Here is a 144179-nt window from a genome sequence, read left to right on the forward strand (position 1 = left end):
TGGAAAATGTACAACTGCAGCCAATATGAGATTTTCAAACAGAAGTAGGTTTTGTGCAACAGGAGTTACGGTATTGGTAGAATTTTCCCATGCTTGTGTACCCTTCCTGAGTTGAAATCTAGCCCTGGCTTCTCAGCTCCTCCATTCACAGCATGCTACATGCCATGAGGGGGTCATTGGTCATGATCAGGCATGCTATGAATAGGAGGGCGTACTTCTGGGTTCTCATCTCCTACTGATGATTGAGGTGAAGGGTAGATGACAAGAAAAGAGGACCCCATTTGATCCCTAGAACCCAGAGGTAGTAGTGGTGAATCCAGGCATAGTGGTGCACACTGGTAATTCAAGTGCCAGGGAGGCAATGCTGGGCAGATTCCTAGGGTTCACTAGGTATCCAGTTTACCTTACCTGCCAGGTTCCATGTCATCCAGAGATAAACTGGGGGTGGAGGGGGGAGGGAGAGAGAGAGAGAGAGAGAGAGAGAGAGAGAGAGAGAGAGAGAGAGAGAGAGAAAGAAGAAGAAGAAGAAGAAGAAGAAGAAGAAGAAGAAGAAGAAGAAGAAGGGAGAGGGAGAGGGAGAGGGGAGAGGAGAGACAGACAGACAGACAGGGAGGGAGGGAGGGAGGGAGGGAGGGGGTGGGGGAGGAGAAGAGAAGAGAGGTGAATGGTATCTGAGGAATGGCACCCAGGGTTGTCCTCTGACCTCCACACAATGGCCACTCACGTGCACATCACCTGCACACATGTGTGCACCCCTACACATGAACGCACACATACAAAAGAAAATTCTGTAATGATAGCAAGGTGAATGTTCTCCAATACTCTTGAGCAAAACAAGAAAACATGGAAAGAAAAGTTTTTAAAAAATCATTTCTCTCTGATTGATGTGCTGTGTCCCTTTCTGAAGTCCTATGTGGTGTACAGTTCTTGGCTAACAGGCAGAAGGGGAGGACCTGAAAGATTTATGCCTCCTCGGGGACATTGAGTGACTTTACCTGAATGGGCTCTGTGGAAGAACCAGCCTGGTGCCTCCCTCCAACTGTTACTTACAAAAACTTTCTGCATGGCCTTGGGCTGGTTAAGCCAGAGATTTGCAACAGCTTGCCTCTTCCAAGCTAAACACTGGGGTCTGAGTTATTAACTCCAACTAAAGCAACTGCCTTGAGGAATCCAAGGCAAAATGAAACTTACAAAGGAAAAAAAAAAAAACAGAGTGCAAATGACAGTATGGGATTTAGGGGAAAGTCCTGTTTGAAAGAGATTTATGCATATGAGAAAATTTTTACAAAATCAGTCCTCTTGATATCTTAAGGGACTATGTTGAAGGTAATATAGGTATAAAAATGGCTGGTTGGTTGATTGATTGGTCTTAAATTTACCAATGAAAGGACAAGCACAGTGACATTAACTCGCCACCATCCACAGTCTTGAGTTCATACAGCTAGATGGTGTGGAGAACAGATGACATGAACATACATGTCAGACTGTGTTGTGGCATGTCGCAAAGATAGTCCTTTGCTCATAAAGCATGGAAATTTCTTCATGAAACATAGGAACCCAGCAAAGAGAAGGTGTTATGGACCACATGTTTATGTTCCCCAAAATATCACAGATTGACACCCTCTTTACATTTGACGAGATCCACACCATTGAGATGATGGTGTAAGGCTGAAGAATTGGTTCAGCCATTAAGAGCACTGGTTGCTCTTGCAGAAGACCTGGGTTGGATTCCTAGCACCCACATTACAGCTCACAACCATCTGTAACTCCAGTTCTCAGGGATCCGACATCTTCTTGTCTCCATGGGTACCAACCACGCTCATGGTGCAATGCATATATGCAGGCAAAACCACATACGCATAAAAATGAATCTGAAAAAAAGGAAGGAGGGAGGGAAGAAGGGAGGGAGGGAGAGGAAGAGAGGGGGAAGGAGAGGGGGTTGTCAGCAACCCAGAAAGTAATTTTGAAACCAATAATGTATGAATACAGTACTAGCTTCCAAATCAGCCAGTGCCTTGATCTAAGACATCCACATTCCAGAACTGTGAGAGACAAATGTTGTTTGTGGCATCCTGCTAGGGCTTTGTGTGCTAGCCCCCCAAGCTGAGTAAGACAAGACTACTGAAAGATGGGGTGTGAGTATGAATTGAATTTCCTCAGTGGAGTCTTGGGAGCTACTTATTATCCTGGATTTCTCCATGCTTTCAATTGAGTCTTATAAGCTCCCCCTTTGGATGCCAGACTGCATCTAGAAAACAGTGAGTGACTTTATGCTCCCATGGCTTTTGAGCATCCCTAGGGGCAGCAGTTGTTCTCCATAAAAATGACCAAGCCAGTCATGGTGGTTACAGACATGGTAGAGGTGTGATGCACACGTGTCTGGGGAAGTGCCATCTTTCCTTTAGGACACACTTGTGTACAACTGAGTTGTTAGAGCCTGGTTAGAACAGACTAATTCTGAGATGGTGCCCACACATTCCCAACTCCTGTCACGAATGCCCATGTGTGTTTGGTATCCCTTTGTGTGTTAAGCGTGGGGGTGGGTGGGGACAATTGTGACTTGTTTCTAATCTGAAGTCTTGCAGAGGTGACAGGCGTTCAACTCCTTTCTTGCCTTGTTTGTGCATGCTCTCTATTGCCCTGTAAGCATGCACGTTTGATGTCTGAGAGGCCCATCTGGCAAGCGTGTGAGGGCAGCTATTCAGCCAGTGGGACTTCGGTTCAACACACTTCAAGAAACTACATCACATGCATTTGTTATTTTTATGTTGCCACGACCAAAATCTCCAGCATAAACAACGTAAAGAAGGGAAGATGAATTCTGGCGCAGAGGGCTCAGTCTATCGTGGGGGTCAGGGAGAGGCTTGATGCAGCATCTCGGCTCACATCATGGAAGATGAGGAAGCAGAGGCAGTGATAGGCAGGGAACAGGGATGACATGTCTCCAAGGACCTGCCTGCAGTGACCAACTCCTTCCAGCAAAGCTCTACTTCCCAAAGATTCCAGAACCTTCTTCTACCAGCTGGAGGCCAACTGTTCAAACTAGGAGCCTATGTGGAATGGGGGCATTTCAGATTCAGATGAGAAGACCCGCCAGCAATCACAGGAGCTTTGGAATGGAACTTTCCCCACTGAGCCTTCGCACGACACCTTCATGTTGACTGTAGCCAATGGCAGGCCTTTCCAGAGAACACCACTGAGCCACCCCTAGCCATTGAACTGTAGAGATAAAGCAGTAAATATGCATTGCTTTATTATCTGGTAAGCTAATATGTCAGTCTAAACTACTTATATTCAGATCATGTTAGAAATACTCAAGGTTATTCCACCTACGCAGATGGTTTCTTACCAAGAGGCCCCCTAAATTATTATCTCCCAGAACAAAGTGTTTGTTCTAAAAACAAATAGCCCCAGTTACCCTCACTCAGCTCAGTGACTTCTTGGCCCTTGCTCATCATTCTCATGCAGAAGGTATTGTGTGATTCTCCGTGTGGAAGCTAGGCCCCCAAGTTGGGTAGGAAGGTACCTTTAGCTTGCAACTTGGTGTCCCCAATGGGCAGGCAGGGTGGAGGTCCCCTCATTTAGAATCACATTACATCACTGTCTGGCACTTTCCTGGTGGCAGTTCTGTCCCCTTCTCTTGTGCTCAAAGGTCTGGAAATGCTGACATCCACTCCCAGGGTGCCCAGCTTCACAATTAAGATGTGTTTTTAATAAAAAAGAAAAACTCTGTTTCCATGCCTGGTTTAAATTTTTCCTGTTTTATTGGACAGGAAGACACAAAACGCCAGGCCATGTGGCTCATGCCCAGCCATCTGGCAACTAGAGATCTATCTCGCAGGGACAAAGGACGCAGCCAGCGCATGAACCCTTAATGGGATGCAGAATTCATCGAGACATTCAGATAAGCAAAGAGCTTCATTCCACTTCCTGTCAGGGGCCTCTTCCAAGATCCTGTCCTAAAAGCCAATAGAACACCCCCTCCCCCAGATAAACCCAAGAGGCTTTTACTCCTTTGCCTTGTGAAGCCTCTGGTGGCAAAGACAACCAGCCCTAGAGATGTCCAGGGAAAACAGTAAGGTTGGGGTGTAAGGAGGAAAATGGGATTTTGAAGCCCCATCCCCACTCCGGGAGAAATAGCATCAAGGCAACCAAGAGGTGACTTATGGGAGCTGGTAGTTCATATTTATGGATGTTTGCACGATCCTTGCCTTTGGGAAAGCTGGGAGCTAGAAGGAGACTGAATCTTTATACACAGAAGTGTATGGTGTTTGGTGGTGGCTATTCAACTGCTGTGTAGAGGAGTCTTAGGATTTGAATTTAAAATGTCCCCACAGGTGAATATGTTGAATGTTCAGTCCAAGATGGTGGCCCTGTTCTAGCAGTAGTGGACCTTTTACGAAGTAACGGTTGGCGGGAGGAAGTAGGTCCCACAGGGCATGCCTTTGAAAGTTATACTGGACCCCTGACCCTTTATCTTACTCTGCTTCCCACCTGTTACGTGATGAAGAACTTCATCCTCCATCCACTGCTGCCATCATGATGTTCTGCCTAAGGGAATGGGGCCAAGCAACCATGGACTGAATGCTCTGAGACCATAAGCCAACATAAGTCTCCATTGAGTTGCTGAATTTAGGTTGTATACTATTCTGGAGCAGGACTTATTCTTAAAGTCAGCAGGTGGGAGGACCTAGATTCCATGCAATAACCCCCATGAAATAAGACAGACACAAGGATGAGTGATGCTTAGGTTTTTAGAGAGGAAACAATGTTATAATATATATTTTCCCCAGACAGGGTTTCTCTGTGTATCCTTGGCTGTCCTGGAGTCACTTTGTAGACCAGGCTGGCCTTGAACTGTGTTCTTGCTCTGCTTGCAATTCTCTATGCTTAGAACCTGGGTACTCAGAGGGTCTGGGTCCTCTAGACGGGAAGGGAGCCATCCTCCGTTCCTTCCCTGGGTCTCTCTAGGTCTTCTAAGGTGCAGAAGCTCATGTTGCCTCCTTCACCACCATCTTTTTCTCCTCGCTATTTAGCTCATGCTGTGGTGACCGCTGAGGATTCAGTGGGAATCAGCCACAGTCCTACTCAGGGCGAACTCACAGAGTGGTGAAGTGAAATGCAGTCAGTCCTAGAGATTGGGAAAGTCCCTCAAATGTCACAGGACTGTGGAGGAAGTGGGATAGATTCCTCTGGTGGAGGGAGGGCCAAAAAAGTCTTCTTCCATTAAAGTTTCTGTGATATTTCATGCACAGCGGTGTAAATATGTTTACCACCACTGAACTGGGTACTCAAAAGACTTGCCATCTTAACCACTTGCATTGTATCGATTACATTTTTTAAAATTACATTTAGCAAAACTCTCCAAATGGCTTAGGCTATTTCAACCTTCTCAAACAGTACTTTTTCAAAACTATAAAACTTTAAAGAACTGTAACTGTTGCTATGGAGATTAAGAATCATGTCCTTGAGTTTGAAACACAAATGGGACTTTCAGTGATGGACAAGGAGAGGCCAAAGGAAAGAGAGAAAATATATGGTATAATCAAAGCCCTTGGGTTCTGGGTGAATTGGCAGGTGTGGCTTAGGGTGAGGAAATATGTTGACAGTGCGCTGGCTAGTCTTGACTGTGAGAACCAGGGTTGAAACACACCTCCGGTTAGGTCTGTAAAGGAGTTTTTATGTTAGTCTACCTGAGGTGGAGAGACAGCCCCTACCTGTGGTTGGCAGCATTCTATGGCCTAGGGGTCTGAACTAAGTCAAAGGGGGAAAGTGTGTTGAGCACCAGCATCCATGACTCTCTGCTTCCCAGCTGTGGATGCACTGTGACCAGCTGTAGATGCACTGTGACCAGCTGCCTCAGGCTCCTGTGGCCAAACCTTCCCTGCCAAGGTGGGCTGCACCCTCAAACTGTGAGCCACAATCAGCTCTCTCCCTGAAGTTGCTTTCGTCAGGTATTTAATAACAGCAATAAGGAAAATAAAAATATACAGAGGTAGGGAAGGCAGGAGGAGCTGGGCGGGTTACTTTTTTATTGAGGATATGCATGCATACATACATACATACATACATACATACATACATACATACATACATACACCCTCAATAAAATATATAGAGATTGGGAATGTCCCCCAACGTCCTAGGGCCATGGTGAAAGCAGTAATAGATACCACTGGTGTAATCTATTAAGAAAGGCTTCTCTCACACAGGCACACAGTGATGTAAATATGTTTGCTACTACTGAACTGAGTACTCACAAAACTTGCCATCAGCTTGTCAATATATAACACCATTTTAACCAGACCTGTCAATATATAAAACTATTTTAACCACTGTTAAGTTATATAAAGTCTAGGTTCACTTTCATGCTGTTGTGCAAACACCATTACTGATTCTAAAACTCTTTTGTAGCATTGGGGATGATCCTAGAACTCTATGCACACTACCTACCACAGGGCCACGCCCACAGCTTCCAGAACACTGTTGTTCTTCAAAAGGAAAGCTGAACCCACTCCCCATTCATTATAGCACCTGGCAACCATCTATCTACTTACTGTCTGTTTTCCTTCTGGGACTCCCATCATGTGTGTTTGTGCGTGTGTGCACGTGCGTACACATGTTTGCTTGATGGTACCTTTAAATCTCTTGGGTCCTATTCACTTTCCCCATAATTTTTAATTTCTCCATTTGTGCCTGGACAACTGATCTCAGTTGGTTTATCTTTATTTACTCCATTCCAACCTGTCATTAAATTCCTCCTGTGATATTTTCCTTTTCAGCTACTGTACTTTTCAACTCTAGGATTTGCATCAAATGCTTCTTAGTAATGTAATGTTTCTATTCTCTGTTTGGTAGGATATTGACTTCCTGGTTTGTTTTATCATTTATCTACTTTAGTATTCCTAAATAATAGAAAACCCAGGGTTTCCTCTTAACTTTGCTGACACGACCCTAACTCCAAGGCTCAGGAAACCAATGTGGACATTTTGGCAATGTAGACAAGAGTGTTTGTGTTAACTACCTATTTAAGAGCTGGGAAAAGTACACTCAAAATGGGTTCACAGACCACTGAGACCTACCATGAAGTGGACTTGTACCACCACACTAGGAACTATCTGACCCCTTTATCCATGAGCATCCCTTTGAGTTCTGTCTCAGACATAGTTCAGCATCAGTACCACAACCTTATGGTGGCCTCAGGGTTTCCCTTGCTCTGTACACACTGACACCCGCTGTACCCGCAGCTCCCTTTATACAACCGTAGGAAAACTGACAGTCAGTTGCTGTGGTATCACAGGACTTTGCGTCAATAGGGCTCCTGACCGCTGTTTATTCAGGGGGCTCTGCAAACTGCCATAGGTCTTGGAATCAGTTGAAGTGCTGTGACTCCCTGAAAACAGAGACTAAAATCAGACTTTTGATTGCCAGCTCTAGGTCGATTGATGTTAGCTATAGGGATCAGTCTGATGTATATTAGTTGGTGGGAGAAGAGGGCATAGCAAACCTAGATAGTGAGAGGATTGAGGGAGCACATTAATGATACGTTGTAGGGGGTTGTGTTGTTGTTGTTGTTGTTTTGTAATTTTGGAGGAAGAGCTAACTTCACTATGAGGAAGAAAAGGTGTATGTTTAGAATTTTTTAAGAAGTGAAAGATTTATGGTGAATTTTAAAAGGGCCAAAGATTCATATGGTTATCAATAAAAATAATATTATGCAACCCTACCAAATGGTCTCTTTCCAACCAAGTTGGTTATGTCATACTTGTGTACAAAATTATTGGCTTGAGACTTTTGTATACATGTGTAGCAATATGTACGTGTGTATCACACACCACGATTGATTGTAGTCACCCCGCCTTCATTTCTCTTCTTGTTTGATAAACTTCCTTACTGAGACACATATTGAGCCAGATGCTGATAATTAAAAGTGTAAGTACTAAGCGGGCATAAAAGAGTATCAGGGCGGTGTTGCACAGCTGAATGGGAGCCCCAGGCCTCCTGCTAATCTCAGGGTGAGAAGGCATGACTCCTCAGGTGAGCAGATGCATAGAAAAGTGAAGGTAGAATTGAATCCTTGTTGTCTTGTTTTGTTTTCTGAGATAGGGTTTCTCTGTGTAGCCTTGGCTGTCCTGGACTCACTTTGTAGACCAGGCTGGCCTCGAACTCACAGAGCTCTGGCCTGCCTCTGCCTCCCTACCTGGTATGATGGTGCACACCTATAATCTTACACCAAAACAAACAAACAAACAAAAAAATAAAACATTTTTTAAAAAAACACAAAAAATTTTTAAAAACCTTGCAGACTATGAATTGTTGATTCTGCCATTTGGTTGAAAGTTGTTATAATTTGAGTTTTAATCTGTCTCTTCAAAGCTAAATAGGTCTTGTGCTCCAGATGCAAGGGTAATTTCTACCGGGCAGGAGTCATACTGTGAAATACAGCCCGGTGTTTAAAACAGGTGCTTTAAAAGGGAGTCAGCACTAAAGCATAGACACCATCCTGAATGGGAATCCACCAAAGGCATTGACATTCAACATGCTGTGGGCTAAAGCAGCTGTGTCCCCACACAGCCATGCCAGTGGGACATTCCTGGGGACTGTCATCTAAAAAGTCTATGAGACTTTAAAGAGTAAATGAGTCTGCCTGCGTTTTGCTTACTGTGTGATTTTTTGGAAAAATCGCTTTGTCTTCTGGTGCCTTGAAGAGAAATGGACCGATAGCCTGCATTTCACAGAAGGTGCCAGGACCCACTGGAGATAGTGTGTCGTGTTCTGAGTGATGTTGGAGTCAGCCTGTTGTGGAGCATTGAGCATTTCACTCGTATGATTAACGGGTAGCAAGGGCTGTGGCCAGATGACAAGGCAGAAGATTATGGAGCCTGGGGAAGCCTCCTTCAGCAAGAATTCGGTGCATGTCTGAGGACAGTGATTAATGATACCTCTTGTCCCCTCTGAGCGGCAGAGCGGGGAGCACAGGTGTCTGAGGAACCCAAGGGGAGGGAGACTCAGGCCACATCCATCAGGGAATGGCAGGAGAGATCAGGCTTGAACAGTCTCCTCAGTGTCCCCAGGGTCATTTCAGACACTTCCCCCAGAGGCTCGAAATGACTTTGCCAGGCCAGAGCTGGGAATTATGAAGCCTCTCTGATCCAAAGACACACTCACTGGTTCACTGCTGTTGGAATCGCTGCTCGTGTTTATTGGAAAAGCAGAACATAATGCGTCTGTGGCTACCGCAGTTTTCCAAGTCCTGGCTCTGTCACCTCCAAGCTTGCCATTTCCCTGGGAGGTAACGAAACTGCTTTAATTAAATGTTCCCAGGGAGAATTAGTGAGAAGGTACACCTATGTAGCATATTATGAACAACCCTGCTAAAGGGGCCGGGGGACAGAGTGGAAGAAGAGTGGCCCCACAGTAGACGCTCCCACCATGCCCAGTCCCGCCAAGGGCACAGGCTGCTCCGCATACCTCCAACCCGCATGCAATACAAGGTACTGCTCATAGAGGTGCCTGGACTTCCTGCAAGCAGAAAGGCAGCAAGCAGGGTGACAGTAACGGCTGCTTTGTCAGCCTCATGTGTCTGGGGTGGGCTCTGGGTGGTCAGTCGACATTGTAAAACCAAAGAGTTCTTTCTGTTGGTGGGACAGCATGGACGGGCAGTAGGTGTGGAGCGCCATCATCAGAAGAAAGGGCCCTCAGCTGACTTCCTATTTAACACAGCTGGGACATGGTCAAACTTGGCCACCGTAAGGACAGTGAGGGCGCTCTTAATGAACTGCCTTAAAGTTTTCGTCCCAAAGAAAGCTTTTTGTTAAAGAACCGATGAAAAGAAAGTGCACTGTTATGCAAAGATTCCTGTCAGGGTATGCACAGACCTTTTGTGCAGAGCCTGGGCAGACAGCGGAAGTGTGTTTCCAGGGCTGGGGGTTGGTGGTTGCATAGGTGCTTGGGTTAGACTGCCTGCAGGGAGCTCTTCAGGAGCCTGTGTGGGAGCATGCCTCTTCCTGAATCCCACCAGGCAAGGCGATGTATTTGCAGAGCAGGCCGTCTCACCGTGTTGAGGGTCACTGACCTTGAACTTAAAGGCATGGCAGGCTGGGCAAACACAAAGTTAAACCTCCACCAAGCTGACCTGAATTACAACTTGGAAATATGGGTGATGAAACGTGGTGTGTCCATTAAAGCAATTACTCTTTAGATTAAAACAGCCTGTGGATAATCTTGTCAGCCCTGGGGAGCTGGGGTTGGAAAACTGATATAATTTATCTTTACCAATTACCAGCTGTCTCAGCTCCCTGCTCAGTTCCTGTACCTGTGATGGACTCATTAAGTCTTAACATGCTTTAGCTGTGAGGGAGAAATACTGACTGACGCATGGGTGCCCTGCATATTTACATGTGGGCACCTTGCTTCTAAAAACATAAGAGTAGTAGAACATTCCAGAATCTTCTCGGACAGTGGTTCTTCAGCATGCATGTTTGTACCAGCTCTGGTTGATAAGGCTCAACACTGACTCTCTTCTGAAATAAAAATATCACATTCCCTTGATAGCTTCGTGTATACTGAGGGTCTAGAATGTTCTCTCTCCCAATGAAGGAATTCTCTAGAGGCTAAGGGCCAGACCCAATAGGGCCCAGAATTTGGGGGGTCCTATCGCCTCTAGGCTTTAAGGCATTTGCTTGGCACCAGGACAGACAGAGGGCACGCTGCACATGGGGTCTGAAGCTGTGTAGTCAGTAAGGCCAGCACCCAATGGGAAAGAATGCAAGACTTGCCACTTTACCCAGTTAGACTCTTCCAACTGCCTAACGGATATATCCTATAATGTTTGAAATAAATGCATGTATAGAACCCAAGTTTGTTCTCTCTGTCCACAGGGACAGGTAAGACAGGCCGGCATCCGCCTGCACCTGCTACCCGTGCAGATAGGGGGCGCGCGCGGGCTCCAGGCCCAGGGCGTTGATGTGCTGCTGAGCCCCTGAGCCGGCCAGCTTCTCATTGAGTTTTTGGTTCACCAGCTCCAGGTGGCGGCTGTTCTTCCGCGCCTGCCTCAGAGATCTCTTGACTTTCTTCACCCGCTCTCGGAGCTGCCTGTTCCGCTTCTCCAGGGTGGCCACCTTCTGCTGCAGCTTCTTGACATGGTCTTCTTCCTCAAACAGGGCCTTCTGCACTGAGGAGCACATGAGCTGAGGGCAGAAACAACAGAAAGGGAGAGGCAGCTGAGTCTCCGAAGGTATGACGCGGGCACTGGCCTTCACCGTGCCCTTCCCCCTCCACCCGGGAATCTCCCACCTGTCCAAACGGAACTTCCACTTTGCTCTTCCTTGTAGGATTTTTCATTTAAAATGTATTCTAAACATTTGTCACTGGCAGCAGGAAGGAATGAACTCCTTCCTATAACTCAGTAAGCAAATGCACAGGGATATGGGGTAGTTCGGGTGGGGGGGAGGGAGGAGGAGCCATAATTGTCTCTTGATCATACAAACAGGCGCTTAACCTGACTTCGGAAGATAGAAGCGGTTTAAAGCCAGGGCAGGTTATTTTCTATAGATTGGTGGATGGTATCGGGTAGTAAGGATTAGACCTAGGGCCTCAGGCTTAGACCTAGGGCCTCAGGCATATAGGCAAGGGCTCTGCCTCCGAGCTGCATCCCCAGCTGTCTCTTCACATACAGTCAGAGTCTGGGCAACAGGACTCTCCTGGACAGTGTGTAGACCCTCACAAAGAATAGCTTTACTCTGTCAAAATAAAAACTGTGTATCCTTTGGCTTAGTAAGTCTGAGACTTCATCTCACAGAAATGCATTCACATGTGCAAACCGCCAGGTAAACAAATACAGTCTAGCATTGCTTGCTACTTACTCCCTTGTTGGGTGAGCATTGAGGATTAAACCCAATGGCCTGGGAGCATGTTAAACATGTGCGTGGCTCCAGAGCTATAGCCCATTATCTCCTTTAAGAGAGCTAGGCATAGGGATGCAAGCCTGTGATCCCAGCACTTAGGAGACTGAGACAGGAGGATTGCCATCAGTTTCAGGCAAGACTGGGCTAAAAAGACTGCCTCCAAAAGAAATTTTTTTTAATGTAAAACGAAAAAGAAAGTTTTTAAGGGTTGAAAACATCTTTAAAATGTCTATCAAAAAAGACCTTGTTCAAAAATCACAGTAGGACTGAGAGTACAGCTCAACGGCAGAGGCTTGTCTAACAAGCACAAGGTACTCCGGTTGACTTCCGGTGTCATGAAAAAGAACAAGGAAGGTAAATCATTATAGGATGGGAAAGCATTATATCGTGTGTCTTTAAGAGAATAATTCGGCTCCAGAGGACCGTTGCTGAAGCAAGGTGTAAGTCATGGTGTTAATATAGAAAGCACAGTGCAGGGTGATATAGACGTTCCAACATGAGGGCTACAGAACCTGATCTCCGTGTGTACCTATGCTTACATATGCATATGTTCTGTCTGAGAAACTGGTGACAACAGCTGTTGTCACAGGAACAGAGGGAGCAGGAGTGCGGGGAGGCTGAGCCTTCTCTGGGCACACCATAAGTGTGCTACAAGCTAGGTTCCACTCTTTAAGAAGAGGTCTTTTCACCACTGTGCACTATCCGCCCCCACCTGTTATCCATTATCAAGAGCTTTGCTATCAGCGAAGGCCTGAGCAGCACTGTCCTCTGCTTAGAAACAGAGCCTTCCGTACCTGCTGGCTCTGTGCCTGTGGGTTCCTCCTCATCAGATTCAACAAACCATGTATTAAAACAAGAAAGGAAAGAAAAAGAAAATCCTGAAAAGCACAATTTGCATTTGCAGGCTAAACATTACCCTGATTCCACATGAATGGGGTTTAAGTTTCCCCAAGCTGTAGCCTGACACCATCTCTCAGACCCTTAGACTGTCTCTAACAGCCATCACTTACGACATGTCCCCTTGCTTCGTCTGTGTACTTTGTCAGGAGACAACTGATGGCTGCGTCTATACTGGGGCATGAACAGACTATTTGCCTGCTGTTAATTCAGAAACTAAAGTGGAGTACAGCCACTATTTGCACATGCTGTGTTGGGTATTCTACACAACCCAGAGGTGGCTATACGCGAACACTGTACCACTTCACATTACACATGAGGAGGTCGAGCCTCTGCAGATCTTGGTACCTGAGGAAGGATCCCAGGACGGTGTCCTTTAGATGCTGAGGAGACAGTGTTCACCTAGCCCCAGCCCTGCAGTACGGCAATACAGTGAATGTATAGTCTTCGGGCCAATTGCCCCAATCTCTCGCCCTGCCTTTTCTGCTTCTAAATACTCTCACATCGGGCAAGCTTCCTGAACTCAGTGTAGTGGACTCGGCACTGCACCAGCCACACTGGCTTTGGGCCCAGCTCTTTGGAGTGTTATGAGTAGACAGTCGTCAGCTGATTTTCCAGAACCTGCCTTGGTTTACCCCTACCCCCACCCCCTAACAGACTAGCCATGACACAGAAGGTAGGATATCTGGGGCCCCTCTTTCTATCTTGGAACAAGGACATCTCGGCAATCACATTGTCCCATGAGCTGGCCCAGGGCCCCAGTGACGCTGAAGTTACAAATAGTTTCACCTTTCTACTGGTCCTGCATCATCTCCTGCCCTCCTGTCTCCAGCTATGCCTGTGATGTCAGGAGCATCTCTGGAAATACTCCCAGCATGCTTCTCTCCTCACAGTCTCCCTTTCGGGGAGCCTGACTGGCCACATACAGTTTCTTCACACATGGCAAAAGGTTAATCTTGGGGTTGGAAGATTTAATGGGTTTTATCTAGAAAGTTCTTAAACTCATATCCCAGTGCATATTAAAGTTCATTTTGTCGGCCAGGAAGTCCAAAATACAGTGAAGTGTTTTAAGCCTGGACCTTTGTGGTTAGACCCACTCGCACATCTCCATCCTTGCTCACAGTTTGTGTACCACAAGCTCGACCACGAAGTATGCTGGCTCCCGGTTCTTCCGCCAACACATTTTGCTCCTTACCATCTCCAAATCTGTGCCATGATCTCTCTTCTACTATGGTGCCATTCTCCCTCATGTAACCCAAGCTGGCTTCAAATTTACTACGTAGCCCAAGCTTGCTTTGGATTCTTGATTTTCCTGCCTCAGTCCTGAGTGTTGGTAGTCTAAGCATGTGCCACCATGCCTAGCTGTCTGGCAATCCCATAAGCCCTCCGTAGGCCACCCACTTGCCTGTTGCCACCTGTACCATGCTGTCTCCTGTAATCGTACCAGGGACAATGAGTCTCAATGCTCTTGGCAGGTCACAAGTTCTTGCAGACCTAACTTCACACTGGCTTTTGAGTTATTGTTGCCTAGCAATTTTGGACATATGAAAAAAGAAAGAAAGAAATTGAGCCAGTGTTCCAAAATTGTCATTTAATAGTTTTTGGGCTCCTGGAATGTTAATACTTCAGGGAGACCATGTATGCAATACTGCCTTCTTCTGGCCAAAATGACCCCACTAACACACACACACACACACACACACACACACACACACACACACACACACAGGGAACCTCCTTGAGGAACTCATCGTCCTATCATAGATGTGTAAGTAAGACCTATGTATTTTTAAATTCCTTATATTGTGGTCTGTGTGTGAGTTATGGTAGATTCTTCAAGAACAGAATAAAAGAAGATAAACAATGTCTACCCAAACAGGAGACCCAGGTCTACTAGCATGTGCTAGACCACCGCATCAAAGAGGATTTGAACAGATTATGAGGCATGAGCAATGACCATGGACAAAGCTTTTCCTAGGTCAGCAATGCTGCTGGTGACCTAGGCACTGAACTTCCTATTCTGGGACTCCAGGGTGGGAGGACTATAGATCCTACCTAAAACAACACAGCCAGCCAAGAATACCTTTGTAATGGCCTGAGGGAGCCAAGATGAGTCCGAGCACCACCAAGCTATCTTGGGGTGGTGGCGTAGTAAAAGTAGAAATGATAAATTCCAAAACGAGGGCAAATGCATCATCCTGTGGCCCTCGTGGCCTCTCCTTCCCTGATAGACATCAGAGAACTCATCAAAGACACACATCAAAGGACTCGAGGGACTTGTCCAGTGTCACCCGGAGCAGAGCCATAATCCAAGGCTGCTACCACACAGGTCTCTCCTCTTCAACTAAGACACCATGTGTATTGAGACAGTACCATGGCATAATGAAGCTGCTGCCTCTGAAACCTTAAGTGGGCCTCCTGGATCCCAGCCACCACCGTTCCTCCCAAAAGTGAGAATTCCTAGCGGGGAACTATGCTTTCCAAAGGCATGTTTAAGAAACTCCTGTTTGGGGACTACTTTCCAGATGAACTCAATCTCTTAAAATTTTTCTGGGAAAAAAAATTAAAACCCGACAAGACATGCTACTTGCTCATTTAGCTTTGAGGTATTTTTCAGTAATCTGAGCTGCAGAGGGGAAAGATGAGGCCAGGCTGGAGCAGGTACTAACCATTCTCTTTGAAGAGGAACCAAAAACAAGGCTCTTGGAGAGGAGCCCTGAACGCCACGGGTTCTCCAGCTCATCCTTGCAGAACACCTGCACTCTCCGCAGGCTAAGCCAGGGAAATGCCCCTCTCGCTGGATGCCTAAGCGCCTCCACTTTGCCCTGACAGAGTTTTATCTGGAGGTTTTCATGTGGCTGAAAGAATGCTTGCTATGGGGCAAATGGGCAAACTGCCATGAGGTGGAGGCTGCTTTCTGATTTTTTTTTTAAGATTTAAAATTTTTTAAAGGTGTATTATACACACACACACACACACACACACACACACACACACACACACACACGTGTGTACACCTGCATGCCAAAAGAGGGTATCAGATCCCAGTTGTTGAGTCACCACCTGGTTGCTGGGAATTGAACTCGGGACCTCTGGAAGAGCAGATAGTGCTCTTAACCGCTGAGCCATCTCTCCAGCTCCTGCTTTCTGACTCTTAAGCTAGACTGCAACACCTGTGCTTCCTTATCTTTTAGAATGTCACCTTCTAAAGCCAAAGAAGCAATGAGCCAATTAGAGATCAACTTCTTAAAGAAAAATAAGGAACCAAGACTGGGCAGATGGCTTGGTTGAGTTGGCGCCACCCAAACACAAGGACCTGAGTTCAGTCCCCCAGACCCCCAAGTAAAAACCTAGGTTTAGAGGTACACACTTGTAACCCTGTTGTTCAAGAGGTAGAGACAGGACCATCCCCAAGTCTAGCTGGCCAGCTTTCCCAGACTAATTGGCAAGCCTCAGGTCCTGCTAAGAGGCCCTGTCTTAAAAAGGGTGTGGGGCCAGCTAGATGGACCAGCAGGTAAAGGCACCTGTTGAGCCTAACAACCTGAGTTTAATCCCCAGGACCCCGATGGTGGAAAGATAGAAATGACTCCTACAAGTTGCCCTCTGACCTCTGCGCAGGACACATATTATATGAAATGTATGTTTTAAAAAATCAAAATACATTAAGATGGAGAACTAAGAAAGTCACCTGATGTTGACCTCTGCCCCCCACATGAATGTGCACAGATGTGCACATGTGTCCCTGACAAACATGGATACTGTCACACACAAAGGAATCCCAAAATGAAGAGTTTAAATTAACCATGATTGCATACAGAGAAAGCCACTGTTGACATTTTACTATATGTATTCTTAGGGTTGGGTTTCTGGGTCCGGGTAAGCACATAAAGATTTTAAACAAGATCAAAACCATGCCTATTCTAATAATCTAAATTAGATTGCCTATTCTATTTTTTCCCCTGGAATTAAATCATGAGTATTTTACAGGCATTGTTCTGGATTGTTCTTCGTTGAGCATCTCAGTAGAAACGGGTGTTGGGAGCATGGCAGGAACCATGGATCCTTCCTCCTAAATAACCACAGGCTGAGGAGAGGATGGTGGGATTGGTGCTGATACATCCTTTAAAATGCAGGCATTTTTGTCACCTGACTCCATCACAGGACAAACTTACAGAGTGTTCCCTGTCTGTACCTCTGTTGGGCATCTTCCTATCTGATTTCCATTTCTCCGGGGAAGCTCAGGTTCTGTGAGAAGGTTTCACCATAAAGATCTTGTGAGGTAAAGGAACTGTACCCAGGGTACAGCCTGGGATCACCCACCATTTCCAAACATGTTCGTCTTTCTTAAACTCTCTCTCTTTCTCTTCTTTCCTCTCCTTCCCTACTTCTTCTCCATTCCGCCTCCTTTCTCCCCCCTTTCCTTCCCTCCTTCCCCCTCACCTCTTTTTTCTCTCCAGCAAAAGAGCACTTGCCATTCTGTGCCTGGGCACCGTGAGGGTAGAGAGTTTTCCTGAGTCACTATGCAGCACACCGGTAAGGTGAGCTTTGTAACTAAGCACAAACAGTGCATCTAAAAATCACCAGCCCATAGCAGTGGGCATAACAAACGCTCCCCAACAGCTCTTTGCTTCACAGCTGCTTTCAATTTAAGTAACCACCTACAAGGACAAGACAACGTGTACTTTCTGAAGTATAAAAAACAAAAGGACTGTCCAAAAGTAACAGGAAAGACAAATAGCTTGCCTTTTAGACACCTCATTCCTATTCTTGGGATTCAAAATGAGAAGGAAGTAGGGGAGGATTAAAACAAAAATGGGGAGTAGTGGTAATCCAACTATGGCCTATCACAAAATCTGGCTCCATATGAATAAAGCTTTATTAGAATACAACTACAATTGTATGTTTACCTATTATCAAGGGCATTTACTGTGCTACAATGAAAGAGCTGAGTAGTTGCTATGAAGACCTTACGGTCCACAGGCTTAATCTAATTACTGTCTGGTTCTTCATAAGGCTAGGGAGCAGGGGCACCTGAAACCTGACCTCAGGAAGCACTCCAGACAAATGGAGGTGAAAATGTGAGAGTTAACCACTGGGTAGGTTTAGAGGGATGGACATCTGAATCAGAGCCCCCCACCCAGGGGCCCTGTATGCCCACACCTCAACCCGATAACCTTGTTCATACCACCCTGGAACACTGCCTGATGTGTGATTTCTGTGAGTCACAAGCCAAGGTACCAGTACTCTTTGTCCAGAGGTCATTTCACCCCATCCCAATGGACTGTGGCCAATTTCAAAAGTCCAGATGGAGAAGTAAACTTTATATGACTTTAAACTGCAGAAGGTCTAGGAACAGTAGACAGTAGAGGCCAAGATTGCTTCACCATCTGTGATTCAGGGCCTCAGCTGACCTTAGCCCAAATACCCACAGTTCTCTTTGGCCTTTCTGCAAATCAGTTGGAAATTTCACCTTGCTGCAGCATCATTTAACATCCTTTAGGGAGAGAGGCAGGACAGTCACATTAATACAGAGTCATCCCCAAGCTGCGCAAACCCTGCAACTACTGGGGAAACACCCAAACCTTGGAACTGACAAACAGGGGCAGTTGTTGTTGTTGTTGTTGTTGTTGTTGTTGTTGTTCTTCTTCTTCTTCTTCTTCTTCTTCTTCTTCTTCTTCTTCTTCAGCATTGGTACTTTTATTTTTTTATACACAGAGTTATGCTTACAAAAGAATGACTCAAATTTATGTGTATTCCATTTATTTTTGCTGTTCTTAGTTAATGCGCCTCAGTACACTTTCTGTTGTTGCAACAAAATATTTGAGGCCAGTAATTTATAAGTGAGAAAGATTTGTAAGATTTGTTTGGCTCGTGTTTTTGGAGTGGTGGAGGTTCAAGAGCGTGTTGCTTGTATCCGCTATACTTCTGTTACATCTGGCGAGGGCTTTGTAGTGAAGGGGCAAGCAGTGAATATCTGTGCAAGCGAGGTGCATGTGTGGGGACGGACAGAAGAGTGGGCATGCTTGATAAACCATTCATATGCAAGTTCTTCCAGACCTAATTTAGTCTGAAGATAACCAAGTTATCCTAGAGAGAAGGCTGTTAATTCCATCTTGTCTTTTTTTAAATTATTAAATAGCTTTTTATTTTTACATATACATTTATATTATTACACATATATACAATAAACTACCTACAGCAATAAGAACCATGACACAATCAGGAATTATATAAATGTTACATTCTTAGTGTTTTGGCTATTTGTATTTGGCAGCCTTGAAGAAAACATCTTTCCTAATGACGAGATAGGATAGATATTGATTGACATTCAGAATTTTAGATGCAGGGCAGTTCTTATGAGGCCTCTCTGGAGGGACAGCCTGAGATGCCTATGACTTGACAATGGGTCTTTGCTCCACCCAAAGTCAAATGCATTGTTTTCTCTGCACCAGGAGCCCAGTAGGATCAAAAGCATATGCTCCAGACAGGCTGTGCGTAGAAGGTCATGAGAGAGAGTTGGAGAGTTCTCTCCCATTGGACAATGCTGTCTAAAGAGCTCTAGGCTCCCCACTTGGCTTGTCTGAGCCCTCCCCAGGTCTTCCCCCCCCCCCAAGGGCTCATATATTTAAATGTGTAGTCATTGGGAAATGGCCTACTTGAGAGGGATTAGGAAGGTGGGTGTGGCCTTGTGGGAGGAAGTATGTCACTGGAGGTGGGCTTTGGAGCTTCAAAAGCTCAAGCCAGCCCCAGTGTCTCTCCCTGCTCCCTGTGGACCAAGATGTAGAACTCTCAGCCACTTCTGTCTGTGTGCCGCCATGCTCTCTGCCATGATAACGAACTGCACATCTGAAACTATAAGCAAACCCCAATTAAGTGTTTTCTATTGTAAGAGGTGTCATGGTCATGGTGTCCCTTCACAACCTTGACCAAGACAGCCTGCTCCATGGAACTGCCTGGAAGATTACATTAGCTAATATATTGAGTATTTGACCAACCATCTAGCAGAGAGTAAACTTGACCTTCACTGATTGAAAGCTCTTCTCAGACACAGTAGGGTCACTCAAACATGTAGATCTTTGCACAAGTATTTCTGCTTAGAAAATCTCGATCAACCCTTCTTCCCATCTTTGTACAATTGATAACATTCTATGAACTCTCAAAAATCATCTTCCAGAGCCACCACCTCCATGAAGCCTTCCTGATTGCTCCAGGCAGAGTGCAGTAACCTCTGACTCTGTCCCAGACCTTGGACCCCCCTGAGTATAAGACTTTGTATTCAGTGCCTAGCACTTAGTAAGTCCTTAATGAATAATAAAAGGAAAAGTTGTAAGTTGAAACAGAAACTAGTTCAATGGGTTGAACGTGAGCAACCAAGAAAATGGTCTCTCAAATGTTATAAGGGGCCCACAATCATCCCTGTGAGTCCCTGGTTCCCAAGAGTAAATTTAATTTTGACTTCTTCTGACTATATTTGGAGTTGACTTTTAGGATTCCTGAAATTACTAAATTTCCCTTTTCTGATCCCAACCTGTCTCACTTGGCTTGGCTATATTGTACACCCTCATCTCAAAGCCTACAGAAGCAGAACATGTTGGAACTGAGAACAGAGTAGTTGAGGGGAAAGATAATGGATTTCATATGACTCAGTGGTCTAATTAGCTTCTGCATAACATCAGGTCTTCCAAAGAAACCTCCCACTGAGGAACATGGCCTCTGGAATTATCTTGATTGATGTGGGAGGGTCAAGCCCACTGTGGGAGGCACCATCCTTAGGCATCCCCTAGAGCTCGGTCTGTATAAGAAAGCTAGTAAGCAAGTGAGTAAGTGAGCCACTAAGCAGCATTCCTCCATGGTCCCTGCTTGAATTCCTGCCCCAATTTCCCTCATGGAGAGGCTATAATCTGGAAGAATGAGCAGAAATAAATCCTTTCCTCCATTTGGTTGTTGTTGGTTATAGTGTTTACCATAGCAAACGAAAGCAAGCCATTTAGGACCATGCTACGGAAGATAGGGTCTTTGGCCAGCCTTGCCATGAGCTGGGCTGCAGGGGTCCCTGGGACCAAAGAGGGGGAGCAACTAACTCTTAGACCGCCAGGGTTTGGAAGCTGAATTGCTATGAACAGGAGAGGCTGGGCTGCTGTGGTGGGTTCTCCGCCAGAAGAGGCGCAGGCTTACTAGCTATGGTAGTTACGAGGACATTAGAGCAGTGTCTTTGTTAATACAAATCCACTACAAAGGGTTTCCCAAAAAACGGGGTCCACAGAATTCGCCTCTCCTCGAGTGGCTGCATGGTCAAATATAGTTCAGGAATGATGTATCCTGCGCCTTCTTCTTTGATATAATACTCGCTAGCTGTAGCTCTGTTCACAAGAATAAGCAGCCTTCTCCGTGGTCCCCAGGGAGGTAGGTGTGTACGCAGCTTCTGTTGTCTGTGACATGAAAAGGACTGGGAAGCACTGGGCCATGGAATGCTGTCCCAGCTGCTTGCCTAGACCCACCACGGGAAGGAAATGCTGACATCACACATTCTTGGGAGGAAGGCTGCTCAGCTCTTGGTGCTGATTTCCCCCTGGGAGTGAGGAGAAAGCTCCCACCTGAACTGAGAAGGGGGTTTTATATTTTTTGTTGCTTTCCAGAAATCCACTCCAAAAATTCAGCATCACAGTAGATGGGGTGTGAATCTCTTTGCTGTGAGCTATCTAGATGATGGCCTTGGGCATTTGTAGCTTTCTCAGTGAGTTTCAGAAAGACATTTTCCAACTCTTGTTGCCTCCTGAAATCTCAGAATCCTCCCTCGGCCACTCATGGCGGCTAATGCTCCTTCCCACAGCAGCACCAGAGGGCGCTCTATACAACAGACAGGCTCACATGATGCACCCTTGGGGAGGAGAGGGATGGGGGGGGGGCAATGGTGACACCCATGGTCCTGGAATCTCAGGTTTGTGAAGATCTAATGGTTGATCCTGGTGTGTGTCTGTGTGTGTCTGTGTTCTAATACCTCACAGCAGATGACCTTGCTGCCACTGGGGTAAGAGGGTCTTTGTTCATTCCTGCCCTGATCCTCGGTGTACTGACCCTGGATGAATAAGCTACACTAAGCCACCAGTGAGGTCTTTAAGCTCAACCTCTTGGACCACTGCTGATGCCCAAAATAACGCTCATACTCTGACCCTTGTGCTGGGAAACACTCAAGGCAGACCCTTCTGATGCCAGGGCGTAGCAACATGGCTATGGAGAGCGTCTGGCTGGACTGCAGACCAAGTGTCTGGTGCACTAGCTCCACTGAGGAGGGGAATCCCAGGGCAGGCCCACTCTGCTCCTGCTCCATGCCACTGGTGCAAATGACCTGACCCCGCTTTGACCTGACACTCAGTCTCCAGCTCTCCGGCCAAGAGAGGCTGCCGACCCTGCTTTTCCTCCTTGCTGGCATCCTCCCGGCTAGCTGGAAACCCCGGGAGCTCCTGCCACACACCCTGCTGGGGAATGTGATGGGAGGATGTGCGCGCTGAGAGCCTTCTTGAAGAATGGTCACTTTGTCCACATGGCCACATCCAGGGCCAGACTCAGCTGAGAGTCTGGGAGAGTCTTTTATGCGTCTGCATTGAGAGAGGTGATGCTGGGGCTGAAGGAGGCAAAGAACTGTGGCTCCTTAGGTTGGAAAGACGTGGGAGTGGAATTTGTAAGACTTTGCTTTAGATGTGGCTTGGACACTTGCTCACTTCCTAAGTGTTCCTTCCTTTCCTCTTTCCTTCTTTCTCCCCTCCCCTCCCCTCCTTTCCTTCTCGTTTCCCCACTCCCCTCCCCCTCATTCTTCTCTCCCTTCTCCTCCCTCTTGCTGGCCTCCTCAGGGCTGCCTGAAAACCCCAAGATGCCTCCCACCTTACTGGGGAATGTGATAGGAGCCCTCCCTCCCCCTCCCTCCTTTTATCCTCCCTCTCCTCCCCCCTCTCTAGTAGATGCATGCATTTACTCATGTGTGGGCATATAGCTATTAGAAGTCAAGATCGCTCTTCACCTTATATGCGTGACAGGCTCTCTCCCTGACTGGAGCGCACTGGTTCAGTTAGAGGGCTGCCAGCAAGCCTCAGGGATCCCCACCCCCACTGCCGGCTTCAGCTTCCCAGTGCCAGGATTAGAGTGTGCACCCATGCCTGGTTTTTAGAGTGCTAGGGTTAAACGTGGGTCCTCGTGCCTGCATGACAAGCAATTTACTGATGGAGTTATTACCCAGCCTCCCCACCTTTCTTAAATCTGAGACTGTTGGAGGGGTCAGGGGAGGAAAGCACAGATGCACGGAGAAGCCCTAAGGTGGCTAAATGTTGACTGTGGTTATTTTAACACACTGCCAGGCTCAGTGCAGTTTTATGCCCCAGGACGAAATCTCAGTTGATAATTCATTTGGCAAGAATGTGATTGGAAAAGTTATAAATAACAGATGACAAACTCCAAGGGACAGTGATAAATACCGCTGCCAGTTCAAGGGTTGTCTTTCCTGGCATGTGTTGGATCCAGTCTTTGTAAACTGGAAAGCTTTAATAACAGGGCAGAATTTCCATGTGGAAAGCATTAGATTAGAGACGTTACCCAGAGCACAGCTTTGGCCAGATCCTGTGATGTACAAAAATATGAAAAGTGGTTACTGTCTGTCAGAGAAAAGTTAAAATGTAAGTTTTTAAATGCCTTAATTAACCTTCCCTTGTGTAAAAATTCCAAGTTACTCCTGCATACCTCTTTAACAGCCTGCTGATCTAACTTTCTTATCAAAGAAAACAATTATCAAAGAACTGAAAAACAGAGAAAAGAAATAGTCTCATCATTAAAAGACAAGTTTCTTTCTTTTTTAGTGTGATTTTTAAAAATCTGATGATAAACATATTAGCATTTTTTAACGGTGCAGGGGTATAGCTCAGTGATGAATGACTTGCCCCACATACACAAGGCTCTGGGTTTGATCCCCAGCACTGAGAAAAATCAGGAATTTTTATTACCATACAAAATCATAAACATTTGTGATTCTTTGAAATATGTACATATTCTAGAATGGCTAAACCGAGTTAATTAACATGCATGATCTCACATATTTAATTTTAGCAATGACAACATAAATTTTTGCAGCACTCTTTTTTTTTTTTTTCCTTTTTTATAAAAGGTTGCTTCTGGTTGTTTTAAACTATGTGTACATGTGCGGGTATGTGACCATGTGTGCAGGTGCCCACGGAGGCCAGAGGCATCAGACTGCCTTGGAGCTAGAGTTACGGGTGGTTGTGAGCCGCCCGGTGTGGGTGCTGGGAAGCAAACCAAGGTCCTCTGGAAGAGCTGTGGTGGTTCTCACTCTTAACTTCTGGTTCCAGGCCCACTTGTACCAACTTCCAAATATACAATATACATTTAATATAATATGTTTATAAAACATACACAATATATAAACAATATGTTGTGATTAGGCATATCATATGGTGTTCAATAGAACCACTGAATGTGTTCGTCCTATGTAGCTGAAATTTCTATCCGTTGATCAGAAATCCATCTTCCTCACCCTCAGCCTTTAGTACTCAGCATTCTATTCTCTGCTCTAATGAGATCACTATCTATCAATCATCTATCTGTCTGTCTGTCTGTCTGTCTGTGTATCATCTACCTACTTATTTTGAGTCAGGGTCTCTCTACGTAGCTCTAGCTATCCTGGAACTTACTAGGTAAATCATGCTGGCTTGAACTCACAGAGATCCGTGCACCTCTGCCCCCTACGTGCTGGAATTCAGGGTTCGTGCCTTTACGCCTGGTGAGATCATTCTTTTTAGGTTTTTCATATAAGTAAGGTCACGTGCCTGTGTTACTTCACTTTATACCCTGTCCTTCGGCACTCGGGTTGATTTTATAGCTTGGCGACTGTAACTAACGTAGCAGGGCACACGGAGTGCAAATCCTCATCAGTACATTTATTCCTTGTCCTTGGCACCCACACGCATTTCACTTCAGACATTCAGTAAGAAGATTGCTGAAGCCTGTGGTGGTCTTGATTTTTTCTTTCTTTTATCTATCTTTTTTTTTCCCCCTGAGGACCTCCACACATTTTCCTACAACCACAGTACTAATTTATAGCTACAAGGGCTCTTCCACCACCAACACTTACTGCAGCAGTTCATCCTCATTGTCAGCTTGACTGGGTTTAGAATTCTCTAGGAAACACACTTGTGACCTTATCTGTGGTAGCGTGTCCAGAGAGTAGTCATTGAGGAAGGAAGCCCTCACCCGACCCTGAATAAGAGTAGCACCATCTCATGGGATGGAGGCCCAGCCTTAAAACAAAGGGGCAAGCCAGATGAGGGAGAGCGTTCCCAGTTCTCTGCTTCCTGATCCGTCCAGATGTGAGCAAGCAGGCTCTCACTCCTGTTATTCCCAACCACCATTCCTTCTCCACCAAGGTGGACTGTGAGCCACCAAACTGTGAGCCACCAAACTGTGAGCCAAAATAAACTCTTCCTCCCCTAATTTGCTTCCTGTTGGGTATTTGGTCATAGTAATGAGAAAGTGACTCATAAACATATCTTTTTTACCTTTTAAAATTATAACCATTCTAAGAGGTGCAAAGTGATACGATCATGGTGGTTTTAATTAGAATTTCTCTGCTGACTAGCCATGATGAGAACATATTTTTTGAGAATGAGTGAGGTGCCCTGGCTCTTACCTCCCTCTGCCTTATTCCCTTGGTATGGAATCTCCATTCCTGGGGAAACAATTACTGGAATTTTGCTAAGGATAGGCTTGAATGTGCAGGTCATCCCAGGCAGTGGGAACATTTTAACAGTGTTTTCTTCTACTTCATGAACACGGGATCTCTCTTTGCCTGTGCCATCTTTATTTCCTTTCATCAGTGCTGGGGATAGTTTTCATTGTAGAGATTTTTACCTCTTTGGTTAAATTTATTCCTAAGAATTTTATTATTTCTTGAAGCTTCTGTAAATGGGATTGTTTTGGCTTATTTTGTCTTGGCCTATTTTCAGTAAGTTGTTGGTGCACAGAGACAATACTGACTTACATATACCCTCCAGCTTCACTAATTCACTTATTAGATCAAATAGACTTGTTTGTGGTGTCTCCAGGACTTTGTATATCGAAAGTGTCATTGCAAACACAGACAACTTAATGTCTTCCTTTCCAATGGCTTTTATTTCTTCTTTTGCCAACTGTTCCTGCTGTGACTTCAGTTCTATGCTGAGTAGAAGTGGGGAGAATGATTTTTTTTTTCTCACCTCTGGTCTTGAAGAAAAAGCTTTGATCATTTCACCAATGAGTGTTTGGTGTTGGCTGTGGGTATTTTACAACACACACACACACACACACACACACACACACACACACACACACTTTCCATGTAACGTAGCGTGCAAAGTAGTAGGTTTTCTTATATCAATACATTCTTGTTTTGGCTGACTCTCCACTCCCACATAAATGTATATATGTAAAAATTAGAAGCTACAATCCCCATATATGAGAGAGAAGCATGCGGTGTTTGTCTTTCTGAGCCTTTGTTAACTCACTATGTTTTCTAGTTCCATCCACTTTTCTGTAAATTGCAGTTTCATTTTTCTGTACGACAAAATAGAGTTCATTGTATCTATATTACCACATTTTTCACTCTTCATTATTTGTTGATGGACATCTAGGCTGATTCCATTTCCTTAAGAGTTTTTTGTGGCCCTTTTTGAGTGTTGGGGTATGTTCTTCCTTTGCCTGATTTTATTGAAAAATTTTATCATGAAGAGATACTAGATCTTGTCAAATTCTTTTCAGTACTTACTGAAATGACCACATGATCTTTCCCCTTCACTCTGTTAACGTGCTACATCTCATTTATGGATTGATATATGTTAAACCATGCTCGTAGCCCTGGCATAAATCCTTAACCATGGTCAATTTCTTCTTGGACATTTTGCAAATTCAAGAGCATTATTTCTATTTGATTCTACATGGTTACAATTGGTTGCAAATTACTACCAGACCATACCTTTGTGGCCAGAAACAAAATACTTGGTATTATTTTACTCTTCCAGAATAGTTAAACATTTTGCCTAGCTTATCAGTCCCACAGAATGTGCCATGGGGACTTGAGAAGATGTGTGTATTTAGTTTCTCTTAGATAGAATGTTCTATATATTTGTTTGGTCTAAAATTAAGTTTGAGTCTGTTTCCTTGATGACTTTCTGTTGGGGATGTTCTAGTTTCATTTCTGCTGATGTGATAAAATACTTCTTAACAGAAAGCAATTTAGGAGAAAGGGCACTGTGCTTGGCTTATAGTTCCAGGTTACAGCCTTTCACAGCAGAGAAATCACAGTGGCAGGAGCTCACAGCGGCTAGTCACATCCTATTCACAGCTGGGAGCAGTGAGAACAGAATGTGTTCAGGACTGTTATCTCGCTTCCTCTGTCCTCTTATACAGTTCAGGATCCATGCCTGGGAAGTGGTGCTGCCCACAGTGGGCTGGGCCTTCCCACATCAATTAACAATTAAGACATACTGTATATCCTCTTAATTAATTGACCCCTTTGTCATTATTTAATGGCTGACTTTGTCTTATTATAGTTTTCTTTAACTTAATCTATTTAACTACCCTCCCTCATTTTTCAATTTCTATTTGCATACAACAGCTACTTCCATTCCTTCACTTTTAGCCCATATATGTTCTAAAAGGTGAAGTGAGTCTCCTATAGATCACATATAGTTTGTGGTCTTTCTAAGTCTTTTTTTTTTTTTAATCCATTCTGTCCCTTGATCTGTGTGTCCCTTGATCACAGAATTTAATCTCACTATATTCATGCTAGATAATTATTGATAGAGCTAATTTGTGATCTTCTGGATGTGTGGTCTTTTCCTTTCTCCTTTGCTGGCTGCCTTCTGATAGGCTTTGGCTAATATTTTTTGTTGTTTTCTTTTGTTTTGTTTTAAAATCCCCTGCTATAGTTTGTATATCTACTATAGGTTTGGGCTTTCTGGTTACCTAGGCTTACATAAACCATTTTATAGTTGCAATAGGCTACTTTAAACCAATCATTAATCATGTTCCTAAAACTACAGTTTGGGGAGCCAGCATGGTGGTGCACACCTTTAATCCCAGCACTTTGGGAGGCAGAGGCAGGCAGATCTCTGTGAGCTCCAGGACAGCTATGTTGAGGCTATGTTGAGAGGCTCTATCTCATAAACAACCCCAGCCTACAGTTTGGTAATGGGAGGCAGTTTAATCAGGATTGTGCTTGCCTCCAAAGTAGGAGGACCTGAATTTGATCCCTAGATCAAATCACCATGCCGGGCCAAGACAGGAGGAGCCCTGGGACTCACTAGCCAGGCAGGTTTGGGCTCTAGGCTAATGAACGACCCTATGTCAAAATTGGTGAATGATATTCCTGAGGATGACATCAGAGGTGTCCCTTGGCCTACACACCCATGACCACACAAATGCACCTGCATAGACTACACACACACACACACACACACACACACACACACACAATTTGCATACATTTTTTTAAAATTACAGTTTGACTGTTCCCCACACATATTTTTTTCCACTTTGAGACAGGGTCTGTCTCATGGCAGGCCAGGGTGGACTCAAACTCCCTGAGGAGGCCAGGCTGGCCTTGAACTTCCTCCTGCTTTCATACACAGACATTGTAGGTATATGCCACCATACCCAGCTGTCTTGTTCTAATGTTACAATTTAAATATTTTTACATCATGACTTATTTAAGACATTATTCTAGCAATTATTTTTAAGGGTTTCTTGTCTCTTGCATGCTAAGGATACATTTTACATAATTTGCATATCACAACACTATTAGCGTTTTCTCAGTTTGACGGTGTGGTCATCTAACATTAATGTGCTTCATGCTTTGTTTATATGGGCCTGCTCCATTAGCTTGAAGAAATTCCTTTAACATTTTTTTCTAGGGTGATGATGATCTCCTTAGCTTCATTTGTGCTGGAGAGCCATCACCCACCTTCATTTCTGAAAGATAGTGTTGCTGGGTATCATAGTCCATGTCTGTAGCTCCTCCCTTCAGCACTCAGTGCGTGTCATTCCACCCTCTCACCCTGCAAAGCTCCTGTAGGGAAAACTTGCTGTTCCCTGATTGTAGCTCCCCGTGAGGGAGGTGGCTTCATTCTTGTTGCTACTTTAGTAACTTCACCTTTGTCTCTAATTTTTGACAGTTTGATTATAAAATATCTTGATATAGTCTCATTTGGACTATGATTGGAAATCATTGACCCTCTTATGTCTGAACATATTTATATTTTTCTTAGAGTTTTATTACTATGAAAAGACCCCATGACCATGGCAGCTCTTATATAGGAAAGGAAAACATTTTACTGGGGCTAGCTTACAGTTGGAGAGGGTTAGTCCCCATTATCATCACAGCAGTGTGCAGGCAGACATGGGGCTGGAGAAGAAGCTGAAATGTCTACATGTTGATCCGCAGGCAGCGGAAGGGGACTATGTGCCACACTGGGCACAGTTTGAGCATAGGAGCCATCAAAGCTAGCTCCCACAGCAACACACCTCCTCCAACAAGGCCACCACCTAATAGTGCCACTCCCCCATGGGCCAAGCATTAAAACACAGGAGTCTATGGGGGCCATACCTATTCAATATTGATGTCTAGATTTGACATTTTTATTTTTATAAAATAAGCTTTATGATCTTTCCTGTCTTCTTTGAATTACTATAGTTAGATTTTTGTTCCTCTGAATGCGTTCCCAAAAGTTCTAAAGATTTCTCCATTCCTTATCAATATTTTTCTCATCTGATTTGAGTTTATTGGTTCTTTCTCCTCCTCGATCAATTCTGCTGTGCTCTGTTCTATTGCATTGCTCATTCCATTCACATTTCTCAGCTCTAGAATTTTTTTTTAATTCATCATTACTTTAGTCATTAATTATTTTCCTGACTCACTGAATGGTTTGCTGAAGTTTGCTGAGCTTCCTTAAGATAATTACTTGGAATTCTTTGTCATGTAATTAATATACCTCGGTTTTTTTAGAATCAATTTTCTATTGTCCCTTGGTAATTTCATGTTTCCTGATCTTTCTTGATTCTTGTAGTCATATACGGTATTTACACAGTTCGGGAAGTAGGAGCACATTCTAGTCTTTGAAGACTGTCTTTTTTTTTTTTTTTTTTAAATCTGGCAAAGCCTTTCATTAGTAGCCAGTACAGAGATTCTGGGAAAGCTGGCTGTAGTGGTTTGAATAGGTCTAACCCCATAACGAGTGGCACATGTAAGAGATATGGCCTTCTTGGAGGAAGTGTGTCACTGTAGAGGTGGACTTTAAGGTTATACACACACACACACACACACACACACACACACACACACTGTGCAGTATGGAGTCTAGTCTTATGCTGCTGCCTGTGGATCTTGATGTGGAACTCTCAGCCTCTTTCTCTAGCACCATGTCTGCCTGAATGCTGCCATGTTTCATGTACTAAATCTCTGAAACTGTAAGCCAGCCCCAATTAAATGCTTTCTCTTATAAGAACTGTCTTTCTTGGTCATGGTGTCTCTTCACAGCAATGGAAACCCTAACTGAGACACCGGTCATGTCTGGATCTACTAGGATGAGCCAGTTGGAAACTGACCTGAAGCCTAAGTCTACACAAGCTAAACTGCCACTGTGGGAGCGTGAAGCCTCGGTCTGCAGAGGCCAGTGTTGTGCTGAGATAGAAGCCTGGTTTCTAGATGTGCTGGACATAGCCGGAACACAAGTCCAGAGAGGTGGGCCTGTGTCCTCTAACCATGGAAATGGTCACAGAGCCCGAGTCTTCAGGGATAGACTTGGAGCTTACATCCAGAGGAACCAACCAGTGGGCCTGCTGGAGTGTCTGGCACTTGCATCTATGAAGTAGACGTGGACTGTGGGTGTACTGCATCTACATCCAGAAAGGCTTGGCTGGCTAGTGCCTGAATACTTAAGGGTCGGCCCAGCAATGGGATATACGAGTATGTTAGTTATTTTACTTATTGCTGTAGCAGAAAACCTGAGACAAGCAACTCTGGGGATGAAGTATTTATTTTGTCTCACAGTTTGGAGAGAGCACAGTCCATCATGGCAGGAAAGGCAGAAACAGAACTGTCTTATGCCTGGAGTGACAGGAGTTAGGGGGTGGATGTATAGCACAACAGCAGACAGGACGGGAAGTATGGCCTATGATTCTTGAGATATGACTCTGGATCCACCAGGTAGGCCCCACATCCAAAATGTTCCTAAAACAATGCCACCAGCTGAAGACCCGGTATTCAAACGCAAGCCTGAGGGAGTCATTTCACATTTGAATCATAACAGTTTGGATGAGCCTGGGTATGCTGGATTTGGCAGTAAGCAAGGTCCCTCACAGTGTTCTCAAGTGTCGGACTAGACCAGAGCAGGCCTGAAGCCTGGGTTGTGTGGGCTGAACATCAGGGCTGATGTGGAACTTGAGGCAGGGTCACAAGTACTGGCTGGACAGCAGACAGACCTGGAGGATGGATTTGCAGGTGATACCTACGGGAAACACAATGGTGGTACTGGGCCTGGGGATGAGACCAGGAGTCTGAGGCTGTAAGGCTTTTCATGGCACTGGCTTTTGTTGGGGGAGAAGGCCTATCAGGGCCCAAGGCAAAGTTAGCACTCATTTCCTTTATTTTTCCTCCAAGTAGAAAGCTGTCCCGCTGTGTATGCCCCAGGCTGGAGAGGAAGTGCTGTGGAGAGTCTAAAAACAAACTTTCTACCCTATTCAGGGCGTCCCCTATTTGTATACCATACCCAAATATTCTTTGTTTTGTCTGCTTTTTGTTTTCTTGAGACAGTGGCTCAAATAATAATCCATGCTGGCCTCCTATTCATGGCAATCATCTTTCTTCAGCTTCCCAGATGCTATAATTAAAGACATGAGCCCCCATGTCTGACTCCATGTAGGTACTGTTATGTTGTTCGGTTTCCTTAGCTCTTATGAGTTACATTTTATACATGAATAGTTGTTCAGACTGATGTTTCTATCAGAGGGATGAATTTATATTGTCCTGTCTTGTTTTTAAATCATTCACCTCCCTCCCCTGTGTGTGTTGGGGGGGGGGTGCCTACCATGTGTCTGGGTATTGGTCCTCCCCTTGCATCTTGTTTGAGGCAGAGTCTCTCCTGTTTGTCCCAGCACTGTACACACTAGGCTACCTGACCCATGTGCTTTTACATGGGTCTTAGAATCAATCTAAACTCAGCTTGTTAGGCTTGGGTGACAAGCACTTTTATACACTGAGCCATCTCCCTAGGCCCTGGTATGTATTTCTAAAAGCACAACAGGGTCTTATTGTGGGGTTGGCAATTTTGCTTTTGGAAGGTGTTTGTTTGTTTTGTTTTGTTTTCATGAAAACATTACAACCCAATAGTTGAGTAGCCAAATGGCCACAACTGTTTTAACATTATTTCTTTATTTACACAACGATATTCTCTACGGTAGCTTCTCAAGTTGTTTCTGCATTCTCTATTGATTTAAGTGGTGTTAAGAAATTTAACCTGCTACATTTTTCTTTATGAGAATTATTTCTTTAAAATTGATATTTAAGTTTAGACATGGCAGCACAGGCCTTCAATCCCAGCACTTGGAAGGCAAAGGCAGGTGGATCTCTGAGTTTCAGGCAGGTCTGAGCTACATATCGAGACCTTGTCTTTAAAAATCCAAAAGCTGATCAATCCAATTAAAAAGTAAAATTAGTATATAAAGTGAAATTACTTGAAATAAAGGGCATTTTTCCCTAATTTTGCTTCATGTTACCAAAGTGTTTCCAGCAGACAAAAGGTTTGATATTTTTAATGTATGTGTTTCTTCAATTTTCCCGTTTATCTGGGTACAGGGTATGGAGTGCATATATAAGTAAATAGAAAATCAGTTATTTGCTTTTGTTTTGTTCAACACTCATCCCTTCCCTGCCCTCTTACATTGCCTCCTTCTTTGGGATTCTCACTTTAGTATTCCTACTAAGGCCCGATTGGACCTGCTTTGTCCTGTTTAGCTGTGAGTTCATCTGCCAACACCATGTGGCTTTTATTAGTTATATAATATAGCATGTGATAGGGATTTTTCCCCCAAAAAAACTTTCTTTGCCAAAAAAACTTTAAATACAGAAGGATTCTATAAAGATCTTAAAATATAATATGAAACTTATATGGTTCCGCACATACTTCGAATGTATGAAAAACCACAGACTAATATTTGACTAGTACAAAGTTATGCCTGAAAATTTAACTCAAAGTATATGCTCCCTCCAGTCAGTCTCCCTGATTATATTTTCTTCCCAAATATACTCTTGATTCAGCCTTTCTCTTATCACCAGTTAGGGACTAAAGGCATGGTGTTTGGCGTTCCAACACTCTTTCATTATCTATATAGAACGTATAGGACTTCTGGCAAGTGGCACTCAAGGCATATGCCGATTAAGACCAACTTAAGCTTTCCAGTGCACTCCCACTATGACTACTTGAGGCTTGGTTGCTTGGTGCACAGGGACTCAAGGCCAAAATGTGCCCTACTGGTACACTGAAGAGAGATGGCGTAGTCTTCCCACCACATGACGAGACAGTTGACATAGTCATTACCAATCTCTGAACAATTCCTCTCATCAACAGTAAGACACACAGAGGAAACATCTCTCTACCTGCCTGCTGCCTCCTTGCAGTCTTCCCGACCTCTATGAAATAGGAGAATCTGTGTTTCTCCCCCTTCATTAGATTTGAACACGCAGGAGAGAAGACATCATCTGCTGGCAAGTGTGCCCCATGAGAGATCCTGTGCACAGGATCACCACGCATGTTATATGTCATTTCTGCATGGATACCATAGTGGCCAGCGACTCAGCAAGTGACAAAGCGGTTCATCGCAATGTATGTCACCATCTTTCCTCGGTCAACACTGCCAAATATTGAGGTCCAGAATTATGCCAACCTACCAGGCAGGGGGTTTGATGTGGTGGAGACTGCCTTTGTGACCCAAATTAAGATGGTCTCTGTGGCCAGGTGTGGTGGCACATGCCTTTAATCCCAGCACTCGAGAGGCAGAGGCAGGCGAATCGCTGTAAGTTCGAGGCCAGCCTGGTTTACAAAGTGAGTCCAGGACAGCCAAGGCTACACAGAGAAACCCTGTCTCAAACAAACAAAAACAAAACAAAAAAGATGGTCTCTGTTTATGCAGAAATGACGACATACATGACCATCCGATCTGTCATTGATGAAGCTCTATCTAATGTATCAGTGCTGCCAGGAGTGGCCAAGGAGAGCAAAGTATTCAAAGTCAAGCCTGTGCGAGGGACATGGCAACGATAAGTTTCCTTACTTTAAAGGCCCTCAAGTTGTGAGGCCATGAGAGGCTAAGTCCCACCAACTTTCCAAACCTGGGAAAGGTGACAAACTCCAGAAAGTACAAGTTAGATGGGTCTTTCAAGGACTAGAAGGCTGCCAAGGAAAGACTGTCATACCTCACGGATCTTGAAGTCGAAGAAGGGGTCAGTAAACCCCCAAGGGAAGTGTGTGGTCTCAGTGACAAGGACAGAGAGCCTCTTCAAGAGGCCTTTGGGGTAACAGATGAGGACACCGCACCTAACTTGAGAAGGCCAGCTGTCCAGCCTGCACCATCAGCTCAGCCTCAGGTTGGTGATGATGACCATAAAAATGTAAATGAGCTCCTCCCCCTAATTAGGGCTGTCTAAGATCATACCTTCCACTAATGACAGTTCGTCCCCTCCCTCTGGTGCTTAAATAATGTATGTGTTTCTGTGGGTTAAATATTTTAAAAATTATGCACAGATGCTTATAAAGGGGATAATCAAGGAAGAGCCCTGCAAATTGGAAAAGTAAAAACTTCAATGTGAAAACTTTAATTCTCACCAATATGGGGACAGATAACTCATACTTACCAGCCTGAATAGTACATGTGCAGTTTGAAAGATGAGGGAGGAAATTTCTCCGATATGTATTACCGTGCGGAAAAAAAAGCCCTCACCAACCTATCAGAATCATTCATGTGATATGCCATTCATAAGAACAAAAATACATAACTGTTTTGTGGCGGGAGTGGGTGTCCAGAGGGATCCTTTTAATGTGGCTCTCTCTGGGGAGGGGACCAGGACCTCAGAAGGAACTACTGTGCCAGTGCACTAGCATGATATGGCCTCCAGATCAGAGGGCAAGTGCTGTGACTAAGTCCTTACCCAGCAGGAATGAAAGATTTTGTAGTTGCCCTTTTTGTTAAAAAGCCATGCTCAAGTAATTAGGAGGCTTGGCCAGGAATGGACTAGCGAGTGCCTGGTCCCAAATAAGGTCAAGGCTTCTTAACCACAAGTCACAGTTCTATCCAGCAGTGCAGATGGGTCCCAAACAGTATGTCCTACCAAGTGATAAAGGAGCATTTGCTAAGCGAGCTGAGGCTTCGGGACACCAAATGCTCATGGTCCAAAGCCAGAGCTGGCTGGAGAGGTAGGAGAATGTATCAATAGTTACTGAGAACTGACGCCTAGACGAATTGGTGTTTAGGAGTGTATACTCTTCTTGCAAAGGATCTGAGCTCAGATCCCAGTGCTACCTCAGGCAGCTCGCAACTACCTGTAGCCTCTGACAACCTCTTCTGGATTCCATGGGCACTTTTACACACACACACACACACACACACACACACACACACACACACACACACACTCACACGGGGGTGGGGTGGGGGAGACAGACAGAGAGAGAAGTTATCTTTAAAACAAACAAACAAGCCAGGCCTGGTGGCACATGTCTTTAATCCCAGCCCTTGGGAGGCAGAGGCAGAGGCAAGGCAGGCTGTGAGGAAGGAGAAGCTGGGCAGGTGCTGGGAGTCATTAGTGCAGGATGAGCACACACAGGAAGTACAAGTTAAGGCCTGGGAGCCGGGTGGCCACTATGGCTTGGGAGGCAGAACTCTGTGAGTTCGAAGCCAGCCTGGTCTACAAAGTGAGTCCAGGACAGCCAAGGCTACACAGAGAAACCCTGTCTCGAAAAACCAAAAACCAAACAAAGCTATTGGTCCAAGGCCAACTTGGGTCTTTCTTCTGGTGTAAAGAGATAGAATGTATTGAACATAAACTATTCCTCAGGCATGAAGTTTGGGTGATATTTTTTTATTAAATTTTGACATCCAATCCATATTGTAGTTTGGGCCATTTTTCCTTATTTTATACGTTAGTCAGATAAAGCTCTGAGAGTGGCTAGCACTTACGTAGCAGGGTCCTGTGATGGGAAATGGAGCTCGAGCCTGCAGGCCACCTGTTGTAAAAGGTTGTGTGCTCACGCCTGTAGGCTGCACGGTAGGTTGACTGACTGAGAACACTCAGGATTATAAAATAAGCCAAGGGCATTTATAAACCAGAGACTTGGGGGTGTGGGGCACAATGCTAGTGGCCTCAGCACTCCCTGGCTCTCAGCAGTGCACACAAACATTCTCCTTGGGAACCAGCTCCCCCTCCCAGCTACTCTCAAGAAAAACACTCACAAAACTACACATCGCGCTCTTAGGCAGGCGTGTGGTGGTTTTACTCTCCCAACAGAAACCTGAAAACCGCCCTTCCAGATGACTGCCTTCTCATCTGCTTCTATAATCCCGCTTGCAAGCAGTCTGGGCATTCAATTTAAAATGAATTAAGGAGGCAACACAAGTGTGGAAGGCCATCAGCCGGAGCTTTTAAAAACTCGGAGTTAATGAACATCACATTCCACTGTGGTCTGACGAAGGGTGACCGTTTGACTCTAAACTTTGTACGTCCCTCAGGGCTGAGCTGCCTCTGTATTGTGTTTTTGCCCCCGAGGTCGCCTAAGGGTGTCTACTGCAATGGTCAGCTCTAGCCCCAGATTCCTCTGAACTTGAACCAGGAAGGCCTACCCACAGCCAGGCTCCACTGACTAGTGGAAAAGCCTGGGTTTATCTTTTTGTTATTGCTGCTTTTTATGATCAAGTTTATCTTAAGCGTGTAGCGTTAAATACATTCACCCTGCCTGGACATCCAACCCTCTGGCACTCTTTCCATCTTGCAAACCTACATCGGTTTTGTTTACTGGGGTAAAATAAGCATGGCCAGAAAGTATACTGGTTTTTAACCATGCTTAAGTGTACAAATGAATGGCACTCAGGACACTTATGCTGTCACAAAGCCATAGCGGCCACCCAGCTCCCAGGCCTTAACTTGTACTTCCTGCGTGTGCTCATCCTGCACTAACGACTCCTAGCACCTGCCCCAGCTTCTCCTTCCTCACAGACTGACTCTCTTCCGGACAGTACATTGCTTTCTCATAAAAGTGCTGGGCTGTCAGAGTTCAGTTTGGCCTCTGTCCATGGAACAAGCATAGGCCCCCAAGTTGTCTCAGTTCTCCCAGGTGTCTGGCATTCCTTGAGTCTTGGGTGAGATCTTCCTCACCAGCAGGACCATGAGGTGCCACCTATTCTGGCCAGCAAGCCTTCTCCCACCTTTGATTCCGTAGTGTCAGGAACCCCATGCCATGGTTACAACTCACTTTGTGTCCTCGCTGTGTGTCCTCGCTGTGTGTTCTCAGGCAGCTGACTCCCAGAGCCTATTCTGTTCGTAGGAAAGGGTGTGGCCAATAATTGTTAGCGTGATGGTGAGACTCAACCATGGGTCTCACAAGCACGAGGAATCTGAGTTCAGGTCCCCAGAACCCATGTAAAAGAGTCAGGCAAGTTAGAAGGCGGATAGATGGGTATCTGGCAGTCATAGTTAACAACATCCAGGGCCAATGAGAGACCCTGTTTCAAACAAAAGGTGGAAGGTGCTTGAAAACCAATACTGGACATTGTTCTGTGACCTCCACATTTACCCCGACCCACATGCACACACACAAATGCACATGCACACGCACAAATGCACATGCACACGCACAAATGCGCATACACCTAAGCATGCATATGGTTTGCAAAACCACTGCTCTGCATTCTAGAAGCTGTGCTGTCCTGAGGCTCTTCCTGCCACATCCTCTCTTCCTCACTTCCTCACTTCCTTTTCTCTCCAAGCCTTCCCCACCCCCTGTAAGCAATTTGGTGGGAAACCGGAATGTTTAAGTTATCCCAGGATGTGGTACAAAGTCGGAGCCAGGCTCGCTGCTGTCTGAATCCTAATGAGCTTCACTGTCTGACCTCTTCCCTGTGGCTGAATCTGGCACAAAGTGCTGACTTCGCTGTCATGTCTCGTAGTTTGGAATGAGCAGGAGATGCTCACTCAAATGCCAATTTAGAGACTGGAAAGGGAGCCTGGGGCTTTCGGGACTCGGGAAAACAGTCTCTCACTCCATGATTTGCTAAGTAATTCAGTTTACAAACTTACAACATCCTTTCCCTTCCGTCTCCACTTTGTGAGAAAAAAAAAAAGAAAAGAAAAGAAAAGGCAATCCCTTGTTGGACTTGGACTTGAAGAATAAATCACTTATTTTTAAAAGTTGGTCAGGGGGAAGCAAGCAGGCCATCTGTATGCTCTGAAAGCCTCACAGCACCGGAAAGCAACTGGGTAGACAAAACCAAAGAGGGATAACCTTCCCCAGACTCCCCGTGGGCTTTCCATCTGTAAGTCTAATTTTCTGGAAGGAGAAAGTGTCTCAGTGATGTTCCCTGCTTGGGGAGCACGGGCCAGTACAATTCACATTATGTCCTGTCTCTGTCAGATGCCTTCAGAGGGAACTGGAGATGTTCCTCACTTTGCTCTGTCGCTTTGGCGTTACCACTTTGTCTCAAGCAGCTAGATTACAGCCACACTGAACAACTATCACATTCGAGCACATTTCTACATCTTTATTTGGATTCTTCTACCCTGCATGCAAATCTTCCTCACACCCAGCAGCCAAATGGTCCCCTCTCTAAGGCCAGCGTGATGCCACCTTCACATAGCCACTCTAGATCCCTTGATGACAGGTCATACACTACCTCTAGCCTTCCCTCACTCCCTAGAACTTCCTTTCTTGCATTGATCCAGAGGAGAAAAAGTGAACACCGCCCGTGTTATATTTTGCTTTAGGCAGCAAATGGGGTTCCCTTTGGGATGTGCACTGTGGCCACTGACACCTTGTTGTCACCTCCATGTGCTGTGAATAGTTCTGTGGAGGCAGAAACTGTGTGGTGACAATCTTCAGTATCTGCCTCAATGAACTTAGTTAATGCTTTTCAAGTCAGTGATGCTACTCCAAGCATACAGTCTTTGGATAAACATCACCTCCCCTGCCCTGTGTATCTCCACAAAAGTTGGCAAAGGTATGTCAATTCAGCAATCCCCCAGCCCCCTGCTCCATGCAATGGATGCACTTGGTAGTAATACTGGGAGAGAGAATTCATGAACCGCCAGGGTTCAGCATTTGTACACTCAGTTTTGTGCATTGAAAGATGCTGGGTTTTAATGCTTAGACTCACCATGCCTCCCCCACCCCCACCCCTTTCTGTAGCAAGCGCTGGTACCATTAGCATAACATACGCAAGAGTCTAGGTGAAGCCCTGAGTTCTTTAGGCTTTGAATTCCCTAGAAATTTGTAAAGGAGATAAAGAAAGGGACATTGCACATTCCCCAGTCTGTTTTGACCCTGCCCATTGGCATGGCTTAATCCCCACAGTGCTTGGTGCTGGTAGGCCATCACCACTTTTGAGCAGCGATGAACTTGCCATGTTCTTCTGTTATGTTTTGGGAAATGCTATGCCCGTGGGTTGCAGGAGAAATCCTAGAAAGCTCACCCCCCCAAGACAGAATTTATAACTGTGTTGCCATGGCAGTCAATCTGTCACACTTCACTTAGCCTAAGACTATCAAAACCCTGGTGACTCTGAGACTAGCCTAAGCAGAGCAACCAAGTGCAGACTCCAGGAGGGGCCTGGGGTCACATCCATTTGTCAGCTCCCGAGCCACTGCCCATCTATGGATCCCCCCAACTCCCCACCTTCTTCTTCTGAATGTTGCAGAAGCACAGGCTCTCATACTGCAGCACCCACACTACACACACTACGTACTACACGTCACACTACAGCTCCTCCTGGGCAAGAACATGTAGTCATCATGGGTCTAAGAGCTGTGCCGCTGGTGGAGAAGACTTTCAGAGACTAGCACGAATATGGCACGATGGACAAAATGATCACCACACCCAAACAATGCCTATCTGGTAAAAACAAACAAACAAACAAACAAACTGGCTGTTTAAAGATTTTTAGAAGCAAAGAAGCCACAAAATTCAATTGTTCATATTAGCGGATATGAGATTTTCTCAGTCCCATTTCCTATTTTGACAGAGAAAATCAGTCTATCATATATTTGTTTGCTTAACATGTGTGCATGTGCCCTTGGTGCACATGTGGACATCAGACGACACTCGGAAGTTGGTTCTGTCTTTCTACCACATGGGCCCCAGGCTCAGTGGCAAGTGCCGTCACCCCTCGAGGTCTCGTGTTGGCCCATGTAGACTCTTTACAAAAACTTGCAAGCTAGTGAAATGAAGTCCTCGTAGCCCCTGCTATTTGTATTTCCTGCTTTCTCTAACCACTGGCTTATTGTTTTCTACGGTCTTCCCAAGGAGATCTAAGCTAGCATCTGTAAACACTTTACTGTGCATCTCTAGGTAATACATTTTTAAGGCATCACCACCATACTGCTACCACGTTCAAATCAATAATCCCTCAGTACTAGCTAATACTCATACAGTTGTTACACAGATGTTTTAGTGCAGTCACCCTTGGGCATCCCATGTCTCTAAACCAATTCCCTATAGATGCCTAAGTCTGCAGCTGTTCAAATCCCGTATGTAAACCGTTGGAGTGTTTGCATATAACCTATGTACATCCTCATGTGTCCATTTCTGCATCACTAATGATACAATGGCACAAAGTAAGTGCTATGTAAACGGTGGTATTGTTTAGGGAATCATAAACATGGTCAAAAAAAAAAAAAAAGCCCGCCCGTGTCCAGTCCAGGCTGGGCATTGTACTTCTGACACGTGGATGACTCCACACATGTGGAGCCCTGTCATGATGAAGCAGGTCCTGTGCAGTTTCCTGAAGTCATGATTGATGCCAGGCCACGGTTTGCACTCATGCCTCAGCCCCTGAGAAGTGCAACTGACTGCTTAAGACAAGCTGGGTCTTTTTGACTCAGAAAGGGTCTCTCCACAGATGATTACGACCTCCACGTAGGTAAAGAACAATAAACTGGAAGCTTAGGACCGAATTTTCTAATACACACTCTTTGTTTCAGAAACACTCCAAAGGGATTAAAAAAAAAAAAAACACTTTGGAGGAATTGCATCTCATTTCCTAATGAGTAGGTAGAACCTGTTTGGGCCAACTTGAACCACGGGGCCTGTTAGTATTCATCTGGAGCGGAAACCTTTTTTTTTTTTTTCTTTTTCAATTCAATTTCAAGTGAAATTCAATCTACATTTAAAAAGCACCAACAAGATATGTAAGCTTTATCCATCTCAGACTGCAGGGCATGATCCACAAAGCTAACCACAACGGAGGAGGGACGGCAGAGCCCCGGCCAGGTTTCCAAGAGGTAAACATTGCAGTCATAAATAACTTATCTAACTGTCTTCTAACCTGGAGGCATGTTAGAGCATATGGAAGACGTCAAGGAATGCAGGTGTGTACTCGTAGGACTTCAGTGTGGTAAGACGCAGCCAAGTAGACGGCATAGCAACACTGTCCAAATAAAACTGAACGTAAACACACTGCAGGTTTGAGAAGATACTCGTGACAGCTGTGGCTGAGGACACAGAAGCCTAGTCAGATGGCTACAGAACTGGGAGCCCTTGATAACAGATTCAGACTCTGATCTTTCAGAGAACTCAGAAAGCCAACGCTGTGGAAAGGAAAAGGTTACAAGGGTCAAGGCATGGGAGACAAAGCCACAAAGAATACGCAATGGAAGAAGCAAGCAAGTGTAAATGCTTTTTCTCGGGAGTTTTCTGTTAAGTCCTTCCCAGCCCCTTTTCTGAATTGCAGCTCTTGATATCCTTAAAAGTGTGCATTAGAGAGATGTTCTGGTCTGCTTTCTGTTGCTGTGATAAACTTCACGACTGCAAAGCAACTTGGGGTAGCAAGGGTCTATTTGGTTTGCAGGTTACAGCACTGAGGGAAGTCAGGGCAGGGACCTGGAGACAGGAACTGAAGCAGACCCTGGGGAGGGGCACTGCTTACTGGCGTGTTCCCCGGCTCCCTTCAGCTACCTTTCTTAAATAGCCCAGGCCAACCCTCCTGGCAGCCCACCACATCAACCAGTGGTGAAGAAAATGGCAGCCCACCTACGTCAATCAAGGGTAAAGAGAGAACTTACAGAGATCCTCCTGCCTCTGCCTCCCTGAGTGCTGGGATTATAGACATGCACCACCGTGCTGGCTTATTTGCTTTTCTTATTGCATAAGCTAGCCCTTTATTTTTTTTTTTTTTTTAGGGTATATTCATGCTGTAAAATAATAGGTCTCATTTTAACCTGATACCATGAGCTTTTGTCCTGTTTTCTGTTATGCCATGATTCATTATGCCTTCTGATTTTTTCTTACCTTTTTAAAGGGTAGATTCCACATATGAGATGAAACGTGTTGTTTGTGCTTATGAGCCTGGCTGAGTTCATTTAACGTGGTGTTCTGCTATTCCATCCATTTTCCTAGAAATTACACAATGACTGCTGTGTGTGTGTATATACTTTGCCATATTTTCTTCATTCATCCTTCGATGGTATTCATCAGGTGATCCCAAAACGTGGCTACTGTGGGAAACTGCTACAATAAATATGTATGTGCTGCATGCTGTTTGGGTCCTTTCAGATATGTAGGAACTACATAGGTAGATCATAGGGTAGTTACACCAGTTTACATTTGTACTAGCAATGTGTAACGTTTCTTCCCTATCACGCAGAACTCCCACCTACTGGTGAACATCTGCTGTTGCTTTCTTGATGACTTTCTGAGGTGGTCATCAATCATCCTGACTTGGATTAAATGAAATCTCACCTAGTTTTGATTTATATTTATATTTTTGAAGGACAAGGACAATGAACATTTTATATGTATTATTTTAATAACTAACTGCCTGGTTCGTTTACCTATTTACTTACTGGACTACTTGGGAGCTATGGTGGTTTGAGTAGGAATGGCTCCCGTAGGCTCATGGATTTGAGTGCTTGCTCATTAGGTAGTGGTGCTACTTGACTGGGACTGGGAGGTGTGGCCTTGTTGTAGTGGGTGTGGCCTTTGTAGTGGGTGTGGCCTTGTTAGAGGAAGTGTGGGGATGGCCCTTGAAGTTGAAGAAGCTCAGGTCCAGTCTTAGTCAGTCTCTGTCTGCCTGCCCCTCTCTCCCTCTCTCCCTCTCTCCCTCCCTTCCCCCCCACCCCCCCCCCCCGCCCCCGGCGCGCCTGCCACCTACAAATCCAGATGTAGAACTCTCAGCTCCTTCCCGCACGCCACCATGCTTCCTGCCATGATGACCATGGCTAAACCTCTGAACTGCAGGCCAGCCCCAGCTAAATGCTTTCCTTTACAAGAGTTGCCGTGGTCGTGGTGCCCCTTCCATGCAATAGAAACCCAAACAGACCCGAGGGCTGGGATTAAAGACATCCGCCACCAGGTCAGCTCCTGTGTGGTACTTCCACTCCTTGTCCCGTTTTGCCTGCTCGTCCAGACTGTTTTGTGAGCTTAGCCTGAGCAAGTCATATAATTTACATGCTAAGAAAGAAAATGAAATCATAAGTTCATATTCTGATAGCATTATAATGGTTCACAGATGTGAGGACATCAAAACAAAATAGTCCTCATGCCTATCTCTTGTATTATTGCCATTATTAATTTCACTATACATAGTGCATAGACACACACACACACACATACACACACACACACACACGAGTGCATACACACACACACACACACACACACATACACACACACACACTGAGTGAGTACATTAAGGATAGGACCAAACCTTTTATTTTACTGCCACTATTTTCTAGTATGTGTCTTTTCTTCATCAAGATACAAGTTTCTTCCCTGTGCATTGTGAGAAATCCTTCATTTTTAAAGGATAATTCCACAAGGTAGAGAATTCTCATTTGGTTGTTTTCTTCATCTCTTAAACACCTTGCCCCACCCTCATCTCCCTTGTTCCTGTATCGAAAAGGTAACATTCTTTTGTGGGGAGAGAGTAAGTCTGGCTAGCTTTACGATAATTTATTTGACTTTCTAAAATTTGAATATAGTTTGCCCAGGTGTGGTGCTCTGGCATTCATCCCGTCTGATGTTGGCCACACTTCCGGTGTCTGTGGTTTGGTGCTGAACTTGGGAAATTCTCTGTGGTAATTGTTTCAAATATTTCTCTGTATTCCTTCTCTCAGCCCGTTCCTTCTGGTGTCCCCCTGCTTGTGTCACACACCCCTCGTGGGTGTTGTGCTTCCTCCACAACCTCAGTCTTTCTAATCTATTGTCGTCTTTCCTTACTTATGGCCAGTCTACCAAATGAATCCATAAAAGGCATCCCTTTATTTCTGTTGCTTCTCTTCATCTCTAACATACTGAGACAGGTTTCACTCTGTACCTCTCGCTGGCCTGGCGCTCACACCACTACCTCAGCCTCCCTCACCCTGGGACTATAGCTGGACACACCATGCCTACCTTGGTCTTTGCAATTTATTTCAGATTCTTTAATGTTTCTGCCTGTTTACATTAGTCATTATTCTTATATATCATCTCATTTTTTTCATTGAAGCATATTAATTACAGTTATTAAAAATTCCTGTTCTAAAGCCAACATTCCTACCATATCAGATTCTCATTGCGATATGTGTTGACCTTTTAAATCTGTATTTTTTTCACTTTTGTTATGCTAGGCAGGTTTTTGTTGAAAGGTTGGCACTGGTAAAAAAAAAAAAAAAAACTGTATTGCTACCTAGGCCTTAATAATGAATATAGTATTCAGATAACACTTTGCGAAGCAATGTTGGGCCTTAGTCTTTTAGAGGCCATGTGATCTTCACACAAACTGCTTAGTGTCACCTTCCCCTTCGATGGACCGGAACAGTTTGAGATAGAGTTAGGTATTCTTATTATTCCACATAGAATATTCCTTTCTCTGGGGTTGGTTAGGCTCTGGTTAAAAAGTTTCTTCCAATCAAAAACAGTCTTGTCTATTTCAAAATATTGCATTTGGGCTGGAGAGATAGACGGCTGAATAGTTAAGAAGTTCTTGCTACTAGGGAGAGCAGACCCTGCACCTCCCCTGGGCAGCAGTGTAGAGATGGCCCTGGTTGTGGAGTTTGTGAGTGATCAGGCCCTGAGGGCATGAGAGCAGGAAAGCCTGCAGGCTGACCATCTTAGATACCTCTCAGGCCCAGATCCAGACCTTTGAGTTGGCCCGCCCCAACATCTACCCCAGCTATGAACTGCTAGAGTGCACGACGGGGCCAGTCTCACAAATCCAAAACTGCAGGATCTCCATGACACAGGGCAAGCAGCAGGATATCCTAGAGGAATCCCAATGAGGTTCTAATGTTGACAGAGTGGCAGAAGCCAGAGGCCTCCATAGCAGGGCAACTACTCATTGCAATGAACACTTGCAAGCAAACTGTGTGGACAAAAGGGTATACCGTGGGACGCACTGAGACACACTACAGCTCCTACGATGATATTTTTTTTTTCTCTGTGTCGGGGAGGTTGTAGGGATGGAGGGCAGATACAAGAAGAAGGTGAGATGAGTGGGACTGGGGTGCATAATGTGAAATTTACAAAGAACCAATACAAAGTTTTTTTTTAAATTTCTTCTGCTCTCCAAGAGGACTCAGGTTTGATTCTAAGCACCCAATTGTACGACTCATAACTGTAACTCCAAACCCAGGGGGCTAGACACCCTTCTCTGACTTCCGTATCTACACACACACACACACACACTTTCCAGCAAAACAGAGCAAGAGGGAACATGCTCAACATACAGTATATACCTCTAAGAACATAAAATGATATATTTCTGTATTCCCTATGTCAGAAACATGGGGATCTTTAGTTCAATATCCATTATAGAGACCTAAAGGCAAACATCACTGGTGGGAAAATGCCAGTTTGAATCTTAGATTTGTGTGTTCGGAACCCATGGCACTTTGCCAACCAGAGTGCAGTCATTCTGACCCTAATGCTGGGATGTAGACATGTGTGCTCTGGTGAATTATGAATATTGAATCCAGCTTATTGCTCTAATTTGGGATCCAATAGTTTGGCCTGTGACCTTCTCTGCCTGATTTCAGAAGAGTTCTTGAATTTAAACATTTTTCCCTCGGTCTTTTGTTTGTTGTTTGAATAGAATTGTAACTTCTAAGCAACTGTGGGTTACATCCCAATTAAACTCATAAGTCAAAGATGCATTTAATGTGTTTTGTAGACATAAGAAGATGCTTACACAGTCTTAGGAGGCATTTTCTCAATTGAGACTCCCTCTTCTCAGTTGACATTAGATTGTGTCAAGCTGACATAAAAGTAGACAGCACATAATCTATAGTATTATGAAAAGGGGGCACATAGTTTTAACAGAAAAGCTCCCTGAAAAGCTCCAGGGTAGAAAATGTGAAAGGTCAAATATGCTGGGGGATAGAACCTGGTACCCATCTAATGGGCAGCTGCCATGCTAAGGGGGAGCAGGCTTACTGTCCTTGCCCAAATGGAAGACCACCTTTGCCCCCTTGGATTGGGGCAATCTGATTTCTGATTTCCTTGCAACTTTGCCTCCAGGGCTCCAGGTAAGCTGTGCCTTCAACAGTCTACCGTCCTTGGTCCTTACCTACATGTTTGTTCGGCCTCTTGCCCATCCATTCTCTTCCCTCCCACTCAAATATTGTCTGGTGTCTTCATATTTTTCCCAGTCTTCCCAAATTCCTGGAACTTTCCAGTATACAAAGTAAGTCTCTAAACATCTCCAAATCTGGCTCTTTTCAACCCAGTGGGACTCAGGGCCTGAAGAAAGAGTTAACATTCTCCGACAACACCATTGTTACTTAATTCCTTGTCCACCCACATAAGCTTGAGCTTTGGGGACTAGTCCATCTGCTAGCGTGATCAGCTACACTCCTTCATTCTGTTGTGTACTGGCCTTCTGATTAGTACCCCACTTCTATAAATGTTCTTGCCACCCAGGCCCCATGTTTTTCTCCCTAGCCTTGCCACCCAGGCCCCATGTTTTTCTCCCTAGCCTTGTCACCCAGGCCCCATGTTTTTCTCCCTAGCCTTGTCACCCAGGCCCCATGCTTTTCTCCCTAGCCTTCTCATCCTGCTGACATTGATACAGCAACTGTATGGGTGATGTGCCAGAAGTCTCCAGTGACCTTCATCCACACTGTGCTATAGGTCCTTTCTTCAGCTAGCACCAGTATTGATTAAGTATTAATTGCTGCAGGCAATCAATCGCCTCGTCCATTCTTCCCATGCCCTCCCAGAGGCAGTGTGGAGCAGAATGAAGAGCTCGGGTTCTGATGCCAGAACACCTAGTTACAACAGTCCAGGGCCTATCATGGACTAGCGGGAGAACCATGGACAGGTTTACTTGGTTGTTATATGCCCACAGGTGTGAGTCTTATTTCAACATTATCATGAGAGTTAGCTAAGTTTATATGTGCATCCATCACAGTGTTTGAACATAAAAGCTATTAAATATTCCACCTTTCCAGATCACTCATCCATCACTTTTGCTGCTGCATTTATCTCCTGATAGGCTTTCCCTGGAATTATCCACATGCTCATGCCTTCACCTCCTTCTGTGTCCAGCCAAAATGCCTTTTATTGTTTGGAAAAATGAATCAATAATAATGTATTTCCAAGTACCTTATCTTCTTGCCTTCTTGTCCTGTCAATACACTAGCCCACATCTAACTAGAGATCCATCTTTTGTCCTACCACTCAGGTGTTCACTGCTGCCAGGACGCAGTCATCATTTCTAATGTCACCTCTGCCCAACCATCCCTCTGTTTATCTCAAGTCAATTCTCTGTCCCATTCCTTGCAGCAGTGGTGTCTGTCCTTTAATACCCCACCTCCCTACGACCATCTTTCTTCAGTCTCACAAGGAGACCTTGATTCTTAGTGTGTGTGTGTGTGTGTGTGTGTGTGTGTGTGTGTGTGTGTGTAAAGAGGCTCCCAGGTAGAAACTTCGACATCTCTCCCTATCCGTTAGACATGTCTACATCCCATATTCTTCATTCTGAGGGAAAAGAAGTCCCTGTTTTGAGCTAGGTAAACACTTGCTCCTGTGCTCCAACTTCAGTCCAACTTAAAGCAACGTGAGAAGAATGCCCCATGCTTTGTAACGGGTATTGTTTGTGTTGAATGGTTGGTAGAGGTGGGCTCACTTTGCCTAGATGCCAGCTGACCTGTGTGGATGATGAAGTCGATCCTCTGAGAAGGCTAGTCTCACTCCCATAGGGACCAAATATAAAACTGGCACAGTGATTCTGATAAAGTCTTCATAACCTCGCAAAGGGTGATGAAATCAAAGCCTAGTCAATCTTTTCTAGGAAAAAAAAACCCAAAAAACAAAAAAACAAAAAACAAAACAGCCCAGCCTGCTGATGCATGCCTTTAATCCCAGCTCTAGAGGGAAGACACAGGTACACACAGATACCTGCTGTGAGTGCAAAGGAGCCTTAGCCACATAGCAAGATCCTGATTTTGTAACAAGTACTTATTAGAAATACTGGTTTCTTGACTGGGTCTAAATTTTTCCCACACATAAAACTTGTTAAGTATTTATTCATCAAGGGGGTTAGAGGCGGCACGGCTGGCCACTCCAGGGCCTTTACCATTTCTAATCTGACTCCTGTGTTAACAGTAGATCTAAATATGTGAGACAGGCTGATTTTTCCAAGAAGGCACAGAATTCTGACAGTGGATATTTTACTTCGGGAAGACAATTCACTGGACTATTTCAGCTATGGAGTCAATGCCCCCCCTCCTCCAATCCTCAAAAAGAAAAGTCATCTGGGAAAGGGTGAGTTGGAAGGGTCTTTCCTTTTCTCCTGGGAATCTGACTGCATCATTGGGAGATGCAGTGTGGCTGCTGCAGGAGACTACAATGGAAGGATCGTGAAGGAAGTCAGTTTCACGATCCTGTGAGAGTTACCCTAAGTAAAGCTCAGACCGTGGAAGAGCTGAGATGTTGCCCATTGAAATCTAGGAGATGAAGGGGTTGGTACACAGACGCTGCCTAGGGGCTTAAGACAGCCCCCCCCCCCCAGTCAAAGGAGGGAAAGCAGGGTAAGTTAGAGGCAACATCTGACATATCAGAGCCCAGACCTCAACTCTGAACTTATTGCATGACTGCCTGGTCGCCAACCTCACGGAGCCAGCCTTGCCTCTCAGTGCAGCCCAGTTCACTTTCCATATGTAAGAAATATGCTAAATAGTAAGTAAACATGTGAAGTGAGCTGTTTCTCCTATGCCTTGCTTCCTGCCGAGAAGACTTTCAAAGAAGTAACAGGGTTTCTCTGTGAAGTAATTGGCCAAAGAGACAGATTATGAAACTATAAATTATCAGATCTTCCATTGATTAAGGAAACTGAGCTCTCTCGACTAAAGATCTAAGCTTTTTATACAACTAAATAGCTTAGTGTATTTCCCTATGAGCTTTATCATTCAGATTAAGTAAGCATTGTCTCACAGTGACCCTATTTTAATCAAATGTCTTAAAGCATTTAACTTCCCCAAGTCAAATTCTAAATTAAGACCTTTTGACCTCATTATTAGCTTTGACATTTTCCCAGTGGTCCTCTAGAATATTTAAAAGATTGTGTTCTCTCTCTCTCTTTTTATAAGTGGCACGTGCCTATGGCCTTAGCTCTTGGGAGGTGGGAGCAGGAGAATCAGGAGTTCAAGTTTATCCCTGGCTAGCAGAGTTGGGGGCTAGGCTGGGGTACATCAGACTGTCTCCAAAAACAAAACAAGGAAGCTAAATTAATTGTCCTCATCAAACACTAATAGTAAGTTTACCGAACGTTAAGCCATATGAGCATGTTATTGATATCGTCTGCAGGCTGCATAAAATTCCTAGGATAATGCTAACCCTAACACTCATGGTTTAATTATTGTCTTAATTAGGGTTTCAATTTCTTTGACAAACACCATGACCAAAAGCAACTAGGGAAGGAAAGCGTTTGTTTCAGCATACAGCTTGTAGCAGGAATGGATGCAGAGCAGAGGGACTTAGCTTACTAGCTTGCTCACTGTTGCTTTTTTCTAACACCCAGGACTACCAGCCCAGGAGGAAGCACTGCTGCTGGTGAGCGGGGGCCCTCCTACATCCATCAAGAAAACATACCCCTGAGCCGGGCGTGGTGGCGCACGCCTTTAATCCCAGCACTCGGGAGGCAGAGGCGGGTGGATCGCTGTGAGTTCGAGGCCAGCCTGGTCTACAAAGTGAGTCCAGGACAGCCAAGGCTAACACAGAGAGACCCTGTCTCGAAAAACCAAAAAAAAAAAAAAAAAAAAAAAGAAAAGAAAAGAAAACATATCCCAGGCTTGCCCATAAGCCTTTCTGGTGGAGACATTTTCTCAGTTGAGGGCCCCTCTTCCCAAATGGCTCGAGCTTGTACCAAATTGACAGAAAGCTAGCCAGGACATTATTGTCTTCAAATACTGTCGTGCAAATAATGAGATTTCCCAGTTCGCTTGCATTATGATGGGTTCTTGGCCAATGCAATTTTAAGTGCTATCTGTTACACCTGTGCTTTTCTGACAGCACACATGTGACATCTGTAGGTGGGACTATTAGAAGTACAAGCCACTGAGAACTTGAAGATTGGCTTTCAGAACTCCATCCAGTGAACGATAGCAGTGCAATAAATACTTCAGCACATGCTATGCGAGGCCAGCTGATGCTAAACCCGTTTTATAGTCAACACTATGCACCTGATATAGAGCAGAAAATTGGCACTTAGCATGGCATAAAGTGCAGTATTTAAGCCTAGATTCATGAAGGGTCACCAACTCGTGACAACCCAGTCTTTTCGAGACATTGAACCTGGATGTTGGGTCGCTTAGAAACCAGAGAAAGATGGCCCTTGCACCGGGGCTCAGAAGGGCCCGTTCCCGTTCCTGCCACTGGTACAGAGCTTCAGAAAGGCTTCAAGTCACTGATGGATGAGTGTCATCTCTCAAGAAAGCCTTGTCCAGATTCTCTGAAGTGCGCCTCCATTGGAGGCCTCATGGTCAAGCTGAGGAGGAGGGAGATTGCCCAGAAAGATGCCATCCCACATCAACAGGATCGCTCACCTGAAGCACTTGGCCGGTCCTTTCCCACTGTGCTGTATTTTTATGCATGGCAAAATAATGCATGGCTACTATTTCACATCTAGCATTCAGTTAGGTTTCCTTAGAAGTTATGTTAAGCATAAATCTTTTTTCTTCTGTTTAGTTTATTTATTTAATCAATTTACAGCCTGATCGCAGCCCCCTCCCTCCTCTCCTCCTGGTCCCACCACCACATCTCCCTCCTGTTCCCCCTCCCCATAGGTACCAACCCATCCTAGCCCATCAAGTTGCAGCAGGACTAAGCACATCCTCCCCCACTGAGGCTAACAAGGGAGCCCATAAGCTTACATCCTAACTATGGGACATGACACATATGTTGGCATGTAACTGAATGAGGGAAGTGTGGAAACTTTGTTGAGAGGCTTCTGAAAACACAGTGAATCAGAGGGGGTTTCTGACGGTACAGGACCCTAACGCACTGTCTGACTGCTACAGCCTTGCACAAATGGCACTGTGCGTGTTGTCACAGTGGGAATGAACACCGCTAAAACACCTCATCTCAGATGTGAGATGGCTACAGTTTTAGGACTAATTTAACTTAGTGTCTTTAATGTATAAAGTCCTCTATTCTTCTACAAGCATTATGGTTTGATTACAGGAAATAAAGACTAATGTTTTCCTTAATATATGAAGATCAAAGTAATTTATCTGTAGTTTGATTTGTTTTAGGCTGTATAAGCTTAAAAACTTGAGTTTCACAAACACAAACTGCTAACTGAATTTTGGCTCCAAGTTAGGAAAAAGTTCCCTGAGTTCCGAAATGGCCCCAGGCACACTTCTGCCATTTTTGCAATTCACATCTTATATAAAGTGCCATTCTTGGCATTGATGGTTATAAAATCAAAATATTGATCAACCCTGAAAATCATCAAAGATGCTACACATCTATCAAGTACAAATGTCTTATTAGTATGAAAAGTTACTTTCATCTTTAACAAATGGTAAAAATCTACACATATCCCCCAAAATTGGTCATTTGGTGGGTTGTTTGTTTTGAAACAGGGTCTCACTATATAGTCCTGACTTGCACAGAACCTAGAGATCTGCCTACCTCCAAATCCTCCTAAGTGTTGGCATTAAAGTGTTGAGATTAAATAATTGTTTTAAAAAGAAAAAAAGTATAGGTAATAGGTAAAGAAGATATGTGACTTGTGCTCACTTTTATGTATCTATATATCAAGGGTCATAATAAGAAAAATGCAAGAAGGCCTGCCACTTATTTCACTGATCATCCAAGTGCAATTCAGTTTCCTCATCTGAGTTTTTTTTTATATAGTCTTCTAGGCTGTACAGTTAAATTGTGCTCCAAACTGATGAAGAAAACCAACAGAAAAAGTAGTTCAGCATTCACTATCTTTTTTTTGTTGTTGTTTTGTTTTTTGTTTTTTCGAGATAGGGTCTCTCTGTGTTAGCCTTGGCTGTCCTGGACTCACTTTGTAGACCAGGCTGGCCTTGAACTCACAGCGATCTGCCTGCCTCTGCCTCCTGAGTGCTGGGATTAAAGACGTGTGCCACCACGCCCGGCTAGCATTCACTATCTTTAGTCTCTGCTGTCTGTGGCCTCCAATGATGCAGTAATTGATAGTGAATACTAGGTAGATACTAGATACTAGTTAGGCTGCCTTAGTGGTGGCTCCTAACACACAAAGCATCCCAAAGAGATTGCTTGTAGTGCCCACTTAGGATATATTTTTATTTAGTCAAGATTTATCAGCTAGTCATATGTGCCGGCAACTCTTTCTCAGTAAATGAGAGGGGAAGGAGGTCATTGTGTGTGAAGGATTTTAATAACAGGGCCCTGCTAAGAGCCCTTGAAGTAATCTCCCAGCTGCATCATACCTTCTCAAGTGGCTCGAGGCATTCACTGTGTACCAAATGTTGTTAGAAAACTCAAGAGGAGACATCAGAACCTTCAGCTGGCTTATTATCATGACTTGTGGAATCTGTACTGAAGTCAAGCGAGTCCATTAGGGTGGAGATGGAGACGCTCTGATTGGCAACATCTGCCAATCTCACACAAATTTCACTAGTCACTGCCTTTTAAGTTCTTCAGTAACAAACTATAGACTTTGACAGGGTGAAAACTTAATGACAAATAGGCTAGTTTTAGCCAATCACAGCCAGCCAACCAATCACATGATGTCCAAATAAGCCAAATGCCTAACAGGAGCCAATCCTGTTCCATTAAAGCTCACTGCTCACATTGCTGCAGAGAGAGCTGTTGACCTGGTCCGGAACACTGCCCTAATCATGAATCGTTCCTTGCTCAAATCAACTTGTTCGATTTGTGTACAGTTTTTCTTTTAATAAGTATTACACATCGCCATGGCCTCAAGGCTCTCAAATTCCCTGTCATGGTTGCAGGGATTATCCCTCTTTCCTTCTGTCAGCCTCTTTTTCCCGCAGCACACACACATCTTGGGCTGGATCAACTTACTCATCTTACACTGCCACAAAGCTCCACTTTCCAGTACTCTGTGTATTGATATCACTCCCCACTAACATTCAGCCCACCACCACCCTCCTAGCCAGGAGGATAAGAGAGAACAGAAAACACACACACACACACACACACACACACACACACACACACACACACACACACTGACCTAGAAAGCACAACAGAAAACCAAAGCTAGAGACCACATCTCTTATGTAGATTCCCTCTGATTTCTACTTCAGATCTTATTTTTGTCAACCAGAAATTCTGACTCTCATCTCCAGAGTTTCTAAAAGAAAAGTGCGCCCTGCCTCCTGCCCAGTTTCTGCTGCGCCTGATGTAAGGTTAAAAAGATGCAGAGTTCCAGGTGTTAGGAGGATTGTTTAGCTTGTGAAGGGGGTTTGTCAAGTGTTTGGTAAATAGACTTTAGAATCGAGTCTCCAATAAACAGAATGTATGATACTCTTCCTCAAGTTTATGCCTGTGCTGGAACATTATTTATCATCTGCCTGTACCTCTACAACAAACATTCTCTAGACATCTGCCACTGGATGCTAAAAATCCATAGGGTTCCATGTCTCGCATTAGTATCCTACTCTACAACGTAGCACATCACTTAGCCTTATCCCTATGGTGGTATCTTACATACTTAAACTATAACGCCATTGTGAACAAGAGCCCAAACTGGTGATTTGTTTTCTTTTGAGATTGGCAAAACAAAAAACAAAAAAACAAAAACCCTCAGAACACAACTAAGTATATTATTAAGATAGCTTTATGGATAAATGATTAATTGCCTCATGAATGACGAGTTAGAAGGAAACTGGCTTGCAGGTTTATAATAATATTGTGCTTGGCTGTTCTGGAGACAGAGAGTTGCAATGTAGCAAAGGCTGGCCTTGAATTCAAAATTCTTCTGCCTCAGCTATCTGAATCCAGGATTAGAGCCAGTTGTCTCGTGCCACAGAGATTCCCAGACCCAGCATGGGAATCCATTCAGTCTGGCTTCAGGGCCCAACTTTTGTTCACTAGGCTATCCTAGTAGTCTTGACTAGGGCCTTACAGGCATGAGAGATTCCATAGATAGATGTGGCTCATGGGGGAAAAAAGAATAAATTTATGTATCACAGGTAGGGACTACATCATTGTCAGGGTTTTTTTGGTTTTTTGTTTTTTGTTTTTTTTCCTTCTTGAACCCTGGGTCTTGATGCCTTAAGTTACTAGAACTCTGATCAGCCAGCTAGCACCATGTAAAACATCCCAGCCCTTGCTCTTACTGCCTTTTTCTGCCCGTACTGGGAATTGAACCTAGAGCATCACACATGTGAGGCAAGTGCTGTACCACTGTGCTACGGCTACAGCCCTCAACCTCCTGCTCTTAAGCTATAGGGATAGCTGGGAAGCATCTGGTTTGTGAGTGGATCTCGCTCCCAAGGAGGACTACTGCTTAGCTAAATAACCGAAAAGTCCAACACTGCTCACGGTCCCTCGTGAGCCTTCCTCTGCTTCTCAGGGCAATCCTAAGAGAGAGATGCACCAAGGACAGGGCTATCAAGAATACGGACCTGCCTTCAGCCAAGTGGCCATGCGTGTTATGGCCGAACATAAATAAGTGGCATGGGCAGCTTTGGGGAGCGCAGGCTTGGGGCATGGCCTGTAGAGGAACATGAATCCCTGGGTTCAACACCAGCACGGCAAAATTTAAATGAAAATAAATGAGATGAGGCCCAAACCCAAAAAGCAGAAACAAACAAAAACAACAAAACAAACAATCAAAACCAGCAAAAAAACGCCACACGTAGCTAGAGGCAACCAGCTGGAATGCGAGCTGGTAGGGAGGCAACTGGGTTTGACCCAATGTTCCCCTTTCAGTTGCTATGATATTCTCTGTCTTAAATTAGTCCTCATAAAGATTAAATGGCTAACTGTATAAAGGAATGAAATCAGGACAGCTTCACATTCAAATATAATTGTTCCTGACACCATTTAACAAAAGAATGGCTACATTCTGAGAAATGCAATATTAGGCAAATTCATTGCGGTGTCAACACTAGAGGAGTTTTAGGCAAGGCTGAAGGAGCTATCCTTCTCTACAGCCTGTTGTACGGCATATACGACATACCTACGGTCCATCCTGGAACACAGTATAGCGTGTGACCTTATTTACAGACATAAACAAGGTATCTAATCTAATCACATTTCACCAAGGTACAGTGCATTTGTTCACCAAAGCTTACAGAACTAGTTACTAACCAGATTAAGAATCCATCTACCTCTAGCTGAGAATGTTTTGATGTCATATCATCTAGAGAGGAAACATTGGATAAGTCTAGGACACCTTTCCCTATCCGAGTTCCCTCATTCCCTTTTACCAACACCTTTCTCTTCATGCTTATCACATTTCCAGTTTGTTTGTTTGCTAGTTCGGGATGGGGTCTTACATTGTCCAGTCTGGCCTCAGATTCACTATGGAACTGAGACTGGCCTTGACCCCCTGATCCTCTCGTCTCTGTATGCCAAGTACTGGAATTCTAACTGAGTACCACTCAGATTCTGGTCTGTTAGGTTTTAATATGATATGTCCTGCTTGGTCTCACTTATTAAATGCTTGTGCTCCCGCTCCCTCTGACAGCGATGGAAGTTCTGGAAACTTTAGTATGTGGACCAACTTGAAGAAGGTGGCCATGTTGTGAGTGGGAAGGTGCATGAGGGATCTTGATCCTGGTCCCTTCCTGTTATGTCCTCTGCTTCCTGTCCTCCATGAAGTGAAGAGCTATCTGTGGCCACGTGCTCCCACAGCTGTAATAAGGTTAGGGCCAAGTGAGCCTGGACTGAACCCTCTGAAGCCATAAAACAAAGTAATCAATTCAACCCCTTAAGCTATGTCAGGTCCTCTGTCACAGAAATGGGAAAATCAACGAACACACTCTCCATTCTCAGAGGACAGACCTTCAAGGCCAAGGTGAAGATAGGTCACTTCCTAGCTTACCACTGTGATAGGATAGGTTGTTGGATGTAAGAAGTAGGCAAGTTCAAAGTGAGCCCTCACATTTGTGTTTCTAACCACATCCCAGATGCATTCGTTTCACCCATGCTTCAGAGGCTTGGGAACACTGTCTTGTACTTTTCCCAAACTACCAACCCCACAGTCATAAACAAACAAACAAACAAATGGTTTTCCTATCCCATCACTAATACCTTAAAAATATACTGGATGGTTGCTAAGGCAACTAAACATAGATTTTCTTCCCAACCACTTCTATGGACCAGGAATATGGTTCTAACAAACATTAAAGACCCTCTCCCAACCCCACATGGGAAGGTGATACACAGAGCCTACTTGCCATACAAGTTTGTTTTCTAAGATAGAAATTGTGTAGGATGGAGTCATCTTTGTGATACTAGAAGCCACGTTAAGGGGGAGAGAGAGAGACAGAGACAGAGAGACAGTGACACACAGAGAGATACAGAGAGAGAGACAGACAGAGACAGAGACAGACAGAGACAGAGAGAGATCTTGTGCTCGTAAAGGAGACCCCTCGCTACCTTTAAGAGAAGAATATGGTCCATCTAAGGTTAACCTGTATGCCAAAATTGAATTAGTATTTCTTTTGCCTAGAGCAAACCCCTATGGGACCAGAGCTAATTTTTGCCTCAGTTCTTGGCTCAGGTCTCTACTACTTTAGAACCCCACACACCATGGCCAGGGAGTATGAGAAAGTCTAACTGGCCAGGCCTGGATTCCAGGGCTGCAATTAACCCAACGACAAAGGATGATCTAAGAAAGTCAAGGTACCATTTGAGAAAAGATGATCCAAGAAAGGTCAGGGTACTATTGCAAAAAACACAAGATGGGGAAAAAGTAGCCCATGGTCCTAAGTGAGGGCAAGAATTAAATCTTAGACTGAGACCATGGCCACTGGATTGCTACAGCCCTTCATCACTAGGTCAAAGAAAGGCATCCCTCACATCTTGCCCTACACTCTTTGCTTATATATTTTATGTATACAAGTGCTTTGCATATATGTCTGAACAACAGAAGAAGGCATTGGATCCCATTACAGAGGATTGTGAGCTATCATGTAGTTTCTGGGAATTGAACTCAGGGCCTCTAGAAGAGCAGCCAGTGCTCTTAACCACTGAGCCATCTCTCCAGCCTCACCCTTCATTCTTTCACAAAACATTAGAGTAGGAATGTGGGCTGGGAAAATGGGTAGGCAGGTAAAAGTGCTTGCTGTGCAAGCCTGGCAGCCTGAGTTCAATCCCAAGAAGCCACAGTGGAAGGAGAGAATCAACTCCTGAAACTTAAGTTGTCTTCTGACCTTCGCATCGGTGCCACGGTACATGCAAAGAAATGCAAAGTGAAATCTTTAAGCAGTGGGAATACTATAAGTAATAAGTAAAATAACCTTACTATTCCTCAGCACAGTGCCTGACTTATAGTTGACTTGCTACTAATTACCAAATGTTCCACCATTCTTGAAGACAGGGTCATGGCCAGGGATCATAAAGAGCTCTGTAAACACAGAGCATCACAGTAACCTTGGACTTCCCTTCCCTTGCAGCCTGGGCTGGTATTCTTAATGTAATATCTATTCCAACGAGTGAGAAAGGAGGCAAGGGTTAGAAGAAATGTGCCTAACAACGCACAAGATGCCTGGAAAGACTCCCTTAGCAATCTGAACATCCTTGGAGGGGCTTACAGAGGACTTATGTATAGAAATAGCTTTATACACAACTGTTGCAAGCTCTGTACACAAGTGAAATTAGAGCCTCACAGACACCAGCCCAGATCCAGCCTAATCTTGGGGGTGTGGACACATTGCTCAACCCTACCACCCACCCACCCACCTACCCACTGCCAAGCTTTAGTTTCCTAAGTGAGGTTAGAATGCTAACACCATGCATGCCACAGGGATCATGAGAAAATCTCATATCCCAAGGCACCATTGCCTGCTACCAAATGGGCACTTCCCAAGTCTGTGTCAAGGAAGGAAAAAGCAGGTGGACCAGCTCATTGCCCAAGGCCAGTCATTTCGTCTAAAACCAAGTAAAAATGGGATATGAATAGCCTTAAAGTGGAGAAGAAAACAACTGTATCCATATTAATGTATTCTAGCTGCAGTGTAATGGTACCCAAGGATTTATAGAAATGGTCACCATGCATCTTTAAAACATTTTGCATAAGCACTTTTGAGTGTTTCTTTTTTTCTTTGCCTTATTCCCTGGAGCCATCGACCACTGTACAAATGGATCCTGTCTCTATGTCTCTTCAACCTGGATAAGTGGGGACAGGGAGACCTGTTAGATTGGTGTCCAAAGGGAGGCTTTGCAAGCAAGAGAAAGTCAACAGAGCTCCGGCTTACCTGAGGGCTAGGTGTGGTTGGTGGGATCAGCAAGGAACACCCATGCCAAGATAATCAGATGAAATGGGCTCTCCCACCCACCGCATCCCTCCCTTAGCTGATGCAAGTTTGTGATAACCAACCACTGCTTCATGAAGCTTCCAAATAGCCTGCTGCTGTCTGAGCTTCAAAGAGAACTCTGGAAATGTCAGGAAGCCCTCTCTTTGAACCTTTTCCCAAAGGGTAGGAGTGGGAGGAAGTCTAAACCTCAGACAGAGAGATCGGTATTTAGACACGTCTATGCCAAGTACCAAACAGAGAGATTGGTACACCCTGAGTTTTATAGGGGAGATTGCAAATAACAGAATATCACCCTCTGAGAAGATGCAGTCAAACTTCAGCAGCAACAAAAGAAAAAAGCAAGAGGCTCTAGAGCTGGCTCAGAGATTGAGAGCACCTGCTGCTCTTGCAAAGGACCCCTCCCCTTCCTCCCTCCCATTCTTCCCCCTTTCCCCTCCCCCTCTTCCCCCCACCCCACACACCCCCATCCACTCCCTTCCCACCCCACCCCTCCCGCCCCACCCCACCCCACTTCAGGTCCGAGCACCCACATTAGGTATAGTGAGCGACTTCCAACTTCTTGGAACTCCAATTCTAGGGGATCTGGCCACCGCCCCACCCATGGCCTCCTGCATGCACATGGACACCCACACAGAAAACAGATTTTTTTTTTTTTTTAAGGTTTTTCAAGACAGGGTTTCTCTGTGTAGCCTTGGCTCTCCTGGACTCGCTTTTGTAGACCAGGCTGGCCTCGAACTCACAGTGATCCACCTGCCTCTGCCTCCCGAATGCTGCGATTAAAGACATGCGCTACCACACCTGGCTCAGAAAACAGATCTTTAAGAAGAATGAACAGGATGCTGTTCTCACTGCAGGGTGAGAATGTCAGTATTTCTCCATTCCTTCCTTGGTTTCCCCCAATGGGGGGTGGGGGGGGTTGATATAACAAATTCCACCTCAAATGTGCAGCCTCCTGCTAAAGTAAATCTTAATACATAGAAACCAGGAATCCCCAGAAGTGCCTCTGGCTGATGCATTCCTGTGAAACGGCTTTAAGCTTAGAATTGCATTTCCCTTTTTTTTTTTTTTTCTTTCAGGGCATGAATGCTACTGCTAAAGTGCAACATGAAGTGGCCAGAACAAAAAAAACTGAAGTCCGTATATATATATATATATATGAAACACACACGCACACTCAGATACAACAGGAATACTCACAGTCAGACCTCATGGGAGGGGGGCACTCAAATTTCATTCAGGATTTACAATGCACAGGTTTCCTTGAATATCAGACACAGACTGGGAAGGTTATTTTTAGTTAAAGCTAACAGCTTTTTAAAAGCCAGTTTTCATCTCTTCCTTTTATGGCTGGGACTGCTACCACTCTTGTGCGGCTTCCGGCAAGCGCTTTATGTGCTCAGTGCAAGGAAGACAGATGGAAAATGGGAATACCTGTATGCAGCGCGCTGTTTCCCACCCCCTCCTTTCCTAGCCCTACGTCATGGACTCTGAACTCCACATCTAGTTAAAAGACCTTACCTGCTTTAAAAATGACCCCTGCATCCACCCAGCCACTGCCTTTAGCTAGTGGAAGAAAATAGCTATGAAGAAGCAGAGGCCCCTGGGTGGCCATCCTTTCTCCTTCCTTTCTGTGTACACAGGCACACACATGGACACACATGTTATGGAAGCCAGAGGACAACTATAGGTGTCCTCCTCAAGCGTCACCCACCTTTTGGGGTCTTTCACAAACCTGGAACTTGCCACACAGGCTAAGGCTGGCTGGCCTTAACCTTTCCCAAAGTTGGAAATACAGATGCATGCCACCTTGCTCAGATTTTTGACATGGGTTCGGTCCCAGCCCTTGTGCTTGCAAGGCAATCACTTAATCACTTTACCAACTGAGCCACCTTTGCAACCTTTCCTTTGACATATCTAGGAACTTGAGCATGCCGGGCAAAAGCTACACCCCTGGATTTCACTGGGCAGCCCCATTTCCTCTCTCCTTAAGAGAGTTCTCTGAGTGCCTCTCATGAAGGTAGGATGTCCAAACACAGGCCAGTTGCTCACTCCATCCTCCCTGCCTGAGTTCCAGGTACCATCCAAATATTCTCCTTTGATAACCTTTAATATCCATCTTTCTTGTTCCTGTGTCCAATCAAGTAGCTACTGAGACTTACCACACCCATCCTTTAATCATCATCATCATCATCATCATCATCATCATCATCATCATCTCATCATCATCGTAATGGTTCATAACAGCAAACGCACTTGCATAGCACTTCCCCAGTCTTAAGTACTGTTTAAGGGTTATGTAAGCTAACTCATTAGCTTATGCTTTATGTCATCTGCCCATCAAATAGTCCCATGGGGCTTATTATGTTGGTGACTTAAATCCGGCTCCTCTCCTGTTGAGCCTGATTTAGCTCTACCCTCTTTCTCAAGGCTGTTACTTGCAAATGGCTCATCCTTGCAGATGGGTCCTTACTGGTCTAAGAAAAGCAGGGGTTTTTACATTCAAAGGTTCTTTTTGTTTGTTTGTGCATTTGTTTTGTTTTGTGTTTGATTTTCGAGACAGGGTCTCTCTGTGTTAGCCTTGGCTGTTCTGGACTCGCTTTGTAGACCAGGCTGGCCTTGAACTCACAGCGATCCGCCCGCCTCTGCCTCCCGAGTGCTGGGATTAAAGTCATGTGCCACCACACCGGGATCATTCAAAGGTTCTTTAGGGTGGAAGAGGTGATATTTCTGACTAATAAGATTTTTTTTTTTTTTTAGAAAAGTCACTGCTTATAAAAGAGAGGTTGTTGGGAGGGGAGGCGGTTTTCATTTGTTGTTCCTCATAAAAGCCACAAAGAAGAGATAATGTCTTCCTTTTCCAGGTATCACTAAGCATAGAGTTGATGCTGGAACTGCTACATCCCTTTTACAAACACGAGGCGCACTAGCTTGAAGACAAAAGACCACAGGGCACACCACCAAGCCAAGTGGGCAGCAACTGATGGTCTCTCAGGCCTGACCAGCTAAGCCTGGAACTGCTGGGGCAGGCCACATGCTTTTCTCACGTGATCACTCACTCCTAGCTGTTCTAAATTATCGCAGGAGCAGTTAGCCAACACAAAACAAACTCAGCGGTATTTTTGTAGACTTTTTTCCTAATTTTGTCTTATTGGTCTTTTGCTTGTTTTAATTTTCATTTTTGTGGGGTGTTTTTTTTTTTTTTGGTTTTTTTTTTTTTGGTTTTGTTTGTTTTGAAAGAGAGAGAAAGAACATAAAGTGGGTAGGGAGTTAGAAACTTATTTAGCAGGAGTTGTGGAAGGAAATAACATGATCAAAATATATTGTATGAAAAAAATACAAAATATTCTGAATCTAAAAAAGTAATTCATTGATAACCCAAAAGAAAAAAATAAAGATGAAGTTGGAGTCTACGCTATTTAAAACCCCAGCAGCGTGCCAGGAAGCGCACTGGATAATGCAGACATTAATAACCAGCGCTTGGAAGTAGACTGCTCGGTAACAATGATGGTGATGGGAGATTTCTGATGGTCTCTCTGAGTAATTTCAAGATATTTCTGAGTAATATCAAGAGAAAAGATATGCCTCTGACTCATTTGCCTGCTCCTGGGACTCTTTTCCTCCTATTGTGTTGCCCTGTGCAGCTTCAATATGAGGGCTTTTGCCTTGTTTTATTAGATCTTGTTTTGTTCTTTTGGCTGTCGTCTCTTGGAGGCCTGCTCTTTTCTGAAGGGAAACAGAGAGGGAATGGGTCTGGGGGGGGGGGAGATGCGGGGGGAGCTGGAAGGGGTGGAGGGAATCTGTAAGAAGGGATAAAGAAACTGTGGTACATTTACACTATGGAATGCTACTCAGCTATTAAAAACAAGGAATTCCCGTAATTTGTGGACAAATGGACTGAACTAGAAATGATCATAATGAGTGAGTTCACCCAGAAGCAGAAAGAGCCAAATGGTATATACTCACTACCTCAATGGGCATGTCCCATGAAAGTCTTCACTTACCAGGAAAGTGGGTCAGAGGGGAGGACATCATATTGGGACTTTAGGTGAGAAACGCATGGGAGAATGGGGAAATAGAAGGATCTAGAGGGTCCTAGAAACCTACAAGAAGAACATTATGATGGGCGGATCTGGGCCCAGGGGTCCTGCTCAAACTATGGCACCAGCCAAGAACAATACATGCAGTAAACTTCAAACCCGTACCCAGATCTAGCCAACGGACAGGCATTCTCCACAGTTGAGTGGAGAGTGGGGACTGACTTTCACACCAACTCTGGTGCCCCATATTTGATGATGTCCCCTTGATGGGGAGGTCTGGTGGCACTCAGAGGAAGGATAACAGGTCACCAAGATAAGACTTGATACCCTATGAGCATATACAGGGGGAGGAGGTCCCCCTCAGTCATAGTCATAGGGGAGGGGAGTAAGGGGAAAGCAGGAGAGAGGGAGGAAAAAAATAGGAGGATACAAGGGATGGGATAACAATTGAGATGTAATATGAATAAATTAATAAAATATTTAAAAAGAGAGAAGAGAATCTATTTTCAATAATTGTTTTAAAAAAGGAAACAAAGAAAAAAGACATGTACTCAACATGTTAAGCCTCTGAATGTATAAAGCAAATGTTTAGGGATGTGAAGAAAGAGAAGTGACAGCACAACCGTCCCCCCTCAGCTATGGACAAGCAGCACAGCCAGAGGGACCCGAAGCAAATGCCCATGACAGATGCATGCAGAACTTTCTTTCTAACCACATCATTAAATAAGGTGCATCTTAGAGAGGTGGTGATAGTAAACCACTTGCCACAGAAGCACGGCAGAAGCAGGAGGACCTAGAACCCACATCAGACTGGCCATCGTAGCACGCATCCATAATCCAAGTGCTCCTCTGGGCAAGATGGGAGGCAGGGATAGGAGACTCTTTGGAAGCGCACAGCCTCGGGAGCTAACCTGGCTGCACAGTGGCAAGCACCAAGAGATCTCGCGTAAAGGCAGAAGTCGGGGCCATACCCTGCATCACAAACGCACCTATGCTCATACATACATACATACATACATACATGCATGCATACACACACACACACACACACACACACACACACACACAAGTAAAAACTTTGTGCACATGAAAAAAACTAAAATTAGATCACCATACCATTTTAAAATTAAATGCAACTCAAAATGCATTGCAGCCTTAAACATAGACCTGAAATTGTGGGCTTCGGATGTAACTCAGTAGTACAGTGCCCACCTAGCATGTGCAAGGCCTAGCGCTATAAAACAAGGGTGGAAAAATGGTAAAAACAAACAAAACCCTATTCTCAGAAACACACTGGGAATTTTCAACACTGGTCCAGGCCATAACTGGTTTGGCATAGCTCCAACAGCACAGGCAACAGAAGAAACGGACACATACAATGCTGTCTAACCAAAGAGTTCCCACAGAGACAAGGAAGGGAGAGGTGAAGACGGAAAATATAAAGGAGAAAAGAGACACAGGGAACATGCAAGAGACAAAATTGCTATCCTAGCAGAGAACTGCCCCTAGTCATGTGTCCATGTGTCTTGGTACTGGCACAATAGCAGTCCAAGCCATATGGTTAAGTGACAAGGGTGAATGGAAGAGGAGGCAGCTGTCCAGAAAGGTCACCCAATGGAAAAAGATCTGAGCAACAGAAAACAAAAAAACAAAATAAAAATTAAAAAAAAAAAAAACAGACCAGTCAACATACTGACCTTAGCCCTGAACAGCTGCTGTAGTAATGCCAAGGGTACAGGTCCTGCGTGTTCAGAGAACGTGAGACTCTCAACTATGCTCTTCCAATATGGAGGCCTCCTATCTGAGTAGGGCAGGGGTGGTTCCCAGCATCACCTGGGGGGGGGGGGGCAGCGGCTATTATTTTCTCCATATTAATAACAAGGAATACGTTCCCCTTTGCTCACTATTCATGTTTCCCAATTCTAGTCGGGTTGGGCTTCCAGAGAACCTTGACCAAGTTCTCATATCCCCAAGGCCTCTTATTTTACCCTAGCTCCACCCCCAAGTTGTGCGACACGGAGCAAACAGCACTACAGCAGAGTCTTTGTGACTACAAGTGGGTAAACGACAGTTACGGCCTCTGCGGTAGGACAGAAGAAGAGAAGAAAATCAAAGAACCCCGGAAGCTAGCCAGCATTTCAGAAAGATGACCAAGTGTGATTAATAGCCCCCTTAGTGGTGGTAGGTAATGGATAATGGGCACAGCACCCCCAAAATAGCTAATCCACCACAATGGAGAACTCATCCCAGGCCAACAATATGGCTCAGGTAAAGGTGTTTACCACCCAGCCTGATGACTTGGGTTTAGTCCCCAGGATCCACATGGTAGAATGACCTCTACCATCATGACACGTGACCCCATGCCCACCCCCAAAATAAATAAAGAAATGTTTTAAAAATTTGTATTTTCAAAGCTTATCCTATTAAGAACACAGGACCAAAGTCACAGGCTTCCTGCCTGGAGTTTCCATTTGTGAGACGGGCTCTCTCTGAGGCCAGTCCAGCTGGTTGGCATGTCCCAAGTGAGGCATAACTCACAGGGCAGAGCACAGGTCAGCTCAGTCCAGGCCGGAGGTTTCCACTGCCCTGCTGGCAGGGGCTGCCCACATCCCTCCCCTCCTGTTTTTCCTCTTAGGGAGTGTTTTCACCACCGCCCGTTATCTCCAGGAGCAGAGGGGGATGGAGCTGAGGTGGAATTTGGAAATGATACATGTGGTTGTTTTCTCCACCTAAATTCAGCCTCGTGTCATCATCGCCCATCCAAAGGCAGGGGTTGGTTGGGTGGAATGGTGGAGCGGAAAGGGAATTCTTCCCCCGGAGGGAACATGAGGTACTGGGAAACTGAGGGTGTGGCTCAGAGGGCTGATGGAGTGCAAGTTATGAGTCACAGTGGAGAAAGGAGCTGAGCTCAGATCCAGGAAGACGCAGCTAGGTTGTACCCCCAGGCTAGAATGACACTCATCCTCTTACAGAGAGAGAAAGGATGAGAGAATCGAGTTTGTCCCAAAGGAGTGGATAGACCCCCTCAATCTAGAAAAGGAATGAAAATAGTGATTTGCAGATGCTCTTCATGGCAGCCTGAGGATATGTAAGATATAACGCTTTGCTCCCACTCTCCTGGTCCCAGGTGTCCACTGATTAAGGTTCTGAAACAGTGGGACTGTTCTTAGAAAGTGACACCTAACTTCAGTCCGGCGTGTGCCCCATTCAACACATTGGCATCAAGGTGGGTGGGTGGGTAAGCAAGGGTTGGGCGAATCCAGCTCCATCACATCCCTTCCTCTTCCTGGGCAGCTGATCCAGGGCAAGGTATGGAAGAAGAAGATGGCATGGTAGAGTAGAAGCTAGAATAACCACAAATGCCCACCAGTGGGTAAAGAAAACACAGCTAATAATCAGCCTTTACAAAAGGAAATCGTGTCACCCATTATGCATGGATGGGTCCTGCAGACATTGTGGTGAATGATAAAAGTCAATCACAAAATAGAAAGACTGGGCAGGTGAGCTGGCTCGGTGGAAATTCTACTGGTGGGCAAGCCTAATGACCTTAGTTTGATCCCCCAAATTCACACACCATTCCATGAAGTCCCAGTGTCTGTTTCTGTGTGTGTGTGTATCTGTGTGTGTGTGTGTGTATGTATGTATGTGTATGTAGGTATGTATGTATGTATGTGTATGTCCTATGTTTATTTATGTGTTTGGATGGTAACATACCCTTTCTTCCCAAGCTCCTAGCCAACAATAATTACCAGGGGCCACTCCCTCTAATAAACATCCCCCTACAGGGCTTTCGAAACCTCTTTCCATCTCAGAGGATTTATGGAAGGTGCCCTCACTATGCACCACACACCTCCCCAAAAACACACTTCAGGTCTATGCACTATTCTCTCATAAACAAGGTTCATCTCCAGGCTTGCCCCAAGCCCAAGCTCTGAACAGACAGAAACCACATTCTGGAGTTCTGCTACGCCCTGCCTCTACCTGCCAGGTGTTGATTTAGCGTGATGGGTTCCAGACGTCCTCTAGAAAAGGGGATTCACAGGAATAAATCCACCAGCACAACCTCTCTTGCTGATTTTCCAGCTCCAGGAGGGTAGACAATCTACTGCAGCCAGTCCTCCTATGGTCTCAGACCTTGCAAGTTCTCCTCCCCACTGATGGGGAAGCCTACAGAAGGATCTAGTGTCTATGGCCAGAAACCAAGTGGACAAGTCCTGTTAGGTTTTCCTGATGTGGGAAGCCCTGCCCACATATTGCCATGGAAGCTTGCCCCAGGAGTGTCTACGGTGTGCAATTAACTAGTAATTTTTACAGAAAGGGCTCAATGCACGTACCTCTTACCACCCTTCGGTCATGTTAGCAAGAATAAGTTAGTCCCACTCCCAATTTGTAGGCGTGAGATCTAGTTTCTCCTAGTTGCAATGAGTTGGAACTAGCCAGGCAAGGAGTCAGGCCACAGCTCAGGCTCCCCAGGTCCCCTCTTCTACAGTCCCTTATATTGTCTTCAGGAGTGGCCAACCCCAGCACAGGTATGTTTCTGTGTTTTGCCTCTAACTTCTCTGACTCCTTGGATCTGAACCAAAAATGTGGATAATGCCAGTTTGTCCTGCTCACAGCTGGAGCTCAGAACAGCAGCCCAGGTATGGCTAAGAAGCAACCTCTGTACCTCTGGGAATCTGGCTTCTGCAGTATCTGCCCTGGAGTAGGTGGGTGGGGGAGGCGGCAGCATCAGACACGGGGAAGGCCAGCTTGTGGGCAGGCAACCGTTAAGAACAGCAAGAATGAACCAACACAGATTTCAGGAGCTGTGTGGGGATTGAGAATCCACCCACTCATTCTCAGAGCATTTACTGAGTGAGCGCTTACAATATGCAAGGCTCATGGGAAACAAGAGGGCACAGGGGTCAGGCCAAGCAAGATGGTTTTGCAGGTAAAGGAACTTGCTGCCAAGCCCAAGGACCAGAGTTTGATCCAGAATCCACATTGTGAAAGGAGAGAACTGAATCTCACAAGTTGTCCTAATTTCCACACACATACCATGGAGTACATGCACATACACACACACACACACACACACACACACACACACACATTAAACATAATAAAATACTTTACAAAGATCACTGGAGTCATAGAGGAGGGTGTCAGCTGGCATCAGATGCTGCTTTTATGGGGCATGAGGAGGTCCAGAATTCTAAGACACAACCTACAATCACAAGGAACGTTATCAAAGCAAAACTCCACAGTCAGCAGGGATAGCATCTCCTGGGCTGTGTTTTCTACACGTGGTCCCTGGGCCTGCTTTCATTCATAGCCTTACATCATCAATAGATGACAACAGACACGTGGTCCTGTACGTAGTGCTGTGTATTGTGCAGTTGAATCATTGATGAAAATAAGACACACGAATGGTGGCTACACGCCATTCTGTATTTGCCCTGCACAAAGCATAACACCATCAAAGACCCTAATGTAAGCCATGGAGCCTGAGTGACAAGGGCATGTGTAAGTGTAGGTAAACACATCCTTACACCAATATCCCACCCTGGTGAGGATGGTGACACTCAGGGAGGCTGGACATATGTGAAGACAGGAGGTGTGTGGGAGTTTCTGAATCTCTATTCCATTTTGTTGTGCTGTAATAAACAAAAAAAATTTTTTTTTAGTTTGGTGTGTGTGCATGAGTGCTTGTGAGTGTGTGCAAGTGCATGGGGACTGTAGAGGTCAATGTCCAATATTTTCCTTAATTGATCTTCAGTGTTGTCTTGTTAGACTGAGAGAGAGAGAGAGAGAGAGAGAGAGAGAGAGAGAGAGAGAGAGAGAGAACGTTGAAGGAGGAGGAGGAGGAGGAGGAGGAGGAGGAGGAGGAAGAAGAAGAAGAAGAAGAAGAAGAAGAAGAAGAAGAAGAAGAAGAAGAAGAAGAAAGAAAGAAAGAAAGAAAGAGGAGGAGGAAGAAGAAAAGAGTAGAGTAGTTTCCCTCTCCATGAAGGTTGGCTAAACTGGCTGGTCAGTGAGCTTCAGGGACCCTCCTGTCTCCACGTCCTCAGCAGGGGGATTACAGCTGCACACAGCCACATCAGCCTTTTGACATGGGTTCTGGGATCCTCACCAGGTCCTGTGATCAACAGTGACTGAGCCATTTTAACCTCCACCCCCACCTCAGTCCGAAATCTAATCTATCTATCTTTCTTTCTTTCTTTTTTTCACATGTAGCCCAGGCTAGCCTCCAATTGCCATGTAGCCAAGGATGACCTTGAACTTCTACACCTCCCAAGTGGCTGGTCATGTTCCACTATCCTCAGTTTATGCAGATCTGGGGCTCAAACACAGAATCTTGGCCGGGCTAGCCAAGCACTCTGCCAACTAAATATAGCATCGGCTCCCAAGCCTAGTCACAGAGTGTGATTACAGGTGTGGGCTCACAGTCAGCTTCTCTACCCCAAAGCTTCTCTACAGCAGCCATCACCCCCCCATCCCCATACCCCTCCACCCCCCACCTCCCCATCCCCCACCCCACCCCCCATCCCCCGCCCCCCGTGCTCTGACCTGCACAGCATGACAGGCTTTTAAGTGCCCCCACCCCACCCCCATGCCTACCACCATCAGGAGTCCACACTTTGAAGAGGCATCCACTTAGAAGTCCAAATTATGCCAAAAGCAAGCTCTAACCCACCGTGCAATGGCAGGCAAGTGAGTACATAAGGCCGCCAGGCAGGCCTTCTGGTACTCAGCAGACCTGAGAGGCCTCTTTCTCCCATGAGCCACTTGCTCCTCTGTGTGTCATTGTCTGTGCCAGTCTCTGTATGGAAATCTCACTTAGGTCTCAAAACTCAGAAAAGAGCCAATGCTTGTAGCCTGCAGCTTAAGTTAAAGCTGAAGGCCATGAGCAGAGTTCATAATGAACAGAGCTAAGATACCAGGCGGGTCTGTCCCCCTCCAAAACTCAAGATGTCATCCACACTGAGAAAATAAGGATCTGTCACTTCTGAATGTTGCTGGGGTGTCCCGGATGTTCACTGACACCATAAAGCTCATTATTTTTATTTTGTGTGCACATGTGTGTGCATGCATGCATGTATACATATGCGGCAGTACACACATGTCACAGCATGCATGTAGAGGTCAGATGACAACCAGTTTGAACCTGTTCTCTCTTTCTATCATGTGCATCATGGGACTCCAGCTTGGGACATCAGGTCTATTTTACCAGATCTTTGCTTTGTTTGTCTGTTTCAAGACAGAGTTTCTCTGTGTAGGCTTGGCTGTCCTAGACTCACTTTGTAGAACAGGCTGCCTTCCCGTGTGCTGGGATTATAGGTGTGTGCCACTGCACCTGGCCATTTTGCCAGATCTTAAAGGAAGAGGGCAAACCTCCACCCCTGGACCTCAGCACAGACGGCAATGCTGGCAAGTAGAGCATCTAAAATGACTTTTGTCAGCAGGCCCCTCCAGAAAGTGCTGTATGCTGGGCCAAGAGAGAACTCATTTACAACATAGATCGTCTAGAAGCTAAAGAAGTGACCTCCTCCATGGAGGGCTTCAATTAATTAGTGTTTCTTCTAACATAAAACCCAGGTTCCCCTGGGGCCTCACCAGCAAGATTGCACAAGTGGATTTTTAGCACTGGACAATGCCCTGCCACCTCCTTCAGCAGTGTTAATATTTCATCATAAACAGAGACGCGTTAAGTGCCTATTGTTCATCAATGGAATTGGATGTAAAAAGATAAGTCTTGTTCATTAGCCACTTGAGATAAATTCTCATCGGGGCCATGGCTGAAATAAACAAGGGTTTAATCTTCTGGAGGCACAGCGCAGAGGAACAAGCTCAGGCCTGGCCTTGTGCATAGTGGGGTCCTGATGGCGTCGACCATGTGGTTTAAGGAGCCCAATACATCATCCAGACAAAAGCCATTCGCCAGCTCCTGCCTAGGATGCACAGCCCACTCTCATTTCAAGGTTAACGGGCCAGGGCTTTTTAAATGTAAATATGTGCTGGGCTGTAATGAATTCTTACTACTGCCCTTTAGCCATACCCTGATCTATTCCATACAAACAGTTGTGCGGCAGAGCCTTGGGGTAATGTGACAGTGAGGATGAGATAGTGAAGGAGCAGAAAGAAACTACAGGGCCCGCGGGGGTAGGAGTGTCTTAGTCAGTGTTCTATTGCTGTGAAGAGACACCATGAACACAGCAACTCTTATTTAAAAAACAAAAAAACCAAACTTCATTGTTGCTGGCTTACATTTTCAGAGGCTTAGCGCACTGTCATCATGGTGGGAGGCATGGCAGTGTGCAGGCAGACATGATGCTGGAAACAGTTTCAAAGTTCTACATCCAGATCCACAGGCAGCTGGCAGAGGAGACACTGGGCCTGACTTGTGCATTTGAAAACCCCGAAGCCCACCCCCAGTGACACACTTCCGCTAACAAGGCCACACCTACTCCACCAAGGCCACACCTACTCCAACAAGACCACGCCTACTCCAACAAGACCACGCCTACTCCAACAAGACCACACCTTCTCCAATAAACCCATATATTCTAATCCCTGTCAAGTAGTGCCACTCCCCAACGAACAAGCATTCACATCTATGAGCCTATGGGGACCTTTTCTATTCAAACCACCACAGCCCCCAAATATAGGGGAGTCAAAGATACTAATGAAGAAAAAAAGAGAAAGCCAGGAAAAGAAAGAAGCTGAGAGCTGGAGCAAGCAACCTGGGGTCTGCACAGAGGGGAAGAATAAATGGAAAGAGGGAGAGACGAGGAGAAGAAATCGAAAAGTCACATGATACTTGCTCTCTGGGCATACTACAGCCTTGTCCCTGGAGAGTAGGAAACATCCTTCTCTCACACCCTCGCTCTAGCCTGAGGGCCAGGACATGGAAGGAAGGCCTTTTCCCAGAGCAGACAAAAACCAGCTCTGAGCACATCTGCAGTCCCAGTCTCATCTTTCATCATTTCAGACGTATTTTGGATGAGCACAGTTTCAGTTTCATTTCTTTGTTACCTGCATATAGATATGTGCATATGAATTCATGTTCATGTGTGTGTATGTATGTGTTTGGAGGCCAAAGGGCAATGTAGGCTGGCCTCATTCAGGTGCCATACCCCTTGGGTTTTTGTTGTTTTAGACAAGGTCTCCCACTGACCTGGAGCTCTCAAGGGAGGTTGGGCTAGCCAGCCAGTGTGCCCCAAGGAATCGCGTCCTGCCTCCTCTGCACTTGCCTTTCAAGTTCGTATTCGTATCAACAGAACTGGCCTCCCCTCTCTCTCTCCCCCCCCTCTTTCTCTCTCTCTCTCTCTCTCTCTCTCTCTCTCTCTCTCTCTCTCTCTCTCTCTCTTTAAAAGATTTATTTATTTATTATATACACAGTGTTTTTGTCTGCATGTATGTTTGTGCACCAGAAGAGGGCACTACATCTCACTATAGATGGTTGTCAGCCACCATCTGGTTGCTGGGAATTAAACTCAGGACCTCTGGAAGAACAGACAGTGCTCTTAACCTCTGAGCCATCTCTCCAGCCCCTAAACTGGCCTTCTCTTATGTGGTTCTTGGAGTTCAAACTCTGATTCACCAGCTTGTGAGGTAAACACTTTACCTACCGAGCCATCTGCCCACTGGCTTTCAACGTGACTTTTACTTGACTACAAAGCTACCACCAAAAACAAACAAACAACAACAACAAAACCAGCTGTACACTTTCAAAACCACATGCCAGGCTGTGTGGATATGGCTTACAGTCAACACAGATAGGCCCCATGCTAACACGTATAGCTAGGGAGTAAGCCATTATGGGGCGTCCCACCTTCCTGCTTTCCCTGACCTCCTCTGGATCTCTTCACAAAATCTTTTTGTGATGTTGTATAATGGGGTTGGACTCTGTCCCTGGCAGTCTTCATCCCACGTCTGTGCAAAAATGACAGACAGGCCTCAGGAGTCCCAAGTCACCTCTGGGGCCATGAATTCCTGGACCATGCCTGCAAACAACATCTAGGCTTTGTTTAGCCCCCCCAGGGGGATGCACGGCTCTATGTGGGTGTCACAGCTGATTTCACTAAAAGCAAGATGAGACACAGCCAATGCATCTGAGACCTGGCCAATGCATCTGAGGCCTGGCAGCATCCCAGACAATCTGGCCAGCCAGAGCCAAGACTGCCCGGGGGGACAGAAGGCTATCTCCCTGAGCCCCAGGTTCACAAGCAGCATTTGTGACCAGTGTGATCCAGCAGCCCCAGAAATGTCCCTGCAGGCCTATGATAAAACACCAGTGTATGCTGGGAAATCAGAATGGTGTCAGCTCATAGGGCCTCCAAGGAGGACGGGGAATCGGAAAAAGAAAGGATAAAATCAGGACCTTGAGCTGGCAAGGTGGCTCAGTGGTTAAACCCATGTGCCACCTGAAGACGGAAGTCTGGAGAGCCGAATTTGGAAAGCTATATTTTGATTGTGGTGGTGGTGGTACACATGTGACAATATCTCATACACATGCACACACACACACATACACACACACACACATACACATGCATGCATGCACACACCACCCTTGTTTAACTAGGAACATCTGGATAAGCTCTGTGGATCTAATCAATGTCATTACTGGGTTTGATGTCGTATTACCATGACACATGACAGTAACAGGGGAGCATGCATGAGAGAATCCCCAGAACCTGTCTTGGCAACTGCCTGTGACTCTGCAATTTAGTAATAGCATTAGTCAGCACTTAGAAGTCCTAACTGGGGGGGAAAAAAAAAAAAGAAGTCCTAACTGTATTTCAATAAAACACTGAAGGCCAAGGAGGGAAAAAGGAGAGTCAGGGCCACAAGTGGGTTAGGGATGAGGCTCAGTGGTAAAGCCTAATATGCCTGAGGCCCTGGGTCCCATCACCAGCACCACAGCTGCAGGGGGCGGGGGTGAAGAGGGAAGACAGCCTCACCCCTGCATGCTGGAACCCACCCCCCTCCTAGTGTTAACTAGCTCCTCCCCCATGTAAGCCTGCTCACCTGGATTGTGCTCCCCACCCAGCAGGCTGCTCTCCTGTCCTCCCTGCCTTCATCCCTGCTCCCTTCTGTCCTGATTCATCTTCTCTCCTCCAAAGCCTTCCCATCTCACAAGGCTCTGCAAGACCAGCCCTCTGTTCCCTCTGTCTGTGCGGAAGGATTGTTTCTACCTGAATCAGAGACTAGGCTCTAATTTCTCTACTGTGTCTTCTAAATACCCACACAGTGGCGATGGTTGTAGGGAAGTACTCAAATTTCCTCATGGGTGGGATAAAGGCCTGGCTGCCTTGAGGGGTAGCCTTAACATCCATAAGCCATCCTGTCAGAACTATAACCTAGTGTTTCACACATAACTGGTACAGACAGCCCTTGATGACAGCTCAGTTTATTATGACTTTTGACTTTACAATGGTACACAGGTGATGTGAATTTAGTAGAACCATACTTGGAATTTTGATCCATTTCCAGGCTAGTGTCACACTGTCTGATCAGCTCTCCTTACAGTGCCAGCCACAGGTGGCAGCCAGCTGTAGATCTCAGCCAGTCACATGATCACAAGGAGGGGGACAGTGTACATGCCATAGTGAACTATGACTAAACTATGCTGGCTAGTTTTTATGTCAACCTGACATAAGTTAGGGTCTTCTAGGAAAATAAATCTTAATTTAAAAAATGCCTCCACAGGATTGACCTGTAGACAAGTCTATAGGGCATTTTCCCAATTGTTGATTGACAGAGGAGGGCCCAGCTCACTGTGGATGGTACCATCCTAAGGCAAGTAATCCTGAATGATATACGAAAGTAAAGGCTGAAGCCTTTAATCCCAGCACTCGGGAGACAGAGGCAGGTGGATCGCTGTGAGTTCAAGGCCAGCCTGGTCTACAAAGTGAGTCCAGGACGGCCAAGTCTACACCGAGAAACCCTGTCTCAAAAAACCAAAAGAGAAAGAAAGAAAGGAAGGAAGGAAGGAAGGAAGGGGAAAGGGAAGGGGAAGAGAGGAGAAAGCAGGCTGAGCAGGTCGTAAGGAGCAATCTAGTACAGCAGCATCCATCCGTGGCTTCTGCTTCAGTTCCTGCCCCTAGGTTCCTGCCCTGACTTCCTTCAGTGTCATGAAATAAACCCTTTCCACTCCAAGCTGCTTTTGGTCATAGTGTTTTATCACAACAATAGAAACCCTAACTGAGATGGTTGGTTAGGTATTTTTAAAGATTTATTTCAGTGCTGGTGCCCATGGAAATCAGAGCTATCAGATTCCCTGAGAACTGGAGTTACAGACAGTTGTGAACTGCCAGTGTGGGTGGCCAGTAAGCAAACCCCACTCCTCTGCAAGGGCAGCATGCGCTCTTAACTACTAAGTCACCTTTCCAGCCCCTAAACACATTGTGATTTAAGATATTTTCAACTTGATGGATTAACTGTAATGGAACCACATCATAAACTGAGAAGCATTTGATCTCAAACTGTTTAAATGGTTACTTATACTAGACCCATTTTACAGACTGAAAACTGAGTCCAGGGCAATCAAGTAATATCTCAAATCATAGTTAGTGATAAGTCAAAATTAGAAACCACAACTCTACTGCAAAGCCTACTCTGGATACAAATTGCTGCCCTAAAACCTTACTGTCAACAGAACAAATTATTAAGATCGTACTCCCGAAAAGTATAATACTTTGTAGCATAAAACGTGGCACTGGCCAGTACCCTAGGGGTAGCTGAGGCCCTACAGGAATACCTAAATATCTTACTAAGTGGGAGCAAAGACTAAGACTGGACTAGGGTGAAAGATAAGTCAGGAGAGCAAAGGAGAAGCTGGAGAAACGGCTCAGTGGCCAAGAGCGCTTGCTGCTATAGATGAAGGAGGTAGAATCCCTGGAGACACGTGTCTTGTTCCAGGCCTCTGTCCCTCTTCTTCCTGTCATCCATAAAGTGAGCTGCTTGGCCCTACCGCATGCTCCACCATGCTGACTGCGCAGCAAGGAACCCAGTGATCTCTGACTGACACTTCTGCAACCAGGGGACCCAAGAAACCATTTCTTTGTCTCACTCTTCCTCTCTACCATCTGTCATGGTGATGAAAAAAACTAACAGTGCCAAGCTCTTTTCATCCTGGTAGCAACTGCCATGGCTTTTTCTTCTATCTGGGTTTCTTTTATGCCTAATTATTATGTGACTGGTCACTCATTTCAGTTTTTAAGTGGTTTTTTTAATGTATTTGTGTGTGGATGGATGGATATATACCACAGCCTGTGTGATGGTCAGAAGACAACTTGTGGGAGTGGGTTCTCTTCTCCTGCGCGGGTTCTAGGAATCAAGGCTTGACAGCAGGCACCTTTACTTGTTCTACCATCTTGTCACGCCCTCAGATTTCAGGCACAATGCCATTTCCTTGATCTCAGTTAATTCCCAGCTCTTCTCTACCATGTTACCCTCTTAAATTTCAGCCAAACGTTTATTAACATCTGGTATCTCCCGAACTTACTAATTTATCAACTGTCTTTTCCTCACACCACTTCTACTAAACAAGCACCAGGAGGCAGAGAGCTGATTTCTCTGGTTCCTTTTGTACTCCTAGACTGATTTTTGATGGGAGTTTGGTGTATATATAATATAACAAAATAAAGGTTTATATGAACAAATGTGAATGTATGGAAAAACAAACAAACGGGCAAGAAAGACCACATCATCCTACTCATTTCACACGCTCAGCTATACCTGGGTAAATACATAACCTTCTGGAAATAGGTGAAGACTCTCCACCGAAAAGCTAGTGAGCAGCACCTTGGCCATGGCTCTCAGACGTGCTCTATTCTAGGCATATCTGCAACAGTATGTTCCAGGTCATCCTACAAGCCCTCTCCTGAGAACTTGCGGGAACACTCAAGGAATCATCTGTCCCTCCTCAGACTGTCTCAAGCATTTCTTGCCTCCAGGAAGCATACAGATAGAGATCATTAATTGATGTCACATGTCAATCCTGTCGTTTAAATGTAGTTACTACTAGGGGCCTGGAAACATGTTGGATCCAAGGAACATAATGGTAAATAAAGGGTATTTTACATCCTGTCAACGAATAGACCAATACATTCACAAGTCATTTTGTGATATGAGACACAAACAATGGGGGTATACACTGTAGAGGATAAAGCTAGACCAGAGAGTCACGGGAAAGAAAGCAGGTAGGTCACAGGCATAGTTATGTCATAGACCAGTTATGTCACAAGATCAAAGCTTTTGTATTTTGAGAGACCCAGTACAGGAACAGCATCATGCCTGTTGTAATTAGCTTTATCTATCAATCTGACACAGCCCAGTTACCTGGGAAAGGAGTCTGAAATGAGGAACTGCCCAGATCAGACTGGCCTGTGGGCATGTCTGTGAGGGACTGTCTCTGTCGTTAAACGACAGAGGAGGACCCAGACCAGTATGGATGGCACCACCCCCTCGGCAAGTGGCCCTAAGCTAAGAAAGCAGGTTGGGCAGGAGCATGTAGGCAGCAAGCAGCATTCACTCATGGTCTCTGCTTCAAGTTCCTGCCCTGACTTCCCTCAATGAGAAAACATGACCTGGAAGTCTATATCAAATAAACCCTTTCCTGCCCTGAGTTACTTTAGGGTGTTTTTATCACAACAGAAGGGAAACTAGAACAACCCTAGCATCAAGAAACCCATGCCATGTCCTACCCCATCACTGACTACCTACATCCCTCCCCTGCCCTCACTCCCAGGCCTCAGCTGACCCAACTGTGAATGGAGAATACAGTCCACGTTCAGTGTGCATAGACCCATGAGGGAACAAACCCCTTTATCTTCCAGGGTTGAGAAGTATCTAATATCAATGAATAAAATGCATATTAAATTTTTATCAGCTCTGAGCTAGGCATAGATGATCCATTGAGGTAAATCGATTTGCATAAGCCCTCCACTATTTATAGTGGTCCATCAGATCTCAGCATCTTACCCCTCCCCCACCATACTCAGCCTTACTTATTATTTCCCACTGTTCTGAGAGCTCTAAGACCAGCTGCTGAAGTCATTTCAAGTCCAGTGTTTATCCCAGATCTTGTGAAACTGTGAGACCCATACTGAGGCCACACTGTTTGCTTCCAGTGGTTCTCAACCTGTGGGCCACAGCCCCTTCAGGGATCAAATGACCTTTTCCCAGGGGTAACAAATCAAAGATCCTGCATATCAGATACTTACATTATGGCTCATAACGATAGCAAAATTACAGTTATGAAGTAGCAATGAAATAATTGTATGGTTGGGGGTCACCACAACAAGAGGATCTGTATTAGAGAGTCACAGCATTAGGAAGGTTGAAAACCACTTAGACCATTAACTACTGCTGACTCCTGGGCATTCAGCTCAAGCCACTGCCTTCTCTTTTGCCACTCTCCACCACCTAGGCTGGGTGGCAGTTCTCAAAGTTTGCAGAGTTCTCTGGAACCCCGTCATCATTTCTAGGTGACCCATGAGATCAATACCGTTTTTCTGAGCTTGGCATGGTGGCTCAGTCCTGTAATGTCTGCACTCAGGAGGCTGAGGCAAAAGGGCGGCTACAAGTCTGAGGCCACCCTGGGCTACATAGTGAGTTCCAAGTCAGTCTGGGTTACAGAGTGAGATCCTGTCTCAAAAAGCCAAATATCGTGTCAGGTTAAAAAAAAAATAGAGAAAATAAAAACATCCTAAGCACAAGATTGTTGAAAGGTGTTCAGATTTCTTTGTGTTTTAGAAAAAAAATATATAGTTTTAAAGGATAGCAACATATCATTTGTCTTTTTTACCATGTTGGCTTTTGAAGATTTATTTTTATTGTTTGAGTGTGAGTGTGTGTGTGTGTGTGTGTGTGTGTGTTGTGTGTGTACATGCCACATGTACAAGTACAGGTACTTAAGGCCCCTAGAAAAGGGCATCGGGTCTCCTGCAGCTGGAGCTACAAGTGACTGTGAGCCAGACATGGGTGCTGGAAAGCAAACATGGTCGTCAAGAGCAGTTGCACCCTTAACCACACTTAACTCCAACCCCGACCATATTGGCTTCTGCACACTGGTGAGTCCAAGTATTCCCCACCTAGTCAAATCAAGGCAGTCACACCAAATTCCACTAAAGGGCTTTGTATTTTTCACCACCCTGTGATAGCAGGCAAACGAACCAGTTTTACTTCAAGTCCTTGATGAAAGAGTACAAGTTATTAATTTTTCTAAAGACCTGACCACACATTTTTGGCATTCTGCGTGAAGAAGCAGGACTCACAGCCCTGATGCTTCTCACATGATGAAGCTTCAAACCCAGGTAGAGGCTTTCTTTCATGAAACACTATTTTTACTTGAAAGAATGAGTGACATATTATATTTTCTCAATTGAAAGACATTTCCTTAAAGAATGAATAAAGCCAGCCTGCCACTTAAAAGAAAACAATGACTGTATTTATTGCCTCCACTAATAACATTTGGGCTGTCCAGGGAAACTCAGAATTTTAAGAATACTGCTACTGAAAGTTTGAGGGTTTCCCAATACTTAAGCCTTTCCAGATGAAATTGACACTGATATTAAATAATTTCTTAAGTAATGTGATCTGTGGATCTGCCCAAATCTGACCTAATTCTTTCTGCATGTCATGTTACAAACTCATACATGGTTTCAATGGTTTTTATAGGGATGGACAGCTTGGTCCATGAGTCAGAGTGTCTGCTGTGCAAACACAAGGACCTGACTGTGAATCTGTAGCACTTACTCACATGAACATCTGTGTGTGGCCACACAAGCATCTAGCCCCACCACTGGGATCCCTGGGGCTTGCTGGCTGCCAAGTTGGCATCAGGTTCAATGAGAGAGCTTGTCACAAGGGAATAAAGTAGAAAGTGGTAGAAGATGACACCCAGTATCCTCCTCGACCTCCAGGTGCTCTAAAGGATGGACATACATGCATGTACATGGCACACGCATGCATGCACACAAAGACACCAGAAAGAGAAGTGGGTGGAGAAAGAACAAAACAAACAAACAAAAAATCATCCCAAACATGAGATAAACTGATGGGTCTTCATAGAGGAGGAATAAAAGTTCATTCCAAAGACAAGTTTGCTGGGAGACTGTCCCCCTAGGAACCTCAGAAGCTACATCCATGAAGTTACACAAACCTGACTGGCCAAATTTGAGCAGAACAGAACAACAGACATACTGAAGTGGATGGGGAAGCCCATGAGGCCTCAACCCAAGAACTACAGACAACCTGGGACTGCTGAGAGGCAGAGAAATACCTGCTCCAGAGACGAGCACATCACTGGCTATCCAATACCAACTAGTCACCCTGGAAACATACATACAAGTACCTTTACACGGACGCACAGATCATATTTAGGGATATACATGCATATACATGTGTCCGTGCAATGACAATTAATGGGTGAAGAAGCCATTCATTTGAAGGAGAACAAGGAGAGACATATGAGAGGGTCTGGAGGAAAGAAAAGACAGGGAGATATCATCTATTATAATTTCAAATTTTTTTGTTCCTCCTGCATTTGACCCTTGGTTTTGAACTTCTAAACTCTAGAATGTGAGGAATAAAGTTCTCTTGCTTAACCCACTCAGGCACCAGTACTTTGCTACAGCCAAGCAGATGAATGGACTAGTGAGGGGGAACTTGCCATTGCTACACAATCCCACCCAGAAGATGAAAGAGGAGGGAATACTTTCTAACCATTTTGTGAGAGGATGCTACTCTGATATTCTTCCTTAATTACCAGGAAATAAACCTTCAGACCAGTTGCCTTAGATAAGTGACAGTTAAAAACAAGGGCCCAATGATAGTAAGGAAGCTCCAAGCCTCAGCTCTCTCTCCCAGCTTGTGCATATGTACACACAAACAAGGAATCTACAAAATCTCTTAGAACTGGGTGTATTCAATGAGTTGTCAGTTATAAGATTGATACACAATGAGTTGTCAGTTATAAGATTGATACACAAAACTATAAGTTAGCAATAGAAGTTTAAAATGGTATCCGTTGGGCTGCTAGGTGAGCAAGGCACTTGCTACAGATGCCAGAATCCACACCAAGCAAAGCATGGTGACGTGAACTTGCCTTCCCTGTGCTCCTACAGTGAGTTGAAAGGTGGAAACAGGAACACCTCTGGGAGCTTGGGAGCTTGACTAGTATAAACAATGGTAAACTACGAAAGACCCCCATCTCAGACAAGACAAGGTGAGGACTGACACTCAAGGTTGTCCACATGTGGGCCACACACATGATCATGTGCACATGTATATGGCACATGTACATATACACACATGATCATGTGTATACAGACACACACATGCATGCATATTTTTCTTCTAAGGTGCCTATGCCTGATGCGATGGTGCACACCTGTAACCCCAGCACATGGGAGGATGAAGCAGGACCGTGGGTTGGAGCCAGCCTGGACTGCACAGCAAAATTGTCTGAAAATAAAACAAAACTTGCCCATATTATGGTTTGTACGTGAAATGTGCTTGAACATTTGGTTACCGGATGGGGGTGGTATTTTTGAGAGGTTGTAAGACGTCTGAGAGGGCTAGCCTGAAATATTGGGTCTTGGTGGACAGGCCTTGAAACTTATACTCCAGAAGGCTTCCTATCCTGTTTCTGCTGACTGCCAGAAGATGTAACCAGCCACCACACGCATGCACACACACATACATGTACATGTGCATGCACACACACACACACATACACTACATACCACACAAACATACCACACACACACACACACACACACACACACACACACACACCACAGACACACCACACACACACAAATACACTACACATCACACACAGACCACACCACCACCAACACACACACACACACACACACCACCACCACCACCACCACCACCACCACCACCACCACACCTTCCCTGCCATTAGGGACTGGATCTCTTCAAATTTGAAGGCAAATTAAACCTTACACTCCCCCTTTAGTTGCTTTTGGTCAGATATTTGCTCATAACAGTGAGAAAATAACTAATACAGTACCTGAGACAATAGTATCAAATATAAAATCCAGAGGTATAACTCAAATACCTATAGACTATATATGCTGACAATTACAAAGCATCAATTAAGAAATCACACTTTCAACAAACAAAGATAATATATGTGGTTCACAGACTGGAACATTTAGCATTGTTAGTTCGTTAATTCTTTCTAAACTGATCTGTAGATTTAATGTAGTAAGACAAAATACACATAAAATTTTATCTCTGTCTCTGTGTAACAGCATGGTCTAGTGTTTTGTATTTGATTGTTAACTGTGTTGCTCCCTGAGGTCGGCTTGCTGTCTTTTATGAGCAAACACTCAACTACCCAAAAATGACATTTGTAACCTTGCCTAAGAAATTATTCCTGATTGGCAGAATAAAAGGCCTATACCTGGGCAGGGCAGAAGGGAGGGGCGGAGCCACAGTTCAGAAGGGACAGAAGGATCAGGGCAAGGAGACAGGTACCAGAAAGCATCACCATGAAATAGGTAAAGAGCCACGTGGGCCAGGAGGAGGAGCTCTCAAGTTCCACATGGAAAGACGTGGTCCCAGTGAACAGCACAGGCAAGCATTCTGGGATTACGGATGGGAAGTAGCCCAGATAGAAATGATTACAGCGGATGGCCTGGGGTGTGGCTGGAGAGAATGGGAGGCAGTTTAGGGGGTTAATATCTGCCCAGCCTCGGGTAAAATAAGGCATATTTTAAAATACAGCAGCTGTCTGTTTCTTTTATTGACTATGATAGCAGGTTTGATAATACTGCTGTAATAATTATAGGCTAATTTAATGATAAACTTTATTAAGTACTTTTTATTTACAACATCTGTGTCTCTGCCTCTCTTTCTCTCCCTCTACCCCCCCACCCCGTGTGTGTGTGTGTGTGTGTGTGGGTGTGTGTGTGTACAAGCATTCAGATGCCTTGGAAGCCAGATGAGCATGTTAGGAGCCCCTGGAACTGGAGTTACAGGCAGCTGGGAGCTGTCCAGTGTGAGCGCTCTGATCCTTTGGAAGAGCTGCAGGGGCTCTAAACTGCTGAGCCATCTCTCTGGCCTCAAGATATTTCCAAATTTTCTGTGAAAGGGTTAAAAAAAAAAGCCTATACTACATTGAAAGACAAAAAGAGGGAGGGAAGGAGGGAGGGAGGGAGGGAGGGAGGGAGGGAAGGAAGGAGGGAGGGCGGGCTACAAAGCTGTGTGCCCTGCAGCTGTTCTGTCTTAGGGACTAGTGACTCTGTGGAACTTAGCCATGCCTCTGTACTTTACACTTCACCAATAAGAACTCCCTGCTGGGTACTGTGGTGGTTTGAATGAAAGTAGCCCCGTGGGCTTATGTATTTGAGTATTCGATCCCTGGTTGGTGGTGGAACTTTGCGGAAGGATTTGAAGGCACAGCCTTGTTCCAGGTTTCACAATCCACCCTATCACCAATTTGCTTTGTCTGCCATAATGCATTTCCCATCAGTGGGGTCTGTGGGCACGGATCAGACCCTTAGAATCTGAGTCATCCTCCAAAGGAAGAAATATTCCTTAAAGGGCACATTGCAGGTGTCCACAAGCAGTCTTGGAGCCCCCTCAGGACAGGATGAGAATTTAATCCCAAGTACCTCTCAGATTCGATTGCTTCCCTCATTGCCACTGTTTCTACCCTAGTCTAGCATTGATCCACTTCCTGTAAGGCGGAGTCTCTCTCAACTGTATCACAGGGAATCGCTCCAGCTCCGCCAACCCCAGGTCCCACTTTTGTTAATTTGCTTTCCCATTACCCTTCCCTTCAAAGGATCAAAGATTTCCCTGGGAGTGGAACAAAGATCCTTCTGGGGCCTTTCAAGCCAGGCATGGTCAGCTCCTGCCAGAACTCAGGCCTCATCTTCCTCCCCCACACCCTTAGCTCTGACCTCCTGGCACCCATGTTAACTTGGATATGCCACTTTGCATGCTAGATTTTATCTCACGTATCAGTTCATCTAAGAAGGTTTTCTTCCCCTTTAAGTCTAGGTAAGGACCCTTAGTTGCTTAATTTCTTAAGTTGGACCAATTATTTCCATTTAAAAGTATGAAATGATCTTTTGATTATGGCATTTTGATCAGTGTGGTCTTTGGGTTATGTCAGTTGCCAATTAGGACCATAAGACCATATGACATCAGGGCCTTTAGATTTTGCTAAACATTAAAACTGTAGCATCTCACAGTAGCCGCCTCATCGGAAGTATTGAAACATTTGCTAAAGATTACATAGTAATGAGTCTGGTAAATTAGTTATATATAATGATGTCAACACCATTTGTAGTAATGTTGTATAAGTAACGGACCAAAAACCCAATAGCAGGGGACATCATTAAATATGACATACCATGTTACATCCACACAATGGGATTTTGCGCAGCCATTTAAGACATCTTCAGATACGGAGCAATCCTCTAATCTATATGTGAACAAAGCAAGGTACAGCGAAGTGTACATAGTACTCCACTATTCTGTCAAAGACAGGAGTAAATAATACACACAGAACTGTATTTGCACCATTAAAACACTCATTGAATGTTTGCACAAGAAATTAGTAACCATGGCTGTGTGTCTAGGGGGTTGGGGGCTGGTAGGTAAAAACCAGGAAATGAGCATCAGAGAGGGAGATTTTCCACTGAGACCACTCTCTACTTTCAGATTTGGGCCCACATGTTATCTGTTTCCAATTCAACTGACATACTTCTTCAAGGAGCTCCAGAAGTTTCTAAATGCTGCTCGCTGAACGGAAGAACACGCACACACACCCTTCCCCTGTGTCCATTCCCATCACCCACATGTCTCCAATCTCAGCAGGCCTCAGGGGTTACAGGAAGCTGCTGTTGTTGTTGTTGTTGTTGTTGTTGTTGTTACATGTACGGGGCCTTGGGGAGTGTGAACATGAACACAAGGTGTCCATGACAGCTAGATGGCACTGAATTCCCCGGAGCTGGGGCTGCAGGTGGTTGTAAGCCACCTGACATGGATGCTTGGCACTGAGCTATGGTCCTCTGCAAGAGACATATGCGAGCTTAGCCACTGAGCCATCTCTCCAGCCCCAGATAGGGTGGGGTTTTGTTTTCACTTATAAAAACGCCATGTTGGATGACTCTGAAGTAACTACGGTCATAACGGTCCCCTGAACTGCTGTTCACAGTTTACAAAGTGCATCATGAGGTGCTCACTCTTGATGTAGCAGCCATTGTTTCTGTGGGTCTCATTTTCTAGATGAGCAAACTTGGGCTATGAGAAAGGAAAGGAGCTGCCCAAAGCCATTGCTCTGCACACAGCAGAGCCCTCTAATCTGATGAGGGGCTTACATTCCTTCTGAGGAAGCTTAGGGGGAAGCAGCTCCTTCCCAACTCCAAACAAGGAGAGGAGAACGAGGGGGCAGCCTGACCTTCACAGGTTTTATTTTAATCCCATGACATTTTATGAAAGACTGATGTAAGTCGGGTGAGGCTAGGTCTTGGTCCTGGGGGATAGTACTGGCAGAAAAGGGAAAATATCCAACTTCTGTTTTGACTGTTACACTCGCCCAAGCAGGAGAAAAAAAGAGAAAGGAAAAATGTTCTTGGCCGGAGTGCAGAGAATCCTGCCAGTAAAGACTCTGGTTGCCAAAGACGTCCCCTCAAGTCCCATTAACACCATGACACCAATGGAGAGACGGTGAACACTTAGTGACACTACTGATGTCTTGGCAACTTTTGAAAGCAAGATGATGTTTCTATGAACTAAGGGGTAGGTGGGGTGCTTAAAAACTAAGTGCTGGGAGGGGGTACCAGAGTGTGGGAGGGTTTCACTCCTGTAAATTGAGTTGAATGACACCCTGGGTGTGCTACACAAAAGCATCCCCATGTAAGATTTTCCTACTATTCCAGCCCTTAACCTCCAGATCACTTCCCCAAGTCACATGGTGCTCCACGGGGAAAAAAAGGACCTATTCGTGAAGAGGATCAAATGTATCCTTCATGACTGGAGTCTAGGTCACCTGTCTGGGTTGCGAGGAAGTCTGGAGAGCAACGGCCATCAGCAACAAAAAGCATGCGAGCTTGCTACACACCCACAAGTCTTAGCCCCTAAGACACTGTAAGAATAGCAAAGTCCCCGGCCACTCACAAGTGCTCTTGAAACACGTGAGGAACTAGCGAGTTCTCATTAATAAAAGCTTCCTCCGGCCAAGCATGTATTCCTACTTGGAGGCGAGGTGATCTAACTAGCAATTTTTTTGAACCCTCATTGGATTATGGGAGAACAGGTAACATGTCTGTAACCATAGCCATGTTTACCCTGGGAAAATGAGAAAACTGGAGGCTTGCATGCCCATAGGAAAGGGCAGGTGATGTAGCTTGTTTTCTTTTCTATTTGTTCTTGTTGTTTGCTTTGGTTTCTTTTGGAAGGAAGGAAGGAAATGCCAATAAATCCTCCTGTAACTCTTTGTCCACACACAGCCATATGGAACACTCCACATGACAAAGTTCACAATAGAACTTTAAAAAGTAAATATGGTTTGGGGGGTGGCTAGAGAGATGGCTCAGTGGTTAAGAGCACTGACTGCTCTTCCAGAGGTCCTGAGTTCAATTCCTAGCAACCACATGGTTGCTCACAACCATCTACAATGAGATCTGATGCATACTGTATACATAATAAACTCTTTAAAAAAAAAGAAATGAAGTACAGACTTTTAAAAAAGTAAATATGGTTAGATTTAAGTTAAACTTTCTGTGTGCTCATACATACCCATGTGTGTGCATGTGTGTGTATGTTTGCATCCGTTGTGTGTATGCATTCATGTTTGCATGCCTGTGGGCATATGTGTGTTCATGCTTGTATAAAGAGGCCTCAAACCGATGTTGGATATCTCCTTTAATTGCTCTTCATTTTACTTATTGATCCAGGGTCACATAGCTGAACCCAGAGCTCAGGGACTGGCTGGTCTAAGTGGCTTAGACCTTTCTCGGTCTTCAGGTTCTTGGGTTACAGGTGATAGATACCCTGCCTGCCGTGCTTGTACATGCGTGGTATATGGTATGCTTGTGGAGGTCTGAAGAGGTGTCAGGTCTCACCTTCCACCTTGTTTGAGACTTGTCTCCACTGACTGAGGAGGCGGTAATAGTTCTCCTGTGTCAGCCTTCCATTCCCCGGCAGGAGTGTGCTGGGATCACACGTACCTGACTACAGCACCAGCTTTCCAGCAGTGCTGAGGGTCCCAGGGCCCCAGGTCATCAGGTTTGTGTGATACTGAGATAAGGCTTTGTCCCACTCTAAGTTACCCTGTGTGGCACAAAACAGTGATTTATCAACCTGTGTGTTGCTGTGTGATTTTTAACTCCATTTTGAGAAAGGACCAGTATGAGTGCTGTGTAGGTAGACCCACAAACTGCACATCTGCCAGGCACAACCCATCCAACACAGGCAGATAAATGCTTGGGAGTAAAATGGAGCCACCGTACATTAACTAGAGTGAATTGAGAATGTGGAGGCACAGGAGTGTATTCAAATCCAACCAGGGGACCCAGACCTAAGAACTTATTAGACATAGTTCCCTTGACTGGCTGCCATAAACCGACGGACACGTAACATCTCGATAGGATGGTGTCACGGCAGCCTATCATCTGATAGTGAGTATGTACGTGGACAATCGACAGGCAGCGAACTCTCCAACGTCCCTGAAGCCTCAACTCCACTGGGACCCCTCTGTGTACTCAGCCTATGCAACTGCCTGCCACTGACCTGTTCACCCAAGTGAACCTTGACTTGAAATAGCCCATGCTGAGTCTGGTCAACTTTAGCTTGGATAGAACCTTCACTGAAAAGATGCCCCTGCCAATTCTTTGCCTGCAGGCAAGTCTGTGAGGTATTCTCTTGATTAGTGAGTGACTGAGGAAGGAGGGCCCATCCCTGGGCAGGCTGTCTTGAGTGGGATATGAAAGCAGGCTGAGTTAGGCACGGGAAGCGTGGCCGTAAGCGCTATCCCTCCACAGCGCCCCCTGCTGCAGTTCCTGCCTCCAGACTCCTACCCTGACTAAGCTAGAAGATGAAATAAGCCCTTTCCTCTCCAAGTTGCTTTTGCTCATGCTCTTGACCACAGCAATGGAAACCAAATAAGGGTAACACGGCAGCTTCCTGATCTTGGACTTGGACTCAGGCCTTCACCACACAGCTGAGTTCTGTAGCCTTGTTCTCAAGCCCTGACTCCAGCACTGGTCTGGCTTGGATCTTATCAAGACAGACTCTCACAGCCCCCTTCTGAAACCTTGTGTACTCTGCTGAAGCCGCTTTAACTTGCATTCCTCCTATGGATTACATACGTGCATATATACTTAGTGCATGATGTTTATTATCTGTTTATCCGTCAAGTTGCTGTCACCGAAACCTCTGGTCCTTGAGATTTACTGCTGTTCAATAAACTGTGATGTTGTGGAAAGACAAATATGTTCCTCTGTGTCTACGGCTAGCATGCAAGAGCATTTACCCACTCAACCATCTCCCCAGCCCATAGGTTAAATAAAATAAAATTAAATTAAATTTAAAAACTAACTGCTAGGGATAGTGGTACATGCCTTCAACTCCAGCACTTAGGAGGCTGACCTAGGAGGATTGAAAGCATGAGATTGGTCTGGGCTCTACAGACAGTTCAAGACCAGCCTGGGCATCTACATGTATCATTTTCCATCTCCTAGAAGCCCAGACACAGAACAAAACTTCCATGTCGTAAGAGCTCCAGTTCAGCTGCAGGTGCAGGAGAAAAGGGATTTCTCTATAACAAGTATTATAGCTCTTATTAAATGGCTGTGTTAGTAGCAGTGGGAGGTTATAGCTCTTTTAGGTAAGCTGCCAGTCAGTCCCAGGCCAGGCAGCAGCAGGAAGCATGGAGCTCCAACCAAGACAAGACAAGCAGCTTTGGGAGCCTGACTTGGTTCAGGCACCCATGGTGGCTGCTTTGGGTACAGCCAACAACCTTGAGATGTGAGCCTACCTTCGAAGGTTCAGAGAAGAAAGCAGCAAGTTTCAGACAGTATTGGTAGAGAAGTGGAGAAAGGTGGAAAAAAAGGGAGGGGAGGAGAGAGGGAGAGAGAGCACTTATTTCACGAATCAGGGACATTGTAAGCCTTGGGCGGTGGGAAGGGTTTCAGGCTAGGAATGCCAGGGATACTTTACTTACATAGTCCTACCATGAGAAGGGGAACACAGTCCTTAATTATCCTATGGGTGGGGGATGAACTCCAGGTACAGAAAGGGTCATTGGTTGAAAGCTAAGGTATCAAGACATCTTATTAGCATGGAGGGTATTTCCAGGAATCTGCAGGTACACCCTCAACAGGTTTCTTATCAGAAAAAAGGTTGGGCCTGTCATCTCCCTGAGGGCTATGTGACACTCCTTAGAGGATCTGGGGTTTCCCCAGATCAGGCAGAGAGGAGGGACCCCAGCTGAGGAAGGGAGTCCATCATTTTAGCATAGAGCTCAGGGGCTATCCAGTAATGCCAGACTTCAAGCTTAACAGAAGAGTCCAACAATCATGAGCCCCTAGTGCTCACATATATGAACCCATGCACAAACACACATGATAGATGATAGATAGACAGACAGACAGACAGACAGACAGACAGATAATAGGCGGATACTTTCACTGAGTTCTGAGATAGTCCCTTTCAAAGAAGGCAGGGAGTAAAAAAGGAATGAAGGAATCAGTCTGGAAATTTGAGAGTGCTCTGAATCAAAACTACATTTACTACCATTCAGAACAGCATTCTGGGATAATTACACACTTTCTCTCTCTCTCTCTCTCTCTCTCTCTCTCTCTCTCTCTCTCTCTCTCTCTCTTGAGATTTTGACTCCTTCTCCATGTGCCCAGCATCCCACACTCCATTATCTAAGAGGCCCGGGTGACTAAAGGGGAAAAGTGCTCCCCTCAAGATGAGCATCTGGCCCACAGTAATAGACCTGCCTCCACTCTGAAACCATCCCTTGCAGTCCTATTATTCTGTTCTCTCCCTTTTTTTAATGTTGGAAAATCTAATTCCAAACAAATGTTAATAACTTCATTATGTGAAGTTTTAGGGCTGAGCCCCTTAAGCTCTTGTGGGTAATATTTGATCTTTTGACATAAATCTAACATTAGTGTGGGTCATATACATATGCAAAGCTTCCACGAAATAAACTAAAACTAAACTGATTATATTTCTGATAGACTAGATATGACTCTCTCTCTCTCTCTCTCTCTCTCTCTCTCTCTCTCTTACACACACACACACACGAAAAAAGGACTAGAGAGAGTTCAGTTTGTAATATGTTTATAAATGAAGAAGACCTGAATTTAATCCCCCAAAACTCACATAAAAATAAAATAAAATAAAAAATAAAAATAAATTTTAAAAAGCTAGGCATGATGACACACCCTTCTAACCCCAGAACAGCAGGGGCAAAGGTAGCAGGGACCCCTGGGGTTTGGTGGCCAGCCAACCTGGCCTTCTGAGAGAACTCCAGAATAAAAAGACCCTTGTCACAAAATGAAAAAGAGCAGAGCAGAAGGCTTAAATGAGAATGGCCCCCATAGGCTCCTGTGTTTGCATACTTGGTTCCCAACTGGTGGAGCTGTCTAAAAAGGATTGAGAGTGTGGGGCTTTTTTGGAGGAAGTGTATCTGTTGGAGGTTGGTCAGATGTATTTTGATGCTAATTGCTGCTTGCTGTCTCTGTGCCCCACCACCTGTACCTTCCCAATAAAAGGCCATCACACCTGGGCAGGGCAAATGGAATAGGTGTGGCTAAGATTCCAGGGCTTAGGGCTACAGAGAGACTATTGAGAGGGGAGGGGAGGAGAGAAGAGGGGAGGGGAGGAGAGAAGAGGAGAGGAGAGGGGAGGGGAGGGGAGGGGAGGGGAGGGGAGGAGAGGGGAGGGGAGGGGAGGGGAGGGAAAAGGCAGCTGTGCCATAGGTTAGGTGGAAGAGAAGCACATGGCCGGCGTGGATGGAGGACTTGGCCCAGATGATGATAATTAGCAAGTATTTGGGATTATGGATGGAAGGTGGCTTGATAAAAATTATTAGAAGCAGATGGGAAGTAGTCTAGGGGATTAATATCTGCCCTGCCCCAGGTTAACTAAGGCTATTTTAAAATATAACAAGTATGTGTGTCTTGTCTGATTGCTGGAGGGTTAGAAAATACTGCCGTAATAATAATTATGGGCCTGATAATAAACATTATTAGGCTATATTAATAAATCAACCACAACAAGTATCACTAGGGGTGGGCTTTGAAGTTTCAAAAGTCTGGCACCATTTCCCGTTCTCTCAGTCTCCTGCTTTGATGTCAAGATAACTCTCCGCTGTTCCTACCACCACGCCTTTGCTGCACCATCACGGACTCTAGCCCTCTGGAACCGTAAGCTCAATTAAATGTTTTCTTTAATAACCTGCCAATATTGTACCTGAAGACCAAAACCAGAAGTCTTCTGGCCTGCGCATATCTCCGTACACATAGGCAAGTGCACCAGCACACACATGTATCTGGACATACAAACAGAAAGGAGAAAGCACAGCCAATTCTTAGGGCTATGCTGCAACAAAACACAGGCTGACGAACCCCAGAAAACTCTCAGAAAGCAGGGGAGAAGATCGAGGAGACCCTGGAGTGCTAGCACCAGGGTAGATCTACAGCAGGAACCTCCTGACAGTATGGAAAAAGCCAATGGATGACATCTATGCCTGGACAGCCTTGCCCATCACAGGAGCAGCTGCTCTGTGAGAGTAAGAGAAAGGCTCTGGGCCCAGGGATGCCTGAGCTGAAGATGACACCAGGCAAGACATCACACCTCTCAACCCATCCACACATGGGTGGAAAGAATGGAGCCACCAGACACATCCAAGGTGATTCCTTAAACCATAAATTAGGGTCACTGCTGGAATTGACATCCACATCAGACCCAGCTTCAGAAGTTGGTCGCTTAACTTCAAATCTATTTTGGAGAGAGGACCAGGAGTGATGGGCCAGCAGCCCACAGGCCTGTTCTCACTTAATCTATCCCAGCAGTGCCATTGTGACACTGGCTTTGTTTGGGGAAAAAAAATGACAATCCCTAAAAATTTCCCCTCGCTGGCATTTGGCACAGATTGGAAGATCCCTTTCTATTTCCATACTCAAAGCAATCGTAAGTCTTTACCACAGACACTTGGACTCTCTGCCTGCAGTAAGTGTCATCTCGGAGACTTCAGAGGTTTACTGCCTCTGTCTACTAACCTAGGCCTACTCCTGGAAGCTTCTAGCTTGCATACAATCTAACTTAGGCACAGAATGTTTTCAGCCTCTGAGACTTACTGCTGAGTAAGCTCACCCTTTCTTGTTCTTTCTGAGCTCTGGCTGGCTGGTTCAACTCACCTGTTTTGACTCAAACTCCTCTCCTAGCTGACTGATTCAATCTGGTTGAATTCTCTCTTGGTTTCTGACTGAATTGTTCTGCTTGGCCTCAAACTAACTCTAGCAATCTGCTCTAATCTTCTGGATCCTTCTCATTCTCTGACTTGTCCAGCTGTGTCTAGCTTGTTCTCTCTTCAACCTCTCTGTGTAAAACTCTCCTGGCAAAAACTCAACTCCACTGCACTGCCTCTCAACTCACAGATTCAACCTAACTTCTTGAACAGAACTGACTAGAACTCAGAGACCTGCGTGCCTGTCTCCTTGGTAGGATTAAAGGCGTGTACCACCACACCTGGACCTAAGCTTTTCTTTACCTGAAATTTGCTCTATACCAGGCTGACCTTGATCTCAAACATTTGCCTGCCTCTGTCTCCTGGGATTAAAGGTGTGCCTCTATTCCAGCCAGAGTAGCCATGTTGCTGGATTACACTTCCTCTACAGCCCTGCAAACTTTAAAGGAAGTACCATCATTAAAATCACGGAACGGAGGCTAGAGAGGAGACTCAGCAGTTAAGAGCACTTTCTGCTCTTCCAGAGGACAGGGGTTTGATTTCCAGGACCCACATGGTGCCTCATAACCATCTAAAAGTCCAGTTCCAGGGCATCCAACACCCTCTTCTAACCTCCCCAGGTACCAGGAACACATACAGTGTACATACATATATGCAGGAAAAACACACACAAAATCAATCTTAAAGTTAAGCATTGGATGTTATCTCTGAGAGTTCATTTTATTTCTTTTCCTTTTCTCCCAAGAAAATGCCTTAGATCAGTTGTTCTCAACCTTCCTAATGCTGTAGCCCTTCAATACAGTTCCTCAATGTTGTGGCAACCCCCAACCATAAAATTAACTTGGTTTTTACCTCATAACTGTAATTTTGTTACTGTTATGAACCGTGGTGTAAATATCTGATATGCAACCCCTGTAAAAGGTTCACTCAACACCCGCCCCTGTTAAGGGGTTGAGACCCACTTCTTGGAGCCTCAGACCGTCAATCACAAGAAGAGCCATAATGGTTTACAGGCATTGAACACTTACTCTGGAGCTCTATGCCAAGAGATTTAAATCAAGTGAGTGCAACATGGCTTTGACTTTTGTCTCCCTTTTGAAGAAGGAGAACCCAAGACACGTGTGCCTCCCTCCCATCTCATTCCTGCTTTGTGAAGAACTCCTTCTCAAGCACTAAACCTACGAGCAGCATCGTCTCACAGCTGGGAAAGAGACGACAGGAGGAGGGGGATTATTACATCATTGGGAAGCACATTCTTGAGGCATTTGACCATGATGTTCAGAGAAGATGGGACCGCACTTACTGTTTTGCCAAGTCATAGGCTCTTACCCTGTTGTCTTCCTGGATCTCCCAGCCACTGGAGAAGGTCATCGGCTGCTGCCCTTGGGAACAGTTAGCAAACTGGAAAAGGCTGGAAAACATCCTTCTGTTTTCTTGTGTGTCTGGAAAGATGGCATCTTGGAAGTTGACTCCATGTGGCAAGAGATTGTAATTTTCATCCATCCTAAGGGGGAAGGGTCAAAGCAGAGGTACAAGTGAGGCTATTGGAGGTGGGCCAGCTTCAGTCTACTTTGCAAAGGACAGAGATGGCCGTGCTAATCTTGTCATGAAATCTAGCGTGGTTCTCAGGAAGGGACCCCTACAGTTAGCGCTTCTAATTGTTTTCCACTTTACACTGCTTGAATCCAATTTAAGGCTTTCTGAAGAATGGAGTCTAGACAATGGGAAGGGAGATGCCTGCCTATTGTCCATGCTTCCTGGTAAGCAGGCAGCAGTTATAATGCGATTTAAGTCTCACTGCTACATTGGGTTCATGTCATGAAACAAGCTACTTCTTTAAGCACCATTGTCTTCCAATCTGCTACAAGAGGAGTGTAGCAGAATATGCTTTCTTGGTATTACTATGGGTATCACATGAAAAAAGTATAAATGTGGCTCAATGGGTAAGAGTACTCCCTGACCAAGCATCAGGACCCAAGTTCAAATCCCTAACACCCACATAAAAAGCCAGTCATGGCTGTGCATGCCAGTGACACCAACACTGAGTGGGAGAGAGGGCAGAGACAGGCAGGTCTTGAGTGCCTGCTAGTCCCAGCTCAGCCCAAACAGTTAAGTTTCCAGGTCAATGAGAGACCCTGTTTCAAGGCATTAAAGTAGAGAGGAATAGAGGAAGACAGCCAAGGTCTTCCTCTGGCCTCTGCATGCTCTTCTTGCATGCTATACACACACACACACACACACATATACACACATGCAGATCCAGCACACACAAACAGAATGAAGGACTTGACACGGAGTGAACGCAGTACAAATATTAGTGAATAGTTCTACATGCTCATGTGTAAAGTGCTTACTAGAAATAGAACGGTTCCAGATGGGAGGGAGGCGAGAATTATATCCCAAGCGTTCCAGTTTGAACTTGAGATGTTCCCCTTCCTCTCAGTTCCATGCACTCAACGGTGGTACCCAACATTGGGTGGGAGGCTGTGGATACTTCAGAAGGTTGGATCTCCCTGCAGGAAATGAGCCACTGGTGTATGCCTTTGGGGGTGGGGGTATATCCTGCTGTGGCCCCTTCCTTCATTCCTACTTTGCCATGAGGCAAACAGCTGCTGGCCCATGCACTGCCAATGACCATCTGCCCAAGTGTCCAGAGCCACACACCCATGGACCGAGCTCTCTGAACTGAGCCCAAGTCACCTCTTCCTCCTTTCCATTTGTCATCCCAGCCAGTGAGCAAGAGACAGAGGAATAGGCCAGAACAGCACTGGAGGGATGCTTTGTATGCACTTCTTAGCCTACTTAATTCAAGGCAAGACGGCCCTGTGAAAGGACAATCTGTCACCACGTTGTGTGACTGTTTGTCTTAACTTTCTGCAAATAGGTCATCGCAAAAGATGAAAACATTGGCTGACCACTGCACAGTCACTGGACCATGTTGTGATTAAAAAAAAAAAAAGCAAGAATCCAACACTGTCTGCTCTTTTCTTGAGCTTTTATCCAGTGGAAAATAAAGCGCTGTCAAGTTGTTTTATAGCTAGGCTCTCACTGTTTTCCCCAAACAAAAACATGAAAAGGCTGAGTTAGATTTCTCTCTATCAAGGAAAGGCACGCTCACAGCCTTGGCTGACTTTATTTAGAAAGTATACTTTCCAGACAATTACAAAAAAAAAAAAAAATCAACCTAATCTGGCTAAGCCATTCAAGCCAACACAAAGCAGAACATGCATTCTAAACTTAGCCAGCCTTCAATATGGAAAGCACATGTGGCCTTGAGCTTAAGGACGCCCCTCTGTGGAACTTACTATTTTCTTTCTCAAGGATTCCAAAATGAATCTGCAGCCCCCAGTCAGAGTCATTCCCAAGAGCCTCCGTGCTGGTGCTGTTTTACAACTGGTAAGACTGGGGCTTTGGATTGAATCGCTGACTGTCTTAAACCCTGTCTGTGTCTCTTTCGGTTGTTTTATATCCACCTTAATTGAATTAGCAGCTGCCCACGAACTTGGGGGTCCACCTGCCGTTTTCTACCTGTGACTTGGATTGAATTCAGTAGTCAATAACAAAAAAAAAATGAACTGGATTTAAGGGCAGATACATTTCCTGTTGCTCACAGGCCAACCTATGTGGAACTTCACAAGATGGATATTGTCTACAAGGGACCACCTGCCTGATGCGCATCTGCACTGTTCAAAGCCTTGTGACCCGGGGTCTTTACCTTTCCCGGTCCCCAGCAGGCTCCCAGTAAAGTTGTGCTAATTTGAATTAGCTGGCCAGGGTCTGAGAGTGGAAGCAGACAGCTGGCCTGCTTTCTGACATTGAAGCAGGCAGGAAAAGAGCCACCGGCCTCTCCCGCGTGCTTCACGCGTCTCGTTATCACCATTTGCTTCTGGCTCTTATCCAGCTGGGACTCGGTGAAGGGCAGAAGTGTGAGAACGGGACCCTGAGAGAATTGGCTCAAAACTCACACTGGAGAAGTTCAAAGCCAGAATCCCAGCAACTAATTGCAAAGGTCATCTTTCTCAATACATCACATGGGTGGCTGAGAAGCATTTTGATAGCTGCGTGTGGTAGCATGAGGAGCTGAGGTAGCAAGATCACCCCCAGGAAAACAGGGGGAGAAATGGTCTCATAAACAAAAGCACTTTGACCTTTTTGCCTTTAACACCCTTCTGTGCATAGAACTCCAAAATCATCTCTGTATCTTAAACATCCTTAGCCAAAGGTGGTCAGGATCTTCGTAAAGGACACGACAAGAGAAACGGGTCCCTGGGTGTGCTCCTGACCTGCTGCACAGAGCCCACAGAGGAGCTAGGCTCACCTGACAAAGAAGAAATAGGAGTAGTCCTGTACCACCGTGTGGGAGTGACAGGAGAAGTAGCCCAGACCCGTGAGATTGAGCCGGGAGCCGGCGGGCACCTCCAGCATACTGCCCCACGCCTGGTCACACAGCATCTCCACCTCCGCGGAGTAGAAGAGCCCTTCCTCTCCATCTTGGTACTGCCACGGCAGGTAGTTGTAGAGGCCGGGCACCTCGGGGTGCAGCGCCAGCACCTTAGCATACACGATGGTCTCTGCCAACTCAGCGCGGCAGCCCTCGCTCAGGGGTCTCCACTCCGAGGGCAGCTGGCAGGCGCGCGCGGGCGCCGGGTAGGCGGCGAGGCTGAGCGCGGCGAGCAGCGGTAGGAACAGCATGCCTGCGGCTATGCTCTAGCCTGGGCGCATGGCCCGCACGAGTGCGGGGAGCCGCGGGAAGCGGGGGAGCCCGCAGCGCCTGCTCGCCCTCCCGGGAACGACGGCCTGGACGCTCGTCTGAGCGCGCTCCGAGGAGCTGGGTGCGTGGCTAGCTCTGAGGCCGGGATCACCATATCCCGGTCTTGGCCGGGCCACGGTTAAAAAGGGTCGTGAGGACGCGACGGGACGGGCGGGGACTGGGGCGTGGACGGCCACAGGGGCGGGGAGTCCGCCGGGCAACCCGGCCCCGCATAGTTCCCGGAGGAGAGGACTGACCCTGGCGCCCTGGGACTCCCGGGCGGCGGCGGGACCTACGGTCTAGCTCTTGACCGCCAGACCCAAACGTTTCGTAGAGCACCACTATGGGCTAGATCAGAGCTTGCCAGGTGTAAAGAGTTGCTCCCTCCGCAGGTGTCCTGAGACTACTGCTCTAATTTGCACGATGGCGTACTCCACACACGTCTCTAAGTTTTCCATGCAAGTGATTTAGAACCAAAACAGACAGAAAACAAATCTGATTTTATCTTGCCAGAACTTCGTATAGAATAATAATATCTCCCCCTCTTCCATCTTCTCTCTTTCTCTCCCCCCTTCGTTCCTCTCCTCCCCTCTCCCCATCATTCTCCCTCTCATCTATCATGTGCACGTGTAACACACACACACACACATACACAGACACACACACACACATACATACACAGACACACAGACACACACACACACACACACACACACACACACACACAGAGTGAGTTATAAAGACTTGAAAATCCATTGGGTTCTTTTGTTTGTTTTTTTGTTTTTTAAGTTAACGGATTTTATACAGCCCCAGTTACTGAAAGTCCTACCCCTAGGAAGCAAACTCATCAGTGAACTCAAAACAGCTTTTCACTAGTTACTGGGTGGAATGGAAGAGACCTTAACCCTCAAAAGTCCTCACTCTCGGCTGCCCTGACTATTCTTGGTGTAGTGAGAATGAGTCACAGGAGGGCTGAGGGTGTAGCTCGGGCTCAAGAATGCTTGCTGGGCGTGCGCCATGGCCGGGGGTTGATCCCTAGCACCTCATCACTGGGCACGGTGGTACACACTGGGGCAGGTGGAGGCAGGAGGATCAGAAGGTCAGGCCTGGACTCATACATAGGAGGCTTCGTAGGGAGTTTGAGTCCAACATGGGCTATAGAAACTGTGGAGGGAAGGAAGGAAGGAAGGAAGGAAGGAAGGAAGGAAGGAAGGAAGGAAGGAAGGAAGGAAGGAAGAATACCACTTTGTAAATAAATTAATTATATACTCATGTTATGGGTGTTATCCATGTCATTATTATAAGATACATATTGTATTTAATGCATTTTTAGAACACATTTATAAGCAAAATTGCCCTTAAAATAGAAGGTTTCTGTAGCATCTCCTTTGGGGGTTTGGACGCAGGAACCCAGCTTAGTTGTTCAAGGCCCTAGAGAGAAGAGAATATACAGAAGTGAGAATGGAAATGTAAGAACTGGGGCTCCCCTCACTGGCCCCCCAGGTCTTGTAGGGAGGCCCGAAGATCAGCTGGATGGTTTGGGATGGATGTAGGGCCTTTTTGTTGTTAGTGGTGGTGGTTTGTTTTGGGTTTTCTCAAGACAAAGTTTCTCTTTGCAATAGCCTTGGCTGTCCTGGACTCACCCTATAGACCAGTCTAGCCTTGAACTCACAGAGATCTGCCCCCTGAGTGCTGGGACTAAATGTGTGTGCTACTATGCCCAGTTGGGTGCAGGTCTTGACAAGCAGCTCTTTAAAAACAACCTCAACCCATCCAGAAAGGGCTTACAAGGAAGACGGGATGGAAGAAACTGAGGAGGCTGTTTGGCACTTTCAGACAATAAAAGGGACTTTGGACAGTATTATCCAGTTGACAGACTTGGGGAGCTTCAGCTGACATAAGGGTCACATGAGCTTAGAGTCCTGTCAGTGAGCCAATTGGGCTTTGTTCTCACAAACCTTGTGGAAACCCTGAAGCAGAAGGAAGTGTTTGAAAGAGCCCCTTAGCAGGCCATGGGTCTCCATGTGTCAAGTATTCAACCTGAGAAAGAGAGAGTCAGTCAGTCAGTCAGTCAGTCAGTCAGTCAGTCTGGCTACACTGCCCTCAAGTGCCTTTAAGGCAAGAATTTCAAATGTATGCCCCTATGCTCGGTGAGGCCTCAGCAAATTCTGTAGGACAACCTGAGTTATAGGCAAAGGAAATCCAGGGGGTACCCATGACAAGCATATGAATGACAAATGGCTCTCTGTGGCTACCTGCCACGGGAAATACCAGACTCTGACACAAAGAGTGCGGAAGTGACACTCACAGCTAACATCGGAGGCCGCTTATCAGCATGGCCCCATTGTCTCTCACTGGCCATTTAGACGAGGAACTTTCACAGGGTTACTGTGTGAACCTGCCCCAGCTGTTAAAATGAAATACCACAGGCTGGAAGCTTACAAAAGCAGCTTTATTTCTCCCAGGTCTGGAGACTAAAAGTTCAGTACCCAGATGCTTAGACTGGGGTCTCCTAGGATGTTTGGCCCTCAAGTATATGTGAGTGGCCATCTTGTATCCTTACAGCAAGAGGCAGCCTTTCCTTTCTGCTCCTCTGTCTTCCTCTTGCCAGTCCAATGGGATAAAGGTGGGTCTTCATCGGCTCACTTAGCCTCACTTACCCCCATAAAGGCCTTATTTCCAAACACAGCTACACAAAGGGGCAGGATAGAGCTTTGATATGTGAATGGCGAGTGGGGAGGGAAACACACAGTGTAGACACACTGTTGTTCAGCAGGTGTTCTGCAGGTTTGCTTGAGAGAGAGGGCGTGTGGCATGATTTATATTCCTGGCGAACAGACTCAGAGCAAGCATTGTCAAATCACAGTATTAACAGTTGCTAACTAGGAGCCAAGGCCTGCTGTACTCAACTGCCAAAACAGCATTCCAGAATAGATATTACTGTTGTCGTCCTCATTTTTAAAAGTCTTTGTGCGTGCGTGTGCGATTTTACGTGTATTGTGTAGTGTGCATATATGCTCTCCTGCACATTTGAGTCTGTGGTTGTGGGCACACAAGTGCCATGATGCACAAGTGGAGGTCAGAGGACCGCTTTGGATGCCAGTCCCCACCTTCCACCTCGTTTAAGTCAGGATCTCTTTGCTGTTGGCAGCTGTGTTTACCTTGCTAGCTGCCCCACGGTTCGCCTGTCTCCATATCCCATCTCAGCGTAGAACCACTGGGGTCTCAGGCTTTCTGTGAGTTCTGCGGATCCAGTCTCAGGTCCACACAGTTGCACAGCAAGTGCTTTACTCACTGGGCTATCCCCCTAGATCCCTTGCCTTTATGTTGATGAGGACACTGGGGCAAAGGGAGGTTAAATGACTTCCCAAATACGTAAGAGCTAGAAACTGACTGGACCAGGAGTCAAACTGTGCAAATCAGCCTCCTGAAGTACACTCACGTAAAGTCAATGCTTAAAGGCACTTAAAGACAAAAATAGAATGTGCTCTAAAGGCGCAGGGGGGCCCTTTACTTAGCATCTATGTCAGGCAGATGGTTACTGCTATGGTTTGCGTATGAAACGTCCCCCACAGGCTCACTTGTTGATCACTTAGTCCCCAGCTGGCTTTGCCACTTGGGGGGATATAGAAACTTGGGGAAGCAGGACCTCACTGGAGAAAGTAGGATCCTGGGGGCACATCCCTTGGGGATGTATTTCATCCCAGGCCCATTCCTGTATCCCTTACTCTGTTTCCTGGCCGCCATGAGATAAACAGCCCTTTCCCACCCATATCCTCTACCACCATGACGGTCTGCCTCACATGGGCCCAGAATTGACCACATCATGGATTGTAGGCTGCAACCTATAAAATTCTGAGCCAAAACACATAATTCTTCCTGGAAATAATTTTTTTCAGGTGCTTTGGGCACAGCTACTCAGAAGTACTAGTAGAGTTAGTAAGAACTTAGCATTCAACCCCAGTGCCTTCGTTAGGGTTTTATTGCTGTGAAGAGACATCAGGACCACAGCAACTCTTATAAGGAACAGCAGTTAATTGGGGCTGGTTTACAGTTTCAGAGGTTTAGTCCATGATCATCATGGCAGGAAACATGGCGGCATGCAGGCAGACACGGTGCTGGAGACGGAGCTGAGAGTTCTACCTCTTGATCAGCAGGCAGCAGAAAGAGACTGTGTGCCACACTGGGCTTAGCTTGACCGTAGGAGACGTCAAAGCCCACCCCAACAGTGGCACACTTCCAACAAGGCCACACCTACTCCAACAACGCCACACCTACTCCCACAAGGCCACACCTACTCCAACAAGGCCACACCTCCTAATAGTGCTGCTCCCTACGGGACAAATATTCAAACACATGAGTCTACGGCAGCCATTCCTACTCAAACCACCACAACCAGGAAGGATTTAGTGAGTGTAAAAATGACCTGGCATTCACTCTGTTCAGTCCTGAAGCCCCCTTCTATTTTAGCCATATGTTTTAGATTATGCAGACAAGATAATTTAAAGGTTTTTCTTTTAAATTTCATCTTCAAGTGCCTTGGGGGACTGACTGGAAAAGATTTGTCTGCTTCCATGAACCATAAAGCCTTGACTTTTCATTCTGTTTAGACAAGTCAATAAATAAACAGCTGTAGGCCTGGCTATTTTCTTTCTTCTTTTAGACACTCAAAAGAATCAAAGCTCTTCCAATATTACCCAAAACATCTTCCCCTGAAGCCCCTCCCAGAGATTGTCCTCATGGATTCTCAGGCAGCTCAGTTGCTGTTTCCTTCTCCACAGGAACTGGCAACGAGCCTTCCTCATTTGGTTTCTCTTCCTGATGGGGCTGCTGGGATGTTCCCTGGTGAGCTGCTGATCTTAGGAGAACATGATCCTCAAAATAAGCAGACTTCAAGACAGAAAGAAATGAAAATTCCATGAATTGTTGGGTTTTATAGTGAGGCAAGCCATTTTTGCCCATCGATTACAAGGCCAACCAATTGTGGCTGTAAGGCAGAGATGACACCCCATCATTTCAGGGCCTTGACTGTCAACTGACCCTATAACTGACTGAGTCTTCCTTTGTCCCTCACACCTTTCAGAATTTGTTGGGGTGTTTCCAGGTGATGGCACACATGGTAAGACCAGCTGATTTTGTGGCCATGATCCCATTGCTGTAAAGGGAGCAATAGGGCACACTGATCAAAACTGGTGTTCTGGGAAATGCCGTGATGACAGATAGGATGCTCTGGGAGGACATTGACGATGCTGCTGGCAGAAACATGGACCAGGAAAGCACCTAATCTACTGAGAACTAATCTCTATCCCTTCTAAGATGGAAAAAGTTCAATATAATCAACCAGGTAGCTGACCAGTTCCCTAAATGAATGATGCATTATCATGAGGTTAGGATTGGTCTCTTTTTGACACAATAAGCTGTAGTGGAAGTTCTAGTTTCTTTAAAAAGTCAGTTGTGTTGTGTGAATGTGTTTTTTGTTTTGGTCCTAAAGGTGGGATGTGGAGATGTTTTATCCACTGCTAAAACCAGTGTGTGAGAGGGAGCTGGAAACTGCCTCGTGCGGGATGGGGGGTGGGGGTTGCCAGCTGGAAAACATTCTTGTGCAGACTCTGAGAAGGTATAAATAGGAGCCCACAAACAGAGAGAGATTGCTTTGCTTTGCTTCACTTCGAGATGCTCCTAGAGACCAACGCTCCAGAGAACACTTCTAGAAGGCTGCTGCTGCTAATTTGATCCACTGTTGCTGTTATTGCTGCTATTTGCTGTTTATCTGGACTGCTGGAATCCTGGTGACAAAGAGTGGAATCTCGCCAAGAACTGAGTCTAAAAAGGCCTACATCCCCTGTCCCTACTAACCTTCTTTCTCTCCTACTAGGGTTGGTGGGTTGGAAGGGAGTTAGAGAGAAGCATTAAGGAACCCCAAATAAAGCAGGATTTTTTTTTTTTAATCAAAGCTTACATTAAGCTCTCAGCAGTAGTTTACCAGGCCAGCCTTGATGAGGGAAGTACTGACCCAATGAATAGCCTGTCACATTTCCACATGGCCACTCCGATCATGGCAAGCACTACAGTCACTGGGTAAAGAAAATAAATGACGTCTATAAGGATGGGCTTGCCGGTCCCCAATCATTAAGAACCCCGTTGACATGAGACACAGATGCCCGGACAATTCAGTGGCCATTCTGAGACATCCACCCAACTCTCCTGTCCAGATGTCCTTCTTGCCAGTTTACTGATGCTGTTCTTTCAAGTTCCCACCCATCCAAACAAATAACCAGTCACTGCTCGTGAACTTGTGTCCTCTGAACTAATGGCTGTCTCGTGGTTCATTTCAGCTTACAACTCTCAGGTCATATACTCCATCGTCGCTGAGGGAAGTCAGACAGGGACTCAATTCAGGAATCTGGAGGCAGGGAATGAAGCAGAGGCCATAGAGGACCCTGCTTACTGACTCTCCCCTCAGGGCTTGCTCAGCCTCGTTTCTTTCTTTCTTTCTTTCTTTTTTTTTTTTTTTTTTTTTTTTTTTTTTTTTTTGTATTTTGAGGCAGGGTTTCTCTGTGTAGCCTTGGCTGTCCTAGACTCACTTTGTAGACCAGGCTGGTCTTGAACTCACAGGGATCTGTCTGTCTCTGCCTCCCGAGTGCTGAGATTAAAGGTATGTGCCACCACGCCCAGCCCATACCTTCATATTTTAAAAATTATATTGTACAAATGCAATGCTTGAGGCAGTGTGGTAATTGTGAAAATTCAACAGCCTTATCAGGAGAACAGAATGGACCTTTAGTCATCAAACTTAGTATATAGTATGCAAGAACTCAAATTACCACCATTCAGGGAGCAGTATATAAATTGTGTTTGAGTAGCATGTGACATTTTCTAGCATTATAAATAGCATGCACATTGTATCTGTGAGAGAAGAGTATAGATAAGCTGGGGGCACACAGGAGGCTGGGATGTCCCCTGCCTTCATCTTGGTGGTAGTGACACGGTTCCTCACTTTGTTTCATACATATTTTTCTTTACATATTTTCTTCATATAGTTACAATAAACGATCTTCAAAGGACACGGGCTCTTTGTCAAACTAGGTGATAGTCAAGAGCTTGGTCTGGCGAGCAGATTCAGGCCTGTCACCTTCTCACACATATGCGGAGCCAAGTGCAAAAGGGTTACCTCGTGGCTCTGCAGCAGCTCACACACGACAAGGCTCAGTATTCTTGTGTCGGCACGGTCCTGAGTCCCCGCCCCCCAGGTAGTGAGAAAGAAGCTAACACCGTTACAATAGTCATGAGACTGGCATGACCCGTGAGTCCCTGCCCCCCAGGTAGTGAGAGAGAAGCTAACACCATTACAATAGTCATGAGACTGGCATGACCCGTGAACAGAGCCAACAAACACAAGAGCCTTGCAACTGTGCGCCTGCCCCAGCAGCACAGCAAAAGAAAGAAACGCACAGCAAGCAAAAAACAGAGTTAACATTTGATGTGTTCTGTGTGTGTTTGTATATGTTTATATGTGTGAGCACACATGTGTGACACATGTGTGTATGTACATGCATGTGTGCTTGTGTACATGCATACAGAAGCCAGAGGACAATCTCAGGTGTCATTTCAGGTGCCACTCACCCTTTGTGCATGTGTGTGTGTGTGTGTGTGTGTGTGTGATAGGGTTTCTCACTGGCCAGGAACTCACCTAATACCTTAGGCTTGCAGACCAGCCAGCTCCAGAGAGCTGCTTCCTCCGAACAATGAGATGACAAGCATGCACAGCCATATCCAGCCGTTTAAACTTTGACACGGGAACTTGAGTCCTCATGCTAGAGAAGCAAGCCCTTGACTGACTGGGCCATTTCCCCAGTCTCATAGCTACCAATGTCATCTTAGTCTGCTTCTTCACTAAATAGACCAAACCCAGTAGCACTGGGTGTCCATCCTTAGAAAGATACTGAAGACATAATGACCCGTCCAGCACCATCCCTGCCCTCCAGAACCTGTCCATCCTGGTGACAAGCTCCAACTTCGGATCACATTAACTTTGCCCCATGCTGTTTTCAACTCAAAGGTCTGTCTGCTATTAACTAAATACAGACCAGAGCCATATACTTTTCTTGGTAGCAACCAAGTTGTCTGCTTCCAAAGCCCTCCCCTCAACACGAACAAGAGAACAAACAAATAAATGCCAGCAGTTCTGAGTGAGAATTTTCCTACTTGGTCTAAGTTCAGAACTTCCTTTTTCCCTTTTCTGCTATGTTAATCTGTGTACAGAGCCAAGGCTCAGTGGAACCTAAACAGAGATAAACACCCAAAAGTGAGAGCCATTCCTCCCATTTCAGCCTAGCAGATTTCCTGTCCCTGCAGGGCCTTTCGAGAAGGTTCCCAGTGCTGCAATGTAAACCTCTACTCATTCTTCCTTCTGGCATCCTAGGGAGTCAGGAAGCCAGAGTCATTTCACAGATTAACTAGAATCCTCAGAGGTCCACTGCCTGCCTGGGTCCCGTAACTGTAGGCAGACGCGGATGCTGAGAACGGAGCCTAGGTTAGAACTCCCTGCCTGAGGTCTCCCAGCTCCAAGGTGAGGCCGCCTTCCTAAGCGGTGGCAACTTCATATGTGAAGATTCTGATGGAGTTTTGTTCTCCAGAGGGTAGTATGGCAACTCAGAGCAACCCATGCATATTTCTTCCCCTGCATCTTAATACAGGATGTGGTTACCTACGTAGAACAACTGTCTGCGGTCGGTACAAATTCATCTACCGATTAAGTGACCTGTCACTGCTGAGTCCACAAGGCTGCACTTCCAAAAAAGGGTAGTAACAACAAAACCAGAAAGCATTTTGACTAATATAATCTTTTCTTTTTCTTTTTTCTTTTTTCTTTTTTCAGTGGGATAAGGATTGAACCTGCAGCCTTATGCATGCCAAGCAAGCACTATACTACTGAACTATAGCTCCAGCTACCAACACCAAAAATCTTTGCCATTTTTAAGCATTTGTGTTAGAGACAAAGAATAATCAAGGTTTGGGCTTGACAAGCACCTAGAGGCTGTCCTGTTAGCCACTGTCAGCACTTTGGTTAAGCATCATGCTGGGGTCTGCACCCACCAGTCGGGATAACAGTACTGTCAAAGCCTTTGAGCATTGGAAAGCGGGAACACAGATGGCTAGGTTTTCAAAGGGCTGAGATGATGGTCCAAGAATACCTGCTACCATTTTAAGCCCATCAAACCAAGTTCCAGGCATCTCCCTGTTCACATTTTTAGATACCAAATGGAAACAGTTGGCACAGACCAAGCATTTTGACCCTCCCACCCATCAGTCCACATTTCTATTTCAAACAAATAACATTTAGTATTTATCTTAAAACTTGTAGATGCAGGACTTGGGCCCTGAGATGCAGTTAGGGGTACTTAGAGAGATGCGGTCCTCATTAGTCAAACTGGAATGGCTAAAAATAGGCCACGAAGCCATAACCTTGTCTTGGGAATGAATGGCTTGAAACACTGGTTCAACAGCCTCTGATAATGCTGCCGCTGAAATGTCCACACGGCTGGACAAAGAGAAACCCTGGACACTGCTAATGGGGCAGTAACCAAGACAAACCACTATGGAAAACAACACAGAGTCTCCTGAAAGAAGAAGAAAAAAACTAAAAGTAAAGTTGCCATATGACCCAGCTTATTACTCTTGGGTACTTATGTGAGATCCTGCCTTTAAAAAAAAAAAAAAGAAAGCCCATATAACTGACAAAGCTAAAGACAAACAAGAGTGGCAGCTGGGTCTCCAACAAGGCAACTTCCCTAGTAAGTTAGAGTATAAACAAACCCGCAAGCCCAGAGGAAGGCAGGTCTCATTAACCTTTTCACATCCTGGTGCTTGCAACAAAGTGCAAGAGGAAGTTAAAGTTCAAGGGGGGCGGGGGTGGGGGGCTGGAGGAGGAGCCTATGGCTATCCCAGGGCTGCTGTGCCCTGTGCAGCCATGTCAACAAGCTCTTTCCCAAAGGAAGCAGAGTCTCCCGAGGGATCTGTAGAGGTCATGGCTAGTGGGAGAGAAGAAAAATTCTCAAAGGGGCACAGCCTTCCTCCTTGCGGGAGGATCCCCCTGCTGGGCTCCCTCCACTGACTAGATACACAGACTTTCCATGGGAGGCAGTGTGCACCTCCAGAGCTGCCTGACACTCTAGCAGACAAGTCGGCCTCATCCGATAACTGACACCATCAATAGCACAAGGAAGGTTTACAAAGACTGAGGAATGGATACAAAGACTCCATCCACCGATTCCCTGATTTTTCCCGCTGCAGAAGACTTAAAACCCTGCAGAAAAGCTTAGAAGAGTGAGTTTTTCATGCTGGAGAAAGGATCTCCCAGGGTTATCTGCTTGGTAGGCCCCAAAAGTAAAAAAATAAAAAAAAAAAAAAACCATAGATATAAATAAGAAATACATAAGTTGTTAGTTACTTAGCTAACCTGCAACCCAGGTGGTATAAGGAGAGAACTGACTCAGAAAGTTGTTCACTGACTTCCACACATATGCTGTGGCACACATGCATCATCAATACCCACTTACACACACACACACACACACACACACACACACACACACAAACACGCACATGCACATGCAATATAAAAAGTAATTTAAAGAATGAAATGAATAGAAAGTGTGTAAGAATTTTGGGTATTCCTATAGTTAAGGCATTAAAAGGGTTAATAAAGATTTCGCTGGAACATAAATAAATCAAAATAGTGCTTTTTTTTTTCTTTTGGTGTGGAGAAAAAGTCCAACAGGTTCATTCATAATAAAACCAAAGGGATCATAATAAATCTATCTCTCTCTCTCTCTCTCTCTCTATCTATCTATCTATCTATCTCTCTCTCTCTCTATCTATCTATCTCTCTCTCTCTCTTTCTCTGAGTGACTTTTTCTTCCATTCTGCATCTCCCACCCTCTCCATCTGTCCTCAGATTGCATGGACGTCACTCGATGAGAACATCTGCAGTATCTGTGCCTACAGGTGACTAACCTGTAGAAGACTCTGCAGTTCTTCTTCCCAAGTTTTATGACTTAGTTTGGTTTGTTTACAAATACAGCTGGGCATAGCGGCACACACTTTTAATTCCAACACCAGGGAGGCAAAGGCAGACAGATCTCTGTGAGTTCAAAGCCAGTCTGACCTACATAGGGAGATCCAGGCGAGCCAGGGCTACATTGTAGGAGCAAAAACACCCAGACACATATAGTAGAACAAAAATCATTTTTAAAAGTAGATTTGTGGGTTTGTTGTTGTTGTTGTTGTTCCCTTAAAAAGTAACCAATTCCAAGGATCATCTTTCTTACCCTTTACAGATTAATTTATACTTCATTAATTTACACTTACCTAGTAATCTCCTTTGTGAGAGCCCAGGACTGCATTACAATAAGCTGGCGCTCCACCACTGAGCCACACACACACACCCCTGTCACAGCCCAGTGCTGCCCTGAGCGCTCCGTCTTCTACGAAGGTTCTCCTCACTGCCCCCCTAGTAGTCCTCTCCTGAAGCTAATCCCCTCTTCCTTACAGTTCTAGACTTGGAGGGACATTGGCTTCAAAAACCCTTGCAGCTTTTTTTCCCCTCTTGGTGGCCTCCACCAGAGCCTTCCTCATGGAACTCACCAGGAGGCTACATCATGGAAGATATCAATTCCCTCTCTTTTAATGACCTTCGATTGTTATTAGCTCCCCTGGGTAGGACTGGGTCTTGTGAGCCCCTCACCCATCGGTGTTAAGTTCCGGGTCTTAGCTCACAGCCAGGCTCTCCCCCCTTACCTGCTTCTCTTCCGCCGACACTAAAGCAGTTGTGAAGTAAAGAACTTGGTTATGCGGTGCTTCATTTATTTCTTCCTTTCCAGAGGGCGGAATGAGGAGGGAAATGTGGGGTGGTCTGGAGCTCAGGCTGCCTCTGTGTTTTCTCGGCGGTGTCCCAGCCTCCCACCTGCAGTGGGTCAGTTCTTTCTGTAAGATGGCTATCACGAGGTCAGAGAGGGTCATCCAGCCCTCTTCGTTGCTGTGGCTTTTTCTGGGCTTGGTTTGGTTTGGTATCATTTCCTTCGGTCTGGTTTGGGGAATTGGTTTGGTTTCGAAAGAGGGTCTCATGTAGCCCAGGCTGTTCTCAAACTCCCTGGGTAGCTGAGGATGACCTTGAACTTCTTATCCTCCTATGCCCTTTCCCATGTACTGAGATTATAGGTGTGCACTTCAGACCCTGTTTCATGTAGGGCTGGGGACTGAAACCAGGTATCCATGCATGCTAGGCATCCACAGTCCCAGCCCCTCCCCACCACTGCTCTTCCACCCGTGTGCCACACTCCTGCTCCCTCCTCCCACAAGAGATGGCTCCTTGGTGCCCACTCAAGACATCCACTAGGCCATATCAGCAATGGACAGGCTCACTGTGCAGGCGGGCCATCCCCTCCAGCCTGCTCCTATAGCTTGAGCAAAAGCCTCTCCCTCTCCCTCTCCCTCTCCCTCTCCCTCTCCCTCTCCCTCTCCCTCCCTCTCCCTCCCTCTCCCTCGACACACCTATAATGGCTGATGTGCCGACACAGGCCAGGAGCAGATCTAAGAATTCAGACTTCTCTGGGGCTCCCCTTTTCTCCTTCTCTGCTCTCCCTTTCAAATTTATAACTTAATGAGTTGGTACTAAGATTTAGATTCCAGGTAAAAAGCGGGAAGGGAAGCCTGTCTCTCTTAGACCAAGACACTAGGTCACTTGTTTCAACTCACCTCTTACTGGACAGCCTGGCAGCAGTGGGCTTTGAGCCTGCTCAGCAGAGACAAAGCACTACCATTCAGTACAGTCAGTTCAGAAACGGACCACATTTTTTGTGGGTTTGATTTGGTTTGGTTTTTGTTTTGTTTTTCGAGACAGAGTTTCTCTGTGTAGCCTTGGCTGTCCTGGACTCTCTTTGTAAACCAGGCTGGCCTCGAACTCACATCAATCTGCCTGCCTCTGCCTTTGGAGTGCTGGGATTAAAGGTGTGTGCCACCATGCATGGCTGAAATGGACCATTTTTAAATTAATAATATTTTCCTCAAAAATATCTTAACAATATTGTAGCAGATAGTAAAGCTGCCTATAGGGGAGCCTACTGTTGACTTCAGGTTCTTGGAAAGATGCAATATTTTATAAAGTCAATGAAAGTGAACCATAGAAGTGTCTGGCACATAAACTAAAACATTAAGAAGTAAAGATAGGGGCTGGTGAGATGGCTCAGTGGTTAAGATCACTGTCTGCTTTTCCAAAGGACCTGGGTTCAATTCCCAGCACCTACATGTCAGCTTACAACCATCTGTTACTTCTGTTCCAGGGATTCTAACACCTTCATACCAATGCACATAGAATAAAGTTTAAAAAAAAATAAGTAAAGATATAGATAGCAGTTGACTACTTTACTGAAGAGAAGGGCAACAAAAACACAGCACAAAGCAGTTCCAGTGTCTAAGGAGTCCTAAAGCACAAAGGAAAAATTCAATAAAATCCTTAAGTACTTTTTTGTTTTAAAGAAAATCATAGCCTTGTCAGAGCTGGAGTGATGCCCTAGCAGTTAAGAGTACTTGCTGCTCTTCCAGAGGATGTAGATTCGGTTCCCAATGCCCACTTTATGGCTCACAACCATATAGAAGTCTGGTTTGGGGCAGCTGATGCCTTCTTCTGGCCTCTGGTTTCGGGATGCTATAGTACACATACATACATGCAGGCAAACACTCATAATTAAATAAATATACATAAAGTAATAATTTTTACAAAACTAGCCTGGGCCAGGAGGTTGGCTCAGCAAGTAAAGGTGCATGCTAGCAAGGCTGGCAACATACATCTGATAGACGTTATCAGGAAAGAACAGACTCCAGCAAGCTGTCCCCTAACTGCCATATGTACCCCACTTAACACACACAATCAGTAAACAAAATGTAGTAAAAATTTTAGCTTTTCGTGGCTTATTTGAACATTCAGATGCAACATAACACATTTATCCTAGTGGCACATACACATACACTCTCTCTTTCTTACACACATACAGACAAAAAACAAACCCATAATCTTTTTAAAATATTTAAGAGCATCCTGTGTAGGGGAGGTGAAAATCAGGGTAAATACCCTTAATATCTTACAAGTCCTTTGTCCAAGAGGATCTTTGGTGAAGTCCTTACGTCTCCATTAGCTCCTAACAGAGATTTTGACACTGAAGTTGTATTTTGCACCAGCATCCTGATCCATAATCTATCTATTGATCAATCTACCTACTGTTTGTGGTGCTGGGGACAGACCCCCAGGCCTTGCGAATGCTTGGCAAATGTTCTGCCACCAAGCACATCCCCCGCCCATTAGTAATTTGGATTCCATTTTCAAACCAGTTTCTTTTTGTTGTTGTTGTTGCTGTTTGGGGTATTTTTGTTTGTTTGGTTGGTTGGTTTGGGTTTGGGTTTTTTTTTTTTAAGGGTCCTACTGTGTGGCCCTGGCTGGCCTGAAACTGTATATGTAGAACAGACTCCAACTCACAGAGATATGCCTGCCTCTGCCCACCAAGTGCTGGGAGTAAAAGAGCAGAACTACCACAGTGATCTCAAAGTCTTTTCTTATTTTGCAAGCATACTCTTGAAAGACTGGGCACTTTGGCTCCTTCTTAGTTCCAAAGTCTCTTTGAACTCTAAACAGTTCTGCCTTTAACTTACTTGTTTCTTCTGGGTTTTCCCAACACTTTCCACATCCTGCTGGGAAATCTCCTGAGCTAGCTAACAACACGTTTCATCTGGCTTCCTGTTTCCCATGTTAGCAAAAGGCTAGTAATGCAGACTTTGCTCATGTATGGCTTTGGTTCTCTCTCCAGCTGCCAATGGGAATCTCCTCACTGGCCCCTGTAACAGCCCCTTCCTATCTCAGAGCTATTTCTCTACCACACACAAAGCCAATGCTGCATTCTATAGTAGGATGCTACTTTTAGTTACTGTTGTTTCTTTTGTTCTTATCTATCCCTACATATGCCTATAGCAAAGTTTGACGCCTTATGACAATTAATTGCCTCCTGCATCCCTGTGGATTGGCCCATAGGTAATGGTACTTCACATACTGTTGGCTTAAGTCAGGGTATCGAGATCATCCCAAACGGGCTCATGTGCACAACTGGACACTGAGGTATGCTGATGAAGGGAGCCTCGGTTCCTCTCCAAGTAGGATTCTCCACATGGCTTCCTGCTCATTCTCATAACATGGAAGATGGAATCCCTAAAGAACCATTATGAGTCAGGCATGGAGCACATGTCTGTAATCAGAGCATGGTGGAGGCTGAGGATGAAGGATCCTGAAGTCAAGGCCAGCCTGGGATACATAGCAAGACTGTGTTGAAGGAGAAGGGAAAATAGGAGGAGGAAGAAGATAAAGGCAGATGGAAGAGGAAGAATATGGGTGAGGTAGCACACGCCTTTAATCCCAGCACTCACAAGGCAGGGGCAAGAGGAGCTCTATGAGTTTAAGCCAGACTAGCCTACACAGTGAATTACAGGCAAGCGGGGACTACATACTATCAACAACAACAAAAATACGAAGAGGAGGAGAAGGAAGAGGGAGGAGGAGAGAAAGAAAAGCACTCCAGAAGAGAAGCCTCCATATGCAAGGACTCATCAAGGCTGCACACGCATCAACCAGATTCACCCCCTCCTCTCCATGTTAGCCACGTGTCCAAGGCCACGGTCAAAATGTAGAAGGACCCGCAGCTGCAAATACCAAAGCGTGAGGTTCAGTGAGGACTTCCAGAGCCTCCTGTGTCCTTCAAGTAAAGCCTGATTTTTTTCCCCCCTGATTCAACAATAATCTAAAAAGACCCCCTTTTGTTGGGGGTTGGAGAGCTGGCTCAACAGTTGAGTGTGCTTGGTGCTCTTGCACAGGGCTGTATGTCAGTTCCCTGCACTGTAGCACCACCTATAACTCCAGGTCCACACTGCAAACATCCACACGCCAGAGCGCGCACACACGAACACACATGTACACATAAATAAAAATAAAAGGTAGATTTTGTTAACAGGACGACAAGTTCGGAAGTCATGTAATTTTTTTCCCCTCATTTTGGCTTCCAGAAACTATACCTATCAAATGTGTTTTATCTTGTTTGCCATGACACGTTGATCCCACGTTGAGTGGATCTGAAGGAGTGCTCTTTTCCTAGTATCAATTATCATCAGGCCTGAGCAGGTCCTGTGCTCTGTTTTTGCACTCTGAGTCTTGCTGTCGGGTCAAGAGCCCTTTGCAGAGGAGGAATGAGTCATGAAACAGAATTTGGGCTCGGCTAGTTGCTGGAAATAACAGCACCATAATAACGCCAAGCACCAACTCATCTTGACGGGTATTGCGTTTTGTTCTAGCCTCCTCTGAGTCTCCAAGAAGAATTAAGGTCACTCTCTCCTTAGCTCTGCAACTAGACAGTGACAGTTAGGTGTGCCTCAAAATTAGATACAACAGCACTTTCCTTGTGAAGCCTTAATCGACAGCTTTTACAAATTGCTTTTTGCCTGGGTTTTTACAGAAATTATTCTTAAAGGCCCGTCGTCTTTATCCAGAGCTTTTTGAATGAAGGTATGGTTATCAGATGGAGCTTAATTTTGTTCTCTGCTGCACGGTTAAGCTTATAAATGAGTGTTAAGGAATAAAGGTGCTACGGGTGTTAGAATGCCGTGTAGTTTGTTCTGTAGTTAGATACGTGGCATGTGTGTTTTTTCAACAGCAAGAGGTACGGAATAAACTTAAAACAACCACATTCTCTAAAGTATAGGAAACACTCTACATTCTGACCTAATCCTTAATGAAACTACAGGTAATACATTTAAAAGGATTTAAAAATGGAGCCAAGAAACATACACACTAGCCTTTCTGTAGACCGCCCCCCCAGAGGCTCTGTTCAATCTCTTAATAGTCACTGTAACTCGAGCTTTTTTTTCCCCAGGCTAGCAGGGATCTGACAGCCCTGTTCATTAAACTCTCTAATCAAGACACATCCAAAGCACCAGTGATTGCACCAGTGCTGTTTGGGGTTGGTCCCCTCCCCCACCCCCAGGGTGTCATTCCCCACCCCCGGGGGTGCCATTCTCCATTCTTCCATTTCCTCTTTCCAAACAGATCTCTCATTTTCCCAGCCCTGAAATTTCCTTTCCACTCACAAATCTTCATCAGCAATTAAGCAAAGGGTACCTCCTCCTCGGGGCTCTGCCGGTTTCTCCCTTTGTTTCCATGGCAATCTGGACCATTTTTAAGGAACTCACAACGGCTACTTTGGTATTAGCTGTACTTCTGGCAGACGTGGAAACGGAACTGCCAGAAGACAGTGACTAGTGTGGCAGCGAGCTGGAAGGCAGTGATGGCAGTGGTAGTGGTGGGGTACCAGGGATGACCTTAGGAGAAGGCTCTGTGTCTAGGTGCAATTCCTCTGCTAGTAGACATTTCACAGAACCCAACACATGCTTCCAGCGATAATCCCTCCACACAGCGAACTCTTCCCACAAACAGACACTGTCACATTCTGAAGAGGCTAATTAGAACCAGACTCAGGCAAAGGGAATGGTTTTCATTTGTCGATTTATCAGGAATCTCTGCACAACCTTTAACACTGTGGCATCTTCCTTTCTGTCCCTTTCTCTGTGTCTTCTAGTTGCCCTAAGATACTAAAACACCAATCATTAACTCGTTGGTAGCTGTCATTCCCCCAGCGTTCAACAGTAACAGTGACAATCTGACAAGTACTTTCCCCTACCACAGTCCTCCAAGGGAGCTATTATTGGCCTCATGTTATTGAAAAGAAGTTGGATGTCTCCATGCCAAAAGGTCAGAGATAAGTCAGGACAGAGTCTGAAGGAACCAGAGATCTTGGGGAGTTGAGCAACGTCACTGCAACTTCTGGTTCACTTTATTCACTTCCTAAACTCTAACCACAGGGAAAACGGTTTCCACTGTGCTTCAGGAAACTGTTTCCTTTTACCCAGTTCAGGTAGAGAAACAACCCCAGGGAACATCTATAAAATTCAGCTTGGGGTCTGGGGAGAGAGTGTACTTGGAAAAGGGCTTGCCTTGCAAGCATGAAGACCTGAGTTTGAGTCTAAGAGACCATGTATTTTGTTGTTTTTCTTTTTTTTGGGGGGGGGGGCAGGGGGTTAACCCAGAGACGGGTATGTGGCACATGCTAATGATCCTGAACTGCGGAAGAGGAAGCAAGAGCATCTCTGGGACTCACTTGCCTTCCAGCCAGCCTAGTCTGCTTGGCAAAGTTCTAACTCAGTGAGAGGCATTGTCTCAAAAAGAAGGTGAGGCCGAGGCCTGGTAAGACAGGAAAAGGCACTTGTCCCTAACCCTGACGACCTAAGTTCAGAGAACCAGCTCTCACTGGTAGACCTCTACACACACACACACACACACACACACACACACACACACACAGAGAGAGAGAGAGAATATAAACAAACAAATAAATGTAATAACAAAAGAAGGTGGTTGGCACCTAAGGAATGACACCTGAGACTTTCCTCTGGCCTACACACATACATACAGCATGCAGAGAGAGAGAGAGACAGACAGACAGACAGACAGGCAGACAGACAAACACAGAAAGACAGAGAGAGAGACAGAGACAGAGAGAAAGAGAGACAGAGAAAGAGAGAGAAAGAGAGAGACAGAGAAAGAGACACAGAGAGACAGAGAGACAGAGACAAAGAGACAGAGAGAGACCACCTGGGCACTGTTGTCATTTCAGGGTACCTGGCTAGAGGGTGCTGATGTCTCTGGAACTCAGGTGGCAGTCTTCCAGACAGAGGTTTTGGGCAGAAGTGACCTCTGAGGGGCCTCACTGCAATTCTGCAATCTTCTGCTGTCTTTGCTCTTACATGTCTTACATTGTGCTTTTTTTTTTTCCTACTAACTTCCTGAAAGCAACACAAAGGAACTGTGCTTTCTGGTGTGATGACGGTGACAGGTCCCATAGCTATAGGTATCAGACACACAAACCTAAGTAGAGAAATAAGTCTCAACTTGATTCTGAACTCTGGCAAAATGTTAACACTCTTCAGAAACACTCTCCCATCTCTCCTGTCCTTTGTGACCCTTTCAAAGCTTTCTATGGCTCCACCTAGCCTTTTGAGCTAAATCCACGAGCCAATTAAAGTCAGGGACTAGATCGCGCTTAGACATGTTCCACGGAGCCAAGCCTGTTCTGCTTGATTGCTTTGTATGGGAGAAAACATCATTATCATCCCAACTTATTGCTTTCTAATGTCAAGAAGACGCAGGTTTTATGGGCACCACTCATGTACGGTTCCTGAAGTGTCCTGGGGTTGGCAGAAGAAGGAAAAAAAAAAGCATGTCACTTGTTTTCAGGAAGATGGGGGGGCTTGAAGATCTTCATGCTATGCAAAAAGTCAAACCCTTGACACATGTTTTTGTCATACATAGAACACAAAAATAAAATTAAAAGACATTAAAGTAAAAGAGAAAACAGCAGGGGGTGGTGGGGATAAGCGTGGCAATGATGATTAGGATCAGTGCATGTGACACACGTGCACTGAGTGTTTATATTGTCCTCTTTTGTACAATATAGACCAATAAAGGAGAGCGGTAAGTGAACGCTGAGAAACAGAGTGAGCCAGCAAGGTGGTACATGCCTGTAACCCCAGCACTCGGAAATCTGGGGCAAAAGGGGCCTAAATAGGAGGCCAGGATGCATTACATAGTGAGACCACATCTAGGGGCTAAAAGAAGAAGAAGAATCTGGATATAGGCGGACCATTTTCTTCTAAAGTAAAAAGCAGGGAAGGGAAGAACAACAAAAAAAAGTGGTTGTTTACAACCAGTACAATCAGAAAGGGGGCACATGGAAGAAATAATTGCTTTATCAGTACGAAAGATTGTAAATCTATCTAAATCTAAATATTGCAAATCGTGTGTGTGTGTGTGTGTGTGTGTGTGTGTGTGTTACATCCATATGAGTGAGCATGTGTGCACACCTGTGCCCACCAATCATATATATGTACACAAAGGGCAAAGGAGGGCCTCAGGTGTCTTCTATCACTCCTCACAGGGAGACAGGTCTCTCTCAGAACTAGACGCCGGCCACTTCCACTAGGCTGTCTGACCAGCAAGCTCCCAGCACCTGCTTGTCTCCAGCTCCCACTGCTGGGGTTACACAAGCAGCCTTACACAGATTTTTTACATGGCTACTGGAGATTCAGCCTCGGGTCCTTGCGCTTGCAAAGCAAGCTCTCCTGCCCACTGGACCATTGCCGCAGCCCTGAGCTGTTAAAATTCTTGCCCAGCTCTTTCAACCTGCTGATGTCACTCAATGTAAAATTTTTCAAGACCTTTTCCAAGTCCCTAAGACATACCTATTTTAAACTTCAGACAAAACATGCTGAACTTTACAGACCCCTTTCCAAAGAGACTAAATCATACACCTCCAAGAAAACTTTTTGCTAGACTAGACAGAAAACAAAGGTTTTATGTGCTCTGAGATATTTATCACAGACCATTTCTCATGCTTTTAAATTAAAATATACAGTTGTCTTCAGTATTAATTTTGTAAATAAAAGTTTCCAAATATAGAGTCCAACAAACCTTAAGGGACCAACTATCCAGGTTCAGTGACCATCAACACTTCTCTACCCCTAATTCATCTACGTCCGGTTTTCTAAACTGGAATATTTTTTAATAAAATGAGTTTTCAAGTCACTTCACCACTAACTACATCATCAGTCATCTCAGCAGAAGGAACTACCCTATTATTTAACCACAATTATATCAAGATTCAAACAGAATTAATCCAATGCTTCTGGAAAGTTCTCCAACTATCTAAAATAGCATTTTGCCATAGGTTTACTTGAAACATCATATGCCATTATTATGTCTCTTACATCTTCTTTGTTTTTCTCTCATGTTAGAATTTCTAGAACCTTCCATCCCCACCTCCTCTCCATGTCACAAGATAGTTAAAGGATATTGAGTCTGTTTATTATTTGTTGTTGTTTGGGGTTTGGTTTGTTTGTTTTTATTGTTAAGGGAACAAGATTTCACCCTGTAGCCCAGGCTACCTTGGAGCTCGTCATGTAGCTCAGGCTGTCCTCAAACTCATGATCCTCCTGCCTCAACCTCCCAAGTCCTAAGATTACAGATGTGTGCCACAGCTAATTCTGGGTGTGTTGATCTTTGAGAGCTTGCCTGTCCTAGTTTGCTTGGGTGTTGTTGTTGTTGTTGTTGTTGTTGTTGTTGTTGTTGTTGTTTGTGGTGGTGGTGGTGGTGGTTGGTTGGTTTTGGAAGTAGTATGGACGGCCTTCATAGTTTCAATGTATAGTCGTGTAATTATATTATAATCTGGTTTGTTTTCTATTGCCGTAATAAACACCATGATCAAAGGCAACCTGGGAAGGAAAGGCTTATTTGGCTTACAAGTTACAGCCAAGGAAGGAACCTGGAGGCAGGCACTGAAACAGGTCGTGTAGGAAAACTACTTAGTGGATTACTCGGTTACCTTCTTACACAGCCCAGGAGTACCTGCCTAGGAACGGCACCACCCACAGTAGTCTGGGCCCTCCTACATCAATCACCAATCAAGAAAATGGCTACACGCATCCCCACAGGCTAGCCTGATAGAGTCAGTCCCTCAACTGAGGCTCCCTCTTGCTGATGACTCCAGTTTGTATTGAGTTGAAAAAAGAGCAGAGTCACGCTGCTGCGTTTGGTAGCAAAGCCCTTCCTTAAGCTGACACCCTTACCAACTGAGATTTTTCAGAGCAGTGACCTTCGACCCCGTGGAACTCTGTACAGTGTCAACTATGAAACCAGAGAGTAAGAGGGTGCACACTGCCCTGTCCTCTGGATCCACAGTAGAGGGACAAAGCCAGGGTTCAGCCCTAAGGAAGCCGCTCTGCAGAGGAGGTTAGGGCAGAGTTCCAAGAAGTTCCAGAGAGCCCAGATAGTAGGCTCAGCAAAGAGGAGAGGCCCAGGCCTCTGCTGGGAAAGAAACAAAAGCTGTTTGTTTAAGGGGGGGGGGGGACTCAAAATAGCAGTTACGGTTCTAGAAGAGGAAGCTCCTATCACAGACACATCAGACTTGTCGAGGCTTAACTGCAGAGGCTTAGACTTTCTCCTCTGAAAGGCATGAGGCAAGAAACAGCCTGGGGTGCTCCCGGGCCCTGGCTCCTGGCTCCTCAGCCCCATACCTTTCTCTGTGTTTACCATCAGAGAGCCCAGGCTCTGCAGATTAGAAGCAATAATGAGGATGGTGTTTATGCAGTACCGTGTTCCAGGCAGGTTGGAGCGCTTGGCAGGCTATCCCGCTGGCGTGGCCTGACTCTTAGAGGGAGCAACTGTAGCTGCCAAGGGTCTCTATGCACACCAACAAGCCCAGGGGCATCTACCTACGCCTATGCTGGTACACTGCACACGCCTGGTCTAGGTCATTACTTTAATTCCTATTGCCTGCTAGATGTCTCGTCTTCCCTTCCCTCACCTGCCTTCATTTCTGCTGCTAGATCTCTTATGTGACCCAGGCTGGCCTCATGATCTTCCTGCCTAGTCCCTCCTGCCTGGAATGCTGGGAGGAATAGGCATGTCCCATCACTTCCGGACGACTCTTGGGAATGCAGCTTTCTATCTCAATCCAGATGACCCTGTCCTAGCTTGCTTCCCATTGCTGTGATAAGCACCATGACCAAAACCTGGGGAGGAAGGGTTTACTTCATTTCACAGCTTATAGCTCAACAGGAAGGGAAGTCCTGGCAGGAATTCAAGGCAGGAACTAAAGCATAGCCCATGGAGGAGTGCTGCTTACTGACTTGTTCCCCATTGCTTGCTCTTCCTGCTTTCTTGTACACCCAAGACCACCAGCCCAAAGATGGCAACACCCACTAGGCCCTTCTACATCCATTATTAGTCAATGCCCTAAGACTTGCCTATAGGCAATCTAATGAAGGCATTTTCTCACTTGAGGTTCCCTCTTCCCAGATGATTCCAGGTTGTGTCGAGTTGACAAAAGGCTAAACAGGACATGAGAGAGTCTTGGGAACAGTTAAAAATGAAGCTTCGTGTCTGTGTTGATGCTGCTGCTGAAGGTCATGTCTGGATCCATGGTCGTACTGCAGCCCGGGCCTCTGGTGACGTCCATGGCTGGTATGACCATGGAGCGCCATGTGGGTGTCCATCTATGCAGATGTCTGTCTATGTGGATGTCCATCTATGCAGATGTCTGTCTATATGAATGTCCATCTATGTGGATGCCCATCTATGCAGATGTCCATTTATGTGCATGCCTGTCTATGTGGATGTCCATCTATGCAGATGTCTGTCTATATGAATGTCCATCTATGTGCATGTCCATCTATGCAGATGTCTGTCTATATAAATGTCCATCTATGTGGATGTCCATCTATGTGCATGTCCATCTATGTGCATGTCCATCTATGCAGATGTCTGTCTATATAAATGTCCATCTATGTGGATGTCCATCTATGCAGATGTCCATCTATGTGCATGTCCATCTATGCAGATGTCTGTGGTCAGTGCTGCAGCCTGAACCCATGTTGATGCCTATTGGGCTGTGCTGCCACTGAGGGCCATGTTGAGATCCTTGGTCTGTTCTGCTGCCAAGGGCTGTGATGATGTCCATGGCCCTGCAGCAGCAGAAGGCCAGGCTTATGTTTGTAGTCTGTTCTGTTACAGGAGATCATGCTGAGGTCAGCGGCATTTGTTGACGCCAGGGACCATGTTGGTGGTCTGTGACATTGCCAAAAACCATGTGTAAGTCCATGGTCCATGCTTGGCTGGTTATGATGGACAAGGAAGCTACTTTTGCCATAGTATTGATGACTGCAGGCTTACAGCTAAGAGTGATGTAGAAGGCTTCTGTGACAACCCTATCTCATCCCCCAAAAGTAACATCCTCGAGAGAAAGCCATCGAAGAGAACTCTTAAAAATTGTGATAAGGATGCTGAAGTATAGCTCTCCAGAACTGATGGCTTTTGGTGGGGGTGTGAGTGAGAAAGGACTTGGTTTTCTTTAAGGGGCTGGCCACCAAGACTTTACCATACTCCAGTGAATACATGGGCAACACAAATTAGCCACCTCTTCCTTTTCTTCTTCTTCTTCTTCTTCTTCTTCTTCTTCTTCTTCTTCTTCTTCTTCTTCTTCTTCTTCTTCCTCCTCCTCCTCCTCCTCCTCCTCCTCCTCCTCCTCCTCTTTCTATTCCTCTTCTTCTGGGAGTTGGTCCCAAGGGTTAGGGGACAGACTGGTAGGACTAGAATGTGAGGGTGCTCAGGGTTCATCATGTGAAATTCCTAAATAATCAATAAAAGCATTATGGGGAAAAAACTCCATGGAAGGCCACTTAGAGAAATATATGAGATTGCTGCTCAAAGCCAGAGAGTACATGCCTCACCTCTGAGGAGCTGAAGTAAGCTGGGTCTATCTAGTAGTACTCAAAGAGAATCCCCATGCCCAGAAGATTCCAGAAGGGCACTATTCCAGCCATCCCTCGTCCATCTTTAAAAAAAAAAAAAGTATATCCAGGGCTGGAGATATAGGTCAGTTGGCAGAGTAATTGCCTAGCATGCATGAACTCTCTGGTTCTATTTCCAAAACTACATAGTAGGGTATATACGGTAGTGACACTGTAAACCCAGCACTCAGGAAGCAGAGGCAGAAGGATTAAACTTTAAGGACAGTCTTGTCTATATCCATAGCAAGTTCAACGTCAGCCTAAGATACAGGAGACTTGTCCAAAAAGAAAGAAATATGGAAGAAAGAGAGAGAGGGAAGGAGGAAGGGGGGGAGAGGTGAGGGAAATGGAGGGGGTAAAGAAAAAAAGAAAAGAAAGCAGGACATCCCAAATCTGGCATGGTGGCTCATGTCTATAATCCTAACCCTTGAGAGGCTGAGGCAAGAAGTTTACCACGGGTTCAAGGCCAGCTTGAACTCTGTCTTAAAAGAAAAGAAAGAAAAAATAGTACTTTCTGGTGGATTATACTTTAACAGTTGATCATCTACATTTATATCACTAGTGCTTTGAGTTATCAACAAATATAAATAATTTGGGACATTATTTAGTGCTTTTTGTCTAGAACTTTAAAGCACTCACAAATATTGGCCACATTACAACTAAGCTCCTTTCCAGATGGGTAGGAGCAATTAGACTTTAGGGTAAAATTCTGACTTCATCACCAACTTTCATAATGGCTTTGAGCAAGTAACTCCTCCCCCCAGCTGTTTCCCCATTGTAAATAACTGTCAACCGAAGGTTTTAAGACCCTCCTTCCCCCCCTCCCATAAATATCCTCCAGACAGGTGGATTTCAGGTGTCAAGGTAACTGTAGCAGATGGATTACTGATAAGTGGCAGCGAGAAGGAGTGTGCTATTTGTCATGCACCCAAAAAGCTTCTTGCTGACTGAATGCCAGTTGCCTCGGTGAGCACTGACATTGGCAAAGGCCCCAACGAGCTTCTTTGCTTGACAGTCTAGGGATACCAAGGTCTACAAGCCCAGGCAAAGCAAGATGAATGTCAAAGATCAGGCTGTCTGGCCCGTGGGTGACAGGCATAATGAATACGTTTCAGAACTATGGACAAACAGAGAGAAATAGGACACAATGAGCCATTCGCCAGCTTTTTTGGATGCCCAGATACTTGCTTAGTTTCCTACTATTCACTACTATTTCAACCCAGATTTGTTTTGTAGGATTTGTAGGCTTTGTAGGATGCTGTGTAGGATTTACCTTGGCTCCATTTTCAGTTTACAATGCCATAACTTTACTGTGGTGGAAAACTGGAATTTTGATCTTTTCCCATGCTACATTTGGCATTACAAAACTCACCAGGCAGCAAGTTACAGCCCAAGTCTCCAGGCAGATGTAACAGGGGTCAACTGGTGCTGCCCAGTGTGTTGTGTTGCTAAGCCATGCTGCCTAGCAAGTTGTATTATAGTTTGAACACTTGGTCCCTAGCTCATGACATTGTTTTAGAATGTTATAGAACCTTTAGTATGACTTGCTGGAGACAGCTAGACACACTGGGTGTGGGCCTGAGGGTTTCATAGCCTGGCCCTACTTCCTGTTCACTGTTCCTGAGTGCAGGTACAATGGAACCAACCGACCTTCTGCTGCTGCTGCTGCCACTGCTGCTGTGCTGTGCCTTCCCTTGCCTGCTGCCCTGCCTGCCGCTGTGTCTTCCCTTGTCTGCCTCTGTACCTCCCCTTGCCTGCCAAAGGACCTTCCCTTGTCTGCTGCCCTACCTTCCCACAAGAAAACCTACAAAATCAACTAGCCTGGGCCCATTGGAGCTCAGAGACTGAACTGCCAATCAGCGAGCGTGCATGGGACTGGCCTAGGCCCTCTGCATATCTGCCATTAACAGTTGTACAGCTTGGTCTTCCTGTGGGACTCCTAACAGTCGAAGGCGCTGTCTCCGACTCTCCTGCCTGCCTTTGGGGCCCTGTCCCCTAAAGGTGTGCCCATGTCTGGCCTCAACAGGAGAAAATGCACCTAATCTTACTGCAACTGGATAAAGCCAAGTCTGGGTGATATCTATGGGAGGACTCTCATTTTCTGAAGAGAACGGGAAGAAGAGTGCATGGTGGTGGTGGGAGGATGGGAAGAGAAGAGAGGGGAAACTGTGGTCAGGATGTATAGTTAGTTAGTTAGTTAATTAATTAATTTGGGTGAAGTTCAATAATAGAGAGCTTTCCCAGCATGCTTCAGGCCCTGGGTTCCACCCTCAGATCCTCAGTCTCTATCTCTGTCTCTCTATTTCTCTATTTCTCTATTTCTCTCTCTCTCTCTCTCTCTCTCTCTCTCTCTCTCTCTCTCTCTCTCTCTCTCTCTTTCTCTCTCTCTCTCTTACACACACACACACAGGCACACCCATGCCAGAGGACATCAGGTATCCTTTCTGTTTGTATTTTTCGAGACAGGATTTCTCTGTGTAGCCATGGCTGTCCTGGAACTCGTTCTGTGGACCAGGCTGGCCTCGAACTCACAGAGATCCGCCTATACCCATGCCTCCCCAGTGCTGGGGTTAAAGGTGTGTGCCACCGCTGCCAGCCAGATGTCCTTTTCTATCACTCTCAGGCTTATTTCCTTCTCTCTGAAGTTGAAGCTCACTGGTTCCATTGTGCTGGCTACTGAGTGTCAGAGATCCACCTGTCTCCATCCTTTGGCAGTGGGGTTATGGACACACACGGCCCTGCCTGCTTGTATGTGGATGGTGGAGAGCTTGTGGGTAGTGCAGCAAGCACTCTTACCCACTGAGCCGCCTCCCCAGCCTGGCACAAAGGCCTTGTCTAGTTAAATACTGATACTAAAAAATTAATACAAGATGAATGGTATTTTGACATCTGACCAAGTCTTAATTCTAGTACAACTAAACTTCACAGACTAGAGCACCACTCACAGCAGACCCTGCACATTTTTATGTGGCTGTTTATTTATACTTTTCCTCTCTTGGCTCCACAGAATAATATCTTGTTCCACATTAAGTATCCATGTATGTTTATTTCCCCCTTGCTGTCTGGGAGCCTACTCCAAGTGTCTGGCAGAAAACCTTGATAGAGGATTGCAGAAAGAGCGGTCTGGCATCAGACAAAGAGACGAGGAACACCCAATGCCATCCCAGAGACCGGGCTCACTAGGTGTTGATGGGGCCACCCAGACTAGAAGATACAAGTTGGTTTCCTTTGGCTTTGGACTACACTAGACTCCTTGGAACCTGCTGCGGCTAAAACGGAGCTTGAACACCAGTGAACTGGATCTGAACATTAATGCTGCCGTGTCTTGCTGTGTAATTGTAGACAAATCACCTGCATCTTCTGAGCTCCATTTTTTTCATCTGTCACAGCAGGTTGAGGTGAAAAATGTAGCCAACAATAGACAGAGAAAAGCACTTTGAAAATTACCATTTACAGGTCATTGCTAAGGGTGGTGCCATAGGCTAGCACTTGGGAACCAGGACTAACTTGGAGCTTTCTACTAAAACTCTCTAAGACTTGATGCAGCAAGCTTGGAGTCCAGAATCCTACCCTCAGCATAGTTTCCATGATGTGGTCTGTTCAAATCAATAATGTGCTGCTGTAGCAAAATGCCTGAGGCTCGGTAATTTATAAGGCATCGAAATGTGTTGGTTTGTAAGTGGAGAGACTTGGAAGTCTCAGGTGAAGGGGCTGCCACTCCAGTGATGGCTCACTTGCTAATAATCATCCTATGGCAGGAAGACAAAGGATGGGTGGGAGTTAACCCTTTCATGGAGGGTTAAGAGGGAGGTACTGGAAGAAGAGGAGGGAGGGGACACTTCAATCAGGATGTAAAGTTAATTAATTAATTAATGAAAAAAGTACCACCTCCAAGTATTCTATTAGGCTGCATTAGGCTGAAGTTTATAACACATGTTTTTGGGGGACACACTGAAAAACCAGAAAATTGTCCCAGGGTCCAGTCCAAAAGGTTGATCATGAAATATGAAGGACATGTCAGAAGGGCTCAGAGCCTCATGTGGGTCAAACCTTGCAGCCTCTGACAGAGCTCTCCCGTTTTATGCCTTCGCGTTTTGGTTCTCCTCATGTGGTGTTAGAGGCGGTCACCTTCAGCTCCTTGTTTGGTTTCCTCTCAAAAGCACTTTTTAAAGTTATATGGCTTTGCGTATCTTTTAAGTTAATACCTAAAATGCTTCTTCATAACTGTACATGGTTGCCAAGGAGATAACTTCTGGTGAGCTGGCAACACAGAATATTTTATTAAAAATAAAACTCCCTGGGCTGAGACAATGGCTTAGTGATGAAGGTGTTTGCCATTTAAACACAAAGACTTGAGTTCGGCTGTCCCCAGGACCACATAAAATGCCAAGATTGGTAGCATGTGCCTGTGATCCTGAGCTCAGCAGGCAGAGAAAAGAGGGTCCCGGGAGTGTGCTAGCCTGCTGGTCCTGTACAGCTGGTAAGCTCTGAGTTCAAGGAAAGATCTTCCTCAAAAGCTGGGGTGAAGAGCAAAAGAGAAAGACACCCACTATGACCTCTAGCACTCATTTGCTGCATGCATAAAATCTTTAAAGTAAATTAAATAAATAAAGCAAATACAAGTTTTCAGATGTTTCCTGTAAAAGTCAGGTGTGATGGTGCATGAGTGCACTTGGGCGATAGAGTCAGGAGGTTCAGGAGTTCAAGGTCACCCTCCATTCTGTGGCTCAAAGGCAGCCTAGGCTATATCATGATATACTGTCTCAAATTAGGTAAGTAAACAAATAACTCCTATAAACATTTAATGCCATACATTTTTTATATAAAATAAGTCATTTATATATACATAAGCTCATCTTTCTTTGTTGTTGCTGTTGTTGTTGTTGTTGTTGTTGTTGTTGTTGTTGTTGTTTTGTTTTTTGAGACAGGGTTTCTCTATGTAGCTATGACTGTCATGGAACGCACTATGTAAGCTAGGCTGACCTCAAACTCAGAGAGATCTGACAGCCTATGACTCCTGATTTCTGGGATTACAAGGTGTGTGCCACCTTGTAATTCTTGAACTGCTCGACCATAAGTAGCAAATAGAAATATGAATATAGATGGAATTAATTTTTAATTTCTTACTGCCTTTGGGGTTGAAGGTGATGTTTGTGGGATGAATTCTTGTGAGTTACTATTAATAAGCAACTTATCAAGACAGCATAAATATATACTTCTATAAGTAATCATTAAACACAAAATGTAGACCTATATTGGAGAAAAACACTGTCCCTAAGACCTCTTCCCAAAACAGACAGGTTTTCATGACTTTATCCCTACTTTGCAATTATCATTGTCATCCTTGTTACAAGTACCATGAGGCCGTCTTCACGGAAATGGGCAAATTATAGTGCAACGGATTTCAGCACCGAAGCACTCATCACACAAGCTGCTTCTGATGAGTTGATCTATCATCAAAATTACTTAATGATTGAATTCTCTAGCAACTGGATTAGGTCTTGTCTCAAATTTCATGAAAGTGGAAAATCAGAAATCTCTTGGGTTGCAAAAAGATTTATTGCTCCATCAATAGATCATTCCTTTTCTCTGTTTAAAAAAAAAATGGTCTTGGTCTGGCTTCCCAGAGTGCTAGTCCCCTGAAGCAATGCTGGCTGGTGACGTGAGGGATGCGGCTTGTATCTATGGTGTGGTTATTAAAAGGTCTAACAGCTCCCTGCCATCCAGTGCTCAGGAGGACTATTTTAGAAAAGAGTAAAATAAGTAAATAAATGAATAACAAGTCCCTAAGCCTGTGTACCCCTACAAGGTCATCACAGATTCCTAAGGATCCAGGTACCCAAATCGGAAGGTCGTGGAATCTACTATAGGACCTGAATCTCAATGGAGTGAAGGGCCAGACAGCGGGGCTGCTCTGACATCTCCGGGCCAGGCTAGAGCCAGCACAGCACCCTCCCAAATGTCAGAATCCCAGGGCTAGGAGCTCTCGAAGCCAGTGGATTCAAAAGCACACCTGTTATTTTCCTTTCTTTTAGAGAGTCACAATAAATCTGCCTGTTTAAAGCTAGGCATAGGAGCTTAGCTTTGTTCAATGCAGATGTCAGATTACCTCAGTCCTTCCCCTACCTCCCATGAAGAATCCCTAGCTCCACGCTGAATCTCTTATGCCTTGCATACAGGCCTATTCATGGCAAGTGTGGCTACCTCTCAGCTCTCAGAGGGACTAAGACCTGAGTGAGTTTGTCTCCCTGGTCTTCTCTCCATGGAATGTAACAAGATGCTTCCCCTAACTGTTTGTACTAATCCTCAAGTGCAAGGTCAACATGGCGGTTCCCTGGCTATCCTTACAAGTTTCCTTGCCGTTTGGCAGTATGGAACCAGCCAAGAGGGTACTATCTTTAAATGTAAAATGAAATTTGAAATACATATGAGTGGAGTGTGCATATGTAGAGGTGTGTGTGTGTGTGTGTGTGTGTGTGTGTGTGTGTGTGTGTGTGTAATAGAGAGGGAGAGAGAGGTTGCATCTAAGGGTATACGCCTGTCTTTCATTATACCCAAAACTGTGCGATTTTTTTTTTAATCATCTGGTTTGAATTTTCCATTTTTCATTGCAAAACTCAAAGAGTTTGGCTGCATACTAATGGAGATGAGTGTACTAATTTCCAGCGTCACAGTTGGGGAGCAAGACCTCCTAAGTTGTTTACTGCGTGGGAATGAGGGTCAAGTCTCCTGCGTTGGTATATAATACGGGACATGAACATGTGCAAAAATAAGGCCCTGCAGGCTAGAGAAATAGCCCAGTGTTTGTTTTGTGTTTGCTGTGCAAGTGTGGTGACCTAAGTGAGATCATCAAATCCCACATTAAAAACCCAGTCATTCTGGGGGGTTACACCTGAAATTCCTGGTGTTGAGTCCTAGGGGCTTGCTGGTCAGCTGGAACAGGCTACTGCGCAAGCGCAAGTCAGTGAAGAGATCCTGTCTCCAAATGAGGAAGGAGGAGGAGGAAGAGGAGGAAGAAGAGGAGGGGGAGGAAGTGGAGGAGAAGGAGGAAGAGGAGAAGAAGGAGCAGGAGGAAGAGGAGGAAGAGGAGGAGGAAGAGGAGAAGGAGGAGGAAGAGGAGGAGAAAGAAGAGGAAGGGAAGAAGATGGGTGAGTAGCATCTAAAGAGCAACACCCAAAGTTACCCTATAGCCTCCACATTCAATGCACATGCATGTGCATTTACAACACGTATATCCCACACATGTCATGTGCACACACACACACACACACACACACACACACACACACACACGTACCTCTACTTTCCTTTTATTCACCAGCAAGGCTGTAAATTACAAGTTAACCAATTGTCTATACATTCTTCTTGTACACTTTGTTTAACAAAGAAATGAAATTAGATTCTCTAACCATGGCTGGTACTTAAATTTCACACAAATCAGTTGCTACCTGTTGGGAGAAAGGTTGTGGGGAGAAGAGCCTGCAGGAGCCTGCTTTTTTTTTTTCCCCATACAGGAAGCTCTAAGCACAGCTGCCTGTGCCTCTCTTTTCACCTATTGAGAGCTATAGAATTGACAGAACCAAAGGCCCCTCTGTGGAAACCTCTGTCCTCACCTGTGAAGCTAGAAAATAACTTATGAATATTTATAAGCCTCCCCCAGCCAAGGCAGGCAAACGAGAACAGTTGGAAGAGTAAGATAAAGAATCAAATCTAGTTCGGTTTTTTGTTTTTGTTTTTGTTTTAATAGTTGAGATGTCTGGGAGAATGTTTTGTAAATCCTTCTGCAAAGGAAAACAAAAGTAGAGGAAGGAGAATACAATCCTTACAGTCGAAGTGGGAGTTTAGCTGCGGAAATGTGACAGGGCCAAGCCCTTAGAACTCCAGGTCATGGAGAAAGTGCCTCGGAAGCCTGAAATCTATACCACGGACTTGGCAGAGGATCTGTTGGGAGAGCAGATGCATTAATGCAGTGATTAAAAGCGATCCCAGGTGTGAAGAGCATCTGGCTGCAGCTGATTTCCCAGCATGCTTCTGCTGATTGGTTTCCTGAGAGAAAGGAGCCATGCTTTTCCCTCCTTCCTCTCTAAAGAGGAAGTAGGAGTTGGAAGAAGAAGTAGGCATGGCAAGAAGGGCTCATGGGTATTTCTGATCCAGACACACAGCGTAGCATACATCTGTCCTGGGGGTTTCCTGTGGCGGCAGCTGCTGCCTGGTGTTCACCTGGGCTGGAGGCTCAGGGCACACTCTGTTATGGCCATAGGTACAGATTTGAAGGTTTCCAGCCTCCAGCCTGTGACTGTGTCTGCGCTGTCAAGAGTCTTATGGATGCACATCAGAAGGAAGGCTTCCCTTTTCCCTGTTAGTCTGTGAAGCCTGCAGGTTGCAGGAAATCAAGTCGTAGGTTCTCAACCTGGGTCAAGATCTTAGGAACCCCCAACCATAAGTTTATTTCCACTGCTACTTCATAAGAGCAATTTTGCTACCGAGCGGCGTCTCAGTTCCTAAGACCATTGGAAATATGTGTTTTCTGATGGTCTCAAGCCACGGGTTGAGAGCCAACGCTGTAGGGGAGGGTGCTGGTGCTTAAATGGTTAAACGGGCTACATATGTGAAAGGACTGAATGCAGGGGTCATAAGTGGGCTTTGAGAACAGTGGCCAGAGTAATCAGTGGATGTGACAACACACTAGACTCAAAGTCAGCTGTGTCCAGCCTGTGGACCATGGACCACATGGGTCCCAGGATAGCTATGGCTGTGGTCCAGCACAGTAGATATTATATTATATTGCAATATGAAAAGGTTAGGTAGTTCTGCAAGATGTTAAGGCTTCTCTGAGTTAACATTCTGATTCTGTCCTAAATGAGATCCAAGTCTTTCTGACCCATACTTTATTCTTTTTCTGTTTATTTTGGTCACATCCCGCTCCTTAGCTGGCTTGCCAGGGAAAGGAAGAAGATCACTTCTCACCAGGCAAGTGCTATTCAGGAATGAATAGCCCTCCCGTGTGGTGGCTGGAGGTGTGGTCAAGGATCTAGTTCAACTGGTAGACTGCTTGCCTATCGTACATGAAGCCCCGAGTTTGATGCCCAGCAGCACATTCCTGTAATGCCATCACTGGGGTCAGTAGTTTAAGATCAACATAGTGAGTTCAAGGTCAGCCTAGACTACTTGAGGACCTGCCCCAAGACAAACAGAGTATGGCAGACAGACCCAAGCACTAGTTGCTGGTGGGCCACTGTGTGTAGCTCCCAGGTCCAATACTGAACTCTGTCTCAGTTATCTTGCCTCTAAAATTGTACATCATGCTGGGCGGTGGTGGCCCATGCCTTTAATCCCAGCACTCGCGAGGCAGAGGCAGGTGGATCGCTGTGAGTTCGAGGCCAGCCTGGTCTACAAAGTGAGTCCAGGACAGCCAAGGCTACACAGAGAAACCCTATCTTGAAAAACAAAATGAATAATAATAATAATAATAATAATAATAATAATAATAATAATAATAATAATATACACCAACCCCAAGGGGCCACTGAGCGCCTCTAACGTTACAGTGTGAAATACAGGGTGCCTAATGTCTCCATATCAGCTATGATGATGTTATTCTTCCTTCAAACTTAGGGTGACAGTGCCATTCGGGTAGACACCGATCTACTGATGAACTTCTAATATCCTGAAGGGATGAGGTGGGGTGGGGTGAGGCTGAGATAATAAAGAGAGGGAGGCTGCTGGAAAGAGTGAGCAGAAAGGAGGTGTGGTGTCAGTGCCCCAGACCTACAGGTAAAGGGACAAGTCGAGGAGGATAGCAGAAGATGGACTGTCAGTCCGAGAGGGTCAGTTCTCAATGGGAAATGGAGCTGAACAGTTCTGCTCGGACTAGTTAAAGCAGAATGGATGTCTGCACCACATGGCAGGGAGTGGGTAGGGACTCCTGTCCCTGGGTGCCTCCTGCAGAAGATGTATATGGAGCTGCTCGCCCAAGCAGGAGGGACCTCAGAGAGAGCCTGGAGATGCCAACTACTGGGGCTATGTAGTCCCCAGGTTGTGTCTGATGCTCTCCTGACTAGACTGCGCCTTTCCTGTGCAGTCCTTCTTTGTTCTGGTGATGGCTCCAGGTATGGATTCTGGGATCCTATGCTTGCACGGTACCTCTGAGCCACACCCTTATCACTGTACTGCACTACTGAGCCACACCCTTAGCACTGCACTATACCACTGAGCCACACCCTTAGCACTGCACTGCCCTGCACCACTGAGCCACACCCTTAACACTGCACTATACCACTGAGCCACACCCTTAGCACTGCACTGCCCTGCACCACTGAGCCACACCCTTTGCACTGCACTGCACCACTGAGCCACACCCTTAGCACTGCACTGCACCACTGAGCTACACCCTAAGCACCATGGGCGTTTATCTATGATTCACTTATATGTGCTGATAATGTGCTAAGTGCCGCTTAGACTTAAAAAACAGGCACAAAAAGATCTGGTGTATGACACTGTGCACTGAGCCTATAGTTAACACTGTATTTTGCACTTAGAATTGTCTTGAGGATTTGTTGGGCGTGGTTGGCCATGTTTGGAATCTCAGCACTTGGGATGCTGAAGCAGGAGGATTACAAGTTTGAGGACAGTGAGTCAGTGGGGGGGGGGGAGGGGAGTAGTTATGGCTTCTTACTGAAATTAAATGAAACACACACATAGGAAAGTTAAATTTGAAGATGGGGCTACAGAAAAGGCTTTTCCCCCTATTGTTCCCAAAAGGACAATAGAAGCCAGGGCTGCGTGTATTCAGGTTCCAGATAGAATACGTGCCCACTGTGATCATTACAGGACTTTTGTTTTTGTTGATTCATTCTATTCCAAAATGCTTGGCGGCTTATTGGTCTTCCTAACTAACAAACATGGCCATGAAATACAGTGTCTGTCTGTCTGTCTGTCTGTCTGTCTGTCTGTCTGTCTGTCTGTCTCTCTCTCTCTCTCTCTCTCTCTCTCTCTCTCTCTCTCTTTCTCGTGCGTGTGTCTGTGTCTGTGTGTGTGTGTGTGTGTGTGTGTGTGTGTGTGTGTGTGTGTATGTGTGTGTGTTTATCCTGGGCCAATTTGCGTTTTCCTTGCCAGCCTCCTGCCTTCTAATCTACAGACAAGACAGGTCTGTAGATCCAGCTCTTCGCCTGCTGAGCAACGAGGGAGATGATGCCTTTAAAATACACACTGGCAGAGGGCTGGGGGTGCAGCTAAGCAATAGAACACTTCCCCAGCATGCACCGGGCCTGGGTTCCTGCACTGCCAAATAAATAAAAATGGATCTTTTGTTTTTTTAATGAAATGGGTTGTAGTATATTACTAAATTGGTATGCACTTGTCAAGCATACATGAAGCCCTAGGTAACAAGTTCAAGGCCATTCTGGGCTACACATGACCCCTTAAAAACAAAACAAGGTAGTGGCACATCCCTGTAATCCCAGCACTCAGAGGGCAAGAGGACGGAAGTTAACACCAGCCTGACTACACAGAGAACTACTGTCTTGGAAAGCAAAGAAACAAACAACAACAGCAACACCTTTCAAATTCCCTTAACAGAAACAGCCTCTTCCTGTTCAGAGTCTAATGCAGAGGGAGAATTTCCTATCTTAGGAAGCCGGGATTGCCCTATTGCGGGGTCCATTGGGGTCTTATCAGCTCATGTTTGTAGCCATTAGCTTTGAGTAATTACTGCAAAAAAACCTTAAATTTGCAGCCTAACACGTAGCAGCCTACTATATGTCTAAGTCCCTGAGGGCACTAGGCTCTGGGAAGCCTTCTAGGACTCAGGGTGGTGGCATCTCCACCCTCTTCAGCCCTTGATCTCCACAGCACAGAGGAGAAATACAGTGAGTTTTGGGGGTTGTTGTTGCCCTTGTTGTTTTAAGGCCAAGTCTGGAAGTTGCATATATCGCTTCTTTTCGTATTTCATGGCACAGCTTGGTCATTAAGCCAAGTTTAAAGCTGAAAACCCTGATATGTGCTCCAGCTGTGGACCCAGGAAAGACAGGAAGTCAGTTCCATGACTACCCACTGTAAACTGCACACTGTGCCTGCTGCACTGGGCTCAGGATATTCAGGAGCAGTCAGCCCTGGGAGGATGAAGGTGTAGGTGAGTTAAAAGACTGGTTACGCTTGTACACAGCGCCATCTGCTGCTCAGAAAAAGAAGCAGACAGTGGGTTGTTCTGCACCCGAGGCTCAGAATAACCAGGTTGGACAATCAGACGGTGGTGGTACTCTCAAACCACAGACATCCATCCACACAGCTGCTTTTTCCCTTTTAACAGAAACCAGCCTGACACAAGCTAGAGTTATTTGGAAAAAGGAACCTTTTCCTCCATCAAGGCAGCAAGACTGTAGGCTAATCTTCAGGGCCTTTTTAAACTAATTGATTAATGCGGACAGGCCCAGACCACAGAAGTGGTACCATCCTTGGGCAGGTGGTCCTGGGTGGTAAAAACAGAGAAGACTGAGCAAGCCACAGGGGGCAGGCCACCGACACGCAGCACTCACTCCTCCAGGCCTTCTGCTATGGTTCCTGCCTCGAGGCTCCCGCCCTGCCTGAGTGCCTGCCCTGCGCCCCCTCTCGGTGATGGACTGGAAGTACACCTGGAAGTACAAGGTTGCCTTGGATCTTGATGTTTTATCGCAGCATTAGAAGCCATAACTAGGGCACCACCAAAATGCCGTGACACAGGTTGTTTAGTTTTTGTTTGTTGTCTGTGGGGATCAACTAGCAGGCAAACACGGGGTGAGAGTCAAGAAGACTGTGTGAACGGTCATCTGTAGAAATGCAGCTACGTTACTCCGTTGGATAGTGGAATGCTTGGCCAGGATGGAAAGATCTAGATCTAGCCCTACCTCACCTCAGTCTTCAGGTGATAGGACAGGATGGCTTTTCCAGACCTTTTCAGCTGCGAGTTGTAAACAAGTCATATATAACCCATTTCAAGATGACAGTTGAAGCCAAATGAACATACTGGATCCCTCTGGGAATGCGTTTTGTTGGGTTTTTTTGTTTTGTTTTGGTTTTGGTTTGGTTTTTTCCGGGGGGGGGGGGGTCTTTTTGTTTGTTTGTTTTCTTTTTCTTTCTTTTTTTTGTTTGTTTAGTTTTTTGTTTGTTTGGTTGGTTTTTGTTTTTTGGTGTTTTTTGTTGTTGTTGGTTTTTCCAAGACAGGGTTTCTCTGTGTAGCCCTGGCTGTCCTGGACTCACTTAGCAGACCAGGATGGCCTCAAACTCATAGAGATCTGCCTGCCTCTACCTCCCAACTATTGGTATTAAAGGCATGTGCCATCTGCCCAGCTAATTTGTTTTCTTTTAAAAAAAAACTGAATCCCTAGGTTATGTTTTTCATATCTAAAACATCTGCCACTTAAGATATTCTGAATGTGCGCTCACGATTTAGAGAGACAGAACCTGCTGATTGACTGCCGGTTGGTGGCAAGAGGGTAGGGTCTCTATCTTGGTATGGCTGATGAAGTCCTATAATTAATCATAATCAATAGTTAATCAACTACTGAGTATCAGCTGTGAGTCAAAAATGTGCTGGTTGATGTACATGTATCAGATGTATGTTCTTAACATCTGTGCTCCCACTCCCACAAAAAACAAAAAAACCACCACTGTGATGCCATTAGGAGACAAGGCCTCTGCTTTTTAAAATGGCTAGATCAAGACTTGTGCAGGCAGATATGGTACCAACCAAGGACAATGTGTGCAGTAAGCATCAAACCCCTACCCAGATCCAGCCAATAAACAGGACATTCTCCACAGTTAAATGGAAAGTGGGGACTGACTTTCACATGAACTCTGGTGCCCCATATTTGACCACTTCCCCTGGATGAGTGCCCCTGGTGGCACTCAGAGGAAGGGTACCAGGCTACCAAGAAGAGACCTGATATCCTAGCATCATATACAGGTGGAGGAGGTCCCCCTCAGTCACAGTCATAGGGGAGGGGAGGAGGGGGAAAGTGGGAGGGAGGGAGGAATGGGAGAATACAAGGGATGGGATAACAATTGAGATGTAATATGAATATTATCAATAAAAAAAGATAGTAAATTTTAAAAAACAACAACAACAACAACAAAGAAGCCATTCCTGTCCTGACCTTGAGTTCACACCTTTGGCTTCGTGGTCATGAGAGAATAAATTGCTGGTTGTTTGAGCAATGTAAAAAAAAAAAAAAGATATAATAGAAAGAAAAAAGAGTTGTGCAGCCCTCCTGGACAGGGTTGGTAGGAGCTCCTGGCCCTTCACCATGTGAAGGCACAGTAAGGAGGCACCCTCAGCTCACCAAGCCTGCCAGTGACTTGATCCTGGGCTCCTCAGCCTCCAGCATCATAAGAAATAAATCATGGTTATTTGTAAACCAGCCAGTCTGTGGTATTTTGTTACAGCTTCCCAGACAAAGACATCAATTCTCACACCCTCTCTGAAGAGAACTATTGTTAGGCCACGTAAGAGGACAGAGAACTGAGACACAGGAAACATAGTTAGAAGTGGGGAAGCAGGGAAGGTGTGTCAGGCAAGTAACTGACCATCAGAGTTGGGTGCAGGCAGACTGCTGGTACACACCACGTCCCAGTGTGTGGTGCTAACCTTGGGAGAGCCCCTCTCTCCTCTCTCCTCCGCTCATTTCTCCTACCATCTGGGTGTTGGCATCAAGATAGCTTTGAAGCCAAATATTAAAGGTGATAGGACCTTCTTCAGTGTTTTTTACTTAAAAATAAATGTGTGTATGTATGTGTGTGTATACATATCTCAGTAGCCAGATCAGTGACTTTTGTACATGAACTTATCACCCTCCTCAGAACACCTCCCCTGTGCTATAACACCGATGAGAAGTAAATATTTATTGGCTCAGTCCCTCAAGCCTGAAAACCTCCGTCACGTCAGTAAAGCTGAGTGGGGAACTTTCTACGTCTACGTAATATTCTGGTGGCGAGTGTGATGTGTACACTTGTAACCCCAGCTGAGGCCGGAGCAGGAGGATCTCAGCTTCTAGGCTACCCTGGCTTTTCAAAAGAGTGACTGTCTCATGGGCGGTTATGAGGATGAAATGTGATGACACTTTCAAGAAATCAAACAATTAGAAATGAAAGGAAGTTATGGTGCTTTTTAGGCATTTGAAAACCTTTCTTTTTATGATCCTAGAGGCAGGAACTGATACCAAGGTCATCAAGGGGTGCTGCTTACTGATTTGCCCCTCATGGGCAGAATATATTATTTTATTTTCAAGTATAGTTAATGAATTATATATATTTTATTTATATATATTTATATTATTACACATAAACAAGATAGACCTGAGATTAAAAACCCAATCGCGAGACTCCAAAGTCTGCTCTACCCACTGGACTACGCCACCTCTGTGAAGCGTGGTGGGGACTCTAGGACATACCTACGTCATTAGATATTCTGGAGTGGATGCTCTGTAGGATGGGGGCAGGGAATGACGGGGGAGTGGGGGGTAGGGGGTGTCTGGGGAAGAAGGACGAGACTCAGATTTCTCTTACTTAATGTGATGCCAAATCCTGATTGTCAACCTGGGATTAGTGAGGTCTGCCTCTGGGTGTGTCTAGGATTCTGACCTAATCATGGAAAATGATGAAAAGTAGGAGGCGGGGCCTAGAGGAGGAACTAGGCCCCAGTCTTTGGAGGCTGTGTTGCCCTAGTCATGCCTGCTTCCGTTCTTTTTCCTGTTTCCTGTTGTCAGTCTGTGAACTGCTTGTTGGCCACGCCCTCTCCGCCAGGGTAGACTTACAGCTCTGAAAGGAAGCCAAATCCACCCTCCCTCTTTTAAAATAGGAAGTGTTAAAATGGGAAGTGGTTTTTAATTACACTAATCCACCTCCCTTCGATCTCAAGCAGCCCTAATGATGGTCTGCGGTTGTATCTGTTTAAACTCTTTGTGTTTCTTACTGTCAAAATTTTAGCTTTTCGGAAGTCACTGGACGAGACAGATGTAGTTCTGTGATAAAGATAAAGAGGATATAAGTTGACCCCCCCCCCATCGACGCTCCCTCCTAATTAAAAGCAGTGTGTTTCATGTATTCGGGTGTTTGCCTGCATGTGTGTCTGTGCACCACCTGGATGCCTGGCAAGCAAGAGTGTACCGGATCTTCTGGACCTAGAATGCAGATTGTTGTAAGCCACCGTGTGGATGCTGGAAATTGAACCACAGAACCATTTCCTGAGCCTCCAGCTTTGCTTTTCAATACTGACTCCAAATGGATTCTCTTAATTTAAAAGAAAAGCATGGCGGCTTAAGAGATGCTCTGACAGTTAAGAGCACTTATTGCTCTTGCAGAGGACCGGGATTCAGTTCCCAGAACCCACATGGCGGCGTGCAACCATCTGTAACCCCAGTCTACAGGGATCCCACGCTGTCTTTTGACCTCCACAAGCTTTGCTTGCATGCAGGCAAAATAGTCATGCACATAAAAAGAATTTTTTTTTTTCGAGCAAAGAAAAGTTGATTTTGCTGAGTCAGGCTTCTCACCTTCATTTCTCCTCTGAAGGTGTTTAATGAGATTAGAGCTGTAATCCCTCGCCGGGCTTTGCTGCCCGCTATCTTTAGTGTAGGCTAAAGGATATTAACCACGCTCGTGCTTTGAAAGTAAAACGGAAAGCTAATTCTTCTCCGTGGTCTCTAATAACTTACTTCTCGCTCATCATCAGTCAGCCCAGAGCACATCCCACAGCAACCACAGACCAATGCTCGTGCCTCGGCCACGCTAGTCTGTGTTCACGTGACTCCCTTCAACCGCCCTGCAGCGTCAGGGCATCGCGGGCACATTCTGAAACCCAGCACTTGAGAAAAGTGGAGGCAGGAGGATCAGGAACTCAAAGTCATCTTCTCGATTGCAGAGCAAGTCCTGAGGCCTCCTACATTACCTGAGACCCTATCTAAAAGAAAACAAAAATTAAAACAAAACGAAGCAGAGACCTACCAAAACAAGCAAATATATTCCTACAGTACTCCCTTTGGCAGTGCGTGCATGCGTGCGCATCTGCGCGCCTGCGCGCCTGCGTACACGCAAGTGCGGACTTCAGGCAGGGTAAGCTAGGTCCCACCTCCAGTCCCCAGAAGTGGCTTCTTATCTTGGCCTTGGGACCCTCATCCACAGCAGATAGCACTGTGTGGCACCCTATTCTCCACTTTATCAGCTGACAACTTTTCTGCCTTTGAGGCAAGGTGTCGCTATACAGCCCCGGCTGGCCTTGACTCTTGTCCTCCTTGCCTCTACTCCGCGTGCACTGCGGTGCCTGACTCCCAAACTTTACTTTAATGAGAAGGTGTAAAGGCTTGACTAAGAGAACGGGAGCCCAACTGAGCAATGAGTTGCCTGTGTCAGGCCACCTTCTCTAGCCGGTCCCTGCTGGCGCGGCCAGTCCCAGACTCAAGGAGCACAGGATGTGAGTCTCCTGAAATGACCAGTTCCACAGCATGAGCTGGTGCCCCACATCCATCTTCCACTTACACAATATTCATCTGAACGGCTTGAAAGAAACAGGTTTGAATAATTTCTTTGGGACTTCTAATTAATGCTTTTATATCAAAACTTGGCTGTCATATTCACTTGGGTGGCGCACGCGCATGCACGCACACACACGCACACACACCTCCAATGTTTTAATTTTATTTGGAAGTTCTTCTAATTCTGTATGTCAGAACACAGTCCAAGAATGGAGTCCTGTGTGGAGAAATCTGAGTTCTTGTGAGAAAACTCCAAGAAAAGACAACAAGAGTCTTGTGACCTGCTTCTTCCAAACACAGATCTGTCCGTGGCCTGAGCCTTCATGCCCCTCGCAGGTAGAGCCGATAGGAGTGAGTTTGAGCCAGATTATTCCTTACAACAGCCGCTGTTCCTCGTTTATATGCCTGTGTGGAAAAACATGTTCTATCCTCATGCGGCTTGTCCCTGTGATTTTAACCTTACTCACGTGACTCTTCTGAACCCTCAGAGTATAAATTGTCGGGCACTCTGAATTAAGTTGCGGTTGCTTGAGACTTCAGTCTGTCTCGTTTTTAGGCTCCATTCCCCTAGGTTCCACCGCCTCAGGAGTAATCAACGATTTTACCTTTGCCCTTTAAAAACACATCATTGCTTCCATTCCTCACCACTTAATTTTTCTTAAACGTAAAATTATATGTGCATACATTCACACGTGGACATACACATACATGTATACATACACACTCACACACTTGTACATACATATGCTCATAGTCATCACATTCATACACATATGATCACACATTCCACATGAGTACACTCATATGTGACCATATGTACCTAGTCACATACACTCATACACTGACACATGTGCACGCCTACCCACATATATTCACACATACACTCACATATATACACATGAACACATGTGTACACTCACATATACACATCTATATGTGTGTAGAGTCAAAATGCATGAACACACACATGCATGTATGTACACTCACGGGAGTTCCCTATGCCAGTCTGTACTGGGGTACTGTTTTACTGAAGTACTTTCTGACTTCTGTTCCCATGATTCCATAATCCTAGGAAAAGAGGTCACTTCCTTGTCTGTTTTTTTTTTTAATTTTGATACTTATGTAGTATCATGGAGCTAATTAAAAGGTCGTGTACTGACAATAAGACTGCTTTCCTTTAAAATGCTGACCTTGCATAGGCGTGCTGTGGTTTTTCCAGAGAAGAGCTGCCACTTGGCTACAGCCAGTCATTTGGCGCCATCTGCTGGACAAAGACAGTCTGAGCAAATCAGAGCTGATGACCCGGGAATCCGCCCGGAATGCCCGGAACTAATGTGAGCAAAGTGTTTCCTGCTGAAACAGGGCTGTGTGTGGCCTCATCTCAAATCTGCAACTCCCTGAGCACATCCCGAAGTTATCTGAAGTTATCTCGCCCAATCCCCTCTGAGTTTCACAAAGCACTTTTGTTTTAGGGCCTCAGGCAAGTCAGCTCACTACGGAGGCTGGAAGTCACGTCTTGCCACCATTCCATCCTCAGCATCCAGCATAGGGTCCAGGGACACAGTTGGAACTGTAACACGTGTTTCTTTTGGTCTGTGGCTTTTGAATGCCATCGTGATCAATATGGACCACGGGAGATGATGAAGCAAATATGCAGCTGAGGATGAACTTGACCACCTGGTCCTTCTGCCACTACCTCCCTACTGCTGGACTTATGGGTTTACACAAGGCTGGGGATCGAGCCCACGCCTTCACGCACACAATCAAGCACTGAGCCACATCCCCAGCCCTGTTCCATCACCTCCGATGATGCTGTGGGTTAAACTGGCCTTAGCTCACCAGCTCTTCTGGATCGTGGTCACTAATGCTCCTGGGTTCTACTGGGAGCTCAGCTGGCCAGAACACCCATGGAGACACTACTCAGGATGCAAACAGCTGGTGTCAGCCTTTGCTTGGGCCTCTGGTTCTCCCCGTCATGACCTCACTCCTCCTCAAACTAAACAGGCTTTTTCGTGAGGTGGAAGCTGGGCTCCAAGAGGGCAGAAGTTATGATGGGAGATGATGAAACACAGACCTGTGGTGGGTATGAGCTGTGATCTTACTGAAAAGAGAGATTTCTTGTGTAATGCCAGCCCTCTGGCAGCTGAGGCAGGAGGATGGAGTCTTGTCCGGAGCCAACCCAGGGTTATTCAAGGCTAAAAAAGTCTAATGGCAAAATACTGATGCCCCATTCCAAAGCTAACTTCCTCCTTTCAACCTCTGCATACCTTCCTCCTTTCAACCTTTGCAGATGCTGTTTAGCAGGTTAGCTCGGACCGAGAGATAGTTAGCTGAGATAAGATAGGAATTGTTCCGAGATGAACCACAGGATGTTCCCCTGACGGCATCATCTGGAGGCATTCTCGGGCCCCCACCCCTGCTGCTTAGCCCCTGCCTCCACCCCATATAAGCTCTTGCTTTTGATTCAATAAACAGACCTTGATAGGAACGCTACTTGGTCTCAGCTCTCTCTTTCTCGTCCCATCCCTCAGGTATGGCTCCCCTCGCGACCCCGTAATTACTGGTCCTGCTGGACAGGACAGTCTCAAAACAAGTACAGAAAATTCTAACTGGGAGCCTCTGCGCGCATCTAATGTATGGGGTCTGCACAGAACCAGAGAGGAAACACTAGCAAGAAAAACTAAGCATAAATTAGTGACAGTGCTGTGGAGAAGGGAGGCAGGTAAGAGCATGGCCTTGCTTAAGCGCCCACTGTGAAACAGGCTGAGGTTGGAGAAACGCCAGCTGCTCCACACGCCTTTTCAAATGTTTTATGTTTCTTCAAATTAAAAATAATCATCATCATCATCATCATCATCATCATCATCTTTGAGGCCAGGGCCTTGACATGTAAGCCAGGCTGACTTCAAACTTGACTTCTCAAACCCTCAGTAACCCTTAAAAAAATTAAAAGTTAATAGCTCTTCCTAGTATGACATAGCTGTAGGCATTAACTTGGCCAGGCTAGGATTCCCAGCACTTGGACAAACATTGTTGGAGAGGCCTTTCATGAAGGCATGCCCTGGATGTGCCTGGTGTTCTGCAGGAAGTGAAGGCATGCCCTGGATGTGCCTGGTGTTCTGCAGGAAGTGAAGGCATGCCCTGGATGTGCCTGGTGTTCTGAAGGAAGTGAAGGCATGCCCTGGATGTGCCTGGTGTTCTGCAGGAAGTGAATGCATGCTCTGGATGTGCCTGGTGTTCTGCAGGAAGTGAATGCATGCTCTAGATGTGCCTGGTGTTCTGCAGGAGTGAAGGCATGCTCTAGATGTGCCTGGCGTTCTGCAGGAAGTGAAGGCATGCTCTAGATGTGCCTGGTGTTCTGCAAGAAGTGAAGGCATGCTCTAGATGTGACTGGTGTTCTGCAGGAAGTGAAGGCATGCCCTGGATGTGCCTGGTGTTCTGCAGGAAGTGAAGGCATGCTCTAGATGTGCCTGGCGTTCTGCAGGAAGTGAAGGCATGCTCTAGATGTGCCTAGTGTTCTGCAGGAGTGAAGGCATGCTCTAGATGTGCCTAGTGTTCTGCAGGAAGTGAAGGCATGCTCTAGATGTGCCTGGTGTTCTGCCGGAAGCATGTGACTCTTCATGTTGTGGATGGGGCCTTTCACTTGAAAGCCTTAAGAGTAAAGCCAGCAGTTTCCCTAGGTAAGTGGAATTTCTTGTCACCTAGACTGCATCAGAGAAACCCTGTGCCTCAGTTTCTTGCCTGTGGGATTTGGATTCCAGACATCAATAGTAACTCCTACCTAAAATTCTAGCCTGCTGACCTCATAGAAACCTTAGACATCCCTGGCTCGTTCACATTCACCGTCTCTTTCTCTCCCTCCCTCCTCTCTTTCTCCTATTGGTCCCGTGTTTCTGGGGAACCGTAAGACATGTTACTATACATTATATTAATAAAGCATCATGTGTGGCTTAAGTTCACTCAGAAGCTGGCTCTGGAGGCAAAACTGGCCCAAACTTCAGACCCAAGCCTATCTGCCTTAGAGTATGCCCCAAGACCTTAGTCCAGCAATGGACTGTCCCCTGCCCGGCTCTGAGAGAAATGGACAGGAGAACAGGAGCAAAACAGCCCAGGAATAGAAATATCACATCCTTGAGAGCAAACAAGTAAACTGTTAGAGGAAAACCACTACGTCCCTGAGCACAGTGAGGAGGGAAATCGCTCCCACTCACCTCCCTGAAGCAAACGACTCAGCTGCCATTTCTCTCAGGATACAAAAATGCCTGTGGTGGGACTGGCTAGCTGGGAGTCTCGCCCAGAAGACGGTCTGCCTGGGACCCTCCTTATGGCTCAGACATTCATCCAGCGGTCTGGCTCCCGGGGCTCCCCAGTGAGCTCTGAATGGTGTCGGTGTCTGACCTGTTTACCTGATTTATCCTGCTGCCCCTATTTCCTGCACCTTTCGTCACCTCACTCACTGGAAGCCAGAAGCATGGGCTGTCCTGGCTCATCCTCCACTTAGCACATCTACTGTGACTATAGCACACCTATAGTCTACCTCATTGGCTCACAGATCTTAATATGCGTCACAATACAATGGAGTCCCTGCCTCCTCTGAGAGAACATCCCAGGGCATCCAGTCTGTGCAAAAAGTTCTATAGTCAGGACTTCTGATGGCTGTTCTTGGGTGTCAACTTGGCTACATATGGAATTACTTAAATCAAAAAATGGAAAGCACAACTGTGAGAGACTTTTGCTTAAATTGAATCAGGTAGATCCATTTCTAATCTGAATCTTTGGATAGGAAAACACTCACCTTTAGTCCGGATCTTGAGGCAGGAAGCCCCGCCTTTCATCTGGGCAACACCTTCTACTGGAGGCCTATGTACAGACATGAAAAAAGGAAGCTGAGACATCCAGCCTTGAGGGCTGAGAAACTTCCAGAT

General features: G+C 45.6%; 1 protein-coding gene and 1 long non-coding RNA gene across 2 annotated transcripts in view; both read right to left on the minus strand.

The window, feature by feature from the left end:
• Nucleotides 1-9181: 9181 nt before the first annotated feature.
• Nucleotides 9182-97420, minus strand: CCDC3 (coiled-coil domain containing 3). The gene is made up of 3 exons (XM_084782793.1): nucleotides 96833-97420; nucleotides 93844-94018; nucleotides 9182-11189 (listed from the first exon to the last, which is right to left on the minus strand). Exons 1-3 carry the CDS (start codon nucleotides 97204-97206, stop codon nucleotides 10917-10919), a joined length of 822 nt encoding a protein of 273 aa, XP_084638919.1. The 5' UTR covers nucleotides 97207-97420; the 3' UTR covers nucleotides 9182-10916.
• Nucleotides 97421-129478: 32058 nt separating this feature from the next.
• The window catches only part of LOC311597441, a 16101-nt gene continuing 1400 nt past the window's right edge, over nucleotides 129479-144179 (minus strand). The window contains exons 2-3 of the long non-coding RNA XR_014779236.1: nucleotides 144050-144114; nucleotides 129479-129694 (exon numbers count right to left, since the gene is read on the minus strand). This is a non-coding gene — a long non-coding RNA (uncharacterized lncRNA). The remainder of the gene's footprint in view (nucleotides 129695-144049; nucleotides 144115-144179) is intronic.

The sequence above is a fragment of the Acomys minous genome (genome assembly GCF_964271855.1).
Source record: "Acomys minous genome assembly, chromosome: 5".
NCBI lineage: Eukaryota > Metazoa > Chordata > Mammalia > Rodentia > Muridae > Acomys > Acomys minous.

Excerpts from the sequence above, each read along its gene's own strand:
- CCDC3 (XM_084782793.1), bottom strand. The coding sequence starts at position 97,206 with ATGCTGTTCCTACCGCTGCTCGCCGCGCTCAGCCTCGCCGCCTACCCG. Across the intron at positions 94,019-96,832 it reads TCCTATTTCTTCTTTGTCAG|GATGGATGAAAATTACAATC; the intron begins GTGAGCCTAGCT and ends CTTCCCCCTTAG. Across the intron at positions 11,190-93,843 it reads AGATCCAGGAAGACAACAGG|CTCATGTGCTCCTCAGTGCA; the intron begins GTAAGAGCCTAT and ends TTCTGCCCTCAG.